Below are 122,504 nucleotides of genomic sequence, written 5' to 3'. Positions count from 1 at the left end.
AAAAGAACTTCAAAGCCATGACCCTGAAATTAAGAAATAAGACACCAGAAAGAGTACATATGGTATTATAGTACTATTCTATTTATATGAAACTCTTGAAAAGGACAATAGAATCTAGAGTAGGAGAAAGCAAATCCGTGGTCGTCCAGGGCTTGGATTTGAGGGGGACAGAGATTTTCAGGTGGTTACATTAGTATAACATTCATTTTTTTTCTTGTCAAATGTCATTGGTCTTGACACCTAACGGATACTATTGTGTTGTATGTAAATTATTAGTCGATAAAATTGACAATTTAAGAACTGTACCTTCTAACATATTTACGCATTGACCTGTAAATTTTTCATTGTGAGCTCACAGGGTGGTGGACATTGCTTTTGTACACATTGTTATCTAAAAACAAAACTGATCTATCTTGAAAATGCACTTAATTCAGTCTAAATTCAGTTAGGTTTTGACATTCATCCTTGACCATGTAACAAATACCTGAACAAGTTCCTTTTTAAGACACTAAAATGTATTGTTCTTTGTTTCCCTCAGATCTATTTTTTGTCCTCATTTGCAACATAGTGTTTTGTTCTGTTGAGAAATGCATTTCTTCTTGAAAAGCTTATGTAGAGTGCCTATGGAGAGAGAGGGAGAGACAGAGGGAGAGAGAGAGAGAGAGAAAGCAAAATGAGAATTACAGAAGAAACAAAACTCAAAATCCTACAAATACTAAAAGAAAAATGGAAAAGCTAATATGAAATACTTGGTAAATGAGACGCTCTGGAGGCTGGTGACCGTTGGGTTCACTTGGTGGAAATGTCCCAAGCTACACACTTGGAATTGTGCTTCTCCTGTGTATATTTCTGTGACAAAATTACATAAAAACAGCCTTTTGATGTGTTGTTCTTATATGCTCATACATGCATTTTCCACTTAAAAAAAAAAAAGAAAAACAAAACAAAAAAACTTGCAAAGCATGTTAACATCAAGATAATTCTCAAGGACTAAAAAGAAATTTAGGGCTGCAAAGGAGAGATATGAGAGATTAGGCTGCTTTTCTGGTTGTTTGGTTGCTTGGCAACAAAGGAGACGAAGGGGAAGGGGTGTTCCCCAAACGAGGAGGGAAGCCGCCCTACCACGAGAGTTCAGCTCCTGCACTCAGATAAATGTGTTTTAAATGTGTTTTTATTACACAGATGTCTTAAAGCAAACTGCTACCTCTAAGGGGGGGTAAGGTGGCAAGGGGGTGGTTGTGTTTTCCAGACCTTTGCTTGGCTTTGTCCCTGTTCCTGTGGGAGCGTTGGTGGCCTTCCTAGAGCCTTGTAAATACCGACGTTTAAAGATAACACTGCAACCGTGTGTTGTAGATACTTTCAAGTGCCACTGATCACTGGCCTTTGAAGATCTAATCTTGCAGGTGTTGAAAAAAAGAAAAAAAGATACAAATGTGAAAATGGTTCTCTTTACCAGTTGGAAAGCTTAAATATCCCTCTCTGTGAAATTTTATTCACTTTCCCCATTCTTATACTCCTCTCCTGTACAAAACAGTTATAAATTTCTACTTTTTTAAGATTTCTTTTATTATTTTTTATTATGTTAGTCACCGTACAGTACAGCATTCGTTTTTGATGAAGAGTTCCATGATTCATTGTTTATAACACCCAGTGCTCCATGCAATATGTGCCCCCCTTAATACCCACCACCAGACTCACCTAATTCCCCATCCCCTCCCCTCCAAAACCTTCAGGTAGTTTTTCAGAGTCCACAGTCTCCCATGGTTCACCTCCCCTTCCAATTTCCCCCAACTCCCTTCTCCTCTCCATCTCCCCTTGTCCTCCATGCTATTTGTTATGCTCCACAAATAAGTGAAACCATATGATCATTGACTCTCTCTGCTTGACTTACTTCACTCAGCATAATCTCTTCCAGTCCCGTCCATGTTGCTACAAAAGTTGGGTGTTCATCCTTTCTGATGGAGGCGTCATACTCCATAGTGTATATGGACCACATCTTCCTTATCCATTCGTCCGTTGAAGGGCATCTTGGTTCTTTCCACCGTTTGGCAATTGTGGCCATTGCTGCTATGAACATTGGGGTACAATGGCCCTTCTTTTCACTACATCTGTATCTTTGGGGTCAATACCCAGTAGTGCAATTGCACGGTCATAGGGTACCTCTACTTTTAATTTTCCATTTGTTTTACATTATTTAATTTTTTTAAAAATTTAAAAACATTATTAGGGTTTTTGTGGGGTTTTTTTTGTTTGTTTGTTTTGTTTTTGTTTTTGTTTTTGCTTCATGTGATTATAGATGTTAAAAACCGTTTCTGCCTAACTCGGTCATCAATACAATTGTTAATCGTCCAGAACACATCAACATGCATAACCACATATTGTCTGTTCTTACAATGAGTACAAGCGAAAGCTGATACTTTATACAGGCATATCCACTAACGAGAACGAGTTGGATTTTTATTCAGTGAATTCCTCTATCTGTGCGTGAATATTATTTGATTCCAGAGTGAGATGGTATATAGAATCACTTTTCTTCCTGTTTTTTTTTTTTTTTTTTAACGTTTTAAGAAAACCTTTTAACAAAAGAAATGGATGGAGTTGGACGAGGTTTGTCATTCCACAGAGGGTCATGTAATGGCTCTTCAGAGCAGCAGGTTAGCTATATTGGGATCTAATGGGTCTAAAGGAACGAGATTAAGGGGTTGCAGATGGGAACAGGGAGGGAGGGGATGACAGTAGGAGAAGCAGGCAGCGGATTTCCAAAGAGGCAGACAGAGTAGTCTGTTTGGCGGATGGGAGAGAGGCCATGTCCCACTGGAGGTCAGTGTGCAAGAGCCTTTGTTTGCCCACTAGCAGGCTATGGCCCCATGAGCATGACGTGGGTTTCTCTACAGTTCTGTCAGCAGTCAAGTCAGAGGAGATCCGGAGAAGGGAGCCAGAGTGAGGAGGTCCCTTGGGGCCCAGATGCTTCCAGATGGTACCCATTGCAAACCAGGAGCTGCCATCCATGGCCGGGGTACAAACTGACCTAAAATGGTGGGCACTGAGCTGTCTCCAAAAGGGTTTTTAATTCAACTGTCATGGCAGTCAGGGATTGCCTGCTTCTGTTTCAGTGAAATCAAACAATCCCAAACTCACCTCCATTGGCATAGGACACGATCTCAGAGCTGACCGTTTTTTTTTAGGACATTTTCTTAAGTATTACTAGAATGCTTTATTGAGGATTGTGGAATGATTATGGTTTGTAGGGAACAACAACATAAAGCAAGGTGTAAGCTAAGGTCTTTACTGGTACGGCACCCAGGACATTCTTCCAACACTTTCAGCATCAGAGAAATGGGCCCATGAGCTTTTCTAGCTATCAGACTAGTAGATGACATACATGGAGTCCTTTCCTTAAAGCACCCCATGGTTTTTGGACTACCTAGCACACAAGACCACATCTGAGACACAACAGAGTTCTGCATCTTCTCCTTGAGGAGGGTTTTTGTTGGGTTGGTTTTTATGTTGACAAAGGATGGTGTTATCATGGTTTTCACCACCTGTGCTTAATCAGGAAAGAGGACTCCGCCAAAAATCCAGAGGGAAGTTTGGCACCTCACAGGGGAGCTGTCAGTTATCAGATCCAGCCTCTGGATGGACCTTCTGTTCTGGCTCCAGAAAGATTAAGTTGACTGGAAAACCAAGTGCAGGTCTGAATAATTATCTCTGAGGTAAGACACACCAAGGGTTGAACATTTGAGACAAACAAAAACAGTGAGAACCCCTAGGAGTCCAAAGATAAGGACTGGCAATAATGTTTAAAAGAATTTCTGGGGGTGCCTGGGAGGCTCAGTCAGTGAAGTGTCTGCCTTCAGCTCAGGTCATGATCCCAGGGTCCTGGGATTGAGTCCCACATGGGGCTCCCTGCTCAGCGGGGAGTCGGCTTCTCCCTCTCCCTCTGCTTCCCCCCCTGCTCATGCTTTCTCTCAAATAAATAAATAAAATCTTAAAAAACAATACAAAGAAACAAACAGAAAAAAAATAATGGAACAAGCCTATATCTATCATTTCTGCTTATTGGCAAAATTAATATATATAAAACATAAACATTAACTCCATGTATTTTTTAAAGATTTATTTATTTATTTGACAGATAGAGATCACAAGTAGGCAGAGAGGCAGAAGCGGGGGTGGGGGGCGAGCAGGCTCCCCGCTGAGCAGACAGCCTGATGCGGGGCTCCATCCCAGGACCCTGAAATCATGACCTCAGCTGAAGGCAGAGGCTTAACCCACTGAGCCACCCAGGTGCCCCTAATTTCATGTATTTTTATATAAATATATGTAAATTTATCTATGAAATAGAAACATTTATTTTATATATTTTGTACATAAAAATATCAATGTATATTATCTATGGAAAATGATAGCATCCCCTAGATTTAAAGGGGTCACTTATACATTTCATCCTTTTTGTCCTTTAAAGCTACGTTTTGGGTCTTGGGTGGAGCCCCATGTTGGCTTCCTCCTCATGGAGAGTCTGCTTCTCCCACTCTGCCTCTGCCTCTTCCTGCCGCTCCCTCTACTTGTTCTCAATCTCTCTTTCTCTGTCTGCCAAATACATACTTAAAATCTGCAAAAAAAAAAAAAAATTAATCACAATATTGGGACAGAGATATTGGCAACAAAGTGTGCCCTTCTCCTCACCCCAAGAACAAAAGTCAGGGGCTCTTCCAGACAAAGCGGAACACCTGTGAATGCTATTTTAGAAGGCATTGAGATGGGTGTTGGTGGCGGAACACGGATCTTGGCCGAGCCTGACTCCTTACTCAGATTTTCCCTAAGCCAAGTGACCTAATGCAGCAGGTGGCAGGTGTGTGGGCTTGGAGGATGTGTGGTTTGGCTCTGATCTCGAGTTCATGGTTTTGCCAGCCAGGACACACCAGAGGTTCACCTCCTGAATGGCCTCCTGGGTCCATCCCGCCTTCCACAGAAGGGACCCAGGTGACCCGCTGGCTCCAGTCTACAGAGTTTATCTATTGTGTGTCTATATGTACATGGGGTGTATATGTTGTATCTACATGTGGAGTGTACACATGTACAGAGTGTATCTACTGTGTGTCTATAGGTACATGGGGTGTACATGTTGTATCTACATGTGGAGTGTACACATGGGCAGAGTGTATCTGTTGTGTGACTCTAAGTACATGGGGTGTACATGTATCTACATGTGGAGTGTACGCATGTACATAGCATATCTACTGTGTGTCTATATGTACATGGGGTGTATATGTTGTATCTACATGTGGAGTGTACACATGTAACAGAGTGTATCTACCATGTATCTATAGGTACATGGGGTGTATATGTTGTATCTATACATGGAGTGTACACATACAGAGTACATCTATTGTGTGTCTGTATGTACATGGGATGTACATGTTGTATCTACATATGGAATGTACACATGTACAGAGTATATCTACTGTGTGTCTATATGTACATAGAGTATCTATATTGTATCTGTATGTGGTACATATATAGAGAGTATGTATATGTGATATGTTTATATAATATATATGGTATGTACATATATGTGGTATATATACATGGTATGTAAATGTTATATATGTATATGGCTTATATAAGTATAAATATGTGTATGTACATATATTTTATAGATATATATCATATATAAAGATGAGTTGCTTGTCCTGAGGGCTTTATAAGCAAATTTATTTCATTCTTTACAGGAACCCTGTGGGGTAGGAGTGGTTATTACCCTTATGGTATATTTACCTGAATTTCCCTGATCACTGGGGTATAAGTGGTGAAACTAAGAAATATCCCAGACCCCAAGGTCTTCACACAACATGCTTGTAAACTCTATAAACACCACGATCAAAATGTAGCAATCAAGGGATTTTTCTGCAAGGAAGATGGAATTCTTGAGGAAATACATAAAGATATTTAAAATATCATGCTGTGTGTTAATCATCTTTCAATAAAATTAAATGAATTAAGTAACAAGTTAAACACTTTATTAATTTATTTGACAGAGAGAAGACGAGCAGGGAGGAGGGGCAGAGGGAGAGAGAGAGAAGCAAGACACCCCACTGAGCAGGGAGTTCCACTGGGGTCTGAACTTGAGACTTGGTCCTGGGACCCCAAGAACATCACCTGAGCTGAATCAGATGCTTAACTGACTGAGCCACCCACATGTCCCAAGTAAAGAAATTGAAGAAATTAAATAAATTACTAAAGTAACATAAAGTAAATAAATAAAAAAGATGAAATAAACGAAATAAATTAAATTTAAAAATAGGAAACGTAAAGTAAATTAATTAAATGAAATAAACTAAATTGAATAAAAGAAACAAAATAAATGACAAAATGAATAAAATAAATAAAAGATAAAATGAAATAAATAAATGACAAATAGCTAAGTAAAATCAAATAAGGGAAATAAAGTAAAATTAATCCATTAAATAAAATGAATTAATTAGATAAAACAAGTAACATATATTAAATAAACTAAATTAATAAAACACAATGAATTAAACTGAATAATTGAAATAAATAACAAAATAGATAATAAATTAAATACATAAATTAATTGAATAAGTAAAATAAATGACCTAACATAAATCAGTAAAATAAGGTCAATAAAATAAATTAGATTCATAAATTAAATAAAACAAGCATAGCCCATGCCCTGTTCCATCTCTCATGCTCACACCAGTGACATGGCTACAACATTTCCTGGATTATGCAACTAAGGACACAGGTGCTGGTAGACAAGGAGGAGCCTGTCTAGGGACAGAGACTTATCTGCCAGCAGAGAGAGAGTGGATGGCCTGCCTGCCTTCAAAGCCAAGAGCACAGACGTGGTTTCTGGTGGCTGTCCCCCAAAATGTTCCCTGATCCATGGGACTCTTCCTGGGCAGGACACAGGCACTGCCCACCTCATGGGTCCTACCTTCCCAGATCCTGTGGGGCCACCATTTCTAATTCTGCTCGCCACGAAAGCCTGGCTGACAAAAGTGTTCCTTTCTTTCTCCATTCAAGATTCCAAGATGCCCTGTGTTCTGTCATCACCCGGAACGTTCTGTGTAGACTCATTATGTCCTAACCCCTTACTGCCCTAACCTGAGGGACCCTCATGAGAATTCTCACTCCCGGTACGGTGGGAGAACCAAGCCTTCCCTTCTACCCGGCTTGCTGCCCCACACCAAGATGACCCCATGGAAGACAAAGGCTCACCTTTCAAAATTTCCCACATTCTCTGGCAGGTTCTACATCTAGATGTACGTAGGACCTCACTTTCCTCTTAGCAACTTAGCAAATGTCTTCACCCACATTTAATCTGTCGGAGAGGACTTCCTTTGGATCCCTTCCTTCGTGTTCCTGTTTCAGGAGTTGACTTTGCCTACCAATCATAAAAAATATATTTTTTAATATATGTATATATTTATTGTTATATATTACTAGAATATATGCTTATTATATATCACTAGAATATATAGTATACATATTACTAGCATATATGTTTATTATATATTACTAGAATATATATTTATTATATGTTACTAGAATATATATTTATTATATGTTACTAGAATATATATTTATTATACATATTACTAGATTATTATTTATTATATATTACTATAATATAGATTTATTGTATATTACTGGAATATATCTTTGTAGTGTATTACTATAGTATATATATTCATTATATATATTACTCTATTATACATTTATTATATATTACTATAATATATATTCTTGTTTTATTTTTTTATTTTCTAAAAGATTTTTATTTATTTGACAGAGAGAGAGAGAGAGATCACAAGTAGGCAGTGAGGCAGGTGGAGAGAGAGGGGGAAGCAGGCTCCCTGTTGAGCAGAGAGCCCGACGCAGGGCTCTCATGTGTGTTATTAGGATACCTAACCAATATGGATGGACACAATAGACACCCATTGTAAGAAAAGTCCCTGCATTCCCCAAACAGAAACTGCACATATAAGCTCACCCTACACCCATGGTTTGCAGACAGAGGCTTCCTACAGAAAATTCTGGAAACCCCTCTGGACTCAGTGCCTCTCTCCCCAGTGCCTTGGAGCCATAGCTTCTAGCTAAGGGAAGGGGTATTGGCATTGGTTGCATAGGAATGTGGACATGCCAGAGTGTCTTTGGGGCCTTGGACAAGCCCCTGGGTCAGGCTCTGAAGGAGCAGTGACGTGTTGTGGTAAAAATATGAACATGTTTTAAGAGAAAAGGAGAGGTTCTTGAATATGCGCTCCTTCATGTCTAACGATGTGTGGTCATGTTCAGCCCCAAAGGAGATGGTATTGGGTATGAAATGTTATAATCTGCCTTGCTCACGGAGGGTTTTATCAACCAATGATGCATGACAGTCATGGGGTCTCCCTTGCGTGACTGTGACCTTGAATGATCCTTACTTTTCAGAGAACACACACCTTGTATTTCAGGTCACATTCCGCCTGAGGGACACCTGTCTGGGCAATAACAAAGCTGCTGGGCACCCACCAAGAGGTGGACGCTGGTCTTCATCATGACGTCAAATGTGGCCATGGAGGCAGTGTCAAGACACCACAAGGTACAATTGTACGTAAAGTGTATGAGTTACAAGGTACAATTGTAGGAGTGTAGGTGCAAGGTCCAAATGCAGGAGTATATGAGTTACACTTGTAACTAATTAAACAACAAGTGCCATGGAATGAGGTGACTGATACCATGACAGCGAACAGAGCAAACCAAAACCAGCAAATGCACTTGAACCCAAGAAAACGAAATTTGGAGAAGAACCAGCCACAAATAGCAGTTCAGCTTGGCTTTCCCAAAAACCATAGAGTTGACCCGATGACAGCCATGCTGCACCTTTCCCGTGAAAGCCTTTCCCAAGCTCCTGTCCATACAGAGCTATGGACCACATTAGGTTTGCTGATGCTCACTGCAGACAGACCCTTGTTTGCTCAAATGAACTGCAACCCTTCAATGGGTCTTTGCTGGTCTTCTTTTAAGTAAAAAAGGGGACTTGGTGGACTCATGGTGAGAGGTCATAGACTAGGACCCAGCTTCGTGGTTCTGTCTTGATGTTACAAGCTGGGAACCTGGGTTTGTATACGGAGGGTCTTAGGGGTACTAGGAATGCAGCTGGGGGGGGCAGCAAAGTCTGTCCTTATTCTCATGCACCTGACATCCGAATATGGCACAATGGTCATCAGAAGAGCCTCTGAGACATTGAGTTCGTTAGGCAGGGAACTGTGTATTGAGCCAATGAGTGAGGGGTGGTTAGGGAGGAACCTTGTGGTGGTAACATGATGGTGGAGCAGAGCCCAGGGATGGAGAAGGGGGACGGCCCCTGGACAGCCTTGGAGAGGAGATAGGTGAACTTTCTGTGTGTGTCTGTGTTGGGAGGAGGTAATAGGCCAGGGTTGAGGGCACGTTATGGGTCAAATGGGATCCCCCACCCCTAAACCACATGCTGAAACCCTAATTCCCCAGAATGTCATTGTATTTGGACATAGTGTAATCAGCTGTGTTAAGGTAAGGTCATCCTGGAGTCACATGGGACATGACCTGGTGTCCTTATAAAAAAGGTGGGGGGGGGAATTTGGACACAGACACACGGAGAGAAGGCCATGTCGACATGAATGCAAAGGTTGGACCAGTCAAGGGACACCCAAGACTGCTGGCAGCCTCTGGAAGCTGGGGCAAAGACATGGAACCCTGTCCCCTGAAGCCTCCAGGAGGAACCATCCCTGCCCCGCCTGGATCTCAGCGGCCCTGCCCCACCGGGATCTGTGTCTCCTGGTCTCCAGAGCTGGGCCCCCGCTGTTGTTTTAAGCCACCAAGTTTGTGGGCATTTGTAGCCCGAGCTCCAGGAAACTTGTGCACGGTCCATCCCTACATCTGTAAGCTTCCAAAATTCTGTGTCTACTTCTCCCAAATAAAGACAAACTCTATTTTATTTTTGTAGACAAACTATATTTTAATTAAATATACACTTACATTGTTTTTCTTTCCCGATCTCTATAACCCTGGGTTTATTCTTTGCACTTGAAGCTGACAACAAGAAAACCAACAAATTACCAGGATGTGCCCATTCTTACGGTTTTGTTGGATTCTGACAAAATCATAGTTTTAATCTGTTTGGACTCATGAAGAGAGTCTTGTAGATTTTTGTGGATTGTCTTCTGTGTATCTTCTTGTCTTTCTGAAATTGCTTTCATCATAGAACTTGTGCATCTTTAAACGTTTATCTTCCACATGCTTCTCTCTTTCTCGTTGACTTGTCATAATCTTCCATCCCACGTTTTGTAGGTTTTCACTGTGGTATTAAGACTGTTGCCGGTTTTAATTCAGTGATGATTTCTCATTATGGAGTATCATTCTTGCTTCTTTGTGGTGCCTCCCTTTGCAGGTGACAAAATTCCACTGATGACATACATTAGTCGTTTTAGCATGGCTTCTGTTTTATGCAGAAATTCCGCCTTGTGGTGTATTCTGAATTTTTAGAAGAACGTCTTTGGTCTGTGTGTTGGATTATAGAGTCTTTTCCAGGGTCAAGTTATTTTCCTTGTATCTGAACTTTGGGCACTTCTTTTTCTGTGCAATTATGTGGCACAAGGCAAGGGGAAAGGTTTATTTGACTTTGGGGTATGGTGGAGTGGATCGGGTCTGTCTTGAAGGAGGTGCTGACCGGGGTTGGGTTCTTGGAAAGTGGGGATTCTGGGCTGTTCCCCAGAGTGGTTCAGATGTTGCCTGAGCATGTGGTCCCTCCCCCTGCCCCACCTTACATCCTCCTCCCTGTAGACGTAGACGCGTCCCGTGGGTGAGTGGCGCACGAGCTAATGGGAACTCGCCATCCCAACCCATGACCATGGCACCCATGTTCTTTGGTACCAATGCTGCTTTAGTTTCCTCTTTGCCATGATGATCCAACATCCCAAGCAGCCCTGTGCCCTCGCTTTGTCCATCTTTGTCCCCTGGCCCTGAGGACCGTCACAGCCTGTGCTTTATGCCATGTAGTTGGCTATGACACCACAACCCATCCCTTTGGTGTACATTCCTAAGGCTTTCGGTTAGTTAGTTTTATCAGACTTTCTGTTGACTGTTGGTTTTCTGAGCTGAACATTTCTTTTTTAAATGATAGCAAGAACCCGTTCTTTCTTTCTTATGCTTATTTTGTTCGTTGGGCAGAGCCTCCAATATTGAATTTTAATATTAGTGGAAATTTGGGTCAAAGCCACATTCCTGCCTGGATTTTCATGCATTTGTCTTGGCTATTCGGCTCATTAGCTGGCCCATGTTGGCCATTCACAGGAGTGTGCACACACATGTATACACACACAGAGGAACACAGAGACCTAGCATGCATGTGAACACACAGAGAGACTAACACATGTGTACACAGACACACAACACACAGGCACAAATACACACCCATATAAAGACACACGCAGAAGCATACACAGAGATAGCACACGTGTGCACACAGAAAGACACAGAGGCACACATCAACACACATCCATGCAAAGACGCATAGGCACAGACATGGACACACACACACATACATACATCCTTACACACACACATAAATTATCCCTTTGTAAATAAGAACGAAACATTCTATCATCAGTTTGGTGAGGTTCTTCTTCTTCTTTTTTTTAATGGTGGATATTTATGAATTGTACCCAGTGGTCCAGAGCCATCCCTGGCAATGTGACTTTGTCTACTTCTACCCAGTGAGGTTGCATGTCACGTTAATCAGTGTCATAAATGCTGACGATGGCTCTGTTATCAGTGCCGTAGCTCACAGGTTATGGGCTGGGCCTGGTATGACACCAAAGGCCCCAGTTGGATTTGGATTCTGGATAAGCAACAAATGCTTTTCCCTGGCATCAGATCCCCATGCAGTATTTGGGATGTATTTGTGCTAAAATGAATACAGGACGTGTCGCTGAAGGTCAAAGTAAGCTGGGGGCATTTATCTGCTACATCTCGTGACCCCACAACAGTGGGATTCAGCCTGTGTGCTAGAGAACCATCTCTACAGTGGCCCTGGTAAGCCTGCATGGATGGGGCTGATATGCTGGGCAGTGGCTGCAGGAGACATGCCTTTGTGTGGTCTCCAAAGACAGGCATGGCATTCTCCACCTGATCCCGTTCTGAAAGCCAGGGTGGTGGCTGCGGCGACATCCTCTGGGGCAATATTTTGAGGTACTAGACTTCTTGCCCAGGCTGTTGTGTGTGGGAGACAGGACTCAGACTTGGGTTCAGCCTGCTCACCTCTTGTGCCTTTGGGGAGGAATCAAATGCACTTGTCCAGAACCATGATACAGGCAATGCCATCCTACAGGATAGCTTTGAAGGAACTATGCCATCTACATCATCACATTGTCTTTGCAATCGATATTTTCCTTTTTTCAAATGTAATTGTTGCAAACTCAGCAATTAGCTATAAGTCACGGAGCAGCTCTCCTTCCCTGTCAGCTACAATCCAAGCTTCAGGTGACAAAGTCATGTCCCCAGTGTTTCATGATTTACTTGCTCCTATGTTGCAAGAACTTCACCTGGAAAACCTGCATTTTCTGACCTACCTTAGATGCACCTTGTCAGGACTTCAGTCCAAGAGTTACCTTTTCCAAGATGCCCCTTTGAGGACATGAACAGACATTTCTGCAAAGAAGACATCCAGATGGCCAACAGACACATGAAAAAGTGCTCCATATCACTCGGCATCAGGGAAATACAAATCAAAACCACCATGAGATATCACCTCACACCAGTCAGAATGGCTAAAATTAACAAGTCAGGAAATGACAGATGCTGGCGAGGATGCGGAGAAAGGGGAACCCTCCTACACTGTTGGTGGGAATGCAAGCTGGTGCAACCACTCTGGAAAACAGCATGGAGGTTCCTCAAAAAGTTGAAAATAGAGCTACCCTATGACCCAGCAATTGCACTACTGGGTATTCACCCTAAGGATACAAACGTAGTGATCCGAAGAGGAACGTGCACCCGAATGTTTATAGCAGCAATGTCTACAATAGCCAAACTATGGAAAGAACCTAGATGTCCATCAACAGACGAATGGATAAAGAAGAGGTGGTATATATACATGGAATACTCTGCAGCCATCAAAAGAAATGAAATCTTACCATTTGCAATGGCGTGGATGGAACTAGAGGGTATCATGCTTAGCAAAATAAGTCAATCGGAGAAAGACAACTATCATATGATCTCCCTGATATGAGGGAGAGGAGATGCAACATGGGGGGTTGAGGGGGTAGGAGAAGAGTAAATGAAACAAGATGGGATCAGAAGGGAGAAACCATAAAGACCCTTAATCTCACAAAACAAACTGAGGGTTGCCGGGGGGAGGGGGGTTGGGAGAGGGTGGTTGGGTTATGGACATTGGGGAGGGCATGTGCTATGGTGAGTGCTGTGAAGTATGTAAACCTGGTGATTCACAGGCCTGTACCCCTGGGGTTAATAATACATTATATGTTTATAAAAAATTTTTCAAAAATATTACAAAAAAGATGCCCCTCTGAGTATCCCAGGTAGAATTCTTTCCATGTTCTCATTGGCATCCTTGTTTCAACTGAGGATGTGTTCAGGGGTTCCTCCGTGATCCTTTATTCTACTTGGTTATTTTCACATTTCTCTCCCATCCTGGAATTGAACGCTCTGTCTTGATGAGCAAGCCATTCTGACTCAGCCTTGTAATCTGATGTCTACAGCAGATATCAAATTCTTCCCTGGCATTGCTAAAACATCATTGAACATCTCCCATTCCATGGCTTGTCTCTTTTGTTGACTATTTCCTTTGCTGTGCAGAAGCTCTTTATCTTGGTGGAGTCCCAAAAGTTCATTTTTGCTTTTGTTTCTCTTGCCTTTGGAGATGAGTTTTGAAAGAAGTTCCTGTGGCCAATGGTGAAGAGGTTGCTGCCTATGTTCTCCTCTAGGATTTTGATGGATTCCTGCCTCACATTGAGGTCTTTCATCCATTTTGAGTTTACCTTTGTGTGTGGTGTAAGACAGTGGTCGAGTTTCATTCTTCTACTCATAGCTGTCCAGTTTTCTCAGAACCATTTATTGAAGACACTGTCTTTTTTTCATTGTATATTTTTTCCTGTTTTGTTGAAGATTAGTTGACTATAGAGTTGAGGATCCATTTCTGAGCTCTCTATTCTGTTCTATTGATGTATGAGTCTGTTTTTGTGCCAGTACCATGCTGTCTTGGTGATCATAGCTTTGTAAGATAGCTTGAAATCAGGCAGCAGAATGGAGAAGATATTTGCAAATGATGCTACAGAGGAAGGGCTAGTATTCAAGATCTATAAAGAACTCCTCAAACTCAACATCAAAAAAAAAAAAAATCAAGTCAAAAAATGGGCAGAAGACATGAACAGACACTTCTCCAAAGAAGACATACAAAATAAGGAATAGCATGGAGGACATTAGGAGAAGGAAGGGAAAAATGAAAGGGGGCAGATACCAGAGTGGGAGACAAACCATGAAAGACTATGGACTTTGGGAATCAAAATGAGGATTTTGGTAGGGGGGATGGGTGAACCTGGTGGTGGGTATTAAGGAGGGCACGTATTGCATGGAGCACTAGGTATTATATGCAAACAATGAATAATGGAACACTACATCAAAAACTAATGATGTACTGTATGGTGGCTAACATAATTTAAAAAAATATATAAAGTTTAAAATTATAAAAAAGTAAATTATAAAGTTAAAAAATTTATAAAGTTAAAAAAAAATGCTTCATTGAACAAATACAATTTTGCTTGTAGGCAGAAGAGTTAGCATCATCTGGTGGGAGTCTGGCCATTTCCTTCCTTTCTCTCTCTCTCTCTTTCTTTCCTTCCTTCCTTCCTTCCTTCCTTCCTTCCTTCCTTCCTTCCTTCCTTCCTTCTTTCTTTCTTTCTTTCTTCTTTTCTTTCTTTCAAGGCTCCATCCTAGGACCCTGAGATCATGACCTGAGCTGAAGGCAGATGCTTAACTGCCTGAGCCACCCAAGTGCCCCTGGCTATTTTTCCATAAAGGATATTCTCAGCATGTTGCTCATTGCAAAAACGATGCGTGTGTTACATCTTCCCCGAAACTGGGTTATTAGCAGGAAACATTTTTATGTCAGAAAGGCAGGATGGGATTTGTTCTTATCTGGCTAACCCAGCTTTCACCTCTAGAGAGGGCAGGAGAACCTGATTCCATGTCACTTGGTAGGGTCTGTGCAGTCCTCAGCATCTGGTCATTGTGAAAGATGAGGATGATGACTCCCTTTTTGGGGGGGACCTGAAATTATCAGTGGACACGGTCAGGGAGAGTCGTTGAGAGGGTTACCTTGTAACAGTGTGTACGTACATGTGAAAGTATGACCGTGATTACACCCATTAAGAAAGCAAACCTGATGTGGCGCCTGGGTGTCTCAGTGGGTTAAAGCCTCTGCCTTCGGCTCAGGTCATGATCCCAGGGACCTGGGATCGAGCCCTGCATTGGGCTCTCTGCTCCGCGGGGAGCCTGCTTCCTCCTCTCTCTCTCTGCTTGCCTCTCTGCCTACTTGTGATATCTGTCAAATAAATAAATAAAATCTTAAAAAAAAAAAAGAAAGCAAACTTGAGAGTCTAAGGAGTTTAGCAAAGGTCTCCACCATCTGTGGTAAGCAGAAGACTGTTTATCATCTAACTCTACCTCCTATTGGAGGCAACACCCTGTTCCGTAGGCACAATCTACCATCTCAAAAAAATGCCAATGTTGACAAGGAAGACATCCTATCAGGTTTTCTTGGAAGATGTGGATCTTCACCAGGACACCATACCCAACATGATCATGTTTACATATACTCAAAGTCCTATTCAAGTGTCCATTAGGGTTTATATCTTAAGATACATGCATTTCTTTCAAGGAGAGTAGCCAAGTGCCAAGTCATACCTATTTAGGTAAAATCAAGGTTTTCCAACTCATTCCCACAAGCACTCAATCTGAGGACAGACTTGATTTCCAATCATTGTCATGAACAGGATAATTTCTGATGAATACAACTCAGAAAACATGCCCCCAGTCTGGCCAACATCTTGTATCTTATCTTCCAATGGTTTCGTTTTTGGATTTTAAGATGGCTGCTTATGATAGTGGTGTTGCATTACTAACGATGACTCAGTAAATAGCATTAATCACCACTTGAAACCGGACAGATAATGACACTTAGTTGAACTTATTAACATAAAGCGTAGCCAGCAAGTACCAAATATATTAAGATGCGCAAATCGTATGGAAACAAATTACTAGCAGGGAATTCAAGTGTATGTGAATGAAAAACCTTCAATCATTGAATTGAATTGAATGAATTCAATCATGGGGTGCATAATTAGGGCCCCAGAATCTGGAAGGAGAAGAACCATTGAATGGACACACCGATGAGACGTGAAACCAGTTGATTATGGAGCTGTCATGGGAATTTGTATTTGGAAACACTTTTATGCCTTATATTTTATTGTTCAGGATGAAAACTTGGTACACCCTTCGTGCTACTCATTTGGGAGAATGGGCTCAGAACTTCTCATTTTTGGTGTTTTTCTGCAATTCCCATGCAAAGTTCCCTGGAAACAAAAATGACCTGGGGATCCTCTGTATGTTGGGTCTGATGGTCCAGGATCTGATATCTAGAGTTGATGGAACCTGGAATAAGACATTCCATTAAAAAAAAAATACACAAAACTATGTTTTGGAGGAAGAGGGCTTTATAATGAGAATCTGTGCAGCTAATTCCCAGGCAAACTGCTCTGGTTTGTGTAACTGGGTGTTCAGGAGATTTTCCTTGTCTGTAGGAAGACTATTCCTTGGTTCTTCTACACCCAGATTCTTTCATCATGTGGGAGCGTGGCTGTCTCCGTCCTCTGTGCTTCACAGTGGCAACCATTTGGGGCATGGTGTTGACAAATAGTATGTCCATGAGCCCCTAGATTATTTCCCATCGTTGGTCTTGTTGAGCAGAATGGAGAAGTAATCCTGGGGGTTGGGGAGAGCTTGTATTTTCCCTCCTTTAATTGGGTGTACAGATCACCCCGGGGCAATGCTAGAGTTCATTAAGTCATCAGAACCATGTTCCTCCATAAAAGAACAGTTTGATGAATCATTTTGGTGGTAGTCAGAGATAGGAATACTCTGTAATTACAGGGAAGGCGCCAAAGGATTTGCTGACTATGACATTTCCCCTTGGGTTTGTGTAAGGAGATGCAAATCAGGTAGGCGAACTGGTTGCCACATTTGTGTCTCGCAAACCTGAACCATCTGGGTGGGCAGAGTGTTGACCAGCCTCCACATCGCAGAGAGAGGTGGTGCCAGCAAGGTGACATTTGGCTGATGAGTCCAGGTGGCTGTGGAGCAGAAGCAAGAGGTGTTCCAGACAGCCTTCTGGTTTTGTCTTGGACGAAAGGTAGATCAAAGCACAGCAGACAGGTGAGTCGAGGAAGCCTTTTGAGGATGGACGTTCTTGACTCTTGCCTCTTGTCTAGTTTCTACTGTCATGGGCAGAGTTGGGATTTTGGAAGCCCCTTTGGCTGCCTCTTTTCTAGAACCCAATGGGTCAGCGTAGGCATTGAGAGGTGGATTCCAAACCAGTGTTTGTCTGAATAAGCTTCTCTCCTTTCTCCTTCCTTAGCCAATAGCTCTTCCTCTGTGGTCTCTATCATCTTGCTTTTGACAAACAGATCCATGAAGGAGGGGGCCCGTCTTATGTTCCCAATATTATTTTAAGTACATATATGAGTGATAGCTTACAGGTAAAAGGTGAGTGTGTGTTTTCTTTCACTGCAATGGATTTTGCTCTAGTATCATGAGCTGATCATAGCTCCCCCTTGATGTATGATGATGAACTATCCTAAAATCACTGTATGGTGTTGTGGTATTTGTGCTAATCCAAAACCAAAGTACTGGTACATTCAAGTAACTACCTTTTCTTTGGACGACCCAGATTTATCCCATGTAGACGTTCTGAGTATAAGCCTTCAGGTTCAGCAGCTCCTCAAGACTGTATGGTCATCCAGATGTATTTTAAGGTAGGTTTAGGGACAGAGACAGTTAACTCAAGAGGCAGAGAGAGGTAAGGGGACCCAGGACTGGGCATAGTAAGAGCTCCTTAAAAACAAAGTAAGAGCAGCAGAGACTTTGATGATGGGAGGTTCTTGTCTTGACAGATTCTGAAAAAAACAGTTTTAAATGTCAGAAGTGGAAATTTGGCTTTGTCATCTCTTGTCACCATGGGGACTAGTGGCATGAACAAGAAGATAATACCTGTCTGTGTTATTTTCCAGCACGCTTTATCTCTGGCCAAGGAGAAAAGGAAGGCTCCCAGCAGTGTGTGATGAAATTCAGGTGAGAGAAGCAGTGAGCTATTTTGCAAATGCAGTGGACACTCTAGGGACACCTGGGAATTCAGCTTTATAAATAACAGGGATTCAACGTCCTGTTTTCTAGCCATGGTTGGTTGTAGATCAACACTGACATTCTGGATTCGGTTAAGTCTATGATAAAAATAGGAGATACATTGGCAACTGATACAAATGTAAACTGTAGATTTCTGACATAGTTGTGTTATTTTCAGATGCTGCAGGTAATTTAGTAGCATTGCATGGTGACGGGTGGTAGGTCCATTTGTGGCGATCACAGTATAACACAGAGTCTTGTCCAATCACTGTGCTGTGTCCAGTATGTAACACTGCATGCCCACTACACTTTAATGACAAAAATAAAAATAAGTGAAATATTGTCAAAATAGGATGTGAGAAAGGTAGTTCAACCCATGCTGGGTAGATGAAAACACACGTGTAATTATCATGATTTGGCAACGGGAAAAGTTCTGGGCATATGGGTCCCACCTTTGAGAAGTTCATAGTCTTGGGGGGATATGTTTGGGTAAAAGCAAAGAGTTGCTACTCATGTGGCCAACGTTGTTTTTTGAGCATTTACAATGGGTTCTGAGAGCAGACGGGGGTCAGGGACCATTTCTCTTCTTTCCGGAGGACATATTTGAGGTGGGTTTTGAAATATGGATAAAGACAACATGGAAATGTTAGCAGCTAATAGTTCAAGTGTCCAATATTCGTTATCGGATAATAGAGTAGGGATCCAGTGGGAAGGGAATTACCTATTTCTTTGAGACGATGGGACTTGGGTTGGGACTGACCAGCATCCTGAAGGGGACTAGACTGGTCTCCAGATTCCAGGCTGCTCCTTTTCCAGAATTCGGTTCTTTGCCAACGTTCTCCCTTCTCCTTTACCCTGGGGTTGCTTTTTCTTTGTTTTGTTTCCTACTTGTTGCTGTTGGTGTTTGCTGCTCCAACCAAACGTCCCTCAGCAAACTTGTGCAGCTGTCCACATTTGAGCTCCATCTGGTGTGAAGGAAAGTCAGCAGGCTCCTTCTTCCAAGGATATGAACTCAGGAGTCTCATTGCTTCTGGCCTAAGAAATGCTTTGTCTCTGAGTAAATGATTTCAGACTTCACCTCCTGGAAAAGCATGTAGTGCATGTGAGTGGGAAACCCAGGAGAGGGTCACTTTGAGCCTCGTGGACCCCATTCGACAGCAGCAGCAGTGCTTGGGGAGAGAAATTCGAGAGGCTCTCCTGTTCTTCAGGGAGATGTGGTTGGTTGTTTTCAGGAGATTGAGACATTGCAAAGGGATGCAGCTCCCAACATCATTGCATGAAATCCATGCTTGTGTTTCAGGAGGTTCTTCATCGCTCTGTCTTGGATATGTGTACTCTTAAATCCATGCTGGTCCCAAGAGGTGCATGATGATAAGCCTAATGTAGTCCTGATTATAGTGGATGACCTTGGGATTGGGGACCTGGGCTGCTTTGGCAATGACACCATGAGGTAAGGTTTCGGGCTGAGTTGTGTTACTTCATCTGTTGTCTGGGCTTGGGGGGGTTGATGAACTTTTATGACGTTATCATGTGGAAAACCAAACTCATGGGTGGGAAATTGTCTTTACAAAGAGCAAATAATGCTAAAATCAGGCCTCTTTGTATTTTAATTTTGGGTCTGCACTTATCACTGGTGAAATCTCGAGGGAGTTCCTTAACCTCTGTGTCTTGGTTTTCTTTCTTGTTGGTTGAGTGCACAGGTGGGTAGTATACAGGTGTGAGTTCATATGTGCAGAGCATTTGGAGTTGATACCTGACACATAGTGAGCCCTGTGTGATATGCAGTATTATGACACAAGTGACAATTTTTAAAAAGATTTATTTATTTTAGAAAGGGAGAGGGGGATGCAGGGACAGAGAGAGAATCTCGAGCAGACTTTCCACTGAGCATGGAGCCCAACAGGAGCTCAATCCCACACCCCTGACATCATGACCTGAGCCAAAACCAAGAGTCTCCTGCTCAACCGAACGAGCCCCCCAGATGACCCCGATGAGTGATGACTTTTACGCATACTTTTACTTGATGGAACTGGTCGTTTTATGCTTCCTAATTTTCGAAGACTTTTAAGGTGATATCCTTCCATTTTAAGAGTGGGTCCTCTGAACGAATCAAAAAACATAGGGCAAAGAGAGTCAGAGCTCTGTGGTAGGTGACAAAAACCATTGACGTGTGTCACTGTCAACTCGACGTGTGAACCCTATACTTTAACAATTCCATTTTGTTCGATCACTTCTGTGATGATGAAAGCTAGGTCCCAGCACACTTAATTTGCATCCAGTCAAGCGATTGTGCTGTAGAAGTCTATCTGATGGTCTCCAACCTCCAGGCGTCTTTACAGGGAATGACAAGGCAGGGGTTATGAACTTGGTCTAGAGCAAGGACATCTCTCTATGGAATATGTGCATCGAACTTTTCCTTGTGTCTGTAAGTAGCTAGGCATAACTAAAGTCTGTAAGTCATTCGCCTTAATGAATCAGTCCACAGACACATAAGTTTTTTAATATATATTTTAGAAGCCAGAGCCATATATTCATTAGACACCATATCACAAAAGCAAATTATATCAACCTTCCAAGAGACAGCCACAGTCTAAAACCTCAGCTGTATTTTTTCCATGATGTGAGGAGAAAAAGGAAATAGGGCTCTGCGTGTAGTTCATTATTCTGCTGTTCCGAGCTCCGGGAATCATCATAAACAGCAGTGTTGGTTTCTGCCTCCGTCTATCTCTTCCCTCCTCCTTCTCTCTGCAATTCCCTTTCTGTCTCTTTCCAGGACACCAAACATCGACCGCTTAGCCAAGGAAGGCGTGCAGCTGAATCACCACATCTCTGCAGCCCCCATGTGCACCCCAAGCCGGGCCGCCTTCCTCACGGGAAGATACCCCATCCGATCAGGTGCATAGATGGGCATGCCTCTTTTACGGTCTTTGGGCACATTAGGATTCAAGGAAATGAAAATGTGGCTAGTCCATTTTTTAAAAATTACCCCCAAAAAGTGCACATGCACACATACACACACACACACACACACACACACACACACACACACTGGTCCTTGCATTCACAGCTGCAGATGTCTGCATGGAAACCACTGTTCCCCTCATTGGCCCAAGCCCTCCCTGCAGATGCCTATGTCCATTCACCTCGCCCTGATGGTTTATCCTGAGTGTTCCATGATCAGGAGTAGGCAGGACTTTTCCTCCCAGGGCAAGAATGACAAGCTGTCTTGGAAGGAAGTAATTAACAGGATGCATCTGCACTAACTGGGGGTGTCAAGACGAGGACCTGCCAGAAGGTCTCCAACGGTTATCACGCACCTTAGGATTATAAGGTTTTAATATGTTTTGTTTATTCATGTCTTGATTGACCAACCGTTGGATTGTTTCCGGCTTTAGGCTCTTATGAATAGTTCTGCTGTGTGCCTGCCCATACACGTTTTTGACTCAACACACATTTTCAGTTCTTTTGGATACAATACAATACAATACAATACAATACTGGAATGGGTGGCCATGTGGTTATATTTTCAAAGATGGTCAAACCGGCCATGATTTATGGACACATATTCTATAGTTTAAGAGGAAGCAGAGCATACAATTCCTAGGTGAATGATGTCCAGTTCTTACGTCCAATTCTTAGTCAAGCTTGGGAAGACCCTTGTCGAGTTTGTTTCACATTGTCACATAACCTTTTGCATCCCATGAGGTTGACAATATCTTGGTTAGCTTGTGCTAAGATGAATCAGGTCCAGCTGTTTTTTTTTTTTTTTTTCCCTTATGGTAAACCTATAGGTGATTTGACTCTTCTTTTTTTCTTCTGTGCTATTCACTTTATGCAAAACTAGCTTCCCTAACATTACAAAGGAGATGGTTTCATGCAGAGGACATGGTTACCAAATCCAACGTGGAAGACTTTTTCTCTTGCCTTCTTGTATATGGTATTTAAGCAATGGGAACTCCCTCTCTGAAAGTCTCCTATTGAATTGCCTCTTTTGGTTTTATATGGAATTTCTCTTTCTTTTCCCACACTCTGTCCTGTCTTATTCAATTTCCTCTACACTCCTGGATATTGCTTCAAGGTTGGGCCGCCATTTTGGAAGGAAGCCAGGATAGGTCGGTTTACGGAGTTCTTCAGGCTGGATTGCTCCAACATTTTCAATACACCCAGAAATCTTTGGTTACTAGCAGTGAGACTGGGAAAAGTCCCTCTGTTTTTGCTTTTCTCCAAAGAACAGCTGGTGGCTATTCTGGCCTTCTTCAGTTAATGGATCCTTCAGAAACTGGTTTGCGTTCTGCTTCTTTTCTGTAAAATGTAGATCTTGGACTTGTTTGACATGTCCCCATCTACCTGTCACCTAGATTTGTCACTAGTGATGTTCATGAGTGAGCAGTTTTCTTATTGCTCTATTTTTGGTAAGGAATGGAGAGATTCAAAAACTAGGTGCCCGGTCTTCCCAGAAGCCCCAATGTCAGGTTTTTGTCAGACATTTGGCTTATCTACCTTTTGTACAAATACAACTAAAATCTATTTTCAGAAGACAGAATCCATTGTAGAAACAGTAGGCTTTGAAGTTTTCACAAGGTTTCATTTTTTGGCTGCTTTTCCAATACAGTGATTTCCCCACCAAGGGCAGCTTGTGTTCAATGTTCAATCACCAGTGTCTGTTGAAAAGATATCTTATGTCATCATAAACATGCTGGAGTGTATGTGCAGACTGCTATTTGAATGATGTGTTTGTGCATGTCTGATAATGTTGTGTGTCTAAACGTCTAAAGGGGACTGTAGTGGAGACCAGGGTGCATTCTGTCTGGGAAACACAATTTTCCTCCCCTGCGTGATGATTTTCTGTTCCTCACGTGTTACATCTGCACCTTCCAGTTCCTGAACCCTCCATAACTCACTTCCTCTTCATGGTGGATGGGCCTTAAAAATGTATCTTAAAAAAAAATGTCTTTTGAAAAATGTCTACACCCTGCATCTGTCACCCAACTCAAGCTAAGGAACATTTCAGTTGCCTCAGAAAGTTTCCTTTGACCCCTTCCAGGATGTCCCCATGGGTTAGCTCCTTCTTTCACCACGACCACAGCTCAAGAGAGTCAATGAAGAGGAAAAAAAACTGTGCTGCTCCCTTTGGCAATGATTAAATCCGCATTTAGTCTCCCAATGGCATTGCAGTGGGATGGTAATGAACAGTTTCCTAGTTAATTGCATTGCACATTGACGGAATTATTGATGATTTACAGGCAGAAGGGATGTCTGAGAGTAACCCATCTCCCTAATTTCTCCCTAAGAGAAGAACAATTTCTCCCTAAGTAGGTGCTGATGGGCATTTACTCACTGTATATGTGTGTTCTGTTGTTTTTTGTTTGTTGTTTTGTTTTGTTTTGTTTTTCCATCCCACTTAGGAATGGTCTCTAACACACGGAATCGTGTCATCATCACACTTGGAGCCCCTGCTGGACTCCCTCGTAACGAGACGACGTTTGCAGCATTACTGAAGAAGCAAGGGTATAGCACGGCAATAATAGGTAAGAAGTGGCCGAAGGCGTGACTTATTTATTATAAAAAATAATACGTGCTGTTCTGTCCTTTTTTCAAGATTTATTTATTTATTTGAGAGAGCACGAGTGGGAGGGGCAGAGAGAAAGAGAGAGGTAATCCAAAGCGGGCTGCGCAGAGTGCAAAACCAGTTGTGGGCTCATTCTCACGACCCTGAGATTGTAACCTGAGCAGAAATGAAGGGTCTGATGTTTAACCGACTGCACCATTTTCGCACCCCTGTGTTCTCTACTTGACATGGTTTCCTTGGAAACCCTTTATTTCAAAATAAACATGCATCTTGGCTATGGCAGAGAAGACCCTCTGAGTGAGGTAGGCTCTACAGCTGCCATTTCATTGGTTACCTCTGACCTTTCTCTTTCCAACATTAATCTATTTAATATAGTATATGGTCTTTTTCAAGTAAACGTGTCCCCTGAGTCCTACAGAACCCCCTTTCATTGTTGTGTTTTGTTCACCTGGGACCCTCTATCATAATGACCCTCTCCACTGAACACACACACACACACACGCTCACTCCTTCCTAAATGGTGCATGCTTATCCTTTTCATACATACTTCAGGCACCACAGAAGATCCCTTCCCACCTGAACACCAGGCCTTGCCAGATGGCCACCCCATGTGTTTCTATACAGACCCTTACTATTCTATGATGGTCTTGCTCTATTATCCTCTGCAAACTCTGAAATCCTTCATCTCATTTACCATGTATGATTTTAAGAAATGTGATGAGCTCTCTTAAGAGCACACAAATAGCTCGATGCATCATTAACTTCTTATGGGGTCAACTTTGGACTCCATCTAAATGTCTACACCCTATAGCCATCATCCAAATAGAATGAAATGTATCTTTTGAAAAGTGTCTACCCCCTGTATCTGTCACCTAAATCAAGATAAGGAGCATTGTGGTTGCCTCAGAAAGTTTCCTTTGACCCCTTCCAGTATGTCCCCATGGGTTAGCTCCTTTTTTCACCACTTCCACAGCTCAAGAGAGTCAATGAAGAGGAAAAAACTGTGCTGCTCCCTTGGGCAATGATTAAGTCCGCATTTAGTCTCCTGGTAATGGTATGATAATGATCAGGATTCTTAGTTAATTGCGTTGCAGATTGATGGAATCATTGAAAACTTACAGGCAGAAGGGACATCTGAGAATAACCTAGTTCACTAATTTCAAAGATGAGGAAATTGCTTCTTCCCAACACTGAGAGACACATGAGACATTTGAATGCAAATGTTGCACAATAAGATCAAATCTGTAAGCCTCTCTGAGCTTGTGTATTTTCTCAAGATAAGTTGTCTGGCCCACCTAATTATTTCTTTAAAATGGAACCATGGATATGGTACAGATGTCTTTTTTCTCACTGCCAAAGATGATAGATGTCAACCAATGGTGACCCATTGGAACCTAACCCTACTGTCCCCATTTGAGAGCCTGGGTTTCAACTGGCATGAAAATAAGATGCCATTTGAAACCAAGCTTTGTAACCAGTTTGACATTGACAAGTGAAGACAATCTTAGTGGAGGTGCAGGATGGAAAAACGTGGGTCATAGCCTTGCCTCTCTTCTGTTTACCTCCTCAGTTGCTCAGAGATGTGAGTATGTGGATCCTTCATGTAGTCCTAACTCCACACAGGGAACTACTAATGTTTTAGTGGATACACGTGATCATTGTCTCTTGGAGTCCACATGCCAACAGGATGCCTATGCCCATGCGTCTTTTTGTTACTGTCCAAGGTGTGGCAAGTTTTATCAAATAAAGTTTAGTGAACTTTAGCGGGAGACCTAAGATTTCCATCCAGTGAGCTATCCAACCATCCTTCATCCACACTTGGTCCATACTCCATCATTCATCCATATCTAACTTCTATCTATCTACCTATCATCTATCTATCTATCTATCTATCTATCTATCTATCTATCTATCTGCTATTGTCTGTCTTTATCTATTATCTATATAGCCATCTATCCATCCATGCACACATCCTCCCATTCATCTATCATCTATCTATCCATCTATCCACCTGTGTAAACATATATACATGCCCCATCTATGTTCCATCGTTTATTTGTATCAGTCTATCTATCATCTGTCTATCTCCCTACCTATATACCTATATACCTACCTATCTATCCACCATCCCTGTTGTCCATCCATCTTATGTCATATATACCTTATTATCTATATCCTGTACCGACCTACCTACTCTCTTATCTATCCACACCTGTAATCTGCCCTGATCTGTCATGCATTTATCTTAGTTGCTATGATTTATTCCCTTCTGTGAATGAGAAGCTGCCCAGTTCACATCCTTGCTACAAACTCACAGCTGTATTTTTCCTCCCCTTATCTTCCATCCTTTCTGGTCACTCACAACCCGATCTCAACACATATTTCTGTGAGCTAAAGAAGAGCAAAAGATGGGTCGGGTGCTGACCTCAGATTTTTAGGCAGAAGGAAACTATATGCTGTTCTGTTTTTGTGCACAAGTCGCGTGTTCTGAACGAAGAGTGCTCACGTGATCTTCATGGTGCGCCGGCGTGCTATGCTTAATTTGTCTCTTTGTCATTTCAGGCAAATGGCATCAAGGCTTAAACTGCCAATCCCGACATGACCAGTGCCATCATCCAAATCATTATGGCTTTGATTACTTCTATGGCATGGCGTTCACTCTCACTGACCCCTGCTGGCCAGATCCCTCTCGTGACACAGAATTAGCCATCGAAAGCAAAATCTGGTTTTGTGTGCAGCTGGTCGGCATTGCTGCACTCACTCTTATCTTGGCAAAACTGTGTCACTTGATCTCTCTTCCCTGGTTCTTCATCCTCTCTATGATTCTTTTTATTTTTCTGCTGGGCTACTTTTGGTTCTCCAGTTACTCGTCTCCTCTGTACTGGGATTGCCTCCTCCTACGACAGCACGACATCACCGAGCAGCCCATGAAGGCAGAGCGAGCTGGTTCCATCATGGTGAAGGAGGCAATTTCATTTATGGAAAGGTAAAAGTAATTTCCAATTGACAAAAGAAAAAAAAAATCCATGAATCTTAATGGATTTAAGACAGAGTATTTTCAAGAGAGGAGTGTTTTAAAAACATAACACAATGAACACTTTTTCAAAAATGAGAGAGGAGGATTTGAACAATGTTGAATTAAGAAAGGGACTACTAGTAGCTAGGGCTAGACAGTACAATACAGGATGTTTTGGAGGCAAGCTGGACTCTTCACGCAGTACCTAAGGAAGGCTACCTTGTTCGAGTTCTTATTATTAAAATCATAATTTCTCCATTGGCCTTGAAATTCATATTTGGTCAGACCAAGCAGATAGACTCACACAAAGCTCAAAATTACAAATCTGGCTTGTTAATTTATAATACATGTATGTGTATTGATATACATACTGTCTGCATAAAAATGTGCAATGGGAAATGTATTTGCTAGGAAACCAGATAGTAGAATATGTTGGCCACCGCACTGTTTCCCTGTTTGGAAAGAAACTTCCTTGAGAAATTAAAACCAGAGGGCTTATCATTGAGCATGAGCTATGTAAGGGATGTTATTCAGCTGAGATCAGTGGTGATCATTATAAAGCCCAGTGCATCCAGAACATAATCCCTGGAAACTTTCCGAAGGAGTCACATTTATGGGTCTCTAGCTGTTGCATTTTTTTTTTTAAAGACTGTGAACACATTTTTTATTCACCATTTTAACATTGCCCAAGGGTTTACCATGACTCATCACCATCCTGGGGATTCCTCCTAGACTTCAAGGAGAAGTTCGCATTTAGGGATGACAACAGATGTACAAGCACAGGATAAGAATTAACCTAATGGTCCTAAATCCATGTGCTATCAGTCCAAACTGTAGGGACTTTCCAATATGTCAGAGAAGCCATACTTGAGAATGTAGGTTAACTGAGTCTTCAACATGAGCTAGAAGAAGATGAGAAGAGGTGCCAGGCTTACTGTGGGAAGCTCGAGCACAAGGGAAATGGGTCCTCAGCTAAGGACAGCATGTGATGCCAATGCCACTCTGAAAAATTTCTGCTCTGGTGAGATATCAAAATGAAAAGAACAGGGAAAAAACAAATTTAAAAAATGGTTGTACCATGGGGAGCTGGGTTGAGCGGTGTCCTTCCAATTTTCATGTCTACCTAGAGTCTCAGAATATGATCTTATTTGGGAATAGGGTCTTTGGAGGTGTCATTTGTGATGATGAGATCATCTTGGGGTAGGGGATCTGTAATCCGGTGTGTGTTTGGGCGGCATGTAGAGCAGTTTGGTGATGTAAAGGATCTTGGGCAACTTGTAGGTAGCTTTGTCTTCACCTTGTAGCCATGGTGGGTACAATACAAATTTAGACTCAGAGAGATTTAAACCGTCTTTGCATTGTGGATGCAATGGGATGGCTGGTTTCTCTTAGGGCAAACTCCTCATCCCCTGGAAACTTCCTTTATGGGCAGAACTGCAGATGCTTTGCAAGGGGACACATTAAGATGTTACGAGATGACATCATCATGTTAAAAGATCTAGATGAGCGATCCTGTTACATTCTGTGAGCCAGTTCAAGTCTGAAGACGCCTGGACATGTTGCTTACTGTTTACATTAGTACATCAAGAACAAATATGGGGGTGTGACAAAGTGCTTCCATCTCCAAGAGCTCTGTTGAGTTTCACAACATGCCGTGGTCTACCGTGGCACCATGCAGAAAGGGAATGGGGACTCTGAAGATTCAGAAGCTACTCTGTGGATTATTGAAGTTGCCACAAGCAGCATTAGCCTGCAGGTTCATGGATGGTAGAAGTTGCTTTTATCGGGGTTCTCAGTGTGTGAGTTTCCTGTGGCTCCTGGGAGAGAATTCTGCAAGCAGGAGTGGCTTAAGGCAACACAGACTTACTATTTTATGGTGCTAGAGGTCAAGAATCTGAATCTCATCCTACATGGCTACAATAGAGTCATTGGGAGGACTGGCTCATTATGGAGGTTTTAGGGAAGAGTCTGTTTCTTGTCCCAGGGTGGAGGGGCTGCAGGGTTTCCTTGACTTCCTGCCCAACCATTTTTTGTCCATATTGCGGACCCTATTACAAGGACACTTGTGATTGCATTGAATCCACAGCCAGATAATTCAAGATTATCTTCCCATCTCCAGGTCCTTAATCCCACCTCCAGATTCCCTTTTGTGATGTAAAGCAACATCTGTATCATCTCAATCCTCAGTATCCTATGCAAACCATCCTTTTCCTTGAAGGACACTAGTTCTTGGATCCTGCCCCCCGCCCCGGGCCCCACCACCCCAAGATGACCTCTCCACTAATTACATCTCTAAAGACCCCATTCTCAAACGAGATCCCATTCTGAGCCTCTGGGTAGGCACCAGTTTTGGTGGGATGCCATTCAATGCAGCTCCCCATGATCCAACATTTTTTTTTTCATTTTTTCCCCATTCTTTATGCCATCATATGTCATCAGAGTAGACATTTTCCAAGGAGTGTCATCTGTGGTGTGTCCTGCCCTGGTTAGCTGATAACCTATCTTCCCTATGGGTTGTCAGGGCTCAAAGTGGATCATACTCAATTCCTTTGACTTCCCAGGTGACCTGAAGGTGTGCAGGCAGCTTGCCAAGACATGTCTGTCCACGTTTGCTTGGGGGTTGTGAAAGACTCAGAGTTTTTAAGAAACCACTCCCGAGCCACCATCCCTTTGGTCTTTTGGGTGTGACTCTGGGCTGAGAATTTATCAGTCATGGGAAAAGTGTTCTGGGCAAGGCTGGATGGGCTTGTGAGCTCCCTTGGGCCAGGTGAGGCCACTCAGAAATTAAACACTCCCACATAAGTACTGGGGAGCAGTCCAGATGCTGGAGGATGTTGGCATCTACCCCAGCCAGGAAGCTTTCTCCAAGAGGCAGCCTTGTGCATGCATCCCCTCTCCTGGGGTGTGTATAGGATGGATGGACACTGGGTCTGTGTGACCAAAATGATGTGGTTCCCCTTCCCAGACTTTGCAGACTCATAGTGGAGTGATTGATGTCTCCCTAGGAACCGTGAAGGACCTTTCCTCCTTGTTTTCTCTTTTCTGCATGTGCACGTGCCTCTCCCCACAACGACCGAGTTCATCGGCACCAGCCAGCACGGCTTATATGGGGACAATGTACAGGAGATGGACTCCATGGTGGGTAAGTGGCAGGACCTATGGACCGTGGAACTCTGTGCTTTGATAGTTTGGGACACACCAGGCACGGTCCCCCCAGGCATCCCCAATGGTGTAGCAGGTGGAAGCCCACAACAACATCAGCACAAAACCACATTCAATGCTTGTCCTATGCATGGGAGTCCTCGAGTTCCCATGATATGTGTATGAGTTAGCAAATCAGACTCAAGTTTTCTGAGAAGGAAGACAGATAAGCACATGCAGCTGGCCTCGTGCCTGGGCGGGACGGAAGCGTTGAGTTATAATCATCCCCCAATGGAGGATGTTGGCATGGAATAGATTTTAACAAGCAGAAAGAGGCTTTAGAAATCAAACCTGACCGGGGCTCCTGGCTGGCTCAGTAGGCTGAACACCTGATTCTTGGTTTTGACTGAGGTCGTGATCTGGACATCCTGGGATCGAGCCCTGTGTTGGGCTGTGTGCCCAGCGTGAAACCTGCTTCTGCCTCTCCCTCTGCTCCTCCCCCTGCTTTTTCAATCTCACTCTTTCCCTCTCTCTCTGTGTCTCTCTCTGGAATAAATAAATAAATAAATAAAACCTTCATTGGAAAAAAAAAAAAAAAAGGAATTCAAGCCCGACCAGAGGGAAGCCAATAAACTTTTATAAATTCTCAGTCTTAGAGAAAACATTTAAAATTTTTTTAAATTTTTTTTAAGATTTTAATTATTTATTCGAGAAGGGGGAGAGAGAGAGACAGAGAGAGAGACCAGGGGAAAGGAGAAGCAGAGCAGAGAGCCCGATCATAGGACCCCAAGATCATGACCTGCTCCAAAGGCAGACGCTCAACTGACTGAGCTACCCAGGTGCCTCTCAGAATTATTTTACATGTAAATACTATTTAATGGAACATAGCACATACGAAGGCATGTCTCTGCTTAGGTGGGTGTAGGTGTGTGTTCCCCGGGTGGGGGATGCGTGGGTGTGATCACAAAAAACAGGCAAACAAAAAACAAAACCAGAAGCTAAGACCAAACCCCAAGTCTTGGGAATTGCTGTTGTCCTTGTTAGGAAGTTTTGTTAGAAAGTTGCTTTGGTTCCTGGTTGGGGTATCATACGGATGAATTTGTTTAAAGTGTCCTTTTAACAGTTAAGCAGTGGCAGGTGTTCATTGCATGAACCTTTTGATGCATGGGGCATGCCCTCTTCCAAGTGTGTTCTGAAGGGATCCTCATGAGCGTTCTAGGAGTGGGGACCATACTCAGCATTGTGATCCCCCTTGGCCATTGAGGAAATAAGGGAACAAGATACTGCGGTCTTGCTCAAGGTTACAGGACAGGAGCCAAGATCAGAACCTACTTACTCCTATTTGCTAACTCAGCAGCTGCTGGTGTAGGGCCAGGCTTTGCAGACAGAGATGAGGAAACCTGGCTGGGTCCTTCTGAACCAACCCATAACCCCTCGGATTCCTATAGGCTGTCATTTCCCAGGTGTTGGGAAAGCTAGGGAAACTCCTTCCCCCCACCCTCCACCTGGCTTCCTGCTTCCGCAAACCCAGGTAGAGGCTTCCAATGCAAATGGCATCCCTGACCCCACCCAGGGGAAATCCTCTGGTGTCTAACTAGGCATGCATCCAAAATGAGTCTCTGAGAATTCCCTCAGCTCAGAGCAGGTTCCTCTAGAATGGGAAGAGAGAGTGAGTGTCCAGTGTGAGGCAGACGGATGAACCATGAGAGCAGGAGGACAGGTTTGGCTGGACCCGTTCACAGGAAAGTGATGACGGCTACGATTAAATTTGGGACCGGGTGTGTAAGGGAAACAGGTGCCCTTGGCTGCTCCCCTGGGCAGGGCAGCAGGGACCCAGGAGAGGGCCAAAGTGTCTGAGAAATGTTGTGCACTCGCAAATACCAAGACACATGCATACTGAAAATGTACGTAGATGTGATGAATATGGGACATCGATTTCCAGGGTCACCGAAATCTCTAGGGTTTGCAGCACAGACAGTTACATTGTTTACTGGTGTCGAGTAACGTTGAGAGAGATTTAAAAATTAATTAGGTAGTGGCCATGGCAATGGTCAGCACCAGTCTAGCATCAACTGAAGCATCTGTGTGTGTATGTCTGTATTTATAGTATACAGTATCTAGAATATAATATATCACATTTGTGTGATGTTTGCAATATACAGTATCTAGAATATATAACAAATATATATTTGTGTAGATGTTTGCATTATACAGTATCTAGAATATATAACAAATAGATAATATATTTGTATAGATGTTTGTATTATACAGTACCTAGAATATGTAATATTTGTATATATATTTATCTTATATAGCATGTATGAGATATTTGTATATATATTTTTATTATATGACATATATTATTATATGACATATATGACAAATATTATTATATAATAAACACAATATATGTAATACAGAATAAATATAAAATCCTATATATAACACATAATAAATGTATAATATATATAATATATAATAATATAATACACAATATAAATTTCTGTAATATATTATATATAATAGAAATTCAATGACTATAAATATATAACATCTATAAATGTTTATATAATCTATTTTAGTTGATGCTAGAAATATACATATTATATTTGTAATAAAAATTTATTTTTATATAAAGGTATTAAACATTTCCATGCTCACCACATAATTTTTTTTTTTTAAATCTCTTGAAATACTACGGATGGAAACATCTCAAACTAACTTGGTAACTGTAGTGGATGTGATTATCTATGCTGAAAACTGTACAGCGTCTAATAAAATAAATATGTGTGCATATTGCATGTTATAATTACAATTATGATATATCATGCATAGTATATAACATAGTTACATTATTAGTATATATTATTAATATATACAGTAATATATAGTATATTACTTTAGTATGTTCTCATGTATTATGTTATATAATTATGTGTTATATACAATAGAATTAATTGTTCATATTACATATTATAGACATATAACAATAGCTTTATTATCCTTTCTAGAGTTCTCAAGATAAACAATTATGTCCACTAACAGTATCAAATTAGGATCTTCATCTAACTACATATGTATTTAGGTTTCTGTTAATTTCTTTGATCAGGTAATCCTTAAAAATGAGTTATAATAATAATGACAGAAAACCCCTTCTTTTGTACCCAATATTAACAAAACAGTTCAATACTTTACCCTTAAGCATAAGGTTGGCCAATGCTTTTAACTGGCTCTATTCTCAATGTTTTGAGAGATTTTTTAAAAACATTATTAATTGGGGGGCACCTGGGTGGCTCAGTGGGTTAAGGTCTGGCTCTTGGTTTCAGCTCAGGTCATGATCTCAGGGGTTGAGCCCTGTGTTGGGCCTTGAGCTCAGTGTGGAGTCTGGTTGAGAGTCTCTCTCTCATCCCTCTGCCCCATATATAATATAATATAGAATATAGAATATAATAATATACTCTAACATATACATATATCATTGGTAATAGTATTTCATGTTCTATATAATATAATGTACACATATCATTAGCATATGATACAATTAATAGCATGCTATAAATATATATACTATAGCAATAATATACATAATAATATAGGCATTGAGATAATACATCTGTTGATATAATTATGTAGTATAGTCCTAGGACAGAATTAGAGTAATATTATAAGTAGTTTATTATGCATATACATACATATATGTCCTATAAATTTCTCTGCTAGAAATATGCACCAAAAGTAATACATTTTCTTTATGTTAAAAATAACTCATTTCAACATATAGTAGGTGATAAGGTATCATTCATAGCAGCTCCAATATCAAAAATCAATATATAGGGGTGGCTGGGTGGCTCAGTGGGTTAAGCCTCTGCCTTTGGCTCAGGTCATGATCTCAGGGTCCTGGGATCAAGCCTCACATCAGGCTTCCTGCTCAGCGGGGAGCCTGCTTCTCCCTCTTCCTCTCCCTCCTGCTCCCCTTGCTCCCTCTCTCTCTGTCAAATAAAGAAAGAAAATATTTTTTTAAAAAATCAAACTTAAAACACTAAACTACATGCAGAAGATTTGACTTTCGGATCAGAGAAGCAGAAACAGGTGGCCCTGGAGACAGTCCAGTGAGGAGGAGAACATAGAGGGGAGGAAATTAACTCAGAGTGACAGGGATTGAATATCACAGGCCAGGTCGGTGTTGGGGGGTTGCATCATGCCCCCCCCCAAAGAAAGGCCCACGTCTTAACTCCTGGAATCTGTGGAAGTAACAGTTTGTGGAAATAGGGCCTCTGCTGATGGGATCAAGTTACAGGGAAGTCTTTAGGGTCGGTCCTAATGCTGTGGGACAGGTGCATTGGCAAGAAGTCAAGCAGCAGGAGCATAGACGCACGCAGAGGACCCGCCTGCATGGGAACACGGATGACCAGACCACGTGAACGCAGAGCCGCTAAGACGCATGGAAGTCAGGACAGAGGCAGAGACCTCAACGCTTCCCGAAATACCAGAAGCGTGCTTCTTAAACACTCACCTGATGCTCCTTGAAAACAGAGGAACTATTAGCAACCATGTAACAGGCTTTCACCTTTTGATAAAGGAGCCTATCTAAATCAAGAACAGAAACAATGAACCCCCAAACGAAAAATCAGCAAACGCTCGATATATCTAATAAGTTAAAAGTATCAATGCTTGTGTCCGTATAACACAGTAAAAGATAAATATGACTACCAGGCAGTAATAATGTAACAATGAATACTAGTAGAATAGTAAAGAACGGATCCATTTTTCACTCCTCATTTAGCATAATTATCTGTCCAACGCGAGACGCTGATGAGGAGTTCAGAAAACATGAGTCTTCTTGAGCTCACACACTGCCCACAAGAAGCAGGGGCATCATGGATGAAAAGCAGTTTTGCAGTGAAATGGGTCATAAGTCGGACTAGCGTTATAGCCGAAAGCTCATGATGACATTCATAACACAAGTCCCCTCTCCCCCTTTTCATGATTTCAGGCAAGATTCTCGATGCCATCGACTTTTTTGGTCTGAAGAATCACACCCTTGTCTACTTTACATCAGACCATGGGGGACACTTGGAGGCACGGGTGGGCCATTCCCAACGTGGAGGGTGGAACGGAATATACAAAGGTACGGAGTGGGAATTGGGAGTGGGGTCTGGTTGTGAATAAGCTCTCCTGTGCTCATGATCATGGGCATCCATGAAGGGAACGCCCAGGGCTGGCATTTGGCTGAGGGCGTATCTAGAAATCTGCCTCCATGGTGACCCCATGAGATGTTAAAGCATTAACGTACCCACGTGACTTTGAATTGAGTATCGAGCTACTCACCGATTCCGTGTACAAGACTATTGATAGAAGATTGAGTGTGGTAGATAGAGTACAGAGGACAAGGAAGCTGGGGTGTTCACTTGTGAGGATATGATTGGGCATGCAAAGCAGCAAGCCTGTGTCTGGTTTTATCATTAAATGCACAGATATCAGCCCCATGTCCTGGTGTGACTCTTCCTGCATGAATACATGTTCCGTTGGCCACCATGTTGGCCTGGTCTGTGGTATGCATCCTGACGTGGTAAGAAAAGTATTTGCAAAGTGTTCAGTGTGTATTATTGTATCTACCAGAAGAGATATCAACATTTATTTTCCAGAGGAAAATAAAATATTCATACTTTCCCACTGAACGCAAAGCAACCGAGCTTATTTTTACATGAATAATGAGAATACGGACTGAGTAGGAAATAATGATTTTTGCATGAATGGGTAGTCTCTGCCTCAGTCTGACCACAGGGCATGATGCATGAATGTCTGCTTTTGGGGGGCTTTTACAAGTAAAGTACATTCTTAAGAAAGCAAATAAATCCCATAAGGTAAAGTGTTCTTATTGAAACTCTATTTTTACCTAGACGGACATCTTTTAAAAAAAAAATCTTCATTTCTCCATGCACTTGATTGAAGTTCCAGTTTAATTTAATGAGCTAATAAAACTCCATTAAGACCACAGGATGCCCGTTCCTTCTGGTTCACTCAAGGCAACAATGGTTTAGACCTGTCGTGTTGGGGTCACTGTTGCCTTCTGGGTCCGTGGTCTATAATGCCTTGGTTTGGGATAATAAATGAGCATATACCCATACTATTGTATTCGGTTTGTTTTCAGGGTGCTGGATTCAGTAGTGAACAAAACCAAAGAATCAGTGCGTTCAATAGTTTAGTGGAGGGAAAAAGAGAATAAGTAAATTTAAGTAAATAAGTAAATTAATAATAATAAATAAATTTAAGAAAAATCAAATTTTCCACACCAGGAAAAAGAGAATAAGTAAATTCTATGATATTTTGAGGATAGTAAAAATCTAAAACAAGACAGAACAAAACACAAACTTCTGGGAGGTGGGTACTGCCACTCTAAAGGAACTCTACCAGCAGGGCTGACTGAGAAAATAGTGTGCAAACGTGTGAAGGCCCAGGGGACATAGCAGGTGTATTTGTGAGGTTATAGCATTGTAGGCAGACACACACACACAAAAAAGCCTGTAGAAATGTCCCAAATAGAATACGATTAGTTATTCGATCAAAACTCTACCAGCAGCCCTGAGCAAAGTAAATCCACGGACATGTACTGCTGATCCCATCAGGACTCTTTACGGGGTGGGCTCTGAGCACATGGTCTGTATTGATACTCATTTACCTTTCTAAGCAGTCTTGCTACCATAACCATTTTAACTGGCCCTCTGTTTCCTCACCTCGTAGGTGGGAAAGGCATGGGCGGCTGGGAAGGTGGAATCCGTGTTCCGGGACTTATCCGCTGGCCGGGAAGACTGCCAGCTGGGAAAGTGATCGAGGAACCTACAAGTTTAATGGACATGCTCCCCACCCTAGCGGCCGTGTCAGGAGGCATGGTCCCTCAGGACAGGTGATGTCACACCCCCTGTTCTCATCATCTTTGTTCTCAGAGCATTCAGGACAAAGGCAGTGAAGTCTGTCTTAATGGGTTGGATGTTGTCCCCAATACCTAGGGAAGTTTAGCTTTGTCTATGTCTACGGTGGAAGATCTGGAAGGCAGATGTGAAGATAAGGCATTCCATGGGCACTTGGAACACTGATGTGACTTTTTTATTTTTATTTATTTATTTTTTTAAAGATTTTATTTATTTATTTGACAGACAGAGACCACAAGTAGGCAGGGAGGCAGGCAGAGAGAGAGAGTAGGAAGCAGGCTCCCTGCTGAGCAGAGAGCCCTATGCGGGGCTCGATCCCAGGACTCTGGGATCATGACCTGAGCCGAAGGCAGAGGCTTTAACCCACTGAGCCACCCAGGCGCCCCAGATGATGTGACTTTTTAAAATTCGAGCAAGAGGACACGCTTCAGATGGCGTGGCGCCACTCCCTAGGAGTGACCAACCAAGGCAGGCTTGCCGGTGATTTCTTCAGTTCATTCTAATGGCTTCCACCCCCTGCCACGTGTCCCTTGTAAGCCCAAAGACTGACTCTAATGTGTCCTTCTTCATGCAAGGGACCTCATCTCTTTCAGAAGCAAATGAAATGGATCCCAAAGCAAATTAGAAACAGCAGCAAAGAAAGATCTCAATGTTTTTTTTTTTTTTCTAACCTCCTTTTTAGTGAATCTTAGAATTTATTGAGAATTTATATAAAATAATAACAGAATGCAAGTCCCTTCTACTAAGAAGCATATTCATCAATTTCGGCTTAATGGCCCATTTTAAAAAATAGTAATATTAGTGGAAATGTAGTTTTCTTTTAAGTGAGCCAATCGTAGCCATAAAAATATCTTTCCACTCTATCAGTGGGGTTCACTAACTCTGGGACATGGCCATAGTCTAAATATTAAACTCACAAAGTTTATGCAGAATTACAATCTAAAGAAATATTGTCTGCTAAGCTCTGATTAGGATTTTCCTTCATAGAACTGATCTGGTTTTCATTTTTCTTTTCTTTTCTTTTTTTTTTTCTTTCTGGAATTAGCTCTAAAAATGTCCTATTTTTGTCCCGTGTACTTTTCTATTTTTCAATGGAAAACTGATATGAGGGAATCCAGAAGATTCTAAAAGCACACTTGGTTCTTCTGATTGAAGCCACATTGGCCATTTGTGTAGAGGTCTTTGTGTAGACAGCAATGGTTTATTTCTTTGTGGTAAATGCCCAAGAGTGGGAAATCTGGGTCATATTATTAATATGTGCCAATATATTGTTAATATCTATTTATGAGAAACTTGTTGGATTGACTTTCAAAATGGCTGCCCCATCTGGTGTTCCCACCACCAACACGTAAGATTTCCAGTTGCTCTATATCTTTGGTCACACTTGGTATGGTCACTCTTTTCCATCTTAACCATTATAATAATTGTGTAGTTGAACGTCATGCTGGTGTTAATTTGTGCTTCCCTAATGACTAAGGATGTTGGACATTCTCCTTTTATTGGCCATCCTTGTCCCTTCTTCATGAATTGTCTATTCAAACCATCTTCAAACCGTCTGTCCATTTTTTTTTTTAAATTGGGAATTTCATTTTCTTATTGTTGAATTGTCAGAGCTTTTATATATTGTGAGCACAAGTTCAGTTCCTTATCAGATCTGTGTTTTGTCAATCATATTTTCCACTTTGCATCTCACCTTCATTCTCTTACATTATTATTTGAAAAGCAGAGGTTTTCAATTTTGATAAGGGACAATTTGCCTTTTTTCTTTTATAGATTGTGATTTTTGTAACATATCTAAAAACTATTTTTCTATTCAAAGGTCACACGGATTTCCTATTTCTTCTGGTGGCTTCTATACTTTCAGGTTTTACATTTAGACTTATGATCCATATTGAGTTAACTTTTTATATTTTGTGAGATATGGGTTCAGAATTATTATTTTTTTTTTTGCTATTTAGGTATTCAGTTATTCTAGTGCCTTTTAAGGAAAGACTGTCCTTCCTCAGCTGGATTACCTTGGACATTTGTTGAAAATCAACTGATTGATATATCCACTGGTCTGTTTCTTGGACTCTCTCATTTCACTGATTCATATGTTCACCCTCATGACCATACTATGCTGGCTTGAATACTCTTGCTTGATTTTGGAATTATTTAGTTGAACCTTCAAACTACTTTCTTCTTTTTCAAAATTATTTAAGCTATTCCAGATTGCTCTCGCATGTCAATTTTAGAATACATTTCTCACTTTCTACAAAAAAGCCTTCTGGGATTTTGGTTGAGATTACATTAAATCTATAGATTGTCTTGTTGAAGATCAAGATCTCAACCATGTTGAGTCTTCCAATCTATGAACATTGTTTATCTTCCTTATCAGTTCTGTTATCAGATGTTTTATGGCTTCAGGACACAAAATGTTAGTATTAGAAAAAAGTATATCCCTTGGTATTTCAGGTTTGTGATGTAGTAAATGGTATTTTAAAAAATGTATGTCCCAGTTGTTCACTGCTAAGATTCAGAAATAAAATTCTATACTGGCGAACTTACCAAACTTAATTAGTTCCACTAGCTTTTTAAGGGATTGTCAACACAGGCAGTCATTGTGTCTGAGAATAAAGACAATGTTATTCCTTTTACCATCATTTGTAGGACGGTGTAACAGCTATCATTGTATTTTTTATTATGAGGTAGGTCTTATTTTTTCTAATGAGGGAGAAGATCTGTTTTCTAATATAAATTAAAATGCATCAGATTTTTTTTAGAAGTTCCTTTTTTAAAAAAGATTTTATTTATTTATGTATTTATTTATTTAAACAGAGCACATGCAAGGGGGGAGGGGCAGAGGGAGAGAGACAATCTCAAGCAGAAAGCCCAATGCAGGGCTTGATCTCACAACCCTGAGATCATGACCTGAGTTGAAATCAAGAGTCAGACACTTAACCAAATGAGCCACCCAGGTGCCTCAAAGAGGTTCTACAAGATCCCGTTTCAGACTAGCATGGCAGGTGCAGATGGAATTCTGATCTATGAAGTCATCTTTTGAGAACATCTGTGGCCAGAGCCCCAAGTGCTCTTCAGATGGACACGCATTGACACATTCCTCTGTCTTGTCATGTCACTGTGAAAGCTTAGATTTGTTTCCCGTCTTTCCCATGAGAATGTAATGTTCCTGACAGTGTGCACGGATTTCCAGAACAGTCAGCACGCTGTTCTCTGGGCCCAGGAAATGTCATGGAACACACAGACCGTCCCTCCAACAGCCCCCTGGCCAACCTCCTTCACCTGACATTCTTTATGTGTGTCCACAGGGTGATTGATGGCCGGAACCTCATGCCCTTGCTTCAGGGTGAAGTGCAACGCTCGGCACATGAGTTCCTGTTCCACTACTGTGGAGCGTTCCTACATGCTGTGCGCTGGCACCCCAAGGATAGTGAGTACACCAGCCCCTACTTCCTGCAGATACCAAGGTCATGGTCACTCATGTCCATGCTCAACACCTTGTTCATTTGTCCCCCACCCAGCCCCCACCACCAACCCCAGACCAGTCTTTTTATTCTGGGATGACCACTGAAAATACCTTTTTGGAAAACTTTCCAAGAACCATCGTCTTTAGAAAGGCAGGGGGAGGTCTTGAAGAAATAGGCATTTTTGTGAAGCAGAACGAATGGGTTCTTCCAAGAGTACTTAAAGTTCTACTAGCAGATTCTGATTTCTTAGTATTATTCTAAGGATTGCATGATATTTAGCATTAACGTATGGGCAAAGAGAATGATCAGGTAGAAGAACACAAGATCTTCTTCTGAACTTCTTTTGAACACAAGGTCAGTTGGCACAGGAGTTGGATGTCCCTGACGTGTCTTTTCTGGTCCAGGTGAGGCAGTGTGGAAGGTTCATTACGTGACACCCGTGTTTCAGCCACCAGGAGCTCAGGCCTGCTATGAGACCATCTTTTGCCAATGCTCAGGCAACCTGGTCACCTACCACAACCCTCCTCTGCTCTTCGACATCACCAGGGACCCCTCCGAGTCCACACCTCTGACCCGGGACACGGAGCCCTTGTTTGATGTAGTGATCCGAACGGTGGCCAACGCCGTGAAGGAACACCAGAAAAGCATTATTCCCGTCCAGCAGCAGTTGTCCGAATTGAATTATAACAACCCGTGGCTGAAGCCTTGCTGTGGTGTGTTTCCCTTCTGTCTGTGTGACACAGAGCAGAACATCTCAGTTGTGGGACCATAAGGAGAAACAACGATTGAGATCAGGCAGCCCACATGAGCAGATGTCGACATCTGTGAAATTTCAAGGAAGGAGTTGGAGAGCCAATGGGTTTCTTTACAGCTCCAGATCACTATGTGCCCATTGGTTGTGACACTGTCTGTTAACTTCTTTTTCTTTTCTGCTCTTGGTGAGACGTGTGTGTCTAAACCTGTCTTCTGGGGTTAGGAGACAAGCATTCACATGGGCTCTGTTGCTCTCCAAAGCAAACTCTCCATGTCAGGTTGTCTGTGCATCTAACTCATTGATTGGGAAAGTGAAAAGGCCAACCATTAAAGCATAATGATTGAAATCACAATGATTTTGAATTGAATAACTGAAATCATTTCAATCTGGATAATCGAATAATGGACAAATAATAATGGATGAAATCATAGTGTGTTGAAAGGAAGTAGTCAAAAGTGGCCATTAAGCCCACCAAAAGGATTTATTTTCATTCACAGAAACTCGGTTGAGAATGGGATATCAAAAACTTGGGTGGGATCTCCGTGTGGATTTTCCCATGAGAATGAGGCAGAGCTTTGATGGAGTCTCTTCTGTCCTCCTTCCTGCACTGCCATGATGTGGGTACAACTCCTTGTGTGAGTTTGCTAGGGCTGCCTTCACAGATCACCACGAGTGTGGTGGCTCCAAACACAGAGATTCAATCTCTCTCAGTGCTGGAACCTGGAAGTCCAAAATCAAAGCATCATCAAGATCATGCTCCCTCTGAAGCTTTGGGTAGGATCCTTCACTGCTTGGATCTGTCCCAACTTCTGGTGGTAGCCAAGAACCCATGGTGTCCCTTGGCTTGTAGGTACACCACTCTAGTCCCTATCTCCATCTTCTTGGGACCTTCTTCCTTTCCTGTGTGCCCACCCCCGTATTTCCCTCTCTTTATAAGGACACCTGTCATTGGATTAGTAGGACGTCATCCTAACATCTGCAAAGACCCTATTTCCAAATAAGGAAACATTCACAGGTAACAGGGTTTAGGATATCAGCATATGCTTTTGGGGGGAGACCATTCAGTCCACTATACTCCTACATAAGCAATAACTATCTGTAAATTGTTCTGTAACTTGTTCAGCAGAATAGGGTTTGTGTTGTTGGGCTATTATCAGACCCCTGACCATCCTACTGCCAAGTCCCCATGCTTAACTTTCAAACTCAAATAACCATACTAATATTGGATATTGAGCAAGGATTTCCTTTTTCTCCTAAGTGATTCCGGGGAAACCATCTTGGACCTTATTCATCTATAAGAGGATTATTTATAAAAAGGCTGATTCATGTCTTTACCACTCGTTTTCCTAGAGTTTCAAACCCATTCTTATTTTATGATACATCTTATGAGAAGTTTCATTTTGCATTTAGGATGTCACAGAAGATCATCGGAGAATTTTAGTCCGAGAAAGGTCTTCTGAGACTTTCTCACCAAGCCCCTTAGTTTATGGGTGAAGGGGACAGAGTGTGCAATGAAGAAGGAGATTGACCAAGAAAGGCCACATTGGTGAGTGAGAAGGATGATCCACTCTAGACTGCAGGTTGGTGACTCCTGGATTCTGGAGTCCTCTTATATCCCAGCTCCATCCCTTTCATGTTCCAAGTCACATGTTGCCCTGAAGGCTCTAGGAAAAAGCAAGCCACATCCAGCTGAGGACACACTTTTCATTCTGCACCTTGGTGTCCTGGGAACAACTGTGCTTCTCACCACCCAGGTGTCTTTGGGCCACTTCCTGCTTTAGGGGGTCTATCTGCAAAATGCCAAAACAACTGGACCTCCATTACAGCACTTTTGTGAAGACTCATGGAGACGACTCCTACAGAAGGCTTAGCACATGGCCCCCTACTGAGCACTAGATAGTATTTGTTTTTCCATGAGCTGTTTTGAAGATACCTTTAAATTTTTGAGTTAAAGTATGAGGCATGTCTGGGATGTCTGGGTGGCTCAGTAGGTTAAACCTCTGCCTTCGTGTCAGGTCATGATCTCAGGGTCCTGGGATGGAGTCCCATGTTGGGCTCCCTGCTCAATGGGGAGTCTGCTTCTCCCTCTCCCTCTGCCCCTCTCCCTGCTCAAGTACACACACTCTCTCTATCTCTGTCTGAAATAAATAAATAAAATATTTTAAATGTGGAGCGCCTGGGTGGCTCAGTGGGTTAAGCCTCTGCCTTTGGCTCAGGTCATGATCTCAGGGTCCTGGGATCGAGCCCCACATCGGGCTCTCTGCTCAGCAGGGAGCCTGCTTCCCCTCCTCTCTCTCTGCCTGCTTCTCTGCCTACTTGTGATCTCTCTCTGTCTCTGTCAAATAAATAAATAAAATCCTAAAAATATATATATTTTAAATGTAAGGTATGGCACAGATCAAAATGGCGCACGCCTTGGCCATTTGTCAAAATGGCGATGGATTAACCATTGTCCCAAAATGGAGTTATAAATCATAAAATTCTCTCTATAGGGGTGCCTGGCTGGCTCAGTCAGTTGAGTGTGTGACTCCTCCTTTTGACTTAGGTCATGATTTTGGGGTCCTGGGATTGAGCCCCAGGTTGGGCTCCATGCTCAGCAGGGAGTCTGCTAGAGAGTCTCTCTCTTTCTACCTCTGCCCCCCCCAGCGTGTTTTCTCTCTTTCTCTCTCTAAAATAAATAAATTAATCTTTAAAAAAAGATAAAATAAAATTCTCTCCAGATAATATGACTTTAAAGTGTGTGTTTTTTTTAAAGTTGGTTTTGTGCAGGCCATGCCTCCTTTTCAATATTGCTGTGAACCTAAAATGCTCTAAAAAATATTTTACATATAAAAAATTTCCTTCCTTCCCACCGCCCGTAATAGCTAATAATCTAAACTTTATTGAGCGTTTGATGGTTTTAATCATTAAATTAATTTAACCACTAGGGGGCACACGAATATAGCTTTGTGCATCCCAAGAAAAAACTTTATAAATGTAAATGTAAAAAAAATAATAATAAATAAATAAGGTAGCATATGTTTATACTCCATTCCTGAAAAGGGAATTTTCAAGGGACGGACACACTTATCAATGTTATCAGCTCCGACGGGATCAAGAAATTCACCCCCACTGTTCTGTGCGTCTTCAGGGGCAATTATGTTACATACACCCCTCAAACTGATGGGATTATGGGAGCATCGCCTAAATTTTCTGGTAGGAATCGCAGAAAGCATAAGTTAAAGAAAAACACACAATCAGAAAGAGAATACTCCACGTGCATACATTATCTGGATTTTTCTAAGCGCAGTAATACGTTGATGCTAAGTAGTGTCTGTGATGTGTTTTGCTCGTTCCTCCTGACTATGGTGAAGCATTAATCAGATGTCTAGAAGAATCCAGAGAAACGTGGAGCCCAGATGCATCATTTCTCCTGTCTCGAGACTCTCTTGCTCAAGAGACGGGGGAAAGAATGATAACTCAAGGTGGGATACCCATACATATAGTCCCAATACGCTTTGCTGCACTCAGGGTCTACTCTTCCGATCTGGGTAAACTGTGTCTAGACGTTTAAAACACTGTGTTTTACAATCCAGATCTCTCGTGAAATGTGACTCTGGATGCTGGTGGGTTTCAGAAGGAAAACCCAAGTTGGATGGATTTATAGATGGGAAAGACCCTTGGAGGTAGCGTTATGTAACCTCTGGTACTCAACGCCAGTGTCCAGCCAGAGCAAGTGTCCAGGACAGAGCGAGCTGTCCAGAAACAGCCCAAGTGTTCAAGAAGGGCAATCAAGTGGGTCGTCTGGGTTCCTCAGGGAGGGGCTTTTGGGGTGAGGGACAGTTGGTCAGCCACCTCTGGATGGTGTCAAGGTGACAATGGCTATTTTCCGGTGGCATTCTGTGGGATGGACGTCAGGATAGAAAGTATGGATTTCTGACTTGGAGAGCTTGCTGCCGCCTCCCTAGGCATGTTCTGTGCAATTTTCTACTGCATTTAGATAAGAGTCAAGCAAAACTTCCACTAGGGAAATGCAAATATCCCCCCACACCTCCCTCCCCAGTATCCTTTCTTAACTGTAAGGAAATCCCTGCTTCCTTTTAACAGAATATTAATGAGTGATCCAGACACCCAATTACCCTGGAAAGCCAAATTGAAGTCTCAGCCTAAGGAGCCCTTTCAGACATCTAATTGTTAAAAAATATATATGCCCAATTTGCACGTTTGCAATGACAGGCTTCGTGCATCTGAACCTACTGTTGTGGGTTCTCAGTCTGAGCCATAACGACGTGTGCACGTTCAGTCTGGGCCGTTCTGTTTTGGGGTCAAGACGGGCTGTGTCATTTGAGGGGCACCATGTGGAATGAAAATCGTGGGCTCTGTCTTTCAAAATCCTTATGGATGTGGGAATGAGGACGGCAGGGCCTTAAGACAGGTGTGGTTGTTGCTGGGGAGAGGGGATTCCCCGTGGGAGCACAGGTGAGCAACAGGAAGCCTGCCCTGATTGCAGGTGATTTCCCTGCAAGTCTCCAGGACCTGCCCTGGCACTCTGGGACGGGTTTCGGTCCTTATCAAAAGCATCTCTGACATTTGAGGTGGGACCAGGTGTGTGCAACACTGTACCCAACACTCTTGATGTTTAAGATAAGAGCTATGTTTAGGCTGACGCTCAAGGATGGGAAGGAGTTGACATTGCAAAGACACAGGGTGGAGGAAAGGCATGCAGCTAGGGTTTATGACCCCAGATGGGTGGCTTCCAGCAGCTGCCTTCAGGCCTGCGTGAAATGGAGAAAACATGGTTGAGGTCCCTCACAGCAGTTTAAAGGGGCAGGGAAGACATGGTGGGTTTTAAGGAGCATGGGGCTTTATCTGGCCATCAGCCTGGCTGCTCTGGGGGCTGAGCCATGAGAGGTAGGAGATAAAACCCACGACACAGGCACAGGAGGGGAGATGGTGGAGGCAGTAGGCTGTGTGGCCGATGACAGTGGTCTCACCCACAGGACTGGCATTAGAGACGGCAAAGGAGCCGGGGTTTCCAACATAAACCACCAGTAGAAGGAACCCAACTTGCTATCAGTTGGTTTGGGGGGAGGAATGCAAAGGAAAGAAAGATCCTTATTGCAGATGACTTCCTGCTGCCGCTGGAGGGATGCTGGCGCCATTTGCAAAGATGGCGGCTGGAGGGAGGGACACACAAGGGGAAAGCCCCACGTTTGAGGTGGGGCCACCAAATGTCCTGGTGGCAATACCAAGGAGGCGGGACATGGTGAGGCACCATTGGTCTGGGGATGAGAGGGGAACTCCCTGGTTTTGTTCCCTCACACAGTCAAAAGCAAAGGAAGAGAGAGACGTGTTCCCATTCTACATGGCATAGACTTGCCTGCTTTGTAGGTGAGCCCAGGAGAGACTACGTGGAGATCCCTCCCGAAGGAGGATTTGTAAAACGCCCATGTTGTCCGTCAGGAAAAGGAATAAAAGAAAGAGCCTGCTGGTGTGAATGAGATCATTTCAAAGTCCCACTTGCCCCCAGATTGAAGGCCACTCTTTCCATGATCGTGATGACAGTGGTTTGAATCTGTGAATTCACAAACTCCACGCTCGCTTGGGAAAAGCTCTCACATTGAAGATGTCATACTAACCACCTCTGAATTCCCTTTTCCCTATGGGTCTCGTTTTCCTTCTTTCTGGTAAAGGGAGGGGATTCTACCCTCACTGTTTAACTTTGCCCATGAAGCACCTCTGGTGGGTAGAAAGTGGGGTGTCCCATCTGTTCCTGTCTCTGTGCAATGCTATGGCTTTCCCTGGAGCCAGAGATGGCAAGACAGGCAGGATGTGGCAGAGACGGCGACAGCTCTGGGGAGCAATTTTCTTAGGCCAGGAAACCAAGACTCAGCTGGACACCCACACACCTTTGAGAGGCCAGGCACTCACAGTCCCATTTCCAAACAGGTGCCCAGTCTTCCTTCACCCAGGAGGGATGCCTGCAAAAAAGAGAACAAGGAAATGGGTGTTGCTAAAAACTTAGAGACCAAGAGATCCAGTATATGTCCGTAGGAGTATCCTGGGGCAGCTGTAACAAATGACCAGAGATGAGGTGTCTTAAAACCACAGGAATTCATCCTCCTCCAGCTCTGGAGACCAGAAGTCTGAGATCCAGGCGGGGCACGGCTCCTGAGATCCAGGCGGGGCAGGGTAATGCTCCCTCCAGAGCCTCCAAGTAGGGTCCTTCCTGCCTCTTCCAGCTTCTGGGGCTCCAGACATCCCTGGGCTGGTGGCCACGTCCCTCCCATCTCTGCCTCCATCCTCACGTGGCTTCTTCTCCCTGAATCTCCTCTTCTGTCTATTATAAAGACAGCGTCATTGGGTTTAGGGTCCACTGTAAACCAAAATGACCTCATTTTGAGATCCTTAGCTTCATTCCATTTGTAAAAGTCTTTTTTTTTTTTTTTCCCAAATAAGGTCAGTTTGAAAAGTTCTGGGGTGATGACTTAAACAAATATTTTAGGAGTCATTATTTAAATGATGAAAGTTTCCATATTAGGTATCTGCCCAGTGGCCAGTTGGATTATACTGGGTTTCCAGGTGTTTCTGAGGGTCGAAAGGGCACAGTTCACAAACTGCTATTCCTGAACCCACCATTTGGGTGTTTTAACAATATTTAAAAATCTCTACACTTCCTTAATGAATCTTTATCCTAAATAGCTGGGAATCGACGGTTACTGGTTTGACTTGAGTCTTGGATGAATTTGAGGAAAAGTCAGAAGTTGTTAAAACCTCACTACCTCCTGCCAGCTCACCAGACACCTTTTATGCTTCAGAACCAGCAAGAGAAATATAATTTCCGAGGGAGCGGAATGCCATGTCCATGTCGACGTCAATGGAAAAAGTAGCCAGTTGGGAATGGGTAGAAAAAGGAAGGCAGAGTAAGTTTCAGGATTTCATTTCATTAAAAACAAAGCTTGCTGGTTCTGATCTAAAGGAAAGCACATTTCTTTTTCTTCTTTCTCCTTCTTTTCCTTCTCCTCCTCCTCCTCTTCCTCCTCCCCTTCCTCCTCCGACTTCTTCTTCTTCTTCTTCTTCTTCTTCTTTCTCCTTCTCCTTCTCCTCCTCCTCCTCCTCCTCCCTCCTCCTCCTCCTCCTTCTTCTTCTTCTTCTTCTTCTTCTTCTTCTTCTTCTTCTTCTTTCTCCTTCTCCTTCTCCTCCCCCTCCCCCTCCCCCTCCCCCTCCCCCTCCCCCTCCCCTCCCCTCCTTCTTCTTCTTCTTCTTCTTCTTCTTCTTCTTCTTCTTCTTCTTCTTCTTCTTCTTCTTCTTCTTCTTCTTCTCCTCCTCCTCCTCCTCCTCCTCCTTCTCCTTCTCCTCCTTCTTCTTCTTTTGTAAAGGAAATAATTCTACAATTTGGAGAAAATGGATTGATATTGGCAACAGAAGAGTAGGTGAATATATAAAATGGCTATTCTAGGGAAACTCTGAAATGGTTCTTTGGAATGCCTCATCTTAGATGTTATGTTAACGTGAGTTGTACACATGTGTAAGCCCAGAAGATACATAAGGGCCCATGTTTCATGCAGATGCACAAAAGTTTTGGTACAAAGAAGCAGGCCTAGGGAACCCTGGGTGGCTCAGTTGCTTAAGCATCTGCCTTCAAGTCAGGTCTCAATCCCAGGGATCGAGTCCCGCGTCAGGATCCTTGCTCAGTAGACAGTCTGCTTCTCCCTCTGCCTCTGCCATTGCCCCTGCTTGTGCTCTCTCTCTGTCAAATAAATAAAAAAAGAATCTTAAAAAAAAAAAAACCCAAAACAAATAAACAAAAAACCACAATGAAACTAACCTATGTCTACCATTTCTTCTTACTGGCAAAATTAAATACACACTCTTGGTTATTGTGACCGTCCAGGTTTGCCAATGCTTTGTATACAGCCAACTGCAATTCTAGGGGAAGCATTTTATCTTGCCCTTCATGGGTCATAGGTGCTTTTTAAGAGCCATGTGGAAATTCCACTCCCATGGAAAAAAAACAAAAATTCTTCCACTTCAAATACTATAAGCCCAACTAGTGCTTTTGAAACGGTGGGATCAGCCCAGAATCTAAACTCTTTTTAGCTTTCTAAACATCACTCGTGGAGTTGAAATATTAACGGAAATTGTTAAAATGTTGGAAAAATTCTGAACAGATGGATATACCATAAACCATAAGGCGTCACTGACCCTTAGCAAAAGCAGAGAGAGTAATTTTTAAAATTGATGTTGAAACTATAATTGGGTCACACACACACACAAACCTATGACAAATCTTATTTATACCAGACAAATGTTAAGTTCATCATTGCCTCTCTCTGGCTGATGCATATCCCAGATCTTGTCACCGTGCATGAAATCTAGACTCACTTGTTGTTTTTTTGCAGAGTTACATGGAATCATTTATTAAATCCAAATGGAATCAGAGCTTAGCGGGCTTCATTGCCAAAGGGCTCTGATCACTTCCTGCAGAGAAAGGAATGTGGACTCTTTGCAAATGCCTCCTACACAGCACATGCTGCTGAAAATGTGGTGGCTGCTTGCTTTCACATTATTACATCCATACAATACTGGGAAAAGGGATGAAACCGTGTAGATGCATAAGTAGGTGATAGATGAAGGTAGGTAGATAGGTAGATAATAGAAAGATGGGTGGATAGATAGATACATAGATAAATAGGATGGATTGATGGATGATGGATGGATGGCCAGGGATAACAGATGCATGGATGGATGGATAGATGAGAGATAGGTAGATAGATATGATGGATGGGTAGATGGACAGATAGATAACAGGTAGATATGGATGGATAGATGGATGCATGGAGGATGGACAGATATGACAGATAGATATGACACATGATGGATAGATAGATATGATAGATGGTAGATAGATGGATGGATAGTTGATTGGGTAGAAAGTTGGAAGGATGGATGGATAGATGGATGGGTGGATGGATGGATGGATAGATGGATGGATGGGTGGACAGATGGAGAGATGGATGGATGGTTATTCAGATAAGATAGGATAGCACAGATGGATGGATGGATGGATAGATTATATGATGGATAGATAGATGATAGATAGATGATAGATAGGATGGATAGATAGATATGATGGATAGATAGATGATAGGTAATATATAGATGATAGATAGGTAGATAGATACATGGGATGGATGGATAGATAGATGATAGATAGATACATGGGATGGATGGATAGATAGATGATAGATAGATACATGGGATGGATGGATAGATGATAGATAGAGGGATGGGTAGTTGGATGGATGGATGGATGGATGGATGATGGATGCACAGATTGAAGGTTGATAGAAGAGGGATAGATGTGATTGCTACATAATAGATAATAAATTATACATAGATTCATGTGCAGGTATTTTATTGGTTAATCATTCAGTTTTGTCACTTACTTGAATCCAAAATTATACAGACATGTCACGTACTGTAAAAATGTCTGAGAACCATTTTTTTCTGGAGTGAGATCTCGTTCTATGGTGTATAAAAGACTGTTATCCAAGGGTGGTTTCTTAACTTTATTAATAATTCTGAAAATGGGTCTCACTGATTTGTAGAGCCTTTCACCAGGAATTTTTGGATGTTGAATCAGACTGTCAGTTGCTAAAATGGCCCGAATGAACTTTCTGAAAGTTGGCGACAAAGTTCCGTCCGTGTGAGGCAGGGTAATGTGGGGGGACAGAAATATTTTACCGCCATTAAACAGTTTGGAGACTTTCAAGTATCAGCAAACCTCTCCACGTATCATCAGTCATTTTTAAGGTGACATTGTCCTGCTTGGTACCCATGCATGTGAACCTCGTATATGTTCCCAGCAAATCTTCCTTTATGCGTTTGCAGACTTGCTTCCTGTGTGAAACTGAGGACAGTTGGAAAGTCAGATGATTTTTCAAGGTTCTTCTGCATGGGCCTTAGGGGAGTAGGGCTCCTTCTGGATGAGGGTTGCATGATTGCTTGTTATGCAAAGCCAAAACACCAAGAAGCAACCCCACATTTCCAAATCATCCTCAGAGGGGTGGTCCTTGACAGTGGAGCCCTGCGGGGAGGGAGAAGGAATTTCACAGAGAGCTTTTCAGACTCAGAATGTGCAAAAAGTATATCAAGAAAGATAAGAGGGCATAAAACAGAGCATCCAGCTGGCAGCTGGAACCTGAGAGTGAATGCCTGCTTCGGGAAGGGGCCCTCCCCTTAACACCAGCTCGCTGGCACCCCCTGACGCCTCCCGCCAGCGTGCTCGTCCACCTCTCCCAGAAAAATCATGGAAAAACACCCAGAGTTCCCTTGGGCCCTAAATTAGGACAGGCACGCCCAAGACTGCCACAAAGTGAGGGGAATTTCCCTGATGAGTCAGGATGGAGAAAAATAATTTGGGGCTTTCCATCTGCTCTCCTGGGGTAACAGAGAGAATCTAGTTATCAGACTATGGGGATTTATTTTCTGTCTACTTGTCTTGCTCGAGGTCTGGGGTGTGTTGGCTTTTTAAATGTAACTGCCCATGGAGATGGACCTCCCTGCCTCCCCCTCTCTTTGTCTTGTTTCTTTGTCTCTTTGTGTATCTCATTGTCTATCAAATGCAGAGACATTTGGTCTCTGCAGCTCAGCAGGGTGGCTTTGGGGAGGGAGCTCCCCATGCATTTTGCAGATCTGAGCTCCCCTCCATGGGAGCTCCACCCCCACTTCAGGGGGTGGGGGAATTGCATTGATTTACACAAAGATCCTGGGGGTCTCCCAGGACGGATGGAAACCCGCCAGCTGCAGAGCAGGGAAGACAAAGCTCCCTGACCCAATCCCATTCCTCTTCAAGACCCCTTCCACAGGATTTTTCCTCCCAAGCATCCGGGAATTCAGTCTTGCTCCGGGTGGTGAGGGGGACAGGCTGGTTCCTGTGCCGCCGTGCATCCACCAAGATGCTGCGGTCACGTGTGAGTTCTGTGGCGATTTTCCAAGTGTCGAGAATGGGTTGATCCAAGGGTTTTTGTTTTGTTGAGAATCCAGGCTGAAGGGGACACGTGTCTTTTCTCCCTGTGATGTTTGGAATAGTCTCCCCATTGCAAGGAGGGGCGTTCAGAGACTGTAGGACTGTCCAGCACCCACCATTGTGGTGTGCCAACAGCCTTTAGAGTTATTTGCATAATTTTAGGGGACCTGGGACACCTGCCTTCTCCATCCCTTAGTGTCCTACGTGGAGGTTCATGGTGTTCAGGCATTTTAAGCCCCAGTATTGCGTCTTCACTCTGGGTGAGGCTTGGCTGCCTGTTTTTCTCACTACAGTGAAAATGGCAGATACATCTAGCTTGTTTGCAAAGACATTCAGCTTTTTATTTTTCTCAATCCAGGTCATGAGGGAGGTTGCTGGGGTTCGGGGCTGGTCACCCCCAAATGTGCCAGCTCTGAATTAAAATTGGTTAGGACACTGCCAGTGCACACGGAGATCCCATCTGTGGCCTGGATGCAGGAGAGAAGTGTGCGCTGGGGAAGGTGGCCACCCAGCACCTAGATGTGGGGAGGTGTCCTGATGTCTAGATGCAAAAGCAGGGCCGACCAGGCTACACACACAATGCTTGTGTTTTTTCTCTGGATTTGGTGTCCCAGCCCAATCTTGATTGCCCTGTGGATTCCTGACCAATGTGTTCCTTCTCTGTATGAAGGGGATGGAAGTGGCCACCTTCAGTCACCTCCCTCGTCTATAATGCCCATTCGCACAGGATTAACCTGGTGTCTCTTTCCTCCTGTCTGTGTGTCTGCAGTCCATTTCCGTACAAGACCCCTTGAGGCTCCTGGATTTCCACTTTATTTCTCTTAAATCTTCCAAACGGGGAACGCATAAGCCATATCTGGAAGAACACAAAGTTTTTCTCAAAACCCGTGGTTTCCGGGAGTGACCTCTACTTTTCATTCTATGTTTTCATTTTGGAGAAGGGCTGGAAGCGGCCAGTGTTCTGTGCAGAGGGAGAACTGGCATTCCCTGGGATGTGTTGCAGGGTCAGCGACTAGGAAGGTCGCTGGCATTCAGGGCGGCCCATGGACACCACTGAGTGGACCCAGCTTCCTAGCTCAGTTAAGGCTGTTTGGCCTGACAATGTTTTGCTAGGTCAGGGAAAGCCAAGTAGGGGAACATAGATGATATGAAACACTTGTCTGCTGGGTAAGAAAATCCAACAGGGACTCTCGTTACCATCAGACGGACTCCACTCAGATTTACATTTATTTAAACTTATCCTCGTACACAGGACTGCCTTGCTGTGAAAAATAAAATGGTCTAAAACATGCAGAATGAGAACAATAAATTTTCAAATTCAAAGGCACACATAGAAGAATCAAGTATCATATATATGGTGACCTAAAGGTGATTGCAAACCTGCAGAGGCAGGGAAAGCTGCCTTTCCTTAAGTACCTAAAAACAGAGCATATAAGTTTTCCCTTTCGTAAAAAGAAATCTGCATTTGCAGAGATGTCTTTTACCAGAAAGACAGTTAATTCTGGAGACATTTTTTATTACCTAAGGGAGTCCTACATGTATACCAAGACAATGTTATTTATCACACACTTTTTCCCCAACCTTCTCATAACTTGCCTCCTCCTACAGAAGCCCAAGCTCCTTTTCCCTTTTTTAGTCTAAGTTGCTACATAAACCCTAATCATATGACCACCTCCTTCAGCTACATCTTTCTTTGTGAAGTCCCACGGGCACATAAGTATAGAATTAAAGCTAGTTGTTCTCTTATGAGTCTATTATTAGTTTAATTTGTGGGCCTCAGGTACAGAACTTAACAGGGTGGAGGAAAAATATTTTCCTTCCCATATGGCTGGTTTCTAGAAGCATAACCCCATTCTCTGCCTCTGTCTTCATAAGCACCTCTCAAGATCTGTGTCCTCTCCTCTTCTTTGAAGAACACCAGCCATGCCTCCTTCAACTGTTTCTTTCTTTGTGAACTCCCACGGGTAGGTAAGCATATAATTCAAACTAGTTGTTCTCTTATGAGTCTGTTATCGGTTTAGTTTGCAGGCCGCAGATACAGAATATAACAGGGTAGAGGAAAAATATTTTTCCTTTCCCTACTTTTGGCTCATAGAAACATCATCCCAGTCTCTGCCTCTGTCTTCACAAGCACTTCTTCTTTACATCTGTGTCCTCTCCTCTTCTTTGAAGGACACCAATGATTGGATTCAGGGCATACGTTACTCCAGGATGACCTCATTTTAACCAGCAATGATCCTCTTTCCAAGGAAAGTCAAGTTCTGAAGTTCCAGGTGGACATGCATTTTGAAGAGGGGACACCGTTCAACCCATAACAGCGTACAAGGGCCCATCTTGTATCACATTCTGCGAGAAGATAGGATGGAGGTATGAGGAGGTCAGTGGGTCTGGGAGCAAGAAATGGGACAAATTCCCTTGCTGACGGGTGTGGCCTTTCCTGGAAGTATGTGGCCAGGTTACCTATTACGTGTGTTGGGAGAAGTCGATGGTCAAAGAGTCTTGATGTTTTCGGAGAACGGAATGTTGAAACCATAGTGGGAAGGTGGGGTGGTTTGAAGCTCTGGTTTGGGGTTAGGGCCCCCCCATGTGAATTCTGGTGGGGAAACGCTTTCCAGGCCCAGGGGATTCTCTGGCACTTGGAGTCCCTAAAGATGCCCATTTCCCTGTTAGGCATTTGGATAGACAATGGCTCACGGACTTACAAATTGGGGAGAATCCTTCAAATGCGGGGCCATGAGATTGACACAGGAGGGGTAGGTCACGAGAAGAGAGTTCCTAATGAAGACAGATCCAGCAAGGGAGGCCAGGCTTTGGAGACTGATCTTTTCAAATACAAGCACGTTTCTCTCCCTTTGGGCAGGGGCTGGTCACCTCACCGACTTGTAGGAGGAATGTCACTTCCTAGCACAAGGCGATAAGCACGCGGCATGACCATGGCGTCCGCACATCAAATCATCATACAAGGATAGATTTTGTGGCTCAGGCTGTTTCGTGTGTGCGTTCCTGCCAACCCATGGTTTCTCATGTGTCTTCTCCGTGATACCCATCCTAATAGGTGTGGGCAGATCCGTCACTGAGGTTTCATGCACCTGTTGGACATGCGTGCACCTTGCTCGTGTGAGCTGGACAGGGGTGAGCGGTGTGGGGCAAGCTCACCACACTGTCAGCTGACATGGGTCATAGGATCTGCTCCCAGACTGGCTTGCTTTTCCGGCCTCCTGGAAAGAAGGCTCTCGATGGACAAGACGTGTGGAAAACGAGCTACCTAGACTTTTCAGAACATTCAAGCATGTGCTCTGTTTCAACAGTTATTTCCTCTTTATACTTTACAAAAACAAACATACATATATATATTTTTCTACTTAAGGATCCATTTATACAAGTTTCAACATCTTTGTGAAAACAGGCTGTGTCTATGCAATGGCCTTGGTCCTCATGTGGAGGACATGAGGACAGCAAAGAGTTTGTCAGAAATCAGAGGCAGGGGCTCCTGGCTGGCTCTGTCTGTGGAACATGAGACCCTCGACCTCAGGGTTGTGAGTTTGAGTCCCGTGCAGTGGGTAGAGATGACTTTAAAAAATCTATAAACACACACACACACACACACACAAAGAAATCAGTGGGAAGCTGGGATGTGTGTGTCTTCTGCGAAAACCATAATCAGGTCCAGTGACTCTGTCCTTTGTCATGCTTTTGGAAGTGACTGATACAGGCATTCATGAAATATCAGATGTCTGGACCCCCGAAGAAATGTTTACAGGTGTTCAAGCCAACCTTGAGCTATGTGGTTCCCCAACCATCTCAAAGCCTCAGAAGTTTGCTGGAGGCACAGAGGTCCAGTAGGGAGACGTCTGGCTCATTGGCTTCTTGGACTCCCAAACACGTATCTGTCTTGAAGCTGATGCAGTCCGTGGTGGGTCGCGTGAGGCTGAGAACCATCCCCCGCTAGAACCTGGCAGGTGTTCCACCCAGCTTGTTTTCACAATGTCTGTAAAAAATAAGGCCGTCTCAGGCATTCCTAGCAGCATGATTTGGTTGATTCTACGGCGAAAAGCAACTTACGGAATGCACAGACCGTGGGGCGAAGCCAGTTCTCTGGGGACGTCAGGAAATACGTTTAACTTGCAGATACGATCGTGTTTGCCATGACGAGGTGTGTTGCGTGGAAATCCAGGTGAGCTATACGAAGGCCTGTCAAGGGGAGATTGGACAAATCAGAATAGAGATATTTAATACACAAGCCAAGAGGGTTTGCTCGTGTGTGAATATGTAGGCTGACCCTGTCCTCCCAGCACATGCGTCAGGAGATGGGATTTGGATAGAAGTCTGCAGAGCTTGGGATAGGTGATGAGGACGTGGGCGATGGGAACGGAGGCCAGAGCACTGGGAGGGATCTGCCAGGTGTGTGGCAGGTGACAGCTCTTGAGAAGGGCGAAAAAGGGGGTGGGTTCAGGCTGCTACTAGGGGATGGCAGGTGACACGGCTTGAAAAGGCAAACATGGGGCACTGAAAATAGGGACCAGGGGACACTTCATGAAAGATGTAGAGATACGCTGAGGGACTCTTGAAGATGAGCTTGTGGAGGAGTTGGCCACTGTCATCTGTGCTGTGCCGAGACTCCGGGGTAAAAGGGAGGAGGCAGGTGCGTCCTAGCTAGGGGCTGCTGGCACGGGCGGAAACTCATATCAGCTCATGCAAAGGAGGACATCCTATGAGATCGGTTAGGATTGCATATTGTATAGGCTGGGGTTGGTCCTAAGGAGGAAAAATGTGAGACACTTAAGGGACCTTGGCAGTCATGAGGCTGATGGCTTCGGGGGCTGGGGGCTGTGTGTGGAGCTTGCTTCCGGGTCATGGGTCCGAGCTCTGTCTGTCCATCTGATGTGGCCGTGGCCCATTTGTATATTTGGGTCTCTCCACGGAAAGGATCTGGAAGCATTTGTCGGGAGTGATGGTCACGGACGTGTCCGAGCTCAGGGAATTTTCCTTCTCTTCTGTTATCTGTCCAGTCCTTCCGTGTCCAGCGTCCACTGGGTTTTCTGTGATGGGGGGGAATCAGCTGTGTCTGTGCACAGTGGTCTGGCTGGCTCCATGAGCAAACCTCCAAGCGAGCAGTTTCCTGGGGATTTGTGTAAGTCTGTCTTGGGGTGCAAGCTGTCTCTTGGTGGCATCAGGCTGGTGTATCCCCCAGAAGGGTGCACGAGACAAACATGTCTCCTGGTGCAGTGACTATGTCCGGGCTCCCAAACACTGGAGTGGCATCTCACGAAACTGCAGCTGGAGACATCTCCCCAAAGGCTGAAAAATTCCCTTAGCCAGTATCATTTTTAATGCAAACCATCTGTTTGAACAGAAAAAAAAAAAAAGAAAAAGAAAAAAAAAATAGAAGGGGGAAAGGAAAAGGAAATCATGACCTCAGTTTGGTGCACAACAGACGATTCTCTGGTTTTTCAGCAAGAGGCAGAGGACTAATTAATTTTAAAAATGCTGACCTCTTTCGAATTATTTTAGTCCTTGAGATGAAAACCATGTGTCACGATTGTGTGTGTTTTTACCCTTCTATAGGCTTGAAACTCTGGGTGTTTTTGGAAGGCTTCTGCACCTCTTGAAACCTCAAATACCTCCTTGTGAGTGAGCGTTTTAGGTTACTTTGCCCAGGACCGACAGAACAAAGACATGCATTGTGAGTGGGAGAGAGGCAGGGGCGGGTTTAGGGAGAAGAGGCCACAGAGCGCACTAGCAGGGCTGGGAGAAGTGAAGAAAAGTGTACCCAGCATGTAATTGCGTCTAGAGCCGGCCAACATAGGCCAATTATGCGACCCAAGTCAGCCAGAGCTCAGACCCAGGAAATGGGGGAGGAGACCAGATGAACAGGGATGTGTGCAAATATAGGGACTTTAGGGGTGTGTTTGTGTGCATGTGTGTGTCTGGGTCCATGAGCAATAATTCGCTGGTCCTCAAAGAGAATATTGATTCGGAACACCTGGGTAGATCAGTTCTTTGAGCATCTGACTTTAACTCAGCTCAGGTCTTACTGCATGGGGCTCCACGCTGAAGGGGGCAACCTACTGAAAAGTAAAATAAAAACGGGGAGCCCAGGCGGCTCAGTCAGTTAAGCATTGACTCTTGGGTTTGGCTCAGGTCATGATCTCAGGGTGGGGAGACCCAGCCCCGTGTGGGGCTCTGTGCGCAGCGTGGAATCTCCTTGTCCCTTTTACTCCCCCTCTGCCCCATCCCCTGCTTTTTCTTCCTCTCTCTCTAACAATAAATTAAAGATGTAAAAAAAAATACATAAAATAAAAAATAAATTAAAGCAAGGATATTGACTCAAAATATAATTAGGTTGGAATCAAGGGTGGCTTGACTCAACCTTAGGCTTGCCTGTCAAATGTGTTCTGGGGGGAAAAAGGGAGAAATTTCAGCATCAGATGAAAAGATTAAAAATAGAGCTCCAGCAGTGGGTCCATGCCCTTTGCTGGCCGGGCTCCTTTGGGTCAATGCCATCCCGTAGTCACCGTATCTTTCTTACAAGTGAGTCAGTGACAAGAATGTCACAGAGTCCCTTGTGCCTATGTGTTATTCATGTCCCGTTTCTGCACCTTTTGTGGATTTTCTCAACAGCATCTACAGAATTGGTGAGCGAGAAACATGCATGACCATGAAAGGTATAAGTAGGGAGAAGGGGTCTTGATAACACGCGATAACTTATGACTCAGTGTCTTGGACGCCTTCATAGTCAAGGGCTGAGCTCTGCAGGTCACATCACCAGGTCTGAAGAATTAGAATGTCACCCACGTCTTGTCAGTGCCAGATAAAGCCCAGATACTGTGAGCTCAAGCGCGCTGTGACTAGTCAGCGTCTTTGCAGAACAAGGCACTCGGACACATAATGAGATAATGGGTGGTTTTCCCAGAATTGGTTTTTGGATACATGGTAGGGGGAGGAAATGTGGACGCAGGGATCTGTGAAAGATTTGAAAATGTCGACATCAAAGCCAAAAGCAGTTGGAGCTGTAAACATCCACTTCCATTACATCCCGCAGGGAAATGTGGGTCCTTCAAGAGTGGACAAGGAAGATAAATCACTTACAGCGAAGTTTAACCGGGATTTGGAAAAAAAGCCACGCTCAGCAAAGATTGCAAAACGCGCTTATTCTATCGAAAAGAAATGCTGTCACAACTTAATTGTTGGAAAATTTCTAGGGTGATATCAGATGGAGAAAGGACAAGAAATAAGAATGTGAGAGATGATGACTCACTTTGGCAACTTTAACTGAGTTTACCAGAGAATTACAAAAAAAAAAAAAAAAAAAAAAAAAAAGCACCACCTCATTTTGAGGGTATAGATGCAGCCCATGCCCCTTCAGTGACATTGGTGCAACATGGAGAACACAGTCAAGGCGTGTGGCATCATATATACGGTACAGTCCACTGGATCTGAAGGAGGGGGACTGCACATATACTACCATATGTACGGCAGACTCCCACTCAACGGAGGGCTGGAGCTGGGCATATACTACCATATATACGGTAGAGCCCACACCACCTGGAGTTCTGGGGTTGGGCATATCCTACCGTATATACGGTAGAGCCCACACCACCTGGAGATCTGGAGCTGGGCATATACTACCGTATATACGATAGAGTCCACATTACCTGGAGGGCTGGAGCTGAGCATATATTACCATATATAGGGCACATCCCCCCTTACCTGGAGCACTGGGAATGGACCTGTCTTCCCATATATACGGCACAGCCCCCTCTCCTGGAGGACTGGGACTGGACACGTACTGTCACATACAGGGTCGAAATAGACCCTTGTGGGTAATGACACTGTTGACGCCATGATTGCACCTGTCCACCAGAGATGTCACTGCCTGCCGACTGGGTCCACACGGTCCCCCACACCCACACCCATGCAGTCGTACTGCAGACCCCACCTACTCACGGTGAAACACGCCCCCAGAAAGCGGCCCCAGAACAGCCTGGGCATCCAGTCCTGATCCCATAATTCTGAATGCACGGGTACTCCTATCCCCGCAACTTCCTTGGGCATGGCATTGAGTTGCATTTCTGCCCAGTGTACCTCTTCCTTACATGGGGGAATTCCCTGGGACTAGGGGTGAGGGCTGGTTGCCTCTGCTTCCCTTTGCCTTTGTCATGGTTCTGCAGAGAAACAGAACCAATAGGATACACAGGCATGTGCAGGCATATCTTAAGGAGTTGCCTCATGCAATCAGTTTTGGGGCCAGCCACGGTGAAATCTGTAGTGTAAGCCTGCCAGCCAGGGAGGGGTTGATGCTGCCGTCTGGGGTCAGGATTCTGCAAAGCAGCAGGTTGGGAGCTCTGGTACAATCTCCTTTTCTTGGGGAGAGCCCAATTTGTTCTTTTCTTTTTCCTGTTCTTCCTCTTCTTTATTTTTTGCTTCAAGTCTTCAACTGATTGGACCAGGCCCACCCACCTTGTGGAGAATCATGTAGTTTATTAAAAGTCAGTTGATTGTAGCTGTTCATCCCTTTGGCAAGACACCCGCTGAGCAACACTGCGACTAGCATTTGACCGAACAGCTGGGCTCCACAGCTTTTCCAAGTTGGTGTAATGCTAGCCAGCACACCTTGTAGCGGTCAATTCCGTGCATTGAGATGGAGGACTGGAGCAGAGCAGGGGATGGGAAGGTGTATAGGCTGCACACACGTTTGGGGAGACATGGTTCTGTGTGTGTCTGCGTGAGACTGTTTCAGGAAGAGACAAGGAGTAGAGCAGATGGCCTTCCCTGACGTGGGTGGGCTGTATTCAATCAGTTGAATGAGGTCCGAGTACGTCAAAAAGGCAGACCTCCCCCAAATAAGACTTGCTCCTGCCAGACTGCTTTTGAACCAGTTTTCCTGCCTCCGGAGTGTATGTGTGTTGAGCCTGCTGGCTTTGGGATGAGAACGGAACCAACGGGTAGGAATCTTGGGGCACCATCTTGCCAAAATACCCTACAGATCTTGGGTCTTGGGAGCTTCCCTAAGTGCATCAGCCAATTTCTTATAATAAGTCTCTCAGTCTGTAGATATGTGTGTGTACTTATATATATGTGCATATATGGAACGTTACATGTATTATTATGTATTGTCCATGTATATATTCGTTATAAACATTAAGTATAATTAATAGGATGTACATGCATGTGTATTTATGTATAAAATTTGTTTCTATATAGTATGTATATATATAGTTATAAACATTAAATATAGTTAAGAGGGTGTATATGTATTTAGAAAATGTACATATATAACGTAAGGTTTATTATAGTATGTATGCCTATTAGTTATAAATGTTAAATTTAACTGATAGCATATATGTGTATCTGTACATAACTATGTAGAATCTGAAAATAAATATAAATACCTAAGTATATTTATATATATTTATATATGTGTACATATGTTTATATATATTATATATATTTTTATGTATGTATATATTTATGAATATTTACATATATGTGGATTTAAAACCCATAGAATGTGCGCATGTGCATAATAGGAAGGTGTGTGTGTGTATATATATCTCATCTATTTCTCTGTATCTAAAAATAATGAATCATTACTTCCAGGCAAACGTTAGCATGCATGAATCCTTGTGCTGACCCATTTACAAAAAAATCTAAGAACAACAAATTATTACTCCCCGTGAAACGGTAGCATGCATGAATCCTTGTGCTGACCCATTTACGAAAAAACAAAAGAAAAGAAGAAAAAAAAAACCTCTCTGTCTAAAAATCATGAATTATTCCTTCTACTGATCCCTCCACAGAGAATCCTACTGGGAAGATCAGCCAATGTTCCTTGTGCTGCGGTGTGCTAAAAGAAACCCCATTCCGCCTTGCAGCCCCCATAGGCCCCACAATGCTGGGAAGCCGGATTTCCTTACTATTGTTCTCATTTTGCAAGAGAAAAGGCTGAGGCCCTGATGGGGCGGGGGAGCTAGAGGCTGGAGCCTGACAGAGACTGTGCTGTGCCCCCAAAGGCAGGGGATCAGTCTACATTCACGTGCTCCCTGCAAGGTCTGTCTAGACTTTAAGTCCCTCGGTTCCCTTTTCCCACAAATCCCGCCCTTTTTGTTTTGCAAGCAAAGAGTTCAGGGGCGCTCGGCTTTGATGCTGGGGAACGGGAAACAAAGTAAGGGGCACGGCTTTTCTGGAGGCGTAAAATCGTGCTCTGGGAGGATCTCTGTGCTTCAGCAAATGTCAGCCAGCCTGCAGGAAGGCACTCTTCCCCAGTGACATAGGGGATCACCCAGGAATGCATGTGGGAGAGAACCCCATTTAGGGACTGGGTTCCTGTGGCACGTGGGGACTGGTTTCTTGGAGCTGACCTCATGGGGACCTCCCAGGCAGTTCTCTTGGGGGGCAGGAAGAGAAGCATCCTGTCCTTGACCCCCTAGGAAATCCTATAGCCTGTCGCCTGCTGGGCCTGGGGGAAAGACATTTGTTATTTGTACACTGCAGGCAAAATAAGGTGTGTTTAAAAGTCTATCGAAGCATTAGGCTCCACACTGGGCATGAAGCCTACTTAAAAAAAAAAAAATTATATATATATATATATATATATATATATATATATATATTAATAAATTAAAGTATATCTAAGCAAAGAACACACATTTCCTAGCCACAGCGAATAAGGGAACTCAGCATCTCCACTTCCAAGGTGAGCTACATCTTTTGCAAAAAATGCGAGTAATCACCCACACACGGGAAAAAACCCAAATGCAAATATCCAAAGAAAAGAAAAAGCACTTTTTAAAAAATATATAATTTTCAGAGGGGTTTTCAGCTTACAGAAAAAAAAAAAAAAAGCAGGAAGTCCAGAGGGTGTCCTATACCTCGCCGCCTCCATGGTTTGCACTATTGTAAACAGCTTGAATTAGTGGGACACATTTGTTACCATGAATGAGGCCAGGGGGATACATTCTTGAATTAATGAGACACATTTGTTACCACGAATGAGGCCAGGGGGATACATTATTGTTACGTGGCATCAGCTCTTAGCAGGGTTAGTGGGATATGCTACGGAAGCTGTGGGTGGTGTGGAGTTTGGCAAACAGAATGTTCCTGGGTCCCTTGTTCCTGTAACCACTTTGGCAAATGGAATGTTCGAGGGTCCATTGTTACTGTAACCCCCCCAGATACGGCAGTGTCTCCCCTGCTGTCATTGATCTACACGGATGTCATTGATCTACACGGATGCAACCAGAATGGATTGATGATTCTGGACGGCAGCGAGCTCCCCCATCTCATGCCCCCACAGGGTCGGGTTTATGAGAGGAAACATGATGTAGCTCCTAATTCCTTCCCGCTCTGGCACTCACCCTGAAACAGAGAGCCACCCGATCGTTGTAAAATTAATTGTTTTTGCAAAAACTATTTTTTCGCAATAGAATTTATCTGGAAATAGTTTGAGATGTGCAGGAAAGTGCCGAGATGCCTTTGCACCCATGTTCGCGTCCTTGGGTGTGGTGCGTTGGTCAAACCTACAAACCCGGCGTGGGTTTTACAACATTACTCGTAATTCAATCACGGACTTCAGTCGGACGTCACCGGTTTTTCCACTGGTGTCCTCTCTCTGCTCCAGGATCCAGCTCAAGGTCCTGCAGCAGGGTGGGGCAGTGGGGTGGGGGGACATGCTTTTTTCTGGACCCTCCACACTTCTCCAGCTGGGGCTCTCCAAAATGACATGACCTGGAGGAAATCACACAGGGAAGGACGAGGGTGCCTCCCCCCCCACACACAGGGGCAGAGCTTCGTGTGAGCTTAGAGCATCTCTAAGCTGAGGTGGGCGCTTGGGTATGAGGCGTGGTAACAAAGGAGTCTGCAGAGACGCCCAAGACGGAGGCCGAGTTGCCAACTTCCAGGGCTGGTCAGGGGTAGAGAGGGAAACACGTGCAGTGAGGTGTGTGCTCGGGCAGCTCTATCTGGGGCACCAGCTTTCTGCCCTGTTTGTGGCCATAAAACCTTCCCCTGAGAGGGATTCGCACCCGAGCTCATTTTTGAAGAATGTCTGCTGTGCATTGGCTAAGGGCTGCTCCCTCCCGGGGAGGCGTCTTCTGCCTCTGTCTCTGCTCAGTGACTTCCAGCTCAAAGCCACGCTGATGACAAAGGGCACCATTTGCAGGGAACTCTGGTCTCCTCATTCCCCACATCCTTTATTTGCCTGTTGACCTCTTCTAGGATCTACACTGCAGGCGTGCAAAGGCCCGGTATGATTTCTACAACCTGTGGCCTCCAGAGCCCTCCAGCCTGGGGTATGCTCGACCTGCCACAGGTTCCCTTTCCCTTTTCCTTCCCTTTCCCTTTCCCTTCCCTTCCCCATGATTTTTCACAAGGTAGGAATACCTGGGTGGCTCAGTCAGTTTAGCATCTGCCTTTACTTCAGGTCAAGATCTCAGGGTCCTGGGATCGAGTCCCACATCGGGCTCCCTGGTCAACGGGGCATCTGCCTCTCCCTCTCAATTCCGCTCTGCGCTCTCTCTCTCTCTCAAATAAACAGACAAAATCTTAACAACAACAAAAAGTAAATTAAATTAAACTAATAGGTATTTAGCAGGTTGGTTATTTCCGTGAAAAGCTAAACCAAAAGAAAAGTCAATCCGTGTGTACAATGAAGCCTGGTTTATGTGCAAAAGTGATCAGGATGGATATGTGTCTACTCATACTTATTTGCAAGGTCGTACGTGGATGTGAGGGTGTGTACACGGACATGAAGGTGCGATCCCACGTGACCTCGGTGGGTTTATGATGGAAAAGCCCTTGGGAAAGTAGGTGTGGAACGTCTTCCTCAGATGTTTTCTCTGCTTTATTGAGTTCAGTGACAGTTGTGCAGAAGGAAAACACACCTGTGTAGTACAGGAGTTGTAGAAAGTTCCATACCCGGAGCTGAAATTCATAGGTGTCTCCAAATCGGCGTGGACTTGGTTACTGTCCTCATTTTCCAAATGTGAGGTTTTGTTTAAAAACCGGTAGTGCCCGTCCCTGTTCGACTTTCAAACACAAGCACGTGTCAAAACAAAGACGTAGTAAAAATGTGCTTCTCTGCGAACACTGTTTATCCTCGTCGGACAGACATCGCAGATGATTTTCCATGTTGTGTTTCTACTAATCACTTTTGCGTTTGGTGCACAGAACTTATGAATCCAGAACGATCAACCGTACCCACTGCAAATTCGTCTTGTAATTGTATTATCATGGCTCCCACCTCTTAGAATTTCCTTCCTTCCTTGAATGACTTCACTGAAAACATCTAATTTATAGACCCCGTGGCGACTGCACCCTTCTGCTCCAAGTCAACTGGAGAAGGAGGATGCTGAAGAGATCCAAAGACCCAATGAATTAATGGGGAGGGAGGGAGTTTTGTGAGTTATTCAGATGGTCCCTGATCTATGATGGTTCCACATATGATGGTTCGAATGTATGATGGTGCGAAAGCAATCCACATTTGGTAGAAAGTGTGCTTGGGATGTTGAATTTAGGCATTTTCTGGGTCTAGGGACATGGGGTACCATCTTCTCTCGTGACGCTGGACAGCGAGCCACAGCTCCCAGCAGCCACACAATCGTAAGGCTCAACAACGCATACACTGAAGACCATTCTGCACCCACACAACCCCTCCGTGTTCCTTTCAGTACAGGATTCAGTGCGTTGCATGAGATCATCCACATGTTAGTATCAAAGAGTCTTTGTGTCAGATGACTTTGCCCAACGGTAGTTACCATGAGTGCTGGGAGCAGGTGTCAGGCAGGTTATGATGTCCGGGAGGTTCTGAGTTTTAAGTGCATTTTGACTTAGGATATTTTCAGTTCACGATGGGTTTATCAAGATGTCACCCCAATGGTATGGTAAGTGGAGGAAGGTGTGTACTTCTGTAAAGAATACATTTTTCTGGATGAAGCTCTATCACATCCTTGTCTTCCCAAGATCAATCATGTAGGGGTGCACCTGCAATCCTATCTCACCTATATCATCTCAGGAAGACGGGTGTGGCAGTGCCCCTGAGGACTGGCTGCTAGGACACAGAGCAATAAACAGAAACCATGTACCCATCCTTTGTCATGTGACGCAGCACAGATCAACTCATCTCTTGCGATTTTAGCTTTTTGAGTGGCAAAACAAGATTGAACGGGTTGGTCTTGGCCATCCCTTGTGAAATTCTCTGAGTTCTACATAAGGAAGAGCAAGATAATCCATTTGTTTTTAGTAATGCAGACAGATTTTCCTCCGTTGTATTCCTCGTTTCCAGTAAAAATTTGGGAACGAGATGTGGGACTTTGAAAGGTTATTCAAGGTGAATTCTGACTCCAGTGCCAGAAAGGATGATTCACTTTTCAGAAATGTTGGATGACTCAGTCATCACTAGTTTTTAAGGAAGGAGTAAGAGTCTGTTTTTATACAGCAGAATGCCTGCTAAATGCAATTCTTGAATGAGAAATGGGCAGGTTAAAAAGCAGATCTAAATTTCATGAAATAATACCCAGGTAGAAACAGGTGTAAATTAGAAAGGAGACAAGAGGAAGTAACCTTGAGTAATGGTATATCCCGTGAAACAGATCTGCTAATGAGAGAACAAAATCCAGCCTGAGAACTCAAGTGACCCTTTGGAACCATTGACTCAAATGCAAGACATCAACTCGTTAATGATCAGTAAGGACTCACGTGTGAAGGGCTAGGAATTTTAAACATCTGTCACGTAGCATGTTCTCATCCCCTGAAACAAGCCTTCTGGCCATAAGTGCCACTGGCTTGACCTGATGCATGTTAATGAATAAAAGGAATGAGAAATATTCTAGCGTATTCCATATTTTATGATTTATTATTTTTTACTCCCATGACTTTATCTTGGCCCCAATTACCCTGTGGCCTGACCTCATTCTTGCCTTGAAATATGACAGTATGCTTCATCTTCAATGACTGCTAATTGTTCCATTCCAAAGTCATTATTGAGGAAGGAGAGGGAAAATATAAATAGGAATATTTCATATGCCTGCGAAGTATCTATTATTTTTCTTCTTCTTTTTTTTTTAACCAATCTGCCCTTGCTTGATGGAATCATTTTTCATGAATTTAAAATTGGCATTTGTCCCTAATCACAACACCATTTCACCCAGAACATCAGTACAAGGACGCCCAAAGGCTCTGGGAGGAGGGACACCTTTAAGAGGTCCATTTTGATAGTTGGGTTGTCTAAGCATGCTCAGAAACTGAGTCACAGCATGAAATTGTCCCCTTGCCAGTGACCCTGCAGGTAATTCCAGCAACTGTCCCATCTTTGGCTTAACCAATGAACACAGGAGCAAGAGATAGTAGGAATAGAGCTTGACTCTGTTTAAAAAAAAAAGGTGCATGCCCTTGGAGACATAGACTTGACCTCAGCTGGGCAGGGTGTGCCCTCCTCTGGGCAGGGTTACGCATGAACTCCCAACCTAGCCTTGACAGATTTCTTCTTCTTTGTTCCATTTCACTAGACTCTTTGGAAGACACATTCTCTCTTTCTGGATGTGTTCATACCTGCCTTCAGGTTCGGCTGTGCTCTATGAGTCACACTGTCTCCTTGAGGTGAAGATCTCTATCCCCTTCTGTTCTGATTTATTTACAGTTTACATTTTCTGTCTTGCAACTCTTCCTTTCCAGGTAACACGTGTCCCTGGTGATTGCCCACATGACAATCTCCAAAAGAACAAATAAACACATGAATGCTCAGTTTGATTCTAAATGACAACCATAGGGGTCATGATTATCTGGTTAGGGAAGACCATCTATGAGTTGGTGGTGGTTGTGATTGTCCGTCCTGGAAGAAGAGGCTGTGACTGATTGAAGGTGGTCATGATAATCTGTGTCCAGCGAAGAGAGTCTAGGAGTGATTGGTGGTGGTCATGATCATCTATGTCCAGGGAGGACAGTCTACAAAAGATTGGTGGTATTTATGGTCATCTGTGTCCGGGAAGGATAGTCTATGACTAATGGGTGGTGGTTGAGATTGTCTGTCCAGGAGAAGAATCTATGACTGATTGCTCATGGTTGTGATCACCTCTGTCCAGGGAAAGCAATTTATGATCAAGATGGTGAGCCCTGATTGTCTCTGATTGTCTCTGTCCAGAGGTCCCATTCAATGACCAAGATAGTGGGTGGTGATCACTTTATTCCCAGTTTTATTAGAATAGGAGTTTGAAATGTAACATTTTCTACATCAGTCTCTGGTCCAAAAATGTTTTGCTGGTAAGAGACTCAATATTTCCCGGCAGAGTGGACTCTTGGGAAAAACTAAATAGAGAGTAGGTTACACTTTTTCTGGGGGTCCTGTACTCCCACCTCCTGCAAGCTTGCTGCCACCAAAAGTCATCTTTCTGGCATCTCCTGCCCACGTGAGATGCTCACTGTGTCTGCACTGCCAAGAGGATCTTCCATGTTCTAGAAATGCTTCCCTTCCTTCCCTGGGTCAAGCAGTACATGTCCCATTGTCCCTTTTCTTGAGGCCCTAGACCCTTGAGCAATGACCGCAGTGATGGCAAAATGGTCTTACTAATGGTCCTGGGGGCTTCTAAGTCAATATCTAATGTTTACATGTGTACTTGCCTCTAATATTGGAAATTTGATTGCCTTGGCCAGTTGACATACAAGGCTTAACGAAGGATCAGGGACCCATTTGAAGTTCTCCTGGAATGCCTCCATGCTGATCCTGACAATCCCACCCCCGACACCCATGGTCCAGTCTCATTAGCTGGATTGAGGTGGGAATGTCTATGTATATTTGTATAGGTCTGAATTTTGTTGAAAACATTAGATTCATTCCTCTCTCTCTCTCTTTCCATCCCTTAATTGTTTTTAAAGTTTTATTTATTTATTTTTAGAGAAAGAGGTGGACACTCGGGAAAGAGTCAAGAAGCCCAGGTGGGATAGTGGAGGAAATCTGGGTGACCAAGCCAGGCTCTTGGGCAGTAGGATCACTGGACATGGTCATAAAGTTCTTCTATCCATGAGTACTTGCAACACTGGTTTTGATGCTAAACATCCAGGTAGGAGAGGAAGATATAGTGGCCACCATGTATTGGGGAGTCAAGTTGGGCACAATGGGACCAGAGGAAGTCCTTTGGGGAAAACCACAGGTGGTGGGTAAGGTTTTCCAAGAACCCTGGAGATCCCATCTATGAGGGAAAGCAAACAATCATTCCATGTTGCTACTTTGACTGAATATTTGGACACGCAACCTGGAGGGAAGTTGACATTTGAGCACATACCCATACATATAGTTCTGTTTCACATTTATGTCAGTTTATGTGACGTGTTCTTAGCAGAGCAGATATTGTGAAGGTTTTTATGCCCATCTTTTGCTGCCGACAGAGAATGGAACCGAAAGAGAAAAGTAGTGAAAGACGTCAGACTAGTGTTTTTTAGAAAATTCATCTTAGACGGGGCGCCTGGGTGGCTCAGTGGTTTAAGCCTCTGCCTTCGGCTCAGGTCATGATCCCAGGGTCCTGGGATCGAGCCCCGCATCGGGCTCTCTGCTCAGCAGGGAGCCTGCTTCCTCCTCTCTCTCTGCCTGCCTCTCTGCCTACTTCTGATTTCTCTCTGTCAAATAAATAAATAAAAAATCTTTAAAAAAAAAAAAAAAAAAAAAATTCATCTTAGAACCATTATTATTGTTCCACTTGAAATTAAGTATTATAGCATTTGGTAGGAAAAAGTCCATCAGTGGAAAGGCCTAGTCTTTGTTTTTGAATGAGGAAACTTCTACATGAACTGTCTGGTGCTTTCTTTCATGAGTGCCCTTTGGACACATGGAGGATTGCGTGTACACCATCTCATGGTGGGCTTCAGGCAGCCTCGTCCACACTGCCAGCTCAAATATGCCACTATATGTTGCACTGTACAGCCACAGGGCTGGTGTGAAGGGGATTCACGTAGAAGGAGAAAGTTCATGCCCATTCCTGGAGGTCCTGCAGAAGGAGCTCTTCCTTGATCTGACCCCACCTTCACCAACAGAAGAAGCCACTTCCTAACCCTTAGGGATTAGCCAAAGGAGAGGCAGCCAGGTGGAGGGGATCCCCCTGGAGAGGTAAATCCACCTCCCCCCGCGTGGAAGCAAAGCTTCCCCTCCTACAGCTCCTGGGATCTGTTGGAAACGTCTTAACTTTTGAAGTTGGGCAATAGAGAGATCACCAGCTTCAAAGCGCTGATACGGTTGCCCTGGAATTCACTTGCGTTCAGTTTGTTTAGAATGGGAGTTTGCTGCCCAGGGCCTTCAAAGCCCACATGTGGGCCTGGCCTCCTGAGAGCCAGCAAGCCCAGAGCTCTGAGGGCTGAGCAAATGGTCCTGTGGGGCACGCGGTGTGATGACAGCTGCTTTGTGTACTTGGCCAGCAACAAAAGGGGATGCCAAGGGGATCACAAATGGTAAGAAGGAAGAGGACAGGCAGGGGGGATGGGATTTACACAGTGCTGCGGGGGCTTTGATGTGGGGACAGGCTCTGCTGGGTTCTGTCTGCCAGACACATTTATGGAGGAATTAGGAAGAAAGCAGAAAGTCCCCATGGGGTTTCCATGGTACCCGGTCTATTGTGACACTTTGGCTGTAAGCTCTCTCCCTCTGTCCCAAGCCAGCACCAATGGGGCAGGCGGCAGAAAGATGGTCCATGGTAAAAAGGCCACAGGGTTAAACGTGGTTCCTGACATGCAGAGACAGTTTGACAGAGAATGAAATTGTCAGTTGAGGCCTGTCCTGAGCCTGCTGCAGATGTCAGGGCACGGACCCTTTGCAGCAAACACGACAGGCTTATTTGGTGAGAAGGTGCCCACGGTGTGGTGTGAAGGTACAGGGCAACGTGTGCGCAGCCAGCACCAGAAATGCACTGGGAGCAGCCATGATGCCCTTCAGCAGGTCAATGCCCAAAAAAACTGGGGTCCCCCAAGACGATAGACTATGACTCGGGGTTAAGAAAAACTGAACGATCAAACCACAAAAAGACATAGAAGAAACTTACATGCACATCACTAAGGGCAGGAAGCTAATCTAAAAAGATTTTAGACCCCATGATTTCAGCTCTAGGACATTCTGGACAAGACAAAACTGTAGAGATAGTAAAAAGATGAGGGGTCGTCTGCGACCGGGGGACAGAGGGATGAACAGGTGGGACACAGAGGGTTTTCAGAGCAGTGAAACTACTCTGTATGACACCGTAATGGTGCATACTTGTCATTGTACCTTTGCCCAAACCCATAGAATGGACACCCCCAAGGATAAACTCAAATGCACACTAACCTATGCATCTGGGTGGTGATGATTTTGGATGTGGGCTCATCACGGGTACCACGTGCCCCCTCTGCTGCGGGTACAGGGAGACAGGAAGGGGTGCATGGGGAATCTGCACGTGCTTCTCAATTTTGTTGTGAACCTAAACCTACTCTAAAAATATCTTATTTTTGTCCTTGCTTCCCTTGCCTTTGGAGATGTGTCTAGCAAGAAGTGGCTGCGGCTGAGGTCGGAGAGGTTGCTGCCTGTGTTCTCCTCAAGGATTTTGATGGATTCCTTTCTCACATTGAGGTCTTTCATCCATTTTGAGTCTATTTTTTGGGGGGGTATAAGGAAATGGTCTGGTTTCATTCTTATGCATGTGGCTGTCCAATGTTCCCAACACCATTTGTTGAAGAGGCTGTCTTTGTTCCATTGGACATTCTTTCCTGCTTTGTGGAAGATGAGTTGACCATAGAGTTGAGGATCCATTTCTGGGATCTCTATTCTGTTCCATTGATCTCTGTGTCTGTTTTTGTGCTGTCTTGATGATGACAGCTTGAAGTCAGACAATGTGATACCTTCAGCTTTGGTTTTCTTTTTCAACTTTCCTCTGGCTATTCAGGGTCTTTTATGATTCCATAAAAATTTTAGGATTATTTGTTCCAGTTCTGTGAAAAATGCGGGTGTTATCTTGACAGGGATTGTACTGAATGTGTAGACTGCTTGGGGTAGCGTAGACATTTTAACAATATTTATCCTTTCAACCCAATGGAATATTACTCACCCATCAGAAAGGATGAATACTTACTATTTACATCGACGTGGATGGAACTGGAGGGGATTATGTTGAGCAAAATAAGTCAGTCAGAGAAAGACAATGATCATATGGTTTCACTCATATATAGAATACAGGAAACAGCACAGAGGATCATAAGGGAAGGGAGGGGAAACAGCATGGGAATTTGTCAGAGAAGGAGAACCATGGCAGACTCAACTCTGGGAAACAGACTGAGGGTTGTGGAAGGTAACTGAGTGATGGGCATTAAGGAGGACATGCTTGGGACCGGAGAAAGTGGAAAGGGGTTAACTGTAAATGAACTCGTAGGGATTTATTATCGTGATGGAAATGTCATAAAATTGGTTAGCGATGACATCACAGAGCTCAGTAAAACTTACTAAAAGTCATTAACTCATATACTTAAGTGAGTTTTGTGGTGGTTAAATGATACCTGCATCATGAAAGACAGTGTTCTGCTGGGATTGCTTAAACGTCTTGTAGGAATAATATTGTCCCAGTGTGGAATGTTAAGCCTGATTACAGGGCCTGGGTTCTTGAATTTTGGGACTGAGCTCCAGACCTGGCTTTTTGTTGGCAGCTCCATTAAAGAGCTCATCTGTAGTGTAGCCTGAGCCGCGGTGAGAATCCATGAAGCCGTTGGTTCAGAGCTGTTGAGCCCAGGGCTGCATTAGAGTTTTGCATTGATGGCTGGTTGACTGTTGGAAAGAGTTTTGTTGTGTGGGAATGTGTGTAATAATACTCATATCTCAGGGCCAAGAAAAGCATGGATAGATAAGTGAGATGGATGGATGGATGAACAGATGGATGGATGAGGTAAGTAGATAATGCATGGATGGATGGATGGATGGATGGATGAATAGATGGATGGATGTGTGGATGGATGGATATGTGGATGGATAATGGATGATGGATGGGTGGATGGATGGATGGATGGATGTGTGGATGGATGATGGATGATGGATGGGTGGATGGATGGATGGATGGATGGATGATGAATGGACAGATGATGGACAGATGGACAATAGACAGATGGATGGATGGGTGGATGGATGGATGTGTAGATGGATGTGTGGATGGATGGATGGATGGATGGATGGATGGGTTGGTGGATGGATGGATGGATGGATGGATGGATGGATGAGATGAATAGATGATGGATGGGTGAATGGGGAGATAGATCAATACATCAGTTGATCAATAGAGAGATTGATAGATAATACATAGGCAATAATAGATAAATAGATAGATAGATAATCTGTGGAATGATTTCCAAAATTAAAATTTTTAAGTGGCTCCTTGTTGGGACATATGAAATTTTCTGCATGCTCCTGGCCATTGTTGAGTCATGTCTTCAGTTTTTGTACATCCAGTCAATTAAGGAAAAGCATCTGGACTGTGGGATTAGCTGCATGGAGCCAGAGGAGAGAGGTCTTTGGCTCATACCATGCTGTGTGTATTTACAGTCCTTGCTCACCCTGAAGTGCCTCCCACACGGAACTGCAGTCTGGAATGAATGGCTACCCATCTCACACAATACTTTCCCCCCCAAGACATGCTTGACTGGCTTAGTCTGAAGCAGAACAAACATGGTTTGCACTCAAAGTCTTCGTATTTTCCTACCAAACCTTGCTCAAGATTAAGTTCTACCAGCACGGATCGATATGGTGGTTTGCTTCTGAGTTGTTTCTCTCCACACTGTGCTCCCTCTGTCCCACTACTGACCTTGTCTCCATGAGCTCTTGCCTCTACCCATACCATGGGGTGTCCTCTGCAACTCCCTGTGGGAGACTGCTTTCCACCAAGGATTGGGTGACCCTCATAGCATCATAGCTTTCATTGGACCGTGAGCCAGTGTGTTTCTAGCCCCTGGGTGATTTGCATCTATTTCCTTTCTTTTTTTTTTTAATTTTTTATTTATTTTTTACAATTTCTTTTCAGTGTTCCGGAATTCATTGTTTATGCACCATACCCAGTGCTCCATGCAATACATGCCCTCCATAATACCCCCACCAAGCTCACCCATCCTTCTACCCTTTCCCCTCCAAAACCCTCAGTTTGTTTCTCAGAGTCCACAGTCGCTCATGGTTCATCTTCCCCTCTGATTTCTCCCAACTCACATCTCTCCATCTCCCTATGTCCTCTGTATTATTCCTTATGCTCCACAAAAAAGCAAACCATATGATAATCAACTCTCTCTGCTTGACTTAGTTCACTCAGCATAATCTCCTCCAGTCCCATCCATGTTGCTGCAAAAGTTGGGGATTCATCCTTTCTGATGGAGGCATAATACTCCATAGTGTATATGGACCACATCCTCCTTATCCATTCGTCCGTTGAAGGGCATCTTGGTTCTTTCCACAGTTTGGCGACCGTGGCCATTGCTGCTATAAACATTGGGGTACAGATGGCCCTTCTTTTCACTCCATCTGTATCTTTGGGGTAATACCCAGTAGTGCAATGGCAGGGTCATAGGGAAGCTCTATTTTTAATTTCTTAAGGAATCTCCACACTGTTTTCCAAAGTGGCTGCACCAACTTGCATTCCCACAAACAGTGAAAGAGGGTTCCTCTTTTGAATCTATTTTCAATTGTTGCTTATTCTATGCAAGAGGAAAATCACAGTTTCCAGCTGAGCGGGACCGGTGGGTGGTAAAGTGCCAGGAAAACCCATCGCCTGGTCCCACACTGTCCTAGTCACAGCTCCTTGAGTAAAACTATGCAAAACTATGTAATCATATAAAGATTGTATCAGAAAATAACCAGGGTTGATTTCTGTCTTTACCAACACTGAGGTCATGACCTACAATAAGTCATTTCAGCTCTTTAAGCTCCAATGTCTTCTCCAGTCAAGACGGAAACACCTGTCTCATGACCAGTCATGTCCACCCAGAGGGGTTAGGTGACACACATCCCCCAAATGTCATCCTTTAAGTCAGCAAAGGTTCATTTCCCTCAGGTCATCCTGTGCCCATGGAGCATCTCCACAGGGTTCTTGCTCATGGAAGGTACTTCCCCTCCCGCCTGTGGGTTTCATCCTCCTGGATCAAGTGGACAGGTCAGAATTCACAGTAGGGTCACCATTCAGCTCAGGGGGGACTCACACTGTACATCCAGAAGCACAGAGCAGGAATTATTTGCTGCTCAGCTCCTGAAACACCAGGCACTGCCATTTTGCCCCTCTGTATTTAGATAATCATTGGTGGTTCTTTGAGTCAAGTCCCTTCTTTGAGGACTGGATCATACGGATCCATCCCTTCAGACCTCATGCTTATCTCTGGGGTTCATATGGATTCTTTTTTTTTTTTTAAAGATTTTTTTATTTATTTTATTTGACAGAGAGATCACAAATAGGCAGAGAGGCAGGCAGAGAGAGAGCAGGGGAAGCAGGCTCCCTGCTGAGCAGAGAGCCCGATGCGGGGCTCGATCCCAGGACCCTGAGATCATGACCTGAGCCGAAGACAGAGGCTTAACCCACTGAGCCACCCAGGCACCCCTCATATGGATTCTTGATTCAAATTTTCAAACATATAAATGTGGGAAGGCTCCATAAGCACTTGTCCATGGCTATTTTTACAGGGGTCCTGCTCTTGCCATGGACCAAAGTGGGTGGGGGGAAGAAGAGGTCAACATAAAAACTCACATTTAGATACCAATGTGGATCATTACCACTTTATGGAGTTTCATTTTGTTCTGTTTTCAAATATAAGGATACATGATTCAAAGTTCCACCCCTTTGTGTCCTAACAAGGGGAGCTGGGGTTACAAGGTAGGTAGGGGCGCTTACTGCTTCATTTTGGATCTCCCTGACTCAGTGGATACAAAGAGACTTCCGTGTCCCTTCAGCTGCTCACATGTACATGGCATGTGTTTCCCCCCAGGGCGCTGAACTCAACAGTGAGTCTTCTATTGGATCCATCATTTGTGGGGATTTTATTGGTGGTTGATGGCTCGGGGGAGCCTTTCAGAGCAAAGTAACAAAACTGGCCAGAAAAGCTTGCTTGCTTGCTTATTATTTATTTATTTATTTATTTAAATTCCCTCTTTCCACAAATACTTTTTAAACAAAAGAGTCTGTTCACTTTCTATGAACTAAGCATGGATGTGGTTTTGGAGATGCGGGATGGTCCGTTGGCCGTGAACAGATGCCTAGAAAATCCTACGGCTCAACCGTACGGATGACGAAGGATGTGTCTCTGATTGCCTCCCTGGGTACCACCTTGTCCTCCTGGGAGGGGGAGACCTTGGTTGTCCTGAAGAACAGCTCTTTCTAGAACTGCCTTGTCATTAACCAGTAGACTCGTCCTTGTGGGCATAATCTGAGTTTTCTGAATCTAGGTGAACAATGCAATCAGTGACTCTACCTTACGAGCAAAATCACTTAAGACCCAAAGACGAGCCATTATACGTGTTTAAAAATTACCTAAGAATCACTCCTGGGGATCATTAGGAGCTAAAGTTATGGAACAAACTCAAAGTGATGTATTAGATTTCTGTAAATATTGGGTTTTGGTTGATTTCTTTCAAAAGACAAGGGGTTAATGGGATATCTTTACAAATAGCATCTGTAATTACACATGACTGTTTAGAGTGTGTTAGGTTGTGGTTAGGGGAAAAAATTGGCTTTGTCATAGTTTATTAAATTAAAGAAACCACAAATAAGTAAATACGTATTCTCAAAGAGAGTTCCCTTTGGCAGAGAGATTTCCATGTGGTTGCTATTTGCCAACTGAAAAGCCCAGTAGGCTGAAAGAATTCACTGGAAAGGGTACTAGAGGACAGATACTCCGCTATGTTCTTTTTTTAGGATTCCTTTGGGGAATTAATTTTTCAAACTCAGAGTTATTGCCAGGTACTTCACAGGAACCGAGAAATTGTTGTTTCTGTAAAGGAAGCAGAGCCTACAGTCATGGCATTGGCCATGTTGTAGAGTTAGACTTTTTGCACAGGTGTCCTTCTATTGCCCCATGAGCAAGGATGCTACCCATTTGGCTGCAGAAAATATGGGGTCAGCCCTCTCTATATAGGCCACCTGATTTGCCTCAGGTGGCTACCTCAATTGCCTGGGGTGCCTTCTTTCTTCTTTTCCTCCTTCCCTGGTTTCCATGAAAATAGTCAATGGAGGGAGAGAGGGTACTGTGTGAATATGGGGTCTTCTCATGGTGCTCTTTTTTTTTTTTTAAAGATTTTATTTATTTATTTGACAGAGAGATAGAGAGCACAAGTAAGCAGAGCGGCAGGCAGAGCGAGAGAGAGAAGCAGGCTCTCCGCTAAGCAGGGAGCCCGATGCGGGGCTCGATCCCAGGAGCCTGGAATCATGACCTGAGCCGAAGGCAGCTGCTCAACCAACTGAGCCACCCAGGCGCCCCTCATGGTGCTCTTTTTGAGGAGATTGCAAACAGCTCATTATGGTCCATGTCTTGGTTCATGTGAAAGGTCTCTGTGGTGGGTTCCTATCACAGGCCAAGTTCAAGCATGTCACGCAGTCCCAAGTAAATCTCGTGTACAAACTACACATTTGCACACACACTGTGGACCCAGGGCATTGGTCTGTCTGAAATTTCTGATTAGAGGATTCAGTTGGCCAAACTCTAACACAACGTTTGATGAAACCGGCCAATGTTCTCCATGTTCTCAATTTGCAAGGATTCCCAAGTGGCCATCTGCTTACTTCTGCTCTTCCCCCTGGCTTTTAAGTTACATGGTGCTTGTAGAAGCTTTCTGGGGAACGTGGCTGCCATCAGTCTTTTCTCTGGATTCCTTTGTGAAGCTCCCAGAGAGAGAGTATTTATGTCCAAGGCTCCTGATGGGAGATGCATGTTTCCTACTTTCTGATCCTATCTCTGCAAACTTGGCTCCCAAAGCACCATCCCTTCCTTCATTGGTGTGACTCAACCAGCTCTCATGAATTGCATGCTAGAAACATTCTGCAAAATGTCAACCCCAGAGAGTGGTCTTGGTGGTATGGGTCCAGTCCATGAACAGCTGTGGAAACGGGGCATTAATGCAGTCCATGTCAATACCACCTTGCCCTGCTTTCTGTGCAGGTGGGCCCAACGGAAGCCCGATTAAGTTCTCAGTGTGTTAATTCAAATCAGGTTTCCTTGTGCCCAACTCCAATGAGGACCTTGACGCAGTACTAGGGAAAGAATATCAGTTTCCCAGTATTGTGGGTGTTGATCCAGACTTCACAGTAGACATGAAAATCGTCTCTTTCACAGTAAGGGAACATCTCTTTATTAAAAATTATCATTGTTCATCATGGAATTGGGGGGACATTTGTTTTATGATAATATTGCTTTCGATTGAAGCGTTCTGTGTCCCTTGAAATTTCATGGCTGGAGTGTTGATCCCACTTGCGTTAAAGTCACCCTGCCTTGGGTATCATGGCTCATTCTAAAGACTATGAACATATAGACTTTTGTGTGTGTATGATTTTATGGAATTATATATGCATATATGTGTGTATACATATACACGTGTATATGTGTGAGCGTGTATACATGTACACTTGTTTATGCATATATATATTCTGGACATACAGAATTTCGTATGCTTAAAATATAATATATATGATATTAACCACGGCTTTCTCCTTATATCAAAATACATTACATATGCGTATAGATTCATATTTGAAATAATTTTTAAAAGCTATATCATATGCAGATGTGTATTTGTACATACATGTATAATTTTGTATGCATAAAATTCTATACATACACAATATAGTATCTATGTATGCGCATGGATATAATTTTAACCAGCTATATATACACACATATGCATAGGTGTCAATAACTTTTAAATGTATAAAAATTGTATTCATGTAAGAAGACATTTTTAAAATTTTTAATTTATTTTTAAAATTTCTTTTCAGTATTCCAGAATTCATTGTTTATGCACCACACCCAGTGCTCCATGCAGTTCGTACCCTCCACAATACCCACCACCAGGCTTGCCCAACCTCCCACCCTCCGCCCCTCCAAAACCCTCAGGTTGTTTTTCAGAGTCCACAGTCTCTCATGGTTTGTCTCCCCCTCCGATTTCCCCCAACTCCCTTCTCCTCTCCATCTCCCCTTGTCCTCCATGTTATTCCTTATGCTCCACAAATCAGTGAAACCCTTTGATAATTGACTCTCTCTGCTTGACTTAGTTCACTCAGAATAATCTTCCAGTCCCATCCATGTTGCTACAAAAGTTGGGTATTCATCCTTTCTGATGGAGGCATAATACTCCATAGTGTATATGGACCACATCTTCCTTATCCATTCGTCCGTTGAAGGGCATCTTGGTTCTTTCCACAGTTTGGTGACCGTGGCCATTGCTGCTATAAACACTGGGGTACAGATGGCCCTTTAAGAAGATATTTTTAAATGAGCTTGATACATATACATACATGCATGTGTGTATACATGAATGCTGTTTGCATAAAATATACTATATGTACCTACACAGATGTCCTTGCAATACATGAAAATATATGTATATATGTTTTTTTTAAACCAGGTATGGGGACCATGGCTCAGCTAGGATAAGATGGGAGAAGTACAAAATTTCAGCAATAAATAAATCCAGTACCAAATTATGTAACAGTTTAATTACACACATACACACACACATGGTGCTCAGGGACTACAAGCTTTTCCCCATAAAGCACAGGAATGGAGTGTTCAGTGAGCCCTGCTTTGCAAGTTAAGATACTGACTTGTTTCCTAAGATGCCTGACCTCTCCCCTCAGCTCTTAGGGGGTGACCTCTAAGCCTGTGCCATGTCGTGCCTCATAGGAATCTCTTTTTTTGGCCGGGGACCTTGGAGCCCTGGATCTTCTAATGTGATTTTGGGTGGTGGGCTGGCTGGGTGGTCATAACAGACAATTTTGGGGGGGCTATCTACATTAGAGATAGTGGTGTGATGGGTCATGGAGTGTCAGCTTAGACCTCAGGAAGGGCTGGAGGCGGAGGTCCACCATGTGGGCTGTTGGCCATGGAGACCCCAGTAGAGACAGGTTGACCTGAGCTCCCCTGGTTGACATTGCTTTATGCACTGGTTCTGGGGAGCTCCTACTCTTCTAGGCAACATGGGGATGGGTTCACAGAAGCTCTGTCTTTGGGACTTTCCCAGACCTGGTCCATGGTCCTCTTCCTGGGATGGATTCGACGTGCCTCCTTTGTCCTGTGCCCGCGGTATACACCCCAAACCATGAGTACGACCACTCTCAGGGAATCCTGGGGTCCTTCTCATGAATTACCAAAACCAAGGGTGACGTCTACCAGAAACCGTTCCCCCTAATGAGCAGCTGGCTACCTTTTGCTACTATGCCGTGTTAAAACCAATGAACTGTAGCTCTCGGAGGTTCCTTTCAATCTTGGGCTATATCACAACAAAGTCTGTTGTATTTTTTTCACGTGTATGTGTGTGTGAGAGAGAGAAAGAGAAACACAGGGTTTAGGTCTATCTAATGCAGTTCTGATAATAATGCTTCAGAATGACTGGAGTTCAAACCTACGAGCAGAAACCTCAGAGTGCCTGGGCCATGCTTAACTGGACTTTGCTTTTCATATGTTTCTGGTGATTTATCTTTTTTGCTTACTTGCATCCGCACATCTGTTTTTATTTAAATCCAGCGGAAGGAACCTGGGGAGGCTCCAATTTATTTCTCGGGGAGGGATTGGGAAAGGCCAGTCCCCACCCTCCCTCCCCACACACTGATCCCAGTTCATGATAAGGAGCATCTGCTTTTCCCCACACTGGTGACAGCCAGCAGGGACCAGATTTCCTTCCAGAAACAGTTCCATGCCAGCCTGCCTCTGACTTAGGAAGACAAGTGACAAACTGCCATAACTCATTTCCGTAGAGTCTGCCACCAATGGCTTGCAACCGTGAGACCACTTGGGAACAAAGAAAGCTTTTTTTACTGAAAGAGGACCGATGTCAGAATGGGCAAGATGAGACTTGCCTTCTCTCCTTGGTGTTGTTGGCTTTGCGTTGGGTGGGATTGGAAGCCGGTTATCGAGGTAGGGGTGTAGGTCCAACTTTCCAAGATGAATAGCAAATGTATATGTAGAAAAGGTTGGCAGGAGCCAGATTTTGGTGGTGACGCTGTGAATATCACTATCCTGTGAGCCAGTGGGGCCAGTGGGGAGCCTGGCCACCACCACGAGGGAGGGTCCTATAGATTGAAATTCCCATCCCTGATTTTGAGCTGTGGCATCTCAGCCATAGCTGTGCCCATCTGCCCTGTTTCTGGAAATGCAGTGCATTGCCAAAAGGAATCCTTTCGTGTGCACAGCTGGGCAATGGAGACACAGCCACCTCGATGCCACCATTTTTATGAAGCCAGGCAAACACTTGAGAAGTATACGGTGAGTGAATAACAAGTTGTGTCTGGGGCACAATGGTCATGTTTCCGAAGAGCCCGCGTTGACTTGGTATGATCTCCACACAATTTGTTTTCCCTAAGACTGGGGACCCAAGAGGCAAATGCCAGCTTGCTCCCCAGGAACCAGTTGGGTGAAGCCATACAAACCCGGAGTCCATGCCTGGAGCCGATCTTGGGGGAATCCCAAAACTGCGATGATGTGAGTGTTTCCGTGAGCTCAAAACCATTTTACAAGAGAAAAAATAACAGTCTCTTTTTTGGGTTCAGGGAGGTGGTGGACACGTTTCCGAGAAAGCATGCATGCATCTTGTCTTTTATTTTGTTCGTTTATTGGCTTCTGACTGTCCTCTGCCAGAGAGATGTCTTTGGAGATTCTCAACCTATAAAAATATATTGTGCCCATAAAGGCGCCTGTGGGAATGTTTGCAGCTGTATTACTAGATGATGAATTTATTACAGTTTCTGTAATTCTTCCAATCTCAACTAAAGTAGCCAAACAGAGATTCCTCAAGAAGAAACTGGTACATAGACATTGAGCTAACACGTACGTAAGATTACTTTTTCTTCAACTTCGAGAGGACAGGAGGTAGGTGTTGACCTTGTAGGTCACCGATGCTGCGTTTTGTCATGCAAAAGGGACCATGCAGCTCTCCATGAAAAGATGTGAAAGAGGAGGGTTTTATGTTCCACTGAGCCCATCGAAAGCTAACGCTGGTTTAGAATAGAATCGATCGGCCACAAATACAATTGTATTTTACTGCAAGTGGAGGGAATGACAAGAGTAATGAAGGTCAACTCCCAAAACAAGAGCACGGTTTGAAGGAAAACCCAAGCGCAACTGATTTTGTGAGTCTTTCGCGTTTTGACACGACTTCCTCAATGTTTCAATCCTTATCAGGTTTTTCGAGGGGCTGGCAAATGATGACCTTCAAATCACATCACACTTCCCGCCTGTACTTGTCTATGAGCCAAGCATGGTTTCTACCCTCTCACATACTTTAGAAAGTTCCAAGGATGGATGTTTTATGGGAACACAGTCATGCTAATTCACTTACAGATCACCTTTGGCGACTTTCTCAGCCATGGAGGAGCTGAGGTGTTGTAGAAACCCATATGGTCCACAAGGTTGAAAATATTTATTATCTGGCCATTTGGAAAGTTTGCTGGTGCCCAGTTTGGAGACTTAGGCAAGCCCTGGTTTTGGAATTCTGCAGGCTGAGGGACAGACAGGTAGGTAGAATGTCATCCATGCACTCAGGGTTCTTGCAAATAATGTGAGGAGACAGGACAGGAAAACAGTTGCACATTAGAAATCAGAGATCCTGAAAGCAAAAGGGTCACATGGATGCTGGAAAACTGAAGGAAGACACTCAACAGGGAGCATGGTCTTTGGGAATTAGTAGGAACAACAGAAGGCTTTGGGAAGAAGATGCGTAAGTATTGGAGGGAATCCGTCTCCAAGTTGGATGAGGTGCGAATGGCCACCCTTCAAGCTGGGTGTGTTGCCCAGGGATGTCAAAAGCAATGGCTTTGGGATGGGACTTAACATCCCAATCTACTCTTCTGTTCCCCCTCACCACACCATATCCATAGCCTCAGAGCATCCCTCTTGTTGAAACCCATGACCACTTTCCAGCCCCGTAATCTGTAGACGGTGAGTCCCTAATTCCTGACTCGATGGATGGTGACGGGAAGAGAGACAGAGAACAGCTGTGTGTTACTCTGGATGGAAACTGTTCTGTACGTTCTGATTTCCCACCTTTGGGAGAAATCCCATGAACTGTGTGAGAAGTCAGTTAGCTTCTCGAAAAGTTATTTCATTCTGTCACATGTTGGGCACTAGATCATAAATGAGTTAACTTCTGTGCAAAGTGCAATAGGGAATCCAGTAAGATTGCAGGGAAAAAAAATTGTGAAATTGTGAAACATCACATTTATGAAACCACGGTTCTCCTAGGGTTTTGATGTCTTTGGAATATACTTTGACTTCCCCTACAGCTTAAAAGTACCTTCTTTGTTTGAAAGCCAATATTTGTTCTCTAAGGTAAAAAGCAATTCCATAAAAGAGGTTACACAGTTAAGGTATTTGTTATGGAAATATGTCCCCTGGTCACCGGGCTCCAGTCTGGAATAGTATTAAGTGTTCTAAAACTCTTGTATTTGCTGTCATTTAACTTGTGTTATCTTGTGTGAGGGGAATATGTTGAAATTATCATTTGACAAAGGGCCTTGTCAGTAGGAAAGAGGGAAGAAGGGAGTAAGGAAGGTAGGGGGGATAAAAAATGTAAAGAAATAAGGAGAGAAGGAAGGAGGGAAGGAAGTAAGGATGGGAGGAAGAAGGGAAGGAGGAAGGGAAGGAGAACAAAAAGGAAGGATGGAAGGAAGGAAAAGTCGTGATATGAAAGAGGAAAGGAAAGATATCCTAAATATTACAAGGACCATGAACACAATTATTTTCCTTATTGTGGGAGGTAGCCACGGTGCCCACAGAGTCATCAGCAGTACCGCGAGGCCAATGGAACCACCATGTTGTCTGTTGCCTTAAATTATTGGCAGAAGAGGTTTATGTGCTGTGTGAGACCATCCGACAAGCACAGGCCCTGGCAAGTTCCATCCATGTCCCAGCCTCTGCTTTGCTGGGCACAGAGCACTGCTCAGAAGATCACCAGGAAAATGGGTCAGAGGTGGGTAAGTGCAGAAAGGGGAAACAGACATCAGAATGGGGTAATATCATTGACAAAATGCTTATGCTACACACACATGCGCATTGCAGCCTTATTCTTATCCACAATGGCCAAAAGGTAGAAGCAACCCAAGGGCCCATGGATGGTGGATAGATAAATGGTATGTGGTCCATTGCACACAATGGAATATGACGCAGCCTTGAAAAGGAAGGCTGTTCTGCACCTGCTAAGAGGTGGATAGATCTTGAGGACATGGAACTGAATAACATGAGCCAGACCCTGAAGGACAAATCTTGCCTGATTCCACATACACGGGGTCCCTAGAGGAATCCCACCCATAGAGACAGAGAGTAGATGGTGGATCCAAGGGCTAGGGCTGGGGCTGGGGAGATAGAATTTCACGGGGATAGAGCTTCAGTTAGGGTAGATGGAATGTTCTTGAGATGATGGTAGAGATGGTCACACAACATCGTGAATGTGCGCCATGCCACTGAGCTGTGAACTCAAGGTTCGAATGGTACATGCTGTGTCCCTGGCATTCTACCGTAATCTTAAACATTGACAAATAATCCTCATGCTTCGTTATGGAGTCAACATTCATTCTTGGGAGAATCTTCAGGATCTGAATAAAAGCCACCAGCGTGGGTTCTGGAGGAAGGAAGCGATAGGTTAATTTTGTTTGTTTCTCAACAGCTGGGCCACTTGGCCTGTCCCTCGTGTTTGCAGAACGTTTGGCTGCTTACTGTGCTTCTGGCAAAACTCCCTAGAGCAGTTTGTAAACAGAGCCAAAAGCAGCGTGGGGAAGGGCCGTGTCACGGGAGCGGGACAGTGGGAAGACAAGGGTCCACGATGAATCTGGGTCAGCCCAGGGGGTGTGGTAGGTGAAGAAGGCCTGTGAGCTCCAGCCCATGCCACAGACTGTGCCTCACGAGGAATGCACCCATATTTGGGCAGTTTTGGGTGCAGAACTGGCCAGCCCCTCCCAAGGGTGATGTAATTTATCCCATTCAAAGTCTGATAAGCTCTGACCTGCTTGGAAACTGCTTTGATTCATCCTCCCCTCCACAGAGGGGTAGAACCTCATAGAATCATGGAAGGAGCTGAGATCTCTGGGGGCTTCTAATCCACCTGGAAAAATGCATTCCCAAATGCCAACAGACCTGCAGATATTTGGGGAATAAACAGCATAAGCAAGTGAGAAGATGAACACAGATGGACGAATCCTGTGAGGCACATGGATCCTGAATGAGCCCTTTATTCAAACCCTGGAGGGGGGCGGGAGAGGGAACCGTTCGCCAAAACAGTAGCCAGCTTCTATGAGAAGGGAAGATGCAGATGGCAGTTGGATGTTTCCTTACGTCATTACTGTTCTGGAGATGGAAGAAGGTCGGCACAGGGGCTGAATGATTGTGCAGAGATGGCACACACCCTAATGAATGACACAGCAGAGAGACAAATTTGTGTGATGCTGAACAAGGTACAGACGTAGACAGCAGAAGAGAGCAGCCTTCAGAAAACCGGAGTGGTGGTGTCTCACTCGGGTGGCCGTGCTCGAGGAGGTTTTGGCCGTCACCTCTGGAGCAGGTGCTGCTGGCATAGGGCCGGTGGAGACCAGAGATGTTGGTCAATGCCCCATGGCGCACAGGACATCCCATGTGGTCCAGCCCCAGATGCCAAGAGTACCAAGGCTGAGAGACTCTGGGTGAGATCCAACAGATCCAATCCCACCTTAATAAAATGTTTCAAAAAACAGAGGAAAGAAAGACACAATGACTGGAGAAAACACAGAGAAATTATGTCTGCATGCATCTGTGTGCATAATATTGTACCCATATTTCATATATAAATATAAACAAAGTATATAAAATAAATATAATAAATATACAATAGATGGTAAAGTGTATCAAGTATATATTTATAAATATGTACATAATTTCTTTTATTACATGTATAATATATACTCTATGTGTATATGTTTGCATATATAGTAAAATACATAAATGTTATATATAATGTAAATAAAATATGTATATATAAAATGTATGAACATTATATATAATATAAACAAAATATGTGTATATAAAAATGTATGAATATGGTATGTAAGTACAATGTTATAAAAATGTATGAATGTTATATATAAGTAAACTATGTATATGTAAAAATGTATGAATGTTATATGTAAGCTAAATAAAATATTTATATATCATAACATACATGTGTTATATAATAAAAATAAGAGATATACATATAATACCATGTATAAATATAATGTATAAACATACATATATATTTATTGGCCGAGTAAAAAAAAATCCACTTACCTTTTCAAGTTAAAAAATGTGATTAATAAAAAAAAAATAAATACAGCAAAGATGGCTATGACAGATTGCCAGAAAGTCCATGGTTCTTGTGTGTCAACCCACCAAGAGGTGGTTTATGTCCCATTGCTGAATGGGGGTTGCTTTGTGACTCACTGTGGCCATGTAATTCAGGGAAAACAAGGTTATGGAAATTCCAACTCTTGTTGCAAGGGGCTTGTGGTTTTCTTTCTTACAGCCCATAAAGAAGTGCAAGGCAGCTACCATGTCGTGGGACATAAAGAGCCTTTTGTCCGCATGATGTCCCCCAGATGGTCTCCATAAATGAGAGTTGCCAGGAGCTGAGCACAGATGCATGAGTGACCCTGGATGACCACATCATCAACCCACAGAATGATGAGCTCAACAGCGATTGTTGCTTGAAGACACTAAAATTTAGGGTGATTTGTTACACAGCCAGTACTAGTTGATGCGTTGGCACCAATGCAGACCCATGTCCTCAAAGGAGAAAGAGAAAGTGACATTACCCAAGGGGAAACAATTGTCAGACCATTAAATATCTCATCAGATATTTAAAAATTTAAATATTTAAATAAATAAATATCTCATACTGGACATGAAGAGACCATGGACCAAAGCCCTCCACTTCCGTGAGGAGGGTTTTTCTTTCCCCTCATTGAATTGCAAACCTGGTCAAACTTGTGAGTCAACGGGAGGCGAGGAGAGAAAGAGGTGGATGTGGAAAGCATCAGCAAGCTGACATAGTAGACCTCCCTTCTGCAAAGCAAACCAAACAAAGCAAAACAAAACAAAACAAAACAGGACAGAATTCAATGTATTCCAGACCAAGAAGGAAGAAACAGTAGGACCGAAGGAGTAGTAGGATTAATCCACAAGGATCACAGGAGACAGGACATCAACAGCTCCCAGAACGATGCTTTTGGGAAGACGGCATATAATGGGATTGTAAGAGTTGGATCCCAAAGATCTTACTGAGGGGAAGAAGGATGTTGCTTCTTCAACAGAAGGAAAATAATTAGAAAAAAACTACTTGCTGTTCAAATTAGGTCTTAATGTGGAGCAAACAAAAATGTGGAAGGACTTGTTTTGTTAATAGCTAATGAAATGTAAGAAATACTACTTTCAGGAAAAACAAAACAAAGACAATTCTCCATTGTTTGAGGCAATTCCAAAGGGACAATAACAAAACCCACTGTGAATTCATCAAAATCCTTTGAATTAATAATGTTTCAATTAAAATAGTTTCCTCATATTGGGTGTAATTCTGTTTTCCTCTTCAACTGACTTTCTACTTCAGAATGATTTTTCTTGGGGGGTTTATGCCAGGACTGGTTTAAGCTTTAAATTGTTTCTTATTCATTTTAATTTTTTTTAAAGAATTTATTTATTTGAGAGAGAGAGAGTGAGAGCATGAGAAGAGGGGAGGAACAGGGAGCCAGATGTGGGGCTACATCTTAGGACCCTAAGATCACAACCTGAGCCATAAACAGACACTTAACCTACTGAACCATCCAGGGACTCCTTTTATTTTAATTTTAAAATAGTGCTTTTCTGAATGTTTATCAAATTAGCCTTATAATTGGTTTATCCAAGAAATAAACTACATTTTCCTCTTTGAGAAGCTGAACTAAGACCTATTATATGGTTTTTAAAAATTCAGTATCTTAGATCCTCTTACTTTTTACTTAGCAGCATTATTTACAAAATAATAGCTTCTGGGGTTCCTGGGTGTCTCAGTCAGTTAAGTGTCTGCCTTCAGCTCAGATCATGAATCACAGGGTGCTGGGATTGAGCCCCTGTTGGGCTCCCTGCTCAGTGGAGACCCTGTTTCTTCCTCTCCCTGCTGTTCCCCCTGCATGTGCTCTCTCTCTCTCTCTCTCTCTCTGTGTCAAATAAGTAGATAGAATCTTTAAAAAAAATAATCTTCTTTTGTGATGGATGATATTCAGTTCAGGTGCCTTTCTTTCCAAAAATGAAATGAACTTTCTTTTAAAGTGAAAACATAAGCTGTCTCTATCTCTGGGGGGTGCAATCAGAGACAATTTAAAATTTTTTTTCTGATACTTTTCAATTTCCTGAATTTTGTCTCTTATCCTATTATGTCCTAGTTAGAAAGCAAGAATGATTAATCCCACCAAGGTTTACATGGTCTTACAAGGAGTTACTTGTCTTGGCCTTCAAGTCAGACTCTACTTTCCATTTTGCAAACGATTAGATGGGTCTCTATCCCCTTTCCAAACTTTCTAAACCAGTAAATAAAATCTTGTAAAAGAAGGGGAGAGGGTGGGTCTTCTCATTCTGCATCACTTTTCAAGTAGAAGGGAACTTCTAGAACCTCCCTAGATGATCTAAACTCATATCTCTACAAAAGTTGTATTGTACGTCTATGCTTAACCCACACAGGATGGGGAAAATGGAACCAGCCATGGTTAGTTGGGTACAACCATCATTTCTCCAATAACCCTTCTTGGAATATGTAACCTCTTGAACAAGGAATGTGATCCCACCAAAATGTGGGCTCTGCCAGCAACAATTAAGCAGAGAGAATGAAGATTGGTGTCACATTTTCGATAAGAGTCTGCTGAATTAATATAGTACCTGTGTCCCCAAAAGTATTCTCTTCTGCAATCACTGTACCTAAGAGCTGTGAGTACCAGGATATTTTTTCTAGGAGGTATCTAGTTGACCGTGAAAAAAAAAAAAAATAGCAGTTGTTTCTTCTTTTTTTTTTTTCTATTTTTTTTGTTTCTTAGAAAAATCTTTTGAAATATTTCAATTTCCTTTCTTACATAACTTGTTAAAATTAGCGGGAACATCTGTAAGAACACTTGCCTTGGCTAATTTCAAACTAGCTTGCCTTCAATATCATGGAAATTGTGGTTCACATTAGCTTGAGTAACTGTGGTCCACATGTAGAGAGAAAGTTAGTGTTATCATTTTCCCCAAGTTATATTGCCAAAGTGCTTGTATGTAGCAATCCATTTGGTTTCACTGGTGGTGCCTATCCTTTGTGAGAACTGAAGATTGGAGAGCCAGGGCAGGTCTGAGGTCAGGAAGGCAGAATTTCCACATTTCCTATTTATGAAGCATTGTCTTCTTACAATGCCATTGGGCTTTCTCTATTGGCTTCTCAGTGGTCCCATACTTACACAGAGCATGGAGAATCTCCACAGTTGTTTTTTAATCAGTGTTATCTTTGGGTAAGAATGGAGAAGAGCTCATCTTGTCCAGGTTTGAAAGAAAACAATTTTCTATATGCAAATAAAAATCCCTGTTGAGAGAGAGAAAACGCATAATCATGCACAATAAGCCATCGGCAAAATTCCACAGGATTAGAAACCCTCCACCTTTGATGGTGGAACTCCACCTTTGAGTGTCCACATTTGAGATGAAATCACACAGTTATTTGGATATTTCAGGTATGAAAATTACTCGAAGGAAAAATTGGATTCTGTTGTTGCCAGGAGAGTTGGTCCATCTACGTTGCATAATATTAGAAATATGCATTTCACTTTTCATCACTGGTCACATTGATATGCGTGAGAGATCAGCCATAAAAACACAATCTGAGTGCTTTGAAAGTTTCCTTGTAGCATATTAATACTTTGAGGCTGTGAATTGTGGTTTATAAATCACCCAAATTAATTAGATTTCACAACACGTCGGTACTTCTGGGTTAATTGATTACCTAGCATCTCCCTCTCAGATTAAACTTGAGATAAATACTGGATGTTATTTATAAATGTAGTATAATAAGTAATGCCTGTGTCCTTGTGTCTTCTGAATGTTCTATTTTAAGTGCTCCTTGTCACTGTTAAACTTTGTTTTTTCTTCTGTCTCATTGTTATTGTATAGAAACACAACTGATTTCCGTGCATTGATTTTATATCCTGCCACATTGCTGAATTCCTGTATGAGATCTAGCAATTTTGGGAGGGGGGTCTTTTGGGCTTTCCACATAAAGTATCACATCATCTGCTGGAATCAAGACAGTATCGTACTAGCACAAGAACAGACACATGGAACAATGGATCAGAATAGAGACCCCAGAACACAGAACCCTCAACTCTATGGCCAACTGATCTTCTACAAAGCAGGGAAGAATATTTAATGGAAGAAAGACAGTCTCTTCAACAAATGGTGTTGATAAAATTGGACAGCCACATGCAGAAGAATGAAACTGGACCATTTCCTTACATCACACATAAAGATAAACTCAAAATGATTGAAAGACCTCAATGTGACAGAGGAATCCATTGAAATCCTAGAGGAGAACACTGGCAGCAACCTCTTTAACCTCAGTCACAGTAACTTTTTGCTAGACACGTCTCCAAAGGCAAGGGAAACAAAAGCAAAAATGAACTATTGGGACTTCATCAAGATAAAAAACGTTTGCACAGCAAAGGAAATAGTCAACAAAACCAAAAGACAACTGACAGAATGGGAGAAGATATTTGCAAATGACATATCAGATAAAGGGCTAGTATCCAACATCTATAAAGTTATCAAACTCAGCACCCAAAACCAAATAATCTAACCAAGAAATGGGGAGAAGACACAGACAGACATTTTTCCAAAGAAGACATCCAAATGGCCAACAGACACATGAAAATATGCTCCACATCACTCATCGTCAGGGAAATACAAACGAAAACCACATTGAGATCCCACCTCACACTAGTCAGAATGGCTAAAATTAACAAGTCAGGAAATGACAGATGTTGGCGAGGATGTGGAGAAAGGGGAATCCTTTGACACTGCTGGTGGGAATGCAAGCTGGTGCAGCCACTCTGGAAAGCAGCATGGAGGCTCCTCAGAAAGTTAAAAATGGAACTACCCTATGACCCAACAATTACACTACTAGGTATTTATCTAAAGGATACAAAAATAGTGATTCAAAGGGGCATGTGCACCCCAAAGTTTATAGCAGCAATGTCCACAATAGTCAAACTATGGAAAGAGCCCACATGTCCATCGAGAGTTGAATGGACAAAGAAGAAGTGATATATATATTCAATGGAATATTACTCAGCTGTAAAAAGTGAAATCTTGCCATTTGCAACAACGTGGATGGAACTAGAGGGTATTATACTAAATGAAATAAGTCAATGAGAGAAAGACAACTACCATATGATCTCATTCATATGTGGGATATGAGGAACAAGATAGAAGAGCATAGGGGAAAGGAGGGAAAAACAAAATAAGACAAAATCAAAGAGACAAACCATTAGAGGCTATGAAACTCTAGGAAACAAACTGAGGGTTGCTGGAGGGGAGGAGAATGGGAGGCTAGGATAACTGGGGGATGGGCATTCAGGAGGGCATGTGATGTAATGAGCACTGGGCTTTGTATGCAACTGATCAATCACTGACCTCTACCTCTGAAATTAAGGAGATACTATATGTGAACCAATTGAATTTAAATAAAAAAGGTTTTTAAAAAAACTTTGTTATTTTTCCATCCAAATTGGCAATATCTTAAAGTTGTTCTTTGTGCTTTCCTAAAGTTTGAATTCCCCTTCTTCTTTATCATCTTTGAATAAATTTCACTATGTATATGTCAACATCAGCAACCTGTTTTCTTGCCAATAACCCTCTGATTGCAGTGGTGGGGAGGGGAATGATTTGATTACTGTATTTAAATCAATAGCCCAAGGTTTGCAATTTATTCCTAGCTTATTTACAACAAAAATAATTAAACATGGAATTACAATTAAATACATGAAAATGAGAGATTGTGAAATGCTGGCATTCCTAGTGCTGCTACCATGGGTGAACTTTGATTTTTTTTTTAAAAGATTTTATTTTTAAGTCATCTCTACACCCAACTTAGGGCTTGAACTTACAACTCTGAGATCAAGAGTTGTACACTCTACCAACTAAGCTATCCAGGTGCCCTTGATTTTTTTTTCTTAATGTCATCTCTTATTTTGGGCAATTATTATCGCTGTGAATATGTTGGAATCAATGGTCCGACTTTTCTCTCCATCATCCACTCAGGCTGTCCCGAGACACATGTGGTATGGCCAAGACCCAGCACCATCATGGAGATAGCACTGGTTGGTTGGTTGGTTATTTGTTGGCGTATTTCTCTGTGTCTTCTCCTAAGGGAAATAATTACCTCAATTAGGGTAATTGAGGCTTTCCCTTTCTCTACTAAATATTCACTTAATGGTGCTTCTTTTTGAATTACAAAGATATTGGGTTTATAGAGCCAAGACAGCTAAATTATAGGTTTCTCCTCTCCCTGAAAAAAAAAATTTTTTTTTTGATCTGAAATGAAAGCATTGGGCATTTAAACTCAAGAGAAAAAAAATATATATGGAATGATTCATGCTCCTTTGGTGTTGGTACAATTCATCCTTGATTTCTTTGCCAGCAATATGGTGGCCATATTTCCCAACCAAATGCAGCCCATATGCCTGGGAGGGTGGAGGGCAGAGGAACAAAGACAGACATTGAAGCTAGGAATGAGAGTGCATATTGGAGCTCTTGGCCCAGAATGGACCTCTTCTATGCCCTTGATTCTCTCCTGATCCCATGAACGTGTCTCCTCTTCTACAGACTGAGGACCATTGATGCATTCTCTTTTTTGAGTAAGGCTGGTGTGAATTAGGTTTCAATCAACATGAGTTTCCATCCTTTCTTTTTCCTTCCTAAATGGGAAAGAGTATTTTGAATTGGGGCTGATCTCAGAAGTCCTGGCCACAAGGTCCCCAGATCTGTGACTGCTCTGTCATCTTCAGGGGAGTGACTCTGGAAGAAGCCTGGAGGTTCATTGACCATGACCACCACCGCTACCTCTCTCCGTGGGGCTAGGAGATCTCTCATAATCTGCCTGCTGATAAACCTGGGTAGCTTGCCTCTTACGTTTGACGGCAAAGCCATGACTCTAACTGGACCCAGAGAGTTCGGCAGTAAGCAAACGCGCCTCAATGTGGAGAAAGCTCTAACTTGGACAAGACATGCTCTCCATGTTTGGTCACTAATAGTGATAAAAGACAGTCTCTCTGCCACTTTGAAAGAGTGAAAGAGTTTGATAAAGATGAACAGCTATTGTCATCCCATAATCTGCTCTCAGTAGAGATAGAGACATTCGTGTATTAACTGTAACAAATTTCTGTTTTAAATTTTCCTTATGATCTTCATGGTGGTCTGATAATACCTACAATATGTTGAGATCCATAATATTTTTCCAGATTATGGGGTGCTTATACTTCACCCACGTGCATGTACACGCATATATAATCATTGATGAGGGGTAATGTTAGATCCAGTGTTTTAAAGGACTCATTCTACTCATTTTTTTCTCTCTAGATCATATTATTTTTCCTTCTGAAACCATCACTGTTGAGGGAACATTGCCACACTTATGATGCCATTAAGAACAATGCATCCAACTCATGCAAAATAAATTCAGAGAGCCATTGGTGAAACTTTGGTTGCTTTCATTTTTACTCTCTCCAGAGGCAGAAGAGAAGGCTGGGGTGTTGCTGCAGACATCTCCCCACTAATGGCCCCATTCTTTTCGGTACCACCCACCCAGTTCCCAGCCATTAGCCCAGAATACTGTGGCCACATAGCCTCCTACCAAACCACAGTCTTTCCATCTGCTGCCGTTCTGACTTCCCTGGTGCCTCTTTGACTCCAGGCCACCCACTCTCTTTGTGAGCACATCAACCCCAGGGCTCCCTGCTGGTGACCGGGTCTTCCCAGTGGCTTCAGAGGTACTTCCCCATGAACAGGGAAGATGATCTGCCAACGTGGACAGCAGTGACACTTGAATTAGCTGCCATATCCTCAGCCCTCTCTGGGGAACTTGGTATGTAATCCAGAGCCTAGCTTCTTGGCCATCAGAAACCAACCTTCTCCCATGTGCAAAGTTTCTGATGAAGACGTTACCATAACTATTAAGGGTGCATTTCTTAGAAAGGAATTGGCACACAGACTAACAATTTCAAGTGTCAGTAATGAGAAGGGGAGGGTCTTTGCGGGGAATTAATGGTGAAATTAGAGGTGCCTCTAGTTATACAATTTGGGCTCAGGCTAGATTATCTCCTGAACTCACAGCGATGTTTTTTATTTTCTTGTTTTTTTTTTTTTTTTTTTTTCCTTCTCCTGTGGAAGAAACCACAAGAGCATGCCTAACTATACTGGGAATCAGTAGTTGCCCAACCTCTTGGCTAAGTATATATATAAGATATATGTATATCTCTATCTATTTGTCTATCTATTATCTGTCTATCATCTATCTATCTATCAATCCATCATCTATTCAACTATCCATTTGCATGCCCATCCAACCATCCATCCATCCATCCATCCATCCATCCATCCATCCATCCATTCATCCATCTATCCATCTTTCTATCTACATATATCTATTATCTATCTATCTATCTATCTATCTATCTATCTATCTATCTATCTATTATCTATCATCATCTGTGTACAATCAACATGCCACTCCTGGAACATTTCAAAGAGGTTATTTGGAAAGTTGAAAGTCTTCTGTCCACTCACCAGATAATTCAGAATGGGATGGAAACTGCCTTTGTAACTACTAACAGGGAAGCCTGAGTTCTTGGAAGAAAAAGAAAGGATAAAATTTACTTTCTCCTGGATATAATGTATGGGCCATCATTACTCGAGAAAGAGAAATCTCCCTTTCCCTCCATGCCTTCATGTCAAGTGCAAGCCTGCCTTTCAGACAAGCCTGCCTGTGACTAAGAAACACCGTGTGGGCCAAACTCCATCTGAGAATCAGCTTGCAAGGGAACTGTGGCCCTCCCTGACCTCCAGCTGTGCACCTGTCCCATGCAATCCTGCTGGCACACCATAGTTTTCTCCTACCATGCACATGGTTGGAATCCTCCCTTGTAAGTGTGTAGATCCTGATGTGTCCTAGGGAACATCAGAGTCTGGGTGATAAGGGCATGCAGGAGTGCCATCTCCTTCCTAAGACCGTTCTCAGCTTAAATCAGCCCTCCTCCCTCAGCCCCCTCTTACAACAACTTGTCTACACACAACTGTGAATCCAAGGTTATGAACTCATTTGAAATGTAGGCATATCTTCCCCCTTGGCCTTCTGGATGGTCTTCTTCTCTTTCCCTTCCAGAGCCCCAGACCGAGTTTAAACCTACCTCCTCTGATACACACCCAAGTGATCCATTCCATATACCTTCCCTACTCTGAAACCATTTCCCGTGTGCTAACAGTGAACTGATACTTAAATCCTTCTTATTAGCTCTCTGAAAATGTTTATATTTTATCTTGGTTTTGAATAACCTTCATAATTGGTTAAATAAAGACAATTTAACAACAAATCATTCTTTTGGTAAGTAAAATTGAATTTCTAAGCAATTACTAGCATTTAATTTGAAATAATACAAACATAAAATTTTGTCATGAAATAAATGAAATCGACACACCATTTAGTTGAATAGAACAGAAATACAGAATACTGCCCTAAACAGATGTGGCTTGGGGAACTCTTAGAAGGGAGATACTGTGGGGTTGCCATGAGGTGGAGACGTAGACCTTTGCCAGCTGTCCTGAATTCTCCCTCATGCCCCCCATTCCGATCCAATGAAGAATATAAGCTAGTTGCATGTAGGATCATGGTAAGTGTCCTGTTCCAGACACACCAGGAAGATCCCTGGTGATGTGTGATGCTAAGGGACTGAAGATATTATAGCAGGTGTTCTTAAGAGGGATTTGATGTGATGCTTCATGACACATGAAAAAGCTTCCTGATGTTTTCTAGGGAGTCAAGACATCTCAACGGGTAGTGTTCCTCATTTTCTTGGCTTCGTGTTGTCTAGCTAGAGGAAGAAATGCCAAGGACCTTAATCTGTCTGCACGTTATCCTAAAACTATTTTAGGCAGAGAATTATTAATAAGAAAATGCGCTACTTTGCAAAAATATTCCATTAATGTTCACGCTGAGGAAGATTTGTATTCCCCAAAATACAGGAAATAGCAATAGAAAAACCATTTGGAGATACCCTCTAATTGGGGCAGAATTGGCTTTAACATTCCTGAATTTCATTAGATATGTCAATGCAACACAGTAAGACCTCTCGGGGATCATAAGAGCTACCCGTCCTTGAAGAAATAATAACTTAAATGCAGCATTTGTCATGCAGAAAATGTCAACTATGTAAGGTATAAGAATATAATAAAGAACAGAATACTTACGGCTTAACGTGAAAACTGGATTATTGGTGACACCTGGCATCGATCTGTGTCCTGTTCATTCCATTTCTTGCTTTTGCCTGGAATTCACTACTCTCTAGAATTCAGAGTATCTAATTTCCTTGAATTGAAATTTCGTTAACGTGAATATGAGTAAGTCTAAACGTATATATGTGTGTGCATTTGTGTGTGCATAGGTATAGGTCATTAAAGTAGACCCAGCCTACAAATATATACACATCACTAACGTATCATATATAGTTTGATTGACTTGGTCCTTGAAGTTAGTACTTTATTTTTTTATCACGTTACGTTAGTCACCATACAGTACATCATTAGTTTTTGAGGTAGTGTTCCATGATTCCTTGTTTGTGTGTAACACCCAGGACTTTATATTAACTTTAGTGTTTAGTCCTATTTTTAGTGTTCAGTACTCTAGTAGTGCTTAGTACTTTAGTACTAACTTTAGTGTTTAGTACTTAGACTTCCTTTTTCACCCAATATTCTGTAACTTATATTTTCATATTGGTGTCTATGTCTGTATTTCATTTTTTATGTTTTTCTTTCTTTTCCTTCCTTCTCTCCCTCCTTCCTTCTTCCCTACCTCCCTCCCCTTTCCTCTCTCTCCCCCTTCCTTTGTACCTTCCTTCCTTCCTCCCTCTCTCCCTCCCTGCCCCCTCTCTTTCTTCCCTTCCTTCCATTTCCTGCTTCACACTACCCTGTTGGCGGAGTGGACCACAAGGTATGGCTACACTCTCTCGTTGATGGATACTTGGATTCCTTCCAGGGTTGGTTACCAGCCACAGGGATGGTACAGCACTCAGGTACGTGTGTTTGGGTGCACACCTCAATGATTTTCCCCAGAACACGCACCCAGGGGAAGAGTTCTTGTATCATGGTGATGTGATTGGAAATGCTGGGTTCTGCAAAGTAGTTTTCCAAGGACATTGTAGTATCTGCTTACCCAAGGTCATTATTACCTACATGTCCTCCATCATTCCACATTCTCTCCCACGCTCGACATTTTCAGAATGTGTCTATGTTGCTAATCAAGTGGAAATAGTTTATCACATTGTGGTCTTGATTTACGTTTCCCTGAAGGGATGGAGTGGATCATCATTTCAATGTGCTGGGGCCACATGCATATCCCTCTTGACTTCACCACATTTTCTAATGGCTTGTGCCTTCCCTATAAATGCAGGCTTTATATGTGTCCTAGATAAGCATCGTTTGAATCCCTTGTTTTATTTATTTATTTTTTTTAAAGATTTTATTTATTTATTTGACAGAGAGAGATCACAGGTAGACGGAGAGGCAGGCAGAGAGAGAGAAAGAGAGAGAGAGAGAGGGAAGCAGGCTCCCTGCTGAGCAGAGAGCCCGATGCGGGACTCGATCCCAGGACCCTGAGATCATGACCTGAGCAGAAGGCAGCGGCTTAACCCACTGAGCCACCCAGGCGCCCCAAATCCCTTGTTTTAAACGCTTCTATTTTCACTGTGTTTATGATGTTTTTTGAAACACAGGAGTTCTTAATTGCAAGCTAGTTCACATGGCACTTGCTTCAATGGTTAACGTGTTTGTGTCTTAAAAGAATCCATCTGGGCTCCAAGGAGAGAAAAATATTTTTTTTGTGTGTGTGTTTTCTTGAAGAAATTTAACGTTAATCCATCTGGAATTGTGTGTGTGTGTGTGTGTGTGTGTGTGTGTGTGTGTTCATATGTTTTTCATTTTTTCCACATGGAAAGCCAATCATTGCAACACTTGTTATTAGATAACTGCTCATTTATGGACTGATCAGTCCTCTCTCCTGTGTCATGTGTTATTGCACACACTGGCCTATTTCCAATCCCAGGTCCCATGGCCATTTGTCTGGGTCTTTATCTGACCACTGGAGCCTGGTGGACCATGGATGTATCAGACTCAGGCCAGAGAGCTGGGAATTTAAGGCATCTGAGAATCACCCCTCACATAAACAATGACAGGCATTGGTAGGTAGCAAAAGTCGCCTTAGCCCACAGCTGGGATAGCTCTGGGACACATTTGACTCTTTCTCCTAACCTCTCAGCGGGTTTGAGCCCCAGCTTTCCCTGGTGGTGACATGCCCGAGACATACCACATTCATTGCCTTCCTCCCTTCCTTGTCTCACATCTCCTCTTCCTGTCTATCTATCCACCCATCGGTCATCCATCCATCCACCCATTCATCCATCCATCTACCATCTACCCATCCATCATATCTATCAACCATCTATCATCTATCTATCTATCTATCATCATCTATCTTTCTACCATCTAATCTATCTATTCATCCATCCATCCTATCTTTCTACCACCCATCTATCTATCATCTAATGTATCTATCCATCCATCCATCCATCCATCTATCCATCCTATCTATATTTCCATCCATCATATCTATCATTCATCTATCATCTATCTACCTATCTATCATCATCTATCTTTCTATCATCTAATGTATCTATCCATACATCCATCCATCCATCATCCATCCATCCATCCATCCATCCATCCATCCATCATATCTATCTGTATTTCCATGCATCATATCTATCTATCATCCATCCATCTATCATCTGTCTACCTATCATCTATCTATCTATCATCATCTATCTTTCTATCATCTAATGTATCTATCCATCCATCCATCCATCCATCCTATCTATCTTTCCATCCATCATATCTATCATCTATCTATCTATCATCTATCTCTCTATCATCTATCTATCTATCTATCCATCATCATCTATCTTTCTACAATTAGATTCACCTGGGATTCCTTTATCTACACCCAGAACTTCCTTTAACTACTGCAAGGTGTGATTAAAAAAAAAAAAATAGTGTGGAGTTTTTAGTTCTTTTCAGTGGGGCAGCTTATCCAGATTGCCTCCTCCTCCATCACCCAGCTCATAAGAATTTTGGAGTCATAGGTTCTATGAAGAATTTTATTTGTGATTTTTATTTAAAATGCATTTAATCTATTGATTCAACATGGGGGAATTAACATCTTTATCCTCATGGATATTCTTTTTTAAAATTTTTATTTATTTTCTAAATTTCCTTTCAGTGTTCCATGATTCATTATATATGCACCACACCCAGTGCTCCATGAAATACATGCTCTCCTTAATACCCACCACCAGGCTCACCCAACCTCCCACCCCCTTCCCCTCCAAAACCCTCAGATTGTTTTTCAGCATTCACAGTACCTCATGGTTCGTCTCCCCTTTCAATTCCCCCAACTCCCTCTTGAGTATTCTTATCGTGAACATGGGATATCCACGCATTTACTCAGATCTCATAAAACAGATTTCAATACATGTGTACTAGTTTTTGCATACAGGTTTTACACATTATTCAATGAATTTGTTCTCAAGTGTCTTAAAAATTTTTTTTTCTGTTCTTGTAAGAAGAATTACTATTTCACTTCTAATATTTGTTGCTAATGCAGAGACATCAAATTGATTCTATATATGATACTCACAGCTAAACTATTATATGTATATATTTTAAAATTCTGTAGACCTGTTAGGATTTTTATTTAAATTGTTCACAAATGTATTTTTGTCTTTCTCAGTCCATGCTATGAATTTCTCCTTCCTTCTCTTTCTCCCCCTCTCTCTGTCCATCTCTATCTGTCTTTCCCTCCTCCCTAGAAATTCCAACACTGTGGAATTCCACAGTGGAATTTCTGTGAACAGAAGTAGTGATAACAGGAATTTTTGTCTTGTTACTAACTTAAAAGAGATAATTCATACAGATTTCCGTTAAGAAGGACTTTTGCTTTCGGTATCTTTAAATAAACTTCAATCAGCCTGGAGTTTTCTTTCCTAAGTTTCATCTGGTCTAGTGTTTGGGCCACAGCTTACTTTGGCACCAGAGGATGAATAAGTGAGCAGTTATTTTTCTGTCTCTTGGATTTCTATGTATTTTAGAATAATTGGTATCTTGAACATTTGGTAGAACTTGTCTGTAAATAATCTGGATCTAGTATCTTATAGATGAAGACATTTTTAAGTGGTGATATACTTTTTTTTATTAACTATAAACAGATCAAACTTCCAACTTCTTGAGATGAGTTTGGGTGTGTGTATTTTCATGAGCAAAGCCAATTCAACCCTTTTCATTTTTCTTGGCACAAAAATTTTCTTTTCTATGATTATGTTCTTGTGTGCATTCCTACTGCATTTCTGTCTCTGTTTTCGTAAATAACAGCCATCTTCTTCCTCATATGCCACATGTTCACATCACAATGGTGGACACGAGGAACAACTCAAAGTCTGCTGATTCCTCACGTCTTTTATTGGTTTCTGGTCTTTTTTTGGCATGTTCCTTTACTTGGTTTATATTTACTGTCTCGTTTTTATCTAATTGCTTATGAAGTATGTTCAATGCATTAATTTCTAATTTATACTACTATGAGTCCTCACTTCATACAGGAAGGATGCATTTCATTCCCCATACCATTTTGCTACTCCCTTCAGTTTTGTTGGGTAGCATTTTTATTGCACGTTAATTCCTGATGACATGCAGTTTCCATGATCATTTCTTCTTTGGCCCAGGAGTAACTCCCAAATTTAAGTTTAAAATTGGGGAATGTGCTTTCCTCCAGGAAAATGGACTCTGCTCCATGGGCATCCTGAGGCTAACTGGGATCACATAATCCATTCCTAAAACCTGGGCTCTGGGAGAGTCTGGGTGTCACTGCCTCATCCCCAAACACAGCTTCTATCCCATGGGTTTAGTAACCAGACAGAAGGGGTGCCATAGACATCCACCCTCAAAGCAACCCACATGCCTGGTCACCTCCTTGTAAAAATCCCAGTTCACCTGCTTCTACTCTTAGTTGGAGAGAGAGCTTCTACTCTTAGTTGCTTCTACTCTTAGTTGGAAATAGTTGGAGACACCTTTTACTCTTGTCATACCACCAATGGTGTGTAGAATGCCATTTTGAGTACCCAGTTTTGCAACAAGAGGGCTCGTCAAAGTACATAACCCACCATAAAACTGAAATAAAGGTATTAAACTTTCTTTTTTTTTTTTTTTTTTTTTTTTTGTAGGGCCATGAATTGCATTCAGTGGGTCATTGGATATTGGACCTCTGGCTTTTTTGTGGTTGTGGCCCTGTTGACATTCCTCTTCCTCTGGATTTTTTTCCCCACCTTCATCTCTGATGCATATCTTGCTTAACATTCAGGACTTGTAATCTGGGATAAAACCTAAAGACATCCATACCTCAACAGGAAGTTTCTGTTCAAATTGCCATAATTAAGAGAAGGTCACATGTGGCGTTTCCATGAAGTCACAGCTTGGATGTTAACAGACTCTGAGGGCTCTGTGTCCTCCAGCAGATCATCAAGGTTTGGGTCAGTCTCCCAGCTGCCCAGATGCAGGCAACTTAAGTCTCTACCTGCCTGACAACTCCTGCTCTTAGTTTTATATCACACACTGTGTTCTTTCATGCATTCTATGGCAATGCTGTCTCATGTCCTTCTGTAACTGATACATCTGTAAATCTGGTTTCCCTTCAAAGTTCAACCCAGTCTTGACAAAGGACAAATCCACGTGACCCTCACAGATCAATCTCACCTTGGCAATGAGTCTACCAAAGATGGGTACCATGATCTCAAATCATGGCATGTTTAAAAAATGCTCCATAAAGTGTTGTATTTACACACTATTCACCTTATAACTTACACTGTAGGCATTTCCATTTGTGTTTATGTTCCAGATGAGTAAAAACATATAAAAAAGTGTCTTGAGCACAGATAAAAGGTTGACTGCATTTCCCATTGTTTCTACTATGTGAGATCAACATTTCCTAAAATAAATACAGTTTAATATTCAGAAGATAAGAAAGAAATAGTCTCTAAACAAAACAATGGTCTTTCTCCAAAGATCTATTAGCAATATGACCCTTGGAAGTATGAGTAGATAGATTGATGACTAGTTGGGTAGACATATTTATTGTTCTTATTTTGCCTGAGATCAATGAAATATTTATCTCAGCCCACCACAATGCAAAAAGGAGTCCCTGTTGGATGTTCACCAACCATAGTTGGAGAAGTTTGGGGCACACAGGTATTTTCAGTCAATACTTTGATGTAATCAGGTAGAACCGGGTTGAGCTCAGTGATCGGGGCATATTGTATGTTTCCAGAGCTTTTATAACAGAGTAACAGATAAGGGCTTAAAACTGCAGAAACTGCTTGTCTTATGGCTGGAAGTCTGAAATTGGGGTGTCAGCAGGGCCACATGCCCTCTGAAATCCGATGGGAGGATGTTTTCTTGCCTCCTGCAGCTTCCACTGGTTGTGTAAAAAACATGGTATTCCATGGCTTGTGGCCACATTGCTTCCAACTCTTCCTTCATCAATACAGTGACTTTTCTCACCATGTCTCTGTGTCTTCCAGTGGCATTCTCAGTTTCTTATAAGGCTACCAGTCATATTGGATTAGGACCCACCTTAATGACCTAATGTTGGCTTATTTATATCTGCAAAGACCCTATTTCCCAATAAGGTCCCATTCACAAACACTGGGGCTCTGGACTTGAACATAGCTTTTTTGGGAACGCAACTCTCGCCACAAAGGGTATAAGAGACAAGGCAGCAGCAATAGTCACAAAGTCAATTTATAGACCCCAATGTTGGAGTCCATTGGGTTGACCTCCATGCCCAGAATGTGTTACCTAAGCTCAGTTATTAAATATTTAGAATATGGCTGAGCCTCAGATATAAAGGGAATGAGTCGATAGAGCTTCATAAAACTTTCCAGATCACGGTATTCCTATTATTGGAAATAGTTGACTCATATAAGAAAACCAAGCCATGTACACACCTGAGTCCTATTGTGGGTGCTTTTATGGATCCCATGGTATCTCCAAGGTCCTCAGATCTTCGTTCCAAGAGGGGCTGGCTTGCAGAGTCATAGTCTACAGGCAAGCCAGAGCACATTGACCTGGAGAAGTTGGATGGGGTTCCAAGGACAAATGAAAAATGATGAAAGTCTTGGCAAAAAGCTGGTAAAACATGTCTAAAGAAGAAGAAAAAGAAAAGAAAAAAAACACTTGGAAGGAAAAAGAAAGGTTAAGGGGTTATGTATAACTTGCCATATGTTTGCAAATTTAACAAATTCTCAGGCGCTCAGGCAATGTCTCCTGGCAGCTGCCACACAGAAAACTGGGCAGGTTACTTATTAACTGAGTATTGACCAGTTATGCAGCCATCACTGATGGTCTGGATGGGGATGGTGGGCACCAGGGGAAGGATGGGTAATGGAGGCTTCCACAGCAGTGTAGAAGTCCACTTGGGCTGCCATCACAAAGCACAGTTTGGGCAGCTTGACCAAAACATGTGAAGGCTGGATGTCCAAGGTCAAAGTGTGGTTAGAGTTATTTGGTTTTTTTTGGTGAGGACTTTCATCCTGGTTCATAGATGGGCACCTTCTCACTGTGTCCTTGAACAGCCTTTTCTTTAAACATGGACAGAGAGACAACCAACATACAGAGAAGAGAGATCAGATCTCCAGTCCTAATGTCTACAAAGACATTAGATAGAATGGACAAGGCCATCAAGATGAGGATGCATCTTATCATCCTCATGTGGGAGGGGGAGGGGAGCACAGGTACGTGGTAGCTTCAAATACCCAAGAACACGTGTGAAGTTGGAGCTGAACGTGGAGGTCAGGGACGCTGCAGACAGAAATCTCAGGGACGTTTGTGCAAATGAGTGTTTCCCACAAACTCTTCTGCAAAATCTGGCTCTTTGAGATATTGGTGGGGGCTCTGAGAAATGAAGAAACAGAGACACACACAGAGACAGAGACACAGTGATACCAAGAGAGAGACACACAGACACACAGACACACAGACACACACACACACACACACACACAGATATTTTATGGTCAAATAAGATCAGGAAACATGCAGTGGGTCTTGTGACCACCTTTAAACTGTTGGTGTGCTTTGTGGCAAGACGCAGGGCACGTGCAGCTGGGGGTGCTCATTTTCCTTCTCTTACTTGCCACGTCTTCCCTTGCAGGAACACATTCTGAAGCCCCAAGAGAAAGCAGGAGGGCAGGATGGACTGGAGAAGCCACGCCTGTAGAGCAGGGTCCAGACCTGCTTGGAGCCATCTGTCATCCCTCTCGGCCACACAGATGTCCCCTGGACTTTGAAGTCCAGCTCTGGCAGTGACATGAGGCCTTCTTCCCAAATTGCTCTATTTTGCTGACCTCGCTGCAGCCTGGGAGGTCAGTAAGCTGTCCCATCTGCCTTGGATGATGAGGCTCTCTGGGTTCATTGTGTGGGTTGTAGGCCTCTCTGTCCCCCATGCCACATCCTGGGTCATCCAGGGACACCTACTCTCTGACAACTGTGCAAAGATGTAACCCCAGCATGCCGACCAGCCAGAGTGCTTCCACCCACGTGTCATTCACTCCAACTGCCCAGAGAGGCACCGTGTTCACCTAGAGTTGAGGAGAATCCTCTGGGAAGAGAAGACATTCCATACACCACACTGCCTCTCATGTCCCTCACTGCATCCAGAATCCTGAACTTGTGCGAATGCACAAAGGAAAACTTGCCACAGAAATAGCAGTGTCGATTGCTGGCGTTGTGTTAAGAGAAAAGAGAGATTTGCTAGATCTCCTAAATGCACAACCTATATTACTGTGTGCATTTGCTTCCTAATGACCACAAACCAGGACTTGAAAGAACAGGACTCCATTCTTCCCCAGCTCTGGGAACCAGCAGTCTTGAGATCCAGGTGGGACAGGGCTGTTGAGATCCAGGCGGGACAGGGACATGTTCCCTCCCAGAGGATCCAGGGGAGGGTCCTTCCTGTCTCTTCTAGCTTCTGGGCTGGTAGCCTTGTCCCTCCCATCTCTGCTTCCATCCTCATGTGGCTTCTCCTCTGTGTCTGTGTCTCCTCTTCTGTCTCTTACAAGGACACCTGTCATTGGATTCAGGGCCGCCCTGACTCAGGATGAGCTCATCTCAGATCCTTCCCTTCATCACATCTGCAAAGACCCTATTTCCACATAAGGCAGCATTCTCAGGTTCCAGGAATTTGTCACAGATGTATCTTTTGCAACCTGATCCACTACAAAAAACAGAAAGGCCCAATACTAAAAAAACTACAAATAAAGGTACAGTTTGCAGAAAATGTCTTCTCCATGGCGAGCCTCTTCTGAAAAACTAAAGTCTTGTACACAATGTGCAATCAGAGATACAAACTGGTAGAGATGGTAGATGGCTTCTCTGTAGGCAGAACGAGTTAGTTTTTACCAATGTGACTGTGTAGGGAAGATGGCTTTTCTCGTAACCAGGTCAACAAACTAAATGGTACAGAGGAGCCACGTAAATGGTAGTGGTACCTTCTCTTATGTGTGAATTTGTCATTCTTTTATAACCTCGACTGCTTGAGATTGTTACTGAACCCAGCAAAGCAGGGGACCCAGGAAGGCGTATTTCCCTGAACTCTTGATCCTATAGGACACTCTGAAAACTGGACTTATACCTTTAGCCCGGGAGTTAGTGGTATCTGTGTGAAAAGTGACCACATCACCAGAAACGGGACATTATTTTTGGGAGGATGAATGGTAAAATCTCCTCCTGGCAGAAAAAGGTGCCTATGGAATCCACCTTTGATGCACAGAAAATAATATTGGGATCGTTGTTAAGCCTCATGAGATGGTTTTTATAAAAAAAAAATCTGGGAAAGTTTTTGCTTAATTTAAAACAGGAAACAGAGACCCAGGGGCAGAGTCAAACAGTCTTGGAGGGTCAGCTTTTAGTGGGAAAGGCGGAGGGAGATATTGGTTATCTGAGGTCGTCCATGAGTGGAGTTCAGGAAAAACAAGTCATTGAACTTGTACCAGGAAACTTGGTTTAACGAGGATTTTATTGCACATCTGGAAAGTGTTTTCAGGTGTCCAGAGCCTTTAGAGTGAGTCTGTGAGCCCAGAACGAGGGCGTGTGTTTGGGAAGCCAGGAACCTCGTCTCCGTAAGCCGCAGACATCAGGATGCTTGAGCTATTATGTGTGTAGTTAACGATGCTGGACGGATTTTAACGATTTGCTAAACCCGTGTAAATAGAAGGACGTTCTTGGAACTGGATTTAATCTGTAGACTTGGTTAGGAAAGGGCGGACCGTGTTCTGAAACATCTCCATGAGATCCTTGAAAATTCCTGTGATAGAATCGTCGGAGGCTGGACGTTATTCCCATGTCATATTCTGTGGACACATACCCTTGAGATGAGGGTAGACCCACTTCAGGGCCCCAAAGCAAAGCATGCACGCCCGCCATATTTCTGCTTCATGTAGTCCCAGTGGATTTTATTTCCACCACGGTACCCTTGGGGCATACAGATGTACCTGGGATATACAGTCATTACTAGAACAGAACCTACAGACGTCCCTTTGAAATGACTATGTGCCTCGTTCCCATAAAAATTGGATTAAGTATTTCTATTACCTTTAAATGTTGGACATCAAAGAACCATAAACCAGTGTTATTCCAAAGCCTTCTATGCGACTCAAAGAAGAAAACTTGCCTCGTTCCTTCCCTGGGAACCCAGAAGCTCACGTTCTGCCAAATGTGCGATTCAGGCAGATAAAAATAAATCGTACGAGTTTCAGACGTCTGTTCCCAGATACGTTGCCCAACTCATGGGATGGCAGAGGGTCAAGCGTTTCTTTGCAATGTTTCCCAAAGATCGGTTCTGAAATCCTTTGCTATTGGTGTCAAAAGGGGTCAGCAAGGAAGCAAGGTCTTTTGGTTTTTTGGGGGATTTTTGGGGAGGCAAGGAGGGGAAGGAAACATGTAGGATCAAGGTAGGAAATAGGACGAGCCAAGGGCAAGGGTCACACGTGATGCTTTTTAAGGAAATCTGCAGGTTTATTGTTATTTTTCTTCCCAGTGTCATATTAAGTTTAAGAGTCCAGGAATCTCCCTGAGTCCCTTAGATGTCCTCTCCAAATGGTGGTGAGGATGGGGGTAGTAAGATTTCTACCGGCAAAGACGCACATGAGAAATGCTTGCCAACCTCCCAAGTTGGATCGTTACCTGTATGTTTCTGTGAAGGGGCTGTTTTCCTGTTCTTTGACAAGAAACTATGGAAAACGGTCTTGCATTGTGTCCATGCGCTAGAATGGTCATGCATAGGAGATGACTCAGTTTCCCCATGGGACCATGATGCAGAAACGGTACAGTTACGAGAACGTAGACACATGTGCGTGCTGACTTCCATTTTATCATCTCGGGTGGGTGGCAGCTCCCTTTCTTGGCTCTCCAGAACCCTCACTGGGGGCACTGGGCATGCCACCCCGCCATTTTGTCTTGCTTTGGGATTGCTCGCCAGACTGCTTCCATCTCCTCCACCCAAGGCTGTCCGGATCCATCATCACAACCCCCCTGGCTATACTGAACCCTAGCAAGAGTCCCCATCTGGACTTGGAAGGGGTCCCCAGTGCACCTTGGTGTCTGAGCAGAATGTGTATGGAGACAGACATCCTAACCCAGGAACCCCACATGGTGCCACCTGCCTAGTTTCCCACTTGGCTCCTGGGCGTGATGGGGGTTCGGTCCCCACTGAGAGTGTCCCGGGTGTTTGGGACCACATGCCTCCCCTTAATCTGGTGACCCAGCTCTGCTTTTACAGACTGTATCTTTAAAAGCTGGTTTTTCCCCAAAGATTTTCTTTGGCAAAGTTCAGTGTCCCAGCTGATGACACCTGTAGTAAGCCTGCCTCAAACACATCTGAGGCATGCCGTGGCCATCGGGAGGCTGCCCTTCCTCCCACGCCGGATCCTGGGGGACGCTTAGAAATCGAGCGCTAAGCAAATAAATGTCTGCTTTCTTCCTTCCTTTGCCTGAAGTTTTGAAGCCACGAGATTTATTATTACTGTTGGGCTCATTATTATTCCATCATCCCATGATCTGCACACGATTCTTAACCTCCCTCTGAGTCCCTTGACGGGCTCTACTGCAACAGTGGGAACAGGTCATCTTTGCTGATTGGAGGCTGCCGTAGCCTTGCATCCTAAGCCTCGATGAGCACACCCTGTGGGACTGACTCACGTCTGTGATTTATTTTTTCAATTTATTTTTTTGAAAGAAAAATAAGTGCAGGCAAATCGGCTTTCTTGAAAAGCATGCATGATCCGGTAGGCAAGGTTTTGTGTGCCCGGGAGGACTGAGAGGTGCTTGTCCTCCCTGCATTCCCTGGGCTAGGAAGGGAAGATCTTGGGGGAATCTACGGAAAGTCCTCCAAGCTCTTGACTTGTCCTCGTGCGCTCTTATAAAATGCCAGGGGGCTTTATGGGATCCGAGAAGAGGTCATTATGATGGGCTGCAAGCAAAGAACCTCATGCAGAGGAAGCATTTCTTCTCTGCATCCATGACTCCATTCCTCCTGGTAGAGTCCTGGTTTTTTTAATGTGTCCCTTATGTACACACACACATGCACACAGGCATGCATGGATGCACAATGGCCCAAGACCTCATGAGAAAACCCTTCTCTCGCTGCATGGCAGACGAGACCCTGCCTTTTGCTTTCTTAATTATCAAAATTATTCTGTAGTTTTAATTGCAGACCCAGCTTGTGCAACTTTAAATCTCCATGGTGCCTGTACTTGGCAGGGAGAAAACGTCCTTTGAAGTTTGTTTATGCCAAAAAAATGGGCCCTGAGAAGCTGGGCAGAGCCTCCCGTACCACAAATGACCTCTTTCTTCTTTGCCAAAAAGCCCCCTTCTTGACTGTGTCCCTCTAAGTGGACTTGAAAGCGCTGCTTAAAAAGCCTTGAATCCTCTGCTATGCTGAGTGTGTGGTCCCTGTAGATGGGCTCCCCCGGCGTGCTGGGTGACCCGCCTGTCCTGGCTTGGCTAACCTTCAACCAAGTTCCTGGCTCCACACACCAAGAGCATGACCGAATTGTTTGGAGACCTTCTGGTAACTTGTTGGGTTGATTCCTTAAGTGGCGTTTCCTCTTCTTCTTTTAACGTCATTGGGCGTCTGCAGGGTCTAAGACTAGTGTGTTCCTGTGTCCCTTGCCACTGAGGCCACAAGTCTCTTGAGAAAGACATCTCCTTGCAGTCTACATATTTTCTTCTGTGCTTTGCGTTTTTGTCATCGTTCATTAGAACCCCCGTTTCTTGAAGATGCACGTGTTGGTGCATCAACATGGCCACAGCAGGTGAATTTTCAAGGTGACCTCCTTCCCCATGAGATGCAGGGAGATGACAGTCCCCACACGTCCTTCATAGCTGGCTCCCTGCACCACTCCTTCCCCTGCAGTCCTCTCCACTGCTCTACAAAGATCAGCCCTTCCAAGCACTTTTAACCTGACAGAACAACTTGGGTTTCCCTCAACCCCTGATTGCAAAAGGAGAGAAATTCTTACATTGTAAACTCACTGGCAATCTCACACGTTCTGTTCTTTCCAATGTTTTGATGAACGCATTGTTGCTTCAGGTAAAAAACCATTTTTCATTGAACGTATCCAAGCGTGGTTGGAAGGATTCATGTTACCGTTTTGTCCGTTCTTCTGACTTACCGAGTTTCTGTTGTCAAAAAGGGTTGGTGACCTCAGAATTCCCAGGAAGGGCGCTGAGAAAGACATGGACCCAAACCTAGGAATTCTAGCAATTATGTGAATTCTGTTTCTGAGATGAGCAATAATAAATAAAGATGGTGCCTTTTGAAGTAGAGACAGTGCGAATTGGTGTTACATAAGTTGTTGCCGGAGTACAGGAATGCTAAACTCAGTATCGCTGAATTGGCTTTTTTTTTTTTTTTTTTTTTTTAGTATTTCTGGAATTGCATGATTTTAAAATATTCCTTCAAAAGATGTATAGGATCCCATTTTCTATCACTAATGTTTATGAATCTTCTGGAAAGACCTGTGTTTTTGTAAGATGTGGTGTCTGTCTCTGACACACAAAAAATGGGCTATATCTAAAACCTTTTTTTTTAAAATGTGAGTTTCTACACCCATTCTTTTTTTTTTATAGATTTTATTTATTTATTTGACAGATAGAGATCACAAGTAGGCAGAGAGGCAGGCAGAGAGGGGAGAAGCAGGCTTGCCACTGAGCAGAGAGCCCGATGTGGGGCTCGAACCCAAGACACTGAGACCATGACCTGAGCTGAAGGTAGTGGCTTTAACTCACTGAGCCACCCAGGCATCCCTAAAACCTTTTTTATATGATACTTGTATGGTCTTATTGTATCTCGTCAAAAGACATAATTTCAACCCAAACCATTGTATTCAACTTGCCACAGTACTAATGAGCTTTTTAAAAACTCTCACCAATTTTCATCTTTCCTTGTGATCTACTAGTGTCAGAAGACACCTGATATAAAAGTATGAAAAAAGGTTTCAAATCTCAGAGATTAATTCCCAACCCATAGCCCAGTGTTTATTATTTTTTTAAGAAAACATTTCTCTGGATTATGTGCAATTGTCTTCTAGGTTTTTTATTTTTATTTTTTTCTTGGAAAGTAAGATTAAGTAACAGGAACAGTCAGGTCTGGTTTTTAAACATGAATCAAATATACTCAAGTGTTTCATTTTTGCCAAACACGAAGCAGATTTTTGCAAAGAAACATTTTCTTCAAGTTCTCTTAAAATTTTATACTGAGAGTATTTTGTCCATGTATGTTTACAAGATTGAGAGTTAATGCACCATAATGCTTTTCCCAATGAAGGTCGGTCATGATAGTGTACACCTTGAACTTGTACAGGGATGAGTGTTAATTATATCTCAAAAAAACTGAAAGAAGGATGCTTTGGGGATGTCAAAACATCTGTTTTTATAAAAAGAAATTATCCCATTTTCCAGAGTTAACAAACTTGAATATGCTTGGCTTTCTTTGTCATCTTCTTCTCCTTCTTCTCTTTCTTCTTCTCCTCCTTCTCCTCCTCCTCCTCTTCTTTCTTCTTCTTCTTCTCCTTCTCCTTCTTCTTCTTCTTGTTTTTAGAGAAACAGGACATGGGTGGAAGGTATTTCACTAAATTGATTCTTGCTTTGATGACTTCTTGATTAGTCCTTTGTATGCCTCCCCTGTTAACAGAACTCTATGAACTTTCCATGAAAATTACAATGTCTGTGTGATATTTGGTTTGATATTTCCAAAATTCTTATAGTTAACATGTGCTTGACGGCATGACACTGATTCTTTTCTTTGTCATTTCCCAGTGTAGAGCATCAAAAGGCAGATGACTCAGTAGCAAACGTCGAGGTCACACACGTGTGTCTCCAAAGTCATTGCTTTGCTCTACGAAACCATTCAGTTCAATCTTTATGAATCAATCTTCCTAAATCTTGCTTAATCAGTTCTTGTTTTCAAATCCCCCACAACGGCTCCCCATAACCTACAAGCTGGAGGGAGACATAGACCATCAAGAGTGGAAGGTACCCTGCCACCATGATTTCCACCATCCACACACACACACAGAGGAAGAAATTGGGGGAAAACTCCCCTCCGTTGGCTGATAATGTGATTACATTTCGAGATTTCTTGGAGGTGATGGTAGTATCGTACATGCGTACTGTGTATATGGGTTCTCTGTGTCCAGTGTGTCCTTTCACATGCCAGTAAGGTCACCTGGACATAGGATGCAAACAATACTCAAAGTGATCTTTCTTAAAAGGAGCTACTGGAGGGCATCTGGGTGGCTCTGTTGGTGAAGCATCTGCCTTTGGCTCAGGTCATGATCCCGGGGTCCTTGGGATCAAGACCCGCATCAGGCTCCCTGCTCAGTGAGGGGTCTGTTTCTCCTTCTACCCCATCCATCCAACTCATGCTCTCTCTCTCTCTCTCTCTCTCAAATTAATAAATAAAATCTTTTTTTTTAAAAAAAGCAAGTACTAGACGCCGTAACATTGACTTCTTTCCCTGTAACAACACTCATTTGTTTCACTTTAAATTTCCTGTTCATGAGACGGAATCATGAGGTTGAGAAGAATTCACACACATGGGCAAAAGCAAACAGAACGCTATCGAGTTCCAGAAAAACATAGCAATGGAAGTCAAGAATAAATGATGTGTGTGGTGGCCTGCCTCTGTCCCCCTGCCCCAAATTCATGTGTTGAAATCCTACCTTGCAGGGTGATGATATCAGGCAGTGGGGCCTTTGGGGGGGGGGTTAGTTCATGATGGGCCAAGGGCCGTTCCCGTGAAAACATTGTCGTCCATGAACCACAAAGTGTGCTCATCACACAGGGCATCTGTAGATGCCTTGATCTTGCAATGAGTTTGTGGTGATTAGTGATGCAGGAATGGAATATTAACTAGACCGTGACTTGGCCCTATGTTACCAAAATTAGGGCAAAACATCTCTGATTATATATCTGGGATGAACAAAACCATCTGCAATTCTCAAAACTCAAGTGTTAATTCTCGTGAGGGGTAAGTGGTATGGAGTTCCCCGTGGTCTATAGAAGAAAACGGAATTTGCCGAGAAGTGTTCTTTCAAGGTTATTTTTATTGTCTCAGGCCCCAGAATCAGGAAATGTTTGAAGGATAACGTTTAAATACCCTACAGCAATTTTCAAAAGCGTGGTACACGCAGGCGGGGAGTTCTGGTCTTTTATTAGCTGTGTGTCTTCATGGAACTAATTTTTATTGTAGTCGTGACTGTCATCTTTGCTGCAACAAGAAGGCATGCGTTAAATAACTTTTTAAGGTGTGTTGCAACTATAAAATCATTTGTAAATTTTGGGGATGTGGAAGGCTCACCAGGAATTCGATTTTTTGCACATGCTGGCAATGATCACCACATCTTCTTGGGAGTGGGAGCGGGAGGGAGATGTGTTCGCCTTCCAGTCGAGGACAGGTCAAAAAATTGTACGTGGGTCAGCCTTAGGATTTTTAAAAAAAAAATATTTTATTTATTTATTTGAGAGAGAGAGAAAGAATGAGAATGAGTGGGGTAAGGAGCAGAGAAACAGGGAGAAGCAAACTCCCACCGAGGAAGGAGTCCGATGTGGGGCTCTATCCTAGGACCCTGAGATCATGACCTGAACTGAAGGCAGATGCTTGACTGACTGAGCCACCCAGGCACTCCAGCCTTTGGACATTTTGAAGCCTTCCAGCATTGCAGGGGAAAAAAGGAAAAAGAAAAAGAAAAACCCTCCGGAACTCCGAGTATGGAAATAGAATGAAAGGCTTTCAGGTTTGTGTCTTGAGGAGGCTTAACAGACTGTGTTGGGCATTCTTTGAGGCTCCTGGAAAATTGTGCCTTTCGTGTCACACCTGCTTTGTGGTATTTCTTGTGTCTTTCTTTTAACAACCATGTGCATGTGTGATTTCATTAGAAGCCAACCTCCAGGCCTTTGATCGCATGTGGAAGTGCGTGGGGTATAAATTAGGTTTCAACGAGCATGCATTTGGCTGCCCTAGGCACTCTTGTGGTTTGTGGCCAAGAATCGTGGTGCGCGTGGGCATGCCACAGGGAACACCCAGGCTCTGATGTGCACAGACAGGTGGGTCCAAAACCGGTATGGATAAATGGGAGGAAAGACTTAATTATGGGTTTTTTAAAAATAACTTTTTTGAGTTAAAGTTCATGCACAATACTACTCATCCGTTTAAAGTGTACAACTCAACGGGAGTGCAACCCCATTGCTTACAAGAAAGTTCAGAACATTTCCATCATCTTCCTCTTCCCAAAAAACCCATATTCTTCAGGTACCTCCACTGTTTCCCTCCATCATCCCCCACACCAAAGCCTGGTGGACACTCTCTGAGTCTATTGCTGGGATCCCACGCTGTGTGATGGCTTTCTTCCACTTAGCACGTCTTCAACTTTTATCCACATTCTAGCAGAAATCAGTATTTTGCTTCTTTCTGTGGCTGAAGAATGACCCATAGTCTGTATATATACACCATATTTGAATGATATAATTTTTTAAGACACCAAGGGTCTCAGACAAGTCTGCTGACTGTAGGTCAAATTCTTGATGTGATTTCTTTTAGCAGCATTTTGTACCTGGATAGGTAAGGCTGGTCTTTGGTCTTTGTCACTGTCAGGAATAAGGAGTCCTGTTTGCATACCTCTCTGTCTCAAACCCCACACTGGGTGACAGCATTCAGAATAACCCGGAAGGGAAGCTTTGGCTTGGCCAGTGGAGACGTCCACAAACAGTTATTTGAATAAGGTTAGAGCTAGTTTGGGAGCAAAGGGATTGGGTGCAACCTGTCTTTTCATCCATGCCTGTGTAGAACTGAACTCAGTTCCCCGCAAGACAGAAGAATGCCTGAGGCAGGAAAATAGGGAAGCAGGTGCACCCTCAGGGGTGCTGACACCTGTTGTAAATTTGGAGTCCCCAAGAGCACCCTCGCTGTTGACATCAGTTGCAAGTTTGGAGGAGGGTCCCAAAACTCCCTAGCCATGGGGTGAGCTGCTGTAAGCCATCAGGTCGCAGGTCCACATGGCCAGAGCTTTGTGCTGCCTCTGTCTGGCCCCATGAAAAACCATGATACTTCAACGCAACATGAAGTGTGGAGCCCCAAGCATCTAGCAGGGTCTCTGCTAGACCCAGACCTGTGATCTTTGAGAAACCAGTGAATGTACAGCTTCCCGCTGGTTGCAAACCCACTGCAAAGCCCATAGGAGTGTCAGAAAGAATAAAGACCTCTGTCCATTGCCTCTCCAGTTGGACTGGAAAGGGGACTTGGCAGGTGGCCCAAGCTCCCCACGCCTCCACCAGTGAACTTATTCTACTGGGTGGAGATTACAACAGCTGTTAAACCTTCTCTTAATAGTGACCTCTGTGCTAGTGATTCCCACCAGGAAGAGGAAGGGGATGGAGGACACACACTTGTTGCAGGTAGACCCAGAAGGACACACACACACACACACACACGCACACGCACACAGAACCAGGAGAGAAAAGTCTTGAAAAATCCTAAGTCTGCCTATGATTTCCCCCAGAGATCTAGAAAGAGCTCCCCTCCACTCCCACAGAATATATTTGAAAGGGATTGTAGGAGACAAAATAAAATTGCTGTGATTACATCCGATGAGTCATCTTTGTTCAACACAGCAGTTACATATTCTTCTTCCCCCAAGAGCTTTCAAGAAATACCAGGCGTATAGTGTCATACATTGTATCTCCATGGGAGTGGTTGAGTGGTAGGACCTGGGGATTGCTGGAGAGTTCCTCCTGACTCCCCTCTGACCAAGCACTGTAATGAAAGGACAGCAGTGACGGTGACACCTGGAAAGAAACAAAGAGAATCAAGCCCGGAGGTCGTCAGAGCCTCTTACACTTCCAGAGTCCTATCCCTCAGGCGATGACCACCTTTCTGCTTCTCACAGCACACAATCCCAGGCTCCAACTGGGTGCCAGTGGCCATGTTTCCAAGCTGTATGCACCATGGAATATCTCAAACTTGCAGGAAGAAAGAAGGGTGCTTGAATGATCTTGACCCTAAAAGTTCTATGTGTCTAGACAAGGGAGGAGGCACATGCTGCTAGGAAGACCAGGGGCAACTTCACAAGGAACAGGGAGCTTCTTCTGACTATTCAGAATAGTGACGTCTGGACAGGCAGAAGATGGAGATGTGAAAACGTCAGAACCTGAAGGATTCAAACTCACTTAGGGCAGAGACTAGGCTTCATGGCTCCTACTTGTCCAGCCATGAGTGAGAACAAGGACCAGCCAAGTACCAGTGGCATTGACTAGCACATCCATCAGTGCATGGCTTCAATCCCAGAACAAGGTGTCCACCTCGAAGCCCAAATGTCCCTTCTACCCTGGGATTGGGACTTGGCAGGATCCCTCAAGGTGGAATGGTTTGTTGATCTCATGGTTGGTTCATGTGTCTCTGATAGTATCTCCTTGGACCCCCTGCCTTGAGTTTTCCAATGATGACACTGGAATGATGACTGATGTTCATTAACATGTGGTTGGCTGACACTATGACCCTGTCCTTGCTTTTGCCTTTGAGAGTCTTAGCAAAGGGAGGTCATACTCCTGCCCCAATGAGGCCCTCACTTGAGTTCTCTGTCTCATCTTTCTGAACTTTCCTGATATTCCCCAATTTTTCATGGGACTTGCCCACCGCATGCCCCTTCCTGGACACGGAGATTTCTGAGTACAGTCAACTGGATGATTCTACATTGTGGGCTTTGCCTTGCACCTCACATGACCTTCGAGGAAACCCTTCTGACATTGCCATAAATAAATCCTCTTGACCAGAGGCCAATAAAAATACTCTTGATATTAAATTCTGCTGTGCTGTGGCAAGATAATCATAGGAAGGTCACTTCCATTCCCTGAAACTTCAGCAAAAAAGAACAGTATTCCTCCTACAGACAGCCTGCCAACCCACAACCCACGGATGGAGGGATATTTGGGCTTCAAAGTGGAGACCCGGTGTCAGGATTGAAGACCCGTGCAGCTCCCAATACGTGGCTGGCCCATCTCCTCATCTGTGGCTCATTCACATCTAGAGGGAGGAGTTGAGTTTGCTGAGTTTGGCTTTTTGGTGATTCTAAGGCTGGTCTAGAGGAGGTCACTGGCCACTGGTAAGCAAGCTTTCCTGGGGGCATCTTGGGGAAGAGACATGGTAATTCCAAGAAGATAAATGTTGAGTTTTGAATGAGTGGTTATGTACTTTTCTCCCCATCCAGTTGGTGGTGGGTGGTGATTAAGGGCTTCTGTTGAGTTTAAGTGGTGTTTTCATGAGATTAATCTGGCGACACCATGCACCGTGGTTCTGCCCCTCCTTGGTTCTGGGTGCATATTAGATACCTGAGAGACCTATGAAGGGGGACAACATAAAGGCAAAATGATAATTTAATCATATACCACTGGCTAAATATAACCTAGAGGGAGTCAATCTTGTGAAATGCACTGAGAATTTAAAACATTTGCATGAATTCAGTCTTTTACCTTCTTTCTAAGACCTCTAGAGTGAGTTCATTGATGTTTGACTAACTCGGATATATTTTATGTCGATAGTTCCAGAAGCAATGCCTCCTCAAGGATGACCGTGTCATGTCAGGACCACTTAGAGACATTTCCCCTAATAGAAGAGTTTCTTTCCATTTTTGCCACCCATGGTCATGACCAGTGCTGTAGTTCACCCTTGGATGGTTGTCTCAGACACAGATGAGCTTGTCGACTTTCTGAGATGTCCCATAGATGAAAGCACATTAGCCTGCTTAATTCCCACTCTTTAAGCTAACAAATGTCACTACTGATGACATCTAATGTCACTGGCTTCTTTTATTTAATCAAATAATCTACATTGAAATCTAATGTTAGGTCTCAAGGCAGAAAATACTATCAGAAGCGACGTACATAGTTTTGCTTTGAGGCTATGAAAGGGTATGCATCCAAGTGCATCTACTGGTCTGGTTTTCAGAGGGTTGTCAGTGGCCCATCTCGAGGATTGGAGATCTAGTGATCGTGGACCACCCTGTGTCCAGCCAACTGTAAAGAATGCCATCCATCCTGACGGAAGGCAGGTAGGAAGAATGCAGGTGATTCGATGGACTGCTTTTCACAAATGGGATGAAGCAGACCACAGAGTTTTGTGTAGTGATTGTTTTCTGTTCATCTAATGATGTATGAATTATACACACACACACACACATACACAGACATATATATAATATACAAGTTATATAATATATAGTATGTGATTCTTGATATAATAATATATAATAATATAACAACATATAATGATATATGTAATAACTATATAGATATATGATGAGTATATATATATATATATATATTTTTTTTTTTTTAAATGTATAACAAAACACTTTGGCCGTGTGATTTCTGATGGAACACTGTTTTATTTTATGGAATCATGATCCGGTGAGAATAGGGACTTTCCAAAAACATGATATGCCAGTTTCCTGAAGATCAATAACTTTCATCAGCCTCACAGAATAATGCAAAGGGAAAGTAGGAATTCCTCCCCAATTTGGAGGTCCCTCGATGGATTTTTCCTCATTTACAGTGCATTTGCACAGGAATAAACTGTGTGTTCGGGGGTGTTATTTTCTCATAGCCACTGGATTTTCAGGGTATCTATATTGGAGGTCTTTTGTGAACCTTGTTTCTCACAACTATTAAACCTTGAGTTCAGATCTGTGAAATGGACATCACACAGGTGTTTGAGAAGGATAAACCCAAGTGGGTAAATTGTAGTAGGAATCCATCTTGGGGTTCAAGTTATTCAGTTTGGTCTCCCAGGCCCGACCCTGTTTACCTTCCGAGATCAGACCAGATCAGTCGCGTTCAGGGTAATCCACAGTGGATGTAATGGTAACTGCCGCCCTGCCCCACTTCCCCCACTTAGTGGTCTGTAACTGCACCCAAGCATCTGATGCAGGACCTGTCACCTGGGTTTAACTGTAGGATCAAGGCAGACTTGGTGGGGCTCTTTGATCGTGGCAGAAATTAGTTCAATGTCCAGTCACATCTGGACCCGGGTTGGTGAGCTCTCCTGGAAGCCTGTTCTCTGACGTGTAAAGAGAAGACATATATAATTAGTTTGAAAAATCCTAGAGAACTTTGATCAGCCCACACAGCTGTGTGATGCTAGTGGGCTTTCTGAAATGTGCAGACAAAAAAAAAAAAAAAAAAAAAAGTCTTTCCCTCAGCAACACGCATTCAGAGGCACGCCTGGTTGGGATGTGTCCGTCGGACACGAAGGCTGACTAGAGGATGCAGAAAACTATGAGGAAAGGTGAGCGCTCATCCTGGATGTCTTTAAAATGGCAAAGGCAACAAAAATGTATGAGGACATTTCTGACCCCAAGTCAACGGACAGGGTTGAAACACCTCAGGGTGTGGTTTCGAGACACAGAGTATAAAGGGTGAGATAGATGCTGTGTGTGGCAGGTACGAGAGTTCTAGGAGGTTTTAGAAGAGTAGCTCCCTACCAGGAGTCACTCTGCCCTCCAACCAGGGGATGCTTGGCTATGTCTCGGGACATTTTGGGTGTCATATTGGGAAAAGAAGATGCTACTGGTATCTGGTGGGTGGAGACCAGAGATGCTGCTCAGCCCCCACAATGCACTGGGCATCGCACCCCAGAGAATGGTCCAGCTCTGAGTGTTGTCATAGGAACGTTGAGAAACTACCTGTTAGCATGACAGACTATTTGCTGTTGGTTTATTGTCCTTCTATCCATGGCAGTGGTTAACCAATGAAGGGTGAACTCACTTCCCCCCCACGGGAGGCATTTGGCAATGTCTGGGGACAGTTGTGGACTATTATAGGTTGTGTAGTTGGTCAACGGGTGTTTCATGTGTGGGGAGCAGGGATGCCACAAGAAAGCACCACCCACCAAAAAGAACTATCCAGCCCAAAATAGGAGTTGTGCTGACGTCAAGAAAGTTTGATAAGTGACGTGCATAGGAAAACATGGAAACGTAAAACGGAGACCGTGGGGGGAACACCACCAACCCAATAGGATGGTGAAGAGCTGGAGCTTGCTTCCCATTTGTGTTGCTTTTGCTGTGTTTGTTTCCAGGATAGGAGGAGGGCTTGGGGCCAGGAGAGAGAGCAGCCAGAAACAGGATACCCAGGGTCCAGTCCCGTCCATGTTGCTACAAAAGTTGAGTGTTAATTCTTTCTGATGGAGGCATAATACTCCATCATGTATATGGACCACATCTTCCTTATCCATTCATCCAATGAAGGGCATCTTGGTTCTTTCCACAGTTTGGCGACCGTGGCCATTGCTGCTATGAACATTGGAGTCCACATGGCCCTTCTTTTCACTACATCTGTATCTTTGGGGTCAATACCCAGTAGTGCAATGGCAGAGTCATAGGGAAGCTCTATTTTTAATTTCTTGAGGAATCTCCACACTGTTCTCCAAAGTGGCTGCACCAACTTGCATTCCCACCAACAGTGTAAGAGGGTTCCCCTTTCTCCACATCCTCTCCAACACATGTTGTTTCCTGTCCTGTTCATTTTGGCCATTCTAACTGGTGTAAGGTGGTATCTCAATGTGGTTTTGGTTTGAATCTCCCTGATGGCTAGTGATGATGAACATTTCTGGGTGGTGGCACCAAGAACAACCCAGCAATGCTAGGAAGGCTAAATGGAACGTAAGAGAAGAAACTATTTCATATCCACTCTTCAACTGTGCACATCTGCTCTTACTGTCTCTCTTGTTCCCTATACTTGTGGAAAAGCCTGATGTGCACAAAGAGGTTGTGTGTGACCTAGTTCCCTTGCTCATTCCTTCATCTGTTCCTAGAGGCAATGAAATGGTTGTGCGTGATTGATTTGACAAGGAGCAGGAGAGGGACAGCATGTGTTGGCTGGACGTGTGATTAATGGAATGAACTAGTGGGTCAAGCCACCCCCTCCCTGACCCCTTTCATTTGCTGGAACTCTAAGAAAGGCATCTGCTTTCCGTCACTCACAGGTTGGGGTACAGAGTGCAGCTTATCTACACCTCAAAGACCAACATGACCACAAAGGTCAACCCTCATCAGAACGCCTCTTCTCCAGGTCCTAGGTCATGGGGATGCATGTGACAAGGTGACATCTTTGGGCCATGGGGTGGGATGGTCACTTTCTTTCATACCTGGACAAAAGCTCAACCTAAGCCAAAGGGGATGCTGTGGGATAGCACCTCATGACTATAGATTATGGGCTTGCCTTCCAGCAGAAATAACCTTATAGGAAATTGTTTTGACATTTTTAATAAATAAACCCTCTCAAATAAGAGCCAATAAAAATACCCTTTATGTTAAATCCTGCTGGGCTCTGGTAGCGTAATCACAGAGGTCACGCCATGCATCAGAACGTTAGGAAAGGTACAGTCCTCTAAGAATATAATGAAACCCATTTGGTTCATTCCTTATCTAGAAAAGGAGGCTGAATTCACATAGGCTGGCTGACTTCCAGACCTGAGGCAAGTGTCCAAATCCACCCTATATTTTCTTTACCTCCAAGAAACTTGACACCATCTTGATGATTAATAGCACAAATCTTTCCCAACCAGAATCCCAGAGTTTTATTTGGGAGGAAAAACTCATGTATAAATTGGAATTAAACAGTAACTTATTTATGTGCACGGATACATGTATACACAGATAGAGTGAATTATGGACAGTTTATCTTTATACATGAACTGATAGTTGTTATAATCTGGAGAGGGACAAGGTGTTTAGCTTGTCACAAACCCACACATTTTCATGGCTTAGGTTTTACCCAAGGCTGGATTTGGATCTGGTTGTATTTGAAGCTAGCTTTGCAATGCACAGCTTTCATGTGCTTTCAACAAATAGAGGGAAGTAAAAGGAAGTGTGTTTGTGCAGTTCTATGAATCTGTGATACACCTTGGCCAACATCTGGCCAGGGGCAGAATGGCCCCTGCAAGCGTGGGCAGTGAGTGTCTCATTAAATGGGAATGACAGCATTTTTCCCTCTCTGCTCCATGCTAAATTTAGTTACGGAGTTGCTTCATGGTGCTGTTCA

At 43.3% G+C, this 122,504-nt stretch overlaps 1 protein-coding gene across 1 annotated transcript; it reads left to right on the top strand.

The window, feature by feature from the left end:
* The first annotated feature begins 17,379 nt into the window (after positions 1–17,379).
* ARSF (arylsulfatase F) lies at positions 17,380–41,671 on the top strand. The gene is made up of 11 exons (XM_047715922.1): positions 17,380–17,487; positions 18,342–18,402; positions 19,754–19,903; positions 21,227–21,348; positions 23,859–23,981; positions 26,585–27,008; positions 30,044–30,180; positions 35,173–35,307; positions 36,921–37,083; positions 40,417–40,538; positions 40,980–41,671. Exons 2-11 carry the CDS (start codon positions 18,392–18,394, stop codon positions 41,345–41,347), a joined length of 1,755 nt encoding a protein of 584 aa, XP_047571878.1. The 5' UTR covers positions 17,380–17,487; positions 18,342–18,391; the 3' UTR covers positions 41,348–41,671.
* Positions 41,672–122,504: the final 80,833 nt, after the last annotated feature.

Source organism: Lutra lutra, chromosome X, assembly GCF_902655055.1.
Source record: "Lutra lutra chromosome X, mLutLut1.2, whole genome shotgun sequence".
NCBI lineage: Eukaryota > Metazoa > Chordata > Mammalia > Carnivora > Mustelidae > Lutra > Lutra lutra.
The sequence above is the reverse complement of the archived record's forward strand: the minus strand, read 5'-3'. Positions and strand labels throughout refer to the sequence as shown.

Bases quoted from the DNA above. Each gene is read 5' to 3' on its own strand.
- ARSF (XM_047715922.1), top strand. The intron at 19,904-21,226 runs GTAAGGTTTCGG...GTCTCTTTCCAG, and splicing joins TTTGGCAATGACACCATGAG to GACACCAAACATCGACCGCT. The intron at 21,349-23,858 runs GTGCATAGATGG...CATCCCACTTAG, and splicing joins AAGATACCCCATCCGATCAG to GAATGGTCTCTAACACACGG.